Raw genomic sequence first — 144,179 nt, forward strand, 5'->3', positions numbered from 1 at the left:
TGTGTATAGTCAAGGGTATGATTTTTCCAGTTGCAATGTATGGATATGAAAGTTGGACCATAAGAAAAGTTACATGCCAAAGAATTGAGGCCTTTGAACTATGGTGTTGGAGAAGACTCCTGCAAGTCCCTTGAACTAGCGACAAACCGGTCAGTCGTAGAGGAGATCAACCTTGACTGCTCTTTAGAAGGCCAGATCCTGAAGATACTTTGGCCACCTAATGAGAAGGGAGAACTCACTGGAGAAGAACCTAATGCTGGGAAAGACTGAGGGCAAAAGAAGAAGGGAACAACAGAGAATTAGGTGACTGGATGAGTCACTAAAGCAGTAGGCGTGAGCTTAAATGGACTCCAGAGGATGATAGAGGATAGGTTAGCCTGGAGAAATGTCCATGCAGTTGCGATGGGTTGGACACAACTTCGCAACTAATAACAACAATTGTTTCAGGGAAACCATAGGTCTTAACAGTACAGGAACCTTTTCACATTGTACAGTACATTTATTAGTTCCAGGTTCAGTAAATCAACAACAGCATTCAGATTCAACTAAACTATTAATGAACTATTTTCAGATACAGTAAGTTTCAATTTTTGTCCAATTATTTAGTGCTAATAAATAATATTCATTTCCATGGAATTAAAAATTACAACTTAATGATCATAACCATAGTTAACAAAAACTGACTATAATGCAACTTTATTTTATCAGCAATTCATGATGCTTGCCTCATATATTGTCACATTTTTCAGGGAAATATTATAATTCAAAATATTTTAAAACATGTCATCTTAAATTCTAGTCAGATTTAAATTAATCAAAGTTAAATCTAAGTTATACCTGATTGTAGTTGAAGGCTCAAATAATTGAAGGTAGCCAAAAATGCTCATTACACAGATAACAAGCACACTAGGTCATTACTATTTTTCTATGAAGAAAAGAAGTATCCACACCTTCAGTCATGGTGATTCCCAGTTGCAATATGAAAAGCTGCAACCCAGAGACATTCCATAATATGTACCAGTTGGCATTATGGAATACTAATAAGGGGAGTTGCTTTGGGCAAATAATCTTTGTAAAAAGTCAGCACTAGCTTGTATTAATATTTTTAGCCAAGTGAAAGAATATTATTTAAATAGGCAACAGATTTTTGTGTCGTGCTTATGGTGGCAGCTAAACTAACAACTTGGGAAAACAGATAGGTATGATCCTGAAACAGATAAGCAATAATAGCATGCAAGAATGGACCTGTGTTGTTTCTTGGGCTGACCATGTAGAATGATTGATTTGATGCTTTAAAGTCAGGTAATGAGGAGGAAGAATGTTCCAGGACATTGGATAGCTCCCAGCATGCAAAAGCTTCTCAACCTTGGCAACTTAAAGATATGTGAACCTGAACTCCTAGAATTCCCCAGACAGCATAATCAAATCTAAAATTTTAAAAACATTTATTACATATATTGATATAAAACATTGAGTTTCAGAAAAAACATTAAATTAAAGGCACACAGAGAACTGTCCAATTGAAGAAAGGAACTGGTTTACCATGGTTTATGGTTTATGTATCTGCAAATAACTGGAAAAATAAAAAGCAATCTTAAAAAATAAGGAGAGGTGTTGTGGCCCAGCAGGAGCCATTGGAGCTGCCACCAGACTCCGACAGCGAGGGGCCCTATGAGCTGGCTCTGGAGGATGTAGAGGACCCTGGACAGGGTTCCAACTCCGAGCAGGGCGCAGAGAGGCTGGTTGGCCACCAGGAGGCATCTGAGCCTTGGACCAGTGGGGAGGAGACAAGGGAGTGTGATCCGGAAGTCATGCATTGGAGCAGTGGAGGAGCCAAGGGAGTTGTTCCTGGATGCCCGGCAATGCAGAGCTAATAGGCGTAAGGAACAGTTACGCAGTTACAGGAGATAATTGCACTCAGTTGGTGGTAATTAGGCTCTTCTCAAGACTATAAAAGGAATGATTGTGCACACACTCCTTTGCAGGAGTCAACATATTCATTAAAGTTGGAGAAATCTCATGGCTAGCTTGGCAGTCTGGATTGCTGCCAAGGTTAGTCTGTGCTGGCTTGCTGCCAAGGCCTGGTCTGTGCTGGCTTGCTGCCAAGGTCCTGTCTCTGTGTTAATAAATCTGTCGGCTGTGACCAGGGGGACCTTTGCCCAGGTTCGCCTGGTGCACCAATTGCGACCCTACCTGGATCGAGAGGCCCTTCAGACAGTCACTCACGCCCTTGTGACCTCAACACTGGATCATTGTAATGCGCTCTACATGGGGCTGCCCTTTAAGAGTGTTTGAAGACTCCAATTAGTCCAGAATGCAGCCGTGCGAGCGATTGTGGGTGCACCAAGGTACACCCACGTTACACCTATCCTCCGCGAGCTGCACTGGCTACCTATCAGTCTCCGAATCCGCTTCAAGGTACTGGTCGCTACCTATAAAGCCCTACATGGCATCGGACCTGGGTACCTTCTCTGTTGCAGCTACGGCCCTCTGGAACGAGCTCCCTGTTGAGATCCAGATCCTTACTACCCTCCCGGCCTTCTGCAAAGCCACCAAGTCCTGGCTGTTCCAGCAGGCTGGGGGGAGCTGAGAAGCATCTACCTCCACAGAAATTGTGAATGTTGGTTTTGTTTTTAATATGTTGTCTTTGTCTCGTTCCCCCCTTTCCCTTGTCTTTTGTGAGCCGCCCGGAGTCCTCCGGGAGTGGGCGGCATACAAGACAAATAAATAAATAAATAAATAAATAAATAAATAAATAAATAAATAAATAAATAAATAAATCCTTGAAGTATCTTTCTCTCGGCATGCTTTGATGTAGGATGAGGGGGGTCAGAACAGAGAGGCTTTGAGAAAGATAACAGAATTTGAAACACTTGCACCAGTGATATCTAACCTTTTTGTCGTTGCATGCTGAAAGCATGCGTGCATGCGTGCCCACATACATAATGCAATATGTGTACGACAACCCCTGTGCGCCCCTCCCCCTGCACACGTGCATGTGACACCCCCGTGCCCTGTTTTGGGCCTAGTAGGCCTCCCTGCAACCTCCTGGGACCAAAAAATGGCCTGCGGGGTGCTGCATCCCTCCTGCTCTGCCTGCTCATGCACACACATCTCCCACATGAACTCTGCCCCTCGCATGCGCAGCAGAGACGTGAAAATCAGCTGGAAGATGGGAGGCATATGCGCATGCATAGTAGAGCTGAGTTAGCGTGATGGCTTGCGTGCCCACAGAGAGGAATCAGCTTATTAGCATGCCTTTACAAACTGTAGTGGAAATTACAACTGGGTTGCCGAACCATTAGGGACAGCAGGCTCGCTACACCCCCAAACTAGTTCTCTGGTAACCCATGCCTTTGCAGGCAGGTTTTTAAATCATTTTATAATGTTCTGTGCATGCACAGAACAATTTATAGGTAACAGCACATGCGCAAGCAATGTGCGGCACGCACACAAGCGAACCACAGTAACGCCAGCAGCAACCCACCCCTGCTTCATAGCTATATAATGAGTACCAATTTCTGGTGTATTTCTTGATTACTTCTTTTGCTATTGATAGTTAATTGTAAGAGGCAAACATCTATATTTTCAATTGTCACTTTTTCTATCAATTCTAGGACTGGTTGTTATACATTGTCATTAGTTTGGTCTTCGTTATGTATAATCTTAGTCCCATTTTTCACCATGCTCCTTGACTTTCATTACTAGAGCTTGCATTTTCTGACAGCCCTAAAAGCCTACACCAGTGTAACAGGATAAATAGTTCCACTTACGTTTGTTTCTCATTTATCAAAGTAGAAGCAATAGACATTTGATCTTCAGTGCACAACAACAAAATGAAACCACTTGAATATAGTAGGGAACAAAATAGTGGATTTATTTAGCAAATTGATTGAATTGTCAATTTGAATTTTATAAAATGCTTTCTTTCATGGGCAGCTTTGCAGGTATTTGCATATAGAAGTCATACTAAATAAAATATGCCAAATCGTATCAGAAGCTGGCTCCCAACACATTGAACAAATAACAAATATATATTTGCCTGCAGTCCCCAGTGTTTTGAAAAGCTTACTATTTTAAAGCCAAGATAAATGATGTTCAAATGTACTGTTTCATCAAAGGTTGGGATAACATCACAAATGGATTTGCGTTACAGTATGTCTTCTCAGATCTTATATCATCCAGATAGTTAGAACTTAATTAAAGCAATTAATTAAAACTTCCAGAAGTGAAAAACACGTTTTCGTTTTTAGGCTTTTAAGGAAATGTAGTCCCAATGCATCTGGAAAGCACTTGGTTTGGAAGACTGAGATAAGAGATTAACTTTCTAAGTACCCTCTAAATAACCATTAAGTTTTAGGGAAATGATTCTCAGTCTCAGTGGAAACTCACCCAAGATGGCATGCTGAACAGCTGGCAACTCCTTTTCTCCTGCTGATGAACAGCTGATTTTTCTGCCAAGATTGGTTATATGGAAGTTCTGCTTCCTGCTTTTTCAGTATCAAATGTCAGCAATATGATTTAACAAAATAAATATGTTGGGGAACTACTAAAGCAAAATATTACAGAATAACCCCAGAGTTTTATTGAACATTGACTCTTCTTGTGAAAAGAGGAAGGAAAGAAGAAACATAAAAAAGCACTAAATATAGTTCTGGCTTTTATGTTTAAGCCAAATGAAGAAGAACATTTATCAGTATCTGCTGTGATCTGCCAATCACATATGAAAGTAAACTGAATGGTCCACATTCGCGTTATATACTGTAGACCAGGGTCCCCAACCTCAGTTTGTGAACCAACACTGGTCCATAGTGTTCCAGCAACTGGGCCATAGAAACAAGTGAAGCCCATCCACGGGATGCAAGCAGCACAAAAAACCACACCCCTTCGAGTCCACAGAAATTTTTTTCTCTACAAACCAGTCCCTGGTGCCCAAAAGGTCGGGGGCCACTACTCTAGACGTTTGGTCTACTGGTTAAAACGCCAGCCTAGAAAGTTGGAGATTTTGAGTTCTAGTCCTTCCTTAGCCATGGGTCACCTTTAGCCAGTCACGCTGTCTCAATCTAACTGACCTCACAGGGTTGTTATTGTGAAGAAAGGAGGAGGAGGAAGGCATGGTGCAATTGTTCACCGCCTTGAGTTATTTGTAAAAATACTAAAGGGGGGTATAAATAAATACTAATGCACTACCTTTACATTACTCAGATGGAAGGTCTTGGCATTGTAAAAAGACGATTAGGGAACTTGAGACTAAAACATAGGAAGAACGGTTGCAGGAACTGGGTATGTCCAGTTTGATGAAAAGAAAGACTAGCCGTGACATAATAGCAGTGTTCCAATATCTCAGGAGCCGCCACAAAGAAGAGGGAGTCAAGCTATTCTCCAATCCTCTGAGGGTAAAACAAGAAATAATTGGTGGAAACTAATCAAGGAGAGAAGCAACCTAGAACTAAGGAGAAATTTCTTGACAGTCAGAACAATTAATCAGTGGAACAACTTGCTTCCAAGACCTCCAAGGTCCCTTCCAACTCTGCTATTCTATTCTAAAGCCAGTACAGCCTCTTTCCTCTAGTTCTGTAATGAGAATTGGGAAACCTAGGACAACAAAATGAAGTATTGCCCAGCCCAACCACCAAAGCTGATCCAGAAGGATATTATGATTTATAGCATCAAATGCCACTAAAGGGTCAGGAAGGGCAATGATGAATATGCCGCCCCCTCCCATTCGCACCAGAAATCATCCAAGAGTTAGATGAGTATCATCTCAGTCCCATACTGTGGCCTGAATCATGAACCTGTCTTGCTCTCCTGGATATAAATTGGCTTTGAAAAGTCTGAGCCACCATGTTAACATTAGGTAATTTGTGCTGATCAGACTGGGACATTTGATGGAGCATTACTTTTCTACAAACCCTGTACTTCTGTGGGGAAAAATCTGAAACTGCTAAGATAACTAATTTGTTAGTAACCATTCACCAGCAGAAGCCATACTGATCAATCAGGGGATGTGCCTTCATTTGCTCATTGAAAGCCATATTAAAATTAGGAAGCAGGTAAGATCTACCTTTGGCAGGCAAACAGTTAATCCAAGCAAAAGGTTAAATGAATTCATCTGCACAACTCCATCTAAGCAATCAAGATAGATACAAGACTGGAATACAATGGAGCTCATTTAGGGTAATACAGTTTGTTGAATCTACAGCTGATTGCTCACTCCATTTTGGTCTCCAGATTAACAGGTGAAGGAAAAACATCTATTTTGGAGGGAACAACATGCTTTCTTTTTCTAAATGTGACAATATGAAAAAGGGAGCAGAGGCTGCAATTGTCTTTGTTCCCTCTCTTCCACCTGCAAAATCACTCTGCATAGGCAAGTGGTAACTAGAAAAAAGTGAATTCTTGCATACCTTATTTAGATGGTTTCAAAGCTTTATAATAATCTTTATCCTCTTCCTGAAAGAGTTCAAAGCAATAGTGCTGTGCAGTGTATTTCAGAAATGGTCTTGAGAACTAACATTTTACATAATGTCATAGTACAACTTTCTGTAAAAAAAATTGATTAGTGTTGGAGTGTGTGCTAGCTTGTGTTTTTAAGAATACCAGATCTTAGTGATGTGTAATTGTCAAGGTATTGGAGATAGAAATATTGAATCCACAGGATTCATTTCTATAGTCTTTGTTTATGAATTCTTACATTTGCCCATGATGAATGTTTGCATTAAGGATATTGGTCACATCATATTCTTCCTGGCCAATCAGCAGTGAAGGTGAATGGTTGGATATCATGTGAAAAGGTGGGAAGGGAGACAGGCTATCTAAAGAGAATGCATGCATAGCTGAGAGATGCAGATTGAATTTGAGAAAGTTGATTTTTACCTCAATTTTTGATATCTTGGATGAATAATGGTACCCCCCCCCCAATAGAGAGTCAAACATCATTTATCTTCATTGAACAGGCACTATCTTGATCTACATTTATGCTTGCCTTGAGTAAGTTAGATAAATGTGATACATGAGGAATATGAATCTGAAAACTAAAGACACAGAAATTTGTGTTCTAAATCTATTTAATTATTGCAAATTATACATAAGTGGCAAAAATCCCCACTGAATCCTAGAACAAATAAGATAAATTTAAGAACTTTTAAAAATATGGAAGTGTTAGTAGAAATATAGTGGACAGTATGTGGCTTTCTCAAGGAATGAATGTTTAGCTGGGTAGAAGAGCATGATTCTACCCACTTTGAGAAATATCAGAAGAGTATATCAGGAGAGGCATAAAAATACAGGTAGTCCTAGACTTACAACAGTTCATAGTGACCTTTCAGAGATACAACAGCACTGAAAAAAATGACTTATGACCATTGTTCACACTTATGACTATTGCAGCATCCCCATGGTCATGGTGATCAAAATTCAGATGCTTGGCAACTGACTCAGACTTATGATGCTTGCAGTGTCCTGGGGTCATGTGATCACCTTTTGCAAATTTCTGACAAGCAAAATGATTGGGAAAGCCAGATTCACTTAACAACCATGCTACTAACTTAACAACTGCAGTGATTCACTTAACAATTGTGGGAAGAAAAGTCGTAAAATGAGGCAAAACTCACTTAGCAAATGTTTCATTTAGCAACAGAAATTTTGGGGTCATAAGTTGAGGATTACCTGCAGTGCTTAATGCAGTGAGAATGAGGTACAGTATGTCTCCCAAAACAAGAAGCAGAGACAAGATGAGTGAATGTAGTCTAAATACATAAGTGAGTGGTTGATATGAAAAATATATATGTTGAAGTGGTTGGGTCGTACGCTAAATATAAATGAGATCAAACCCCAAAATATAAAGTAAGAGTGAATGGGTAATTATTTGTAATCAAAGTTGGTTTTTTCTATTGAGTATTTAATGCCTCTTTCAGAGAAAACTATTGTGCTATGTGTGTCACCTGGTCTTCATGTGTGCAGGAGTGCTGAAAACTGGAAGGGCAGATCCCCAGTGCATGTGCGTGCCAGGAAGCTGAGCTTGCAGTTTCCGGCATGTGCATGGACGTGCGAAGACCAACTGGCTGGTGCGCATGTGCGCCAAAAACTGCAAGCTCACCTTCCTGGCATGCACATGCACACTGGGGAATTGCTCTTCTGGTTTTTGGCATTCCCATACATGTGCACTGGGAGCTGCTCTTCTGGTTTCTGGTGCTTCCCTGCGCATGCGCGCACGCTCATTTTTCGGCACTCTGTGCTGAAAAGGTTTGCCAACACTGGCCTAGATTAGATCTGCAGTTTTCTTGGCAATATTTCAGAAATGACTTGCTATTGCTGCTTTCCTAGGGCTGAAAAAAAGTGACTAGCTCAGAGTCACCCATGTGACTTTGGCCTTGAACTCATGGTCATTTGTTTTCTAGACTGGTGCCTTAATTGCTTTCTATGATAATAGATATCTTTTATTATGGGTAGTGGTTGGTGATCCACCACAAAGGCAGAAGTAATCAAATCAGTTGTAGAAAAGATATGTTTCTTACTTCCTACCCTATGTTCATAAAAATGGGTCTTGTTCAAGACAATGGACATGCATAACAATCCAATGAGAACTTCAGGGTAAAAATTTACTAAGTTGAAAAGACTTGTAAGCTTGTAATAGAAATAGCACTTAGATTTATATACCATTCATTGTGCTTTTCAGTGCTCTCTGAGTGGTCAGGATTGAACCTGTAGGGAGAGTTAGCCTGCAATACTGCATACTAACCACTGCGTCACCACAGGCCATGTAAGGTTGCAGTTGGATAGCTGCAGGGTAGAGTTAGAAGAAATATGGCAGCTGTAATGGTATGATCAAAGCTCTACCTGTTTTTATTTGACAATGGGCAGAACCTTGAATATTGTGGTATCTGTATTGACCATATCCTGCAGACAACCTGGTTGTAATCCTATACATATTTACCCAAGTCTTACTTCTTAATACATGTCTCAATATTCTAAGTTGATTACACAGGGAATCATTATAGTAAAGCTAATTATATTTACTCAAATTATTTTTTTTATTAAGTAAAGTTTAGGTTTCCTTGCGCCCCCATTCACTAATTGGAGTGTTGTCTCTGAAATACCAATCAAAGACCTTCAGTCCTCATATAATTTCTTTGGTTGAATTGGACCTCTATCATTTGATAACCCCAAAAGAAATACTATTATAGAGGCATTTTAACAATAGTTTTGTATGATGGATTAAAAACGTTGAGATACCCTGAAGTCCTTTGATATTTCAAAGAGGTGGTTCTGATTGTAGCCCAACTGTTACCTAGCATTCATTCCACCAAACATCTCATGGAAACAACAATCTTACATTGCTATCTCTAGGATCTGCAATATATATAGTTAATTTATATCCCTATCCAGAGATGCAGGTATTCTGGCATTTTAAAATCACCTCTCCAATAACTCATGCATATTGATACCATACATTTCAATTAAATTCCAATCATTTAACGTTTTTCTTCATGCAAGTACCCTGTAGCGTATCACATTGTTCACTTTCTTTTGAAGATGAAAGGAAATTGAATTTACAGTCAATTTGTCCACCTGTCTTTTTCAATTATTTTCTGTATCAAAACCAAAGATTCATATTAGGCAAGCACATTGATTGCTAGTAGTGCTGCATGAGAAGGAATGTGATATTTTGGTTTTCATTTTGATGTGCCTCTGTATATTGAAAGGCTGTGCTAATCACTTACTGTTTAGATACAGATGGATTCAGTAAAGCTACCTTTTTTTAACAAAGACTTTTGATATTTGGTTCATTTTTGTACAGATTACATTGTTTGATTTGGGTTGATGTGTTTCATTTATAGCTATTGTTTGATGTATTCATTGCAATGATATCATTTCTATTATTCACAATCTCCCAAAGAAGAGAGTTTTCCTTGAAATATGCCAGGAGTGAGTCTTTGGAGCACATTATTATATTAAAGCTAGTGGGACAGACACATACACTCCTAAAGAGTGAAGACTGTCTCTCTCTGATGTAGACTGTCCTTACCAAATGAGGGAGTATCTCTCTTACATCTCTTTACTGTAACTTAAATAGAGAATAGGATACTCCCTCAAGAGAAATCATAAGGTTCATTGCTACTAAGCAAGAACTGCTAGTCAACCATTTTCAATAGCCAGAACCCAAGTAGCACTTATCAAGGTTCTTCTTCCTATAGGGATAGCCTCCTGTAATTTATTAATCCCACATACTGCAATATTCTTTTGTATATACTGTATTTATGCAGATAAGAAGGTAAATACATCATCAAAGTGGGAATAACATGGATACTTGTATCTTTTGTACCTTAGCAGCAGTACAGAAGTAGTTTGACATCACTTCCTGGGGCATTTTTTGACATCTCAGTCTAGTCCAGTGTTTCTCAACTTGGGCACTTTTCAAACATGTGGACTTCAACCCCGTCCCCTTGCCAGAATTCTCCAGCCAATCAAAAGTGTGGCCTATAACGTGGTACCCAAATACTAACTAGAGCTTGAGGGACCAAAAATATTAACCATATGTATTTTGGTTTAATTATTAGACTTTTCTTTATCAACCAGTATTTACCAACTATATTTAAATATATAGCTCTAGTCAGTCAGACAGAGTTCTGGTCTATCTACCTCATCATTACCTGCCTATCCTGGTTAATAGTAGATTTCCATAATTTTAGGTAAAATGTTCCTTCACTCTTTACAGATGTCAGGAAAACAATCCCAGACCTTTATTTACAAAGCAGGATAACCTGTGAAACTACAAAACCAGAGCCTAAAACATTCAAATCTTCAAACTAATGTTTTCCGGCTGAATTACTTTGTTTGCCAAAGTAAACAAACAGATCTGTTTGTTTTAACATATCTGTTATTTTAATTACCTTTTCTGATATATGATTGTGTTTCAGAGAGCAAGGTGGATAGTGAACTGATCTGATCAGAAAAACTGAGGCAAATCATTTTCACATTTACAGTATAAATTATATTATTACAGTGTTCTCTCAGCAGCATGAAAAAGACTATTTTTTAAAAAGAAATAATACATTACTACATTAATGACAAAATCACTACATTATTGCAAAAATATTTTTTGTATCAATATGTAACTTTTTAATGCTATTTTTTATAATTTTTAAGCATTCTTTTATTTGTTCACTAACAAAGTTAATATTTGTTACGAAATTTTTTTTGGGGGTTATATTTATGTATTTACAATTACTGTAAACAGTCAAAGCGGCTCTTAAGGTCAATCTAGAGAAAATTGGAAAAATAAAGCTTTTCAGTAGATTCTGAATGAAAAATTCATGAGCTAAATGATATGTGGGGAAAGAATCTTATCAGGATTCTTTGCCAAAACCAACATATCCCTAGGAAATATTAAACCTTTAGAGGTTGCTGTATCTGTTATGCATGATTTCTCAGTTTTTTTAAAATTCAGTTTTGCACTACCCAAAAATTGTTTGCAATTTCCTAATCCATTTATCGCTCTATTGTTACATAATACTAAAATAAGATAAAAAGTAGGCATCATGACAAAGAGATTAATACTTGGCCTTTCTCTCCAAGGGAGCAGCAAAAAGACTTTTGAAAAAACTTTTTCCTCTCATCTAATGGTAGTTGAGATATTTGCAGCCCAGATTATAGGTGTACACTAAATAATAAATGGTCATGACTCTTTCCACAGATAGGTCCTTTCTACTAGAAAGAGAGAACAGCTTCTGGGGCTGCTTCTCTTGCAAAAGACAATCTCTTTTTTAGTCCACCAACAGATCAATTGGTGTCAATGGACCAACAAGCAATGCAACACCAGTAGACCAATCACTTCCCTCCTAATTGGTTTATCAGAACCTGCTGAGAAATGCTGTACAGTATTGCAATGTTCTTTAAGCCCATAAACACTTTTAGTAGATAGGAGAGCACAATGGCTCCTTTGTTATACAGCCACCAATGCTTTTCTTTTTATTACCATTTCTTAGTACAGACAACCCAGTGCTCTTAATGAGATCTAAAAAGGCTGCAAAACTGCTTGCTTCCTATTTGTTATGTGCCATTGCAACACAACCAGTCAGCTTAAGAGAACTTCATATAATTGGGAAAAAAACTCTGTTCAATGCACAAGAGTATTTAGCACCCATTATATGGGAGGCTTCATTTTAGGCAGCTGGAATACTGCCTAAAATGGTGTAGGCATATTTTCCTTCCTGTCTAGGAATCAAATGGGTTAACTTAAACCCACAAGAGAATAGTAATTCTTCTGACATCTTGCAGAATTAAAAGAAACCAGAGAAGCATAGCAGCTTTGCTGAGATATCTCTTGCTGTGGCTTCAATGACATGTGGCAGCAGAATTTCCATCAAATTATCTAGGCTGGGTTTGATCATATTTTGTGAAGACATCTTGCTTTCTTTTCCTCTCCCAAACCATTTCCATGAATGCATCTCTTAAACTGTGAACCGCAAGACACATGCAATAATTAGAGGAAAATATCTAGTAAAACTTATAGCAAACAAAATCACATTCCTTTACATTAGGATGCTATGTGTTAATATATACTTTTTTTTCCAATGTTTAACATAGATGCTATATATTTTGGCTTGATAATAAATATTCCCATCATAAGTTCATATTCATATTAAAATAGGAAGGATGAGTATATTAGGTGCAAACTAAACTGGAAAATTTCCAACACTTGGGACCACAGTCTAAAGCAGGGGTGTCAAACTGGTGGCCCGCAGGCTGCATGTGTCTTGGGAAGGTCTAGCTCTGCAAAGGGAAAAAATATCACGAAACATCATGCAGAGGCAATGTGACACTACGAGTTTGACACCCATGGTCTAAAGGAAATTAACACTGAATAACAAGGTGCTTTTATATACTACTATAAAATCCATCAGAGTGTAACTGAATTTCAATTTTGTTTTAGATAATTTAAAGGAACTTAAATGTAAAAAGACTTTCCTAATTTAATTGGGGATATAATCTTACTTTTGGTGTCTTTAAAAGAGATATATTTTTAAAAATTCACTCATCATGGAAGTGAATACAATTGAGTGTACAATTTTTGCATGCAACTGAACACTGACATTATCGTGGACTGAGGTCTTGGGCAGTTTGTGATGGCAAATCTTTTTCGCCTTGGGTGCCAAAAGCACGAGTGTCCATGCTATCGCTTGGACTCGCATGCCCACCCCATAACCCCCTGTGCCATGCCCCCTGTGCATGCATTCATGAAACCCCCCCAGTCCCCTGCACATGAGAGCATGGCTTTCTTGGAGCCTGGGAAGGGCAAAAATGGCTTCTCCTGCACCCCTAGAGACCCTCCGGAGGCCGGAAATGGCCCATTTTCCGAGTTCTGGTTTGCGTGTTCAGCTGTTTTTCGCCCTCTGGAGGCTTCAGGGAAGCCTCCAGAGGGCAAAAAGCAGCTGAAAATGAAGGCCAAAATCAGGTGGTCAGCCTGCGCACTAGAGCTGACAGGGCAATATCTCGCATGCCCTACGAAATGGCTCAGTGTACCACCTGTGGCATGCATACCATAGGTTCACCATCACGGGGGTAGGGTACACTGTGCTGCTGAGAGATATGAAGACTTTTTAAATTAAAACATAATAAGACAATATTGTGAAGCTGTGGTAATGTGCTGTGAGTAAAACTCTCCATGGCTGAATACTCTTCTTTCCCATGAGGGGTAAAAGTTAAGGCTGATGCTACAGGTACGGTGAGAATTAATTGAGTGCAATTAATTTTGATCCTTAGAATCCTATGCAGTTTGAAACTCAGACTGTTCCAGAACTTCTTCAACTATTTTTTGATTTGCTTGATGTATATGTCCTGGGAGAAAAATGGATGGAGGCTATACTTCTACGTCTGCTACCTGTGGAAGCAGAATATCCTTCTCTCATAGGTTTGATCAATTCCCATTTATTTGTTTTTCAGAAACTGATGAAATTGACTTATTTTGAAGAACCTATGAATTTTGAGGTATTATCTTCAGTTTATCCCTTAGTTCATTATTTTAATTTGTTATGGCTGTTTTAATGAATGCTATTATACTCTTTATTTTTGAAGTATTATATCATGGATATTTCAAAGTATTTGATAAATTACAGAAAGTCTTGTTGGATCAAGTAAAAATCCAGTGAAGGAATAAAGGAATAAAATATGTATGTTTCCCAGAAAATGGTCACTTGTGTTTATTTTTGTAGAAAGACTAAAACACATTAGTTTACAACATGTGTTAATGTTCTTTTATTATGTATACCTCTTATAGCTTTCTCTATAATTAGAAATGAAATGAAATTATTTTTCAACATTCTGCATTGAAATAATCTTGGTTCGATACTCACATGTGACCTGCAAACAATGTTTTGCCATGTTAAATTATATCTTTAAAGCATTCAGTAAATTCTAGTTTCATTTAAGTTGAATGTCCTTGGCATCTGTACCATTCAGATTATTATAATAATATTGGCTTGAATATATACAGCATTTGGCTTGTTCTTCTCTTTTTGCAATTAATATGAATTATGACCCAAACATAGACAGGTGAAACAGTAAAACAACTCTTTTTTGATAGTCAGAAACTCTTGACTGTCACGAGTTTGAAACTCTTAAAGTTTAGAGATTCAGTATAAACACACATAAATATAAAATCTGGCATATATTATATTTTTTTATCTTAATGCTTTTAAACTGACAGATCCTAGCACTATCACTAGGCTTTGAACGGATGTTCTGCTCTGTTTTGCCCTTAATGCATACTTTTGTGGGTGAGGAAAGAAAGTGGAAGAAGTACAAAAAATTAAATACAGGGAGAACAAAAATTCGACAATATTATACATGGGAATGCTAGCTAGATCTTTTGAAAATGAGTAGGAAAAAAGATTGACTTAATTGCCCTAATTTTATCAGTAAGGGGGCTGCTTTGCACTAAATGACTACCCCATAAAGCATAGAAGTTTGACTTTCTTCCCAAACTGAGAAGCATTTTTACCTCACCCATGTCTCTTCATCTTTACAACCCTCAGTGGTTCCCCTGAGTCAGTCACCATTCCCTTCACCTGACTACAGGGATATCACAATCTTGGGAATAAGTTGCATACAAATTTGAGTAACCAGACAGTGTTCATCCTTAACACTGTTTCACTATATTTGTTTCCTACTGAAAACAAACAAACAAACGACCAGCTGTTCAACTTACAAGCATGGTGAAACAATGGTTAGATGAGTTGGTTGAATAAGTTCAGCAGAATGGGGAAGAATCAAAGTATCAAACAGCTCTTCTTTATTCCAAGGATCAGATTTTAACATCAGATTTGTACTATGTTGCATGGTAGATGTGAAGAAATAAAATAGTCTTTCCCTCTTCCCCCTTAGTCCTCCCTGCCATAATCTGAGACATGACAAACAATAAAATGTTGGTAGGCTCTCCAACCAGTGCTCTCCTAGGGTATAAGAAGCACTTAGTATTGCAGGCCCTATTTGACAGAGATAAAATTAGGGCTATGAGGATTTTCCAGATCAGATTATACTATACGTTTGCCTTTTTTCTTTCACAGGATTCCATATAGGAGATCTGCCACCTTCACCTTCACCTTCTGAATATACCCTCTCTAAAGGAGAAAAAGACTGAAAAAGGCTGAATGGTTTTCAATTTGCTAGGAACAATAATTGCTGAGGTATTCCTGGCATATACCCTTTCTTAAGATGACAGAGAAATAAAAGGTCTTTTGGAATAATAAAGAGCCGTGGTGGCACAGTGGTTAGAGTGCAGTACTGCAGGCTACTTCTGCTGATTACCAACTGCCAGCAGTTTGGCAGAGCAAATCTCACCAGGTTCAAGGTTGACTCATCCTTCCATCCTTCCGAGGTAGGTAAAATGAGAACCCAGACTGCTGGGGACAATATGCTGACTCTGTAAACCGCTTAGAGAGGGCTGTACAGCACTATGAAGCGGTATATAAGTCTAAGCACTGGTGCTAGTGCTAATATTGCTATTTTTTAATTTGAGAAATATGGATTTCAAATAGCAAAAGCTGAGAAGACAACGAACTCCCTTGCTGCCGTATATAACACTTTATCTCAATTGAGCAATGGAAAGCACAGAAGCACATTTGCCCTTTAAATATTCAGATCAATGCTGTCTTATTCGATGACTTCTTTTTCAAAATGGTCTTTCTCAGAGCCCAGCCCAGAAGCATGCCTTGGTTAAGCAAGAAAGTGTAAGGTTTAATATGTTCTGAAAGACACAGGGTACTAAGGAAAAATGCTATATTCTTGTCAGCAAAATTTTTCCCTTGAAGTCTGTGAAGAACAGAGATCATGTGAAGCAAATATGTTTCCTAGCAACTGGACTGAACAGCCCTGTTTAGAAAAATGAAGATTGGCAAAAGAAACATTAAGCTTCTTGGAGCCAAAATTTCTTGATGCTGTTTTCATCTGTCAGAGAAAGATGTCCTAATTTAAAAAAAATAAAACAAAGCTGTTTGCCAAACAACATATATCCTAAAGCATTCAATGATGTCATTATTTAGTGAGTTCAAAATGTATTTCTTCCTTCTGAACCATAAATATGAAACTACCTATTAAATCCTTGTAGAATTCAAGATATTAAGACTTGTTCACAAAAAGCACTGCTCTAAACAATTAAAAATGTTGGATAACTGGATGGTGTATTCCTTGACAGCACACACAAAAATGTGCAAGATAACTTTGCAAATTTGTATACACTTAAAAGTATTTTATTTCTGTATTTAATTTATATAGCTGCCCATCTCATAGATGTGTCTCTTGGGGCTCACAGCAGTTTAAAAACATGGCCTTGCAGAAGGGTATAGATTAAGGATGTTCCCTTTATCTTTTTAACTCTGACTTTTTAACTTTCTTTTGAATGGATTTTATAGTTTTTTATCTGCAAACTTCAGTAGTCTGATAACTAAGAAAAAGTTAATTAAGTAATAGCAATAGCACTTAGGCTTATATAGCACTTTACACTGCTTTAAAGCTAAGCGGTTTACAAAGTCAGCATATTGCCCCCAACAATTTTGGTCCTCATTTTACCCACCTCAGAAGGATGGAAGGCTGAGTCAACCTTGAGGCTGGTGAGATTTGAACTGCCAAATTGCAGTCAGCCGACAGTCAGCAGAAGTAGCCTGCAATATTGCACTCTAACTACTGCACCACTGCAGGTCATAAAACCATATTTAAAATCAAGTTCAAAACCATTAAACTATCAGTGACAAAGTTACAGTCTATTCAGACAGAAAAGAAGCTCTTCCTGGACTTCATAAAATGATACTCCTTAATAGAGCAGACTTGTAACATGTCTCTGCCAGACCTGATGGGACAGGTAGATGTAGCAGGATAGAGGCAATCCCACAAATAATCTGGTCCCATGCCATAAAAGATTGATATGTCATTACCATTGCTTGAACTGAAACTAGAAGCATATTAGCAACCAATACAGTTGCTGAGCATATCTATATGGATTGGAACTGAATCTGAAACAAGGAGAAAAACCAGCATAATTCATTGTCACACACACACCCCCAACCTCCAGCAGCTGTTCCAGAAAGACCCAATGGTAGGTAGCATCACTGAGAGATCAAGAAGAACAAGGAAGGATGCACTAGCCCCATCCTGCTCACCCCAGAGGTTATCCAAAAATATGATTAGTGCTGCTTGAGTCCCATATCCAGGGTCTGAAACCTTACTGAAAAGAATCCAGTATACTATTATCTGAGGCATACTGGTTAAAAGTTGTGATTCCACATTCAATTTGCCTGATCATTGGTTCCAACCGGGTCTTGCCATTTTGACTGCAATCCTTGGAGGTCACCTTTTATAGAAATGTTTCCAAGTCGTTTATGTTGGGTAATCCAGAACAAATTCTTGCTTTGAGGATCCTCTGGATGACTTGACACCTTTATGTAACCAAAGTAGTTACATAAATAAATTTTTGTGTTGTTCCTTTTCTCTTTTTTCTGTACAAAATGTGCTTTATATATTTTGCCTGTTGATTGAGGGAAAATTTGGGGTTGGTGTCATTGCGTGCAAGTCTTTGTTCTTGCTGCTCTCTCTAATATGATAAGCTCCCTGTATTTGCCAGAGGACTTGTATATGGAAGCCAGCCAGAATAGCTGTCTGTAATGCTAAACCAAAATCTATGTTGTCTGTTGAAATATACCAAGTGTATTTTACTTTAATCTCTGAGCAGTCAGTTCTGACTAATCCAGTACGTTTGCACATCTATGCCTCATTCACTGTGTTTTTAGCAGAAATGGAGCATGTATGCTGATATCTATTTGATTGTTCTTTTCTTTATGCTTTGCTTTATTTGTCTACCCTACAACCTCTTCATAGAACATAGAATCATAGGCTGGAAGGGACTTGGACATCTTATAGTCCAATCTCCTGGTCGAGCAAGAGACCTTATACCATCCTGGTCAAATGGGTGTCCAGTCAATATTTGAAAACTTCCAGTGATGGAGCACTCACAACTCCAGGTAGTGGTGGTGGTGTGTCAAGCTATACCATTGATTAATTGTTCTCATTGTCAGAAAATTTGTCCTAGGCTGGATCTCTCTTTAACAAGATTCCATCCACTACTTCTTGTCCTGGCCTCTGATACCCTAGTGAATAAGTCAATCCCCTCTTCTCTGTGACACCCCATCAAGCATTGGAAGACAATGGTTATGTTCTCCCCCACTCCCAATCCTTCTCCTACGGTGCTGAGTGTTCACTGTTGCTAAATGGATTGTTTTTGTAGCATTCAAAGTGGAATAGTTAAAAAAAAACCTCAAGTTTTTCCTCAGCACTTGCTCCCAGACAAGCCCTGTGACACATGAGTAAATTCAGAGCATTTTCTTACCCGAAATTTGCTTCTTCAAAAATAATTGCTGAAAGACATAAGGATGCAGCAAGGTCAACAATAAATAAGAATATTGGTAGAGTATAGTTTGCAACAAAGAGCAAAGGAATTGGCTATAAATGATCAGGATTTATTTTTATGTTAGTGAGCATTTTTCATCAATTTTCAAATTCCAAAACTGTGTGATATCAGTAATAGGCTAGATGAAGGAAAACTAATGGATTGTTAATCAAAACAAGGGGTGCTCTGGTTAGTTAAAAGGCAGATGATGGGACAGGAACTTTATCTGTATTCATAGATAGGAATTTAACTTGTTTTTGACCTTTGTCCATGTAGAGATAGTTCTTGTTATGTAGAGCTTTCTCAAGGATAGGACTATATTTATCTAGGTACATCTATCCAGATTGTTCAGTCACCAAATAGGTACTCCTGTATTTTTATTGCACCTGTTCCTAAACATACAGTATATGATCAAGCAATGAGGATATCTATATATCTTCTTCATACCTAGAGGACATCCTGTTTGGTTCATTATCGATTGAGTAAAAAAGTTTTTGATTCTATCTTATTTTTTCTTACTGTTCTAATCAAAAGCAGCAAATGATAAGTAATGTATACACAAATGAGAGAACAAAAAAAAAGACTAAAATTTACATGAAGTTTTATGTCTTTGTCAAAGCATTCAGTTTAAATTTGGCATTTGCCTGTAGTTTTACTTCCTGCTTGCTTGGCAAGAAATATCCACTAGCTTACTTAACCATAGTTTTCTCAAATTTCTGATTACATAATACACCTTAAATGCATAGAATTGGTGTATGCAGTGCAGTTATGGTAAGACTGATCAACTGGTGGTTCAGTGTGTCATTTAATACAATCCTTAGGCTGGAGTAGAGGATTCCTTTTGCCTTAGGATTATATGACTCAGATACAAATCCTGCAGGCCCATCAAAAGTTGCTATAAAAAGTGTATTTCTAATATAAGGAGGAAAGCTTTAAACATATTACTAAGTCCTCGACTTGCAACTGGTCCTAAGTCCTCGACTTACGACTGACCACAAGTCCTTGACTTATGATTGACAGCTGGCAACAGCTCAGCTGTGCCTGATTGGCTAAGGCGCGGCTGGCTAAGTGCGGGCTGTCTATCGCGTTCCTATTGGTCGCCCTGCTTGACAGCTCCAGTATAAATAGCTGTCAAACAGGGTGAGGTGCTGAATCTGTTAATGGTTGTTGTTGAGTTGTTCTGTGTTAATAAAAGCTGTTTAACTTACCTCAGCCAGTCTCACGTCTTCTCAATCAGTCCAGAATCTAATACATATAAAGTATGTCGCATTCGGAATGCATTTACAAATTTAGTTTTTGGTATGGAAATCTACTTATTATTTTCTCTAAGTCTACCCTCTTGTTGTAATTTGACTCCCAGCATGGTACCCCAAAACTAACTGTGATTGTTGGGTATGGGGAAAACGGTTATGCTTCTCTAGGTTATGGCTAAGCCGCAAAGGTTAAATGGAGCCGGCTGGTTTAGAAAAATTGGCCAGAGCAAATGGAGGAACTAATTTCTGGACAAGAAGAACATGGTGTTCCAACATCTTTGAAAAATCAGCCTCCCTCTATGGAGCTACTAAACTAATGCTTGACATTTGAACAAATAGAAATGACAGCTGCTGATCTGATTGGGGAGTTCAGCCAGCTTTGAAAGACTTTGATGACATTAGTATGATTAGCTTGCAAATGGCAGACTACGGAGGAGAGGAAAATATGGCCAAAGATTTTGAACAGTTAGCCTTTTTTTCTTTTTGCACAAAAGTCAGTGGAGTCCTGTTGAAAGCTATTGTGTGACAAAACAGTTTCCATTTAGAATTTCTGACCTGTAAAACCTAATTTTGACATTTCCCCCCAGGTTTTGACTACTTATAATAACCGAGAACTGCTGTGAAAAATAACGGTGATTATTCTGTAACCACTCTCAAGATTTCATTTGAAAGGAGGTTTAAGCATTTTAAAGCCACTCAATAAATGTAATTGCTTTGAAGCTGAAAATGCACTTGGCTGAAGTTTTATCTATGCTATATTTAAAGAAAAAGGAGAGCAAAATGTGTGTGCCACACCAGTCTTTTGCCTTGGCAACAAAATGGAAGCATTGAAGTAGCAGAAGGCCAGACCTCCTGCTGGTTTCTATGGAGACAGCTGGGCACTGCTGGACACTCGACAGTTCCACTGATTTGTATTGCAAGCCAGAGAACTCAGGACAAAGATGGGCAGCAGTTAAACTCCTGTGTTCTTCTGCGGAGGGAACGAAGAGCACGGAGGGAACGAAAAGGCCCAGGTGACTTTTTAGCAGGCTCAAAAAGAAATGTTTGCAACGTTGGGCCATCCGCAATGTTGCACTATAACTTGATATAACCAGGTAGGTTGGTCAATAAGGAGGTAAACCTACATTGAAATTCACATCTTTGATGAGCCGTTGTGATCTTCCACTCTGTTGCAATTCAGAGTATAAATGAATTATTTGAGTCACAGAGTTGTATGTGATTCAAAGATTAGCTGTACATGATACTACGTAGTTATATAAAAATATAATTTGGATGGTTAGGAGCATTGTGGGAATTTTTAATTTATGTCAGATCATTTACTGAAGTTCAATATAGTTCTGCATATTTCACAATATTTGCTGCAGTTATCAAGGCATTTTGCACCCATGGGCATACATTTTTAAATCCACCTCCATGAGAGTGTTACAGAAATGACACCAGACCAGCTCTTTGTCGAAGGGAAAGGTTCAGCAGCAATAGCTCAAGCAGAATCTGAACCCCGAAGGGCAGTTTGTTACAGGTTTTTATACTTTATCAGGCAGGATATTGATCATTCTCCTAAATACACATTCCTCCTGTGTCAAGTATGCCTTGTACACATTAACCCTAGTGACAGGATATCTTGATTGCCTGATGAGGATAGAATCTTACCAATTTCCTGCCTAGTCCTAGTCAGGTAGATAAGATATTCAATCCCCTGTGGAATGGATAAGGTTCGGGGCATTCTTGTCCAGCTTAACTTTACATTTTATGTTAACCCTTTACTTTAAGAGATTTATGGATAACATGAAAGTGTTTCAGTTTGGCTAATATATAAACCAAAATTGGTTTTAAATTGCAACATTCATCTGAATAGAAGAGTAGTTAGGATGGAAAGGAGTGTAGAGTTAAAGAATATTTAAATACAGACATTTGGTCAGAGCTGTATTTATTGGAAGAAAATGTAGTTGCTCAGAAGCCCAGCATTTGAACTAAAACCCACTAATGATGGTATTGAAAAGAAATATTTTAATACTTCTTTATCCTTTTGTAAATTTATGAGGGAATAAACAGTCAATATAGTCACTGCAGGTGTTGCTACCACACTACAAGTTCCTACACTTGCTGTCTGTAATATGGAATGTATTTGCCTGAAAATCCTATTTGCTTGCTGAGAGGGAATGCAAGAAATTCACTTAGGGAACAATAACATACGTGACAATTAATTATGAGCTTTTCTTGAAAAACCTAGTTAGCCAACCTAATCTCAACATAAAGCAGATAAAGTTTATATGTCACTGTGAAACGAATGATAAAAATGTTATTTTATTTGTAGACTAAGAGTCCACAGTTCTAATTCTGAGAAAGGTAAGTTTTTGAGACCCCGATCAGAGGTGGGTTGCCAATTTCTTTACTACTGAATCAGGTGCATTCCTGCACTTGCACATACATGCAACACTTCTGCACATGTACAGAAGCATCCGGGTGGGTGGGTGGAGCCTCTCGCCGCTGCTATTACTGGTTCGGCTGATCCGGACCAAACTGGCAGCAACCCCCTCTGGTCCAGATGTCTATGTTGAGCACACATGGAGTGGGCTGACTGTGATGAGGACCTGAAAAGGTATCTACATTTTCAAATAAAGTGTGAAAATGACACAAATATTTAAGAATAGTAAATAAAAAACAAGTAGAAGGGAGAATAAGAGAAGGAGAGGAGGGCGGAAGGGAGAAAAAAGAGAAGGAGGGAGAGTAGGAGGGGGGAGAGAGAGGGTAAGAGTAGGAGAGAGGTAAGGGAAGAAAGAAGGGGAAGGAGAGGAGGTAGGAAGGAAGTAGAGAAGGAAGGGAAAGAGAAAAGAAAAGAAAAAGAGAATAAGGTGGTGTCATAACAGATGCTTGGGATGGTAAACAATACAATCCAAACTGTACTCTATAATCTCTTAAATGGAATAACAATAGTATAAGATTGGCAAAGAAAAAGAATAACCATGTGAATGTTTACCTGGAAGTGTATGTATATATAGCACATTAGAGATAAACAATATTTGGTTATAAATAGCTAACTATAGAAAGGGAAAACACTAACTGCAAAGAAACCGATATGGAACTGCTGTATGATATATGATGGAACTTTTGGTTCCTATGTTGTCTTAAATAATGGTTTAGTGATTTAGTGGTTTATTCGACTTGTATGCCGCCCTATTCCCAAGGGACTCAGGGCGGCTGACAAACCAGGAGGTAAGGGGAACAAATACAAAGAGTAAAACAGAAACAAAACAACAATACAAAACAATTTAAAAGTCACAACAAGCACAACCAATTTGAGTAGGGGTGGAACTCAACAGCCCCAGGCCTGCTGGAACAGCCAGATCTTAACAGCTTTACGGAAAGCCTGAAGGGTGGTGAGGGTCCAAATCTCCACGGGGAGATCATTCCAGAGGGCTGGAGCAGCCACAGAGAAGGCCCTCCTCCAGGTGGTCGACAGCCGGCATTGGCAGGCAGATGGAATTTGGAGAAGGCCTAATGAGTTTGTTGTTGATGTGTTTATGTGTGTAAAATAAAAACTTTAAAAAAAGTAAATAAAAAACATAGCTGTTGGTGAGAGATTTCATACAGATCTCTAGCGGAGGATAACTATGCTACAGATTGAGAGAAAAGGTCTAGATACCTCAGTTTTCCAACAGGCTGCCAATGAACTTGAAAGCTTCATTAAAATGTATGAGGGGAAAAAGGCTCAACTTAAAATTTGTGTGTGTCTGGAGGCATTGTATAAGGCTGTAAGCTATGTCTGTCTCCATTCAGAATTCTATAACTAATTCAGCTGATATTATCTCAAAGACACTAGCTAAACAATTCATGTAGAGGGAATTTCTATTGTTTTGCAGGTTTCCTACCAAGGCCATCATTGATTCCTGAATATCTTTTAAATCTGTTTTCTCTTTCCCTATATTTTAACTTTTTATTTTTACTCTTGTACTTGTAAGCCGCCCGGAGTCCTACGGGATTGGGTGGCATATAAATTTATTAAATTACAATTACAATCTTTTGCCTGCCTGTTTTACATAAAGTTAAGCTATTTGGTCACAATAGCTTCAATTGGTAAATCAACTTTTACCTATAAATGTCATACTTATTTCTTCATGGACATATAGCTTTCTGGTGTTGTACCCTTTGATTCACAAACAACACGTCTCCATGAACCACAACTTTTTCAACTACATTGATAATGGCTGTGTTTACTCCATTCAAAATGGGATGCAGGGTCAAATTGTTAGTGTAACAGTCAGGGCTATTGGCATTCAGGCTTCTCAAAATCTAAAAACTCTTGATTGTAGACTAGATGGATGTGTTGTGTATTCCTTTTCATACTTATTATTTGCAAAACAATTATCCATGGTCAAATATATACATATGTACATCTTCAATCTCTGTAACCCTATTTAAGGAGTTAATTGACCAGTGCTTGACACTTTTCACTCTTAATACCAGGACAAAAGGGATACAATGTAAGTTGCTAACTTTACTTAAACAGCAGTTGGATCATCTCAAACTGTTGGTGTGTTCCTGAGTTTTGTCTCCACACTTCCTTTCTTTTTTATAGGCTGCTTCTCATCTCTATACGTTTCTCATCTCAATATTTTGAATGATGTTTTTGTTATATCTGTTTTCTTTGAGAGCTCAAAGCAGCATATGCAGTAGTTTCCTGTCTTTATAGTTTTACAAAAAAACTATATAGGTAGATTCAAGAAGAGTAATTGACTAATTCCACCTAATTGCATTGCCAAGCAGGACAAAAGCCAAGTCTCTTTGGTCTCTGTGTACAACTGTAACCATTTGCAAGCCCAACTAGACTAAGAAACCAAAACTATTTAGGACAGGACTATTTTTATTATAACAGCTACAATAATACAATCTTACAATTCTCCCTCCTCCTTTACTTTTGGCTCCCTCCTCCTTTACTTTATCTTCATGTGAACTAGGGTGTGACCCGTCAAAAGCGCGAACGTCATAAGTGCGCCGACAACACCGCGGCGCTAAAACCGCGCCGACAGAAGCGCAATTTCATTTAAGGTAAGATTTACAGTTAGGGTTAGGTTTAGGGTTAGGTTTAGGGTTAGGTTTAGGGTTAGGTTTAGGTTTAGGGTTAGGTTTAGGGTTAGGTTTAGGGTTAGGTTTAGGGTTAGGTTTAGGGTTAGGTTTAGGGTTAGGTTTAGGGTTAGGTTTAGGGTTAGGTTTAGGGTTAGGTTGTGGGTTACATTACAGCGCGCTTCTGTCGCCGTGCTTTTGTCGCCGCGCTTTAGGGCTAATTAGTCGCTCATTCGTCGCACGGTTTTGTCACCGCGCTTTAGACACCGCGGTTTAGTCAGGCACGCTTTTGTTGTGCATGCATTTGTGGTGGAACCGAACTAGGGAGGGTCTGGTTGAGAGGTTTTCTCATGTTGTTTCCTTTGCCTGAACTCAAGCCTCTTTTAACTGACCATTTCCTTGCCTTGTAACTCTTTCTCTTGTCCTTCAAGGGCATTCCTTATTCCTTCTACCATTTTAAAAATTAAAATAAAGCATGGATATTTTTTGTTAAAAGGACTTTAGAGATTTATTGTAGAACTATGATTTAGTAGATCTGCCTGATGGGACCTGATACAGTAGGAGAAGAGAGATTTTTCATTTCATATATGCCCACTGCAAAGGAAATGTGAGGCATGCTCTCTGCTTTTGAAAGCAAACAGCCCTTGAATGGAAATGGCTCATTTTCACTACTTTTATTTCATCTTGTGGATTCATGCTGTTCTAACATTCTGTGCTAAGGATGCCTTGGGAGCTTTTCCACTAACACTGACTATGCGTTAGGCTGTAAAGCACCCACTCTCCCAGAACACAATTTTTGGTGTTTTGTTTTTCAAAATGCAGCTGGTGCCGGAGCTCTCAAATTTGTTCCAGCTGCAGTGCTCATGTGACATGGCTATTAGCTTGATTGGTAGGCTAAGCAAGATGTTTTAAGGACAGTTTAATGCGATAAATTATTGTGTTGCAGGCTGGGTTTAAAAATACTTCTAAGTGAAACAACTGCTTATGGAGTTCTAGAAAGAGTCCACTGTGTTAAATCACCTGATTTTCAGGCTTTGTTCAAGAAGGTATTTTTTGACTTCTGTTACTTTTGATTTGCCTCCTCTCAAAAATATTTCTATCATAATGTTTCATGGACAGATTATAATAGAATCTATCACATAGATTCTGTATACACAAAGGGATTAGTGAACTTTCAAGTATTATTATGTAGATGAGAAGAAAAAGAAACTGGATGTTTTGGAGCATCTGCAGGCTCTAAAATTTGGGAAAGGGGGCATTGAAGGTATAATCAAAGGCTTTTAACAGAGAAAGAGAGAGAGAGAGAGAGAGAGAGAGAGAGAGAGAGAGAGAGAGAAATAGAGAGAGGGGGAGGGAGGGAGAGAGGGGGGAGGGATGTAGGGAGAGAGAGATAGAGAGACAGACAGAGACAGACAGAGACAGAGGCTGAATATAAGCAGATTACAAAAAGGAAAATCAGTGCCTTGTGTACAAAGAAAACAGAATTCAAAATTCAATGGTCCTTGGAGAGATGGAGGATGCTAATGCCTTTACTGCTCAGAAAAATGGCAGAATGACCCTAAAAGAAATATATTTTTCTTTATAAGTTCACTGTGGCCTATATACATACATACATACATACATACATACATACATACATACATACATACATACATACATATATATATATATATATATATATATATATATATATATGAACAAGCAACTCTATTGAGTCTTGTATAAAAGTATTACAAACAGATGTGAAAAGAATCCAGGGGAAAGAAAAAGAATGATCTGAAGACTTAACCTGCTTTCAACTAAGTAGTAGTTGGAGAAATCAGAATGTCAGCATCAGTGATGAGGATAAGGAAGATGAAAACTGGCAGTAGTGCTGGGATGAATGTTATCTGCCTGAAATTTTGTGAATTATAGACAGCCAACATTCTTCAGCTGTCAGCCCATTGTTCATCTGGGGGACACATTAGAAGGAAGCAGTCAAGAAAAGACTATGACAGACAATATTGGCATAAATCATACCTGATCACTATATGGCTTTGGGCTATATTTGTCCTCAGAGACTCTTTAGCTCACCACTCTGTAAGTATCTAGTCCTCTTCACTCTCACTTGTCTTCTCCATCCTGATTTACCAATGAATTTTACAACACATGTTTACTTGAAGATCACTGCAGATGGGGTCTGCAGCCAACAAATTAAAAGACGTGTGCTCATGGGGAGGAAAGCTATGGCAAATCTAGACAGCATACTAAAAGGCAGAGAAATCACCCTGCATATAGTTAAGTCTAATAGTCTTGACTGCATATAGTCAGGTGCGTATAGTCAAGGCTATGGTTTTTCCAGTTGCAATGTATGGCTGTGAAAGTTGGACCATAAGAAAGGCTGAGCGTCAAAGAATTGAGGCCTTTGAACTATGGTTCTGGAGAGGACTCCTGCGAGTCCCTTGGACTGCAAGGTGATCAAACTGGTCAGTCCTAGAGGAGATTAACCCTGACTGCCCTTTAGAAGGCCAGATCCTGAAGATGAAACTTAAATACTTTGGCCACCTAATGAGAAAGAAGGAGTCACTGGAGAAGAGCCTAATGCTGGGAAGAAGAAGGGGAGGGCAGAGAATGAGGTGCCTGAATGAAGTCACCGAAGCAGTAGGCATGAGCTTAAATGGACTCGAGAGGATGAAAGAGGACAGGAAGGCCTGGAGGAATATTGTCCATGGGGTCATGATGGGTCGGACATGACTTTGCAACTAACAACAATAACAGCATACCAGAATACATAGATTGCATGAAAGTAACAATCACTCTTGGTCTAGGTCAAATTTCTAAATATTCCAATTCCTTACAACTCCTACGAACCCACATTCCCCCTGCAATATTCCTGCTATTCTTGGAATAAATCATCTCATTCATTCCTCAAAGAATGCTGGGGGCTTTGGGGGAGCCATTAAACTTGGCGATTAGAAAGTCTGAAGTGTACACATAATCCAGGAGATGTAACTAGGTTTAAAACCACCATGTTGGAAATAAAACATGTTCATTTTCTGAGTAAGAGCATGATGCACTTGGATCAGGAGATAATTAACAATGCTTCATTACATAACTTGACCCTTCCTCATTGACAGACAGCAAGAGGAATGATTTGGCTTCTGCAGTCAAAATTTGGAAGATGTATTCTTTGCTGCCAAAGCCCTCTAATAGGTGGACCTTCTTTTTAAGAAACTCTATCTCCCTTTATTTAGCTTATGTAATAAGCTAAATGAAGCAATCGACGGAAGTTTTGGTGTTACCACAATACAGTTGACTGGTGAAATTAATTAAAATTTATGTAAAATTGGATTTGTTTCGAGGAAAGTTCTATGACTACCAGATTTCATGGAAAGACAGTCCATTCATTAAATCCTATAGCATCATTTCTAAATCAGGAGGAACTAGGTAAGTGGTTAAGATGCTGGCTTAGAAACCAGAAGATAGTGAATTCTAGTCCTTGCTTTAGACGTTACAAGTCAGCTGGGCAATTCTCTCTCAGCCCAAATCATCTCACAGTATTGTTAGTTTGAGAGAAATAGGAGGGAGGTGTATTATGTAGTCTCACTGTCTAGAATTACTTGTAATAAAGGTGGAATTAAAAATATTAAAAAAAGAAAATAAATGTGAACAAGTATCACTTTCTCTGTACATCAAGGAAATATAACTACAGGGAGAAAATATGCATGTGCATAGATCTATCCACATGTTTATATAAGCATGGGTGGTTTCTACTGCATCATCAAACATTGTCTTCAACCTTAGGGGCTGAATTGCTTGTCCATCCATGGATCACAGGAACATGAGCCTTGACAAAGTATAATGACATAGTATAATATAGCTTCTTATACATCTATGATTTGTTCTGAGATCAGCCAATAGTTGATAAACGGGTCTGTTTCAGATTCAGAACATTTCTCAAATTATCCAAACAGGTTTTTTTCCAGAAAGGTTGCAACAACTGCTTTGAACTCTGAGGAGACCAGTTTAGATCTGAAATGTTTTACACCCTACTAGTTAGCACTAGTTAGAACTCTGAAGAGACCAGTTCAGATCTGAAATGTTTTACACCCTACTAGTTAGCAGTACACAATCTAGCAGCAAAGGAGAAAAGTGAGGAGAAAAACAATATCATCGATATCATTATGCTTAGCATTGAATGGGGTTAATTTTTTTATCCATATTCCAGTGGATATTTTAAAAAAAGACTTATTCAGTTCTGCTTTTATAGACAAGCATGTAATGTTTAAGCTATTAGTGAGTTAAAAGAAGTTTCCATTATCCAGTATACTTCTAAATAAATACTTTTTAAAAATTAAAACTTGAGTCAAATTTACTACAACATGTGACATGTAATTGTTGTTAATCCTTTTTTAACCTAGATTTTCTTAGGTCAACCAATCACAATATTAGTATAGTATTGGTAAATGGTTTGATTTAATGCCCATTTAGGATTTAATCCTAAATTCCATCATCCATGTTATTTCAATTATATTTTCTTTCAAGTTATTGAATAGAACAATGGCTGTACAATTAGGGAAATCAAACTTAAGTTATTACATCATATTCATAAAAATGATACTATAGGCTGCCTGTTCTTACTATCATTTTACACACACAGGGTTCCAAACAAAATAGTAGTAAATTTCTGAACTCAGGGAACAATATTCCTAAATCCTAAAACAATATATATATGTTAAAAACTAGAAGAAAGGATAAATATTTTCAACATTTGCCTGTCCAAAATCCAAGTTTTATTTGAATCTTGAAAATCTTTTGATGTGGCAGGTATTAGAATTATTGTGAACACTTTTATCTCTGATTTTTCTTAATGCTAAAAATTATGCAGGAATTGCTTTTGGAAAGCACCAATTCTTACTTTCCTAAGTAAGTAGAGTTATTTAGTAGAAGTAAGGAGAGTTTTTTTGTGAATCACATACAGATTATTTATTTGGTCAATTATCAAAAAAATAGGAGTTGTGCAGCAAAATTTCATTATAGTCATATAGCATAATAAAAACTGATTTAAATCATATGTAAAATTCTAACTACATCACATGTAACATAACTTTCACTGAGCAATTTTGTGCTTATTTCTTAGTCATTTTATTGTCAGAAAATATTCTGAGCAGTTTCCTGAAATGGTTGTTTGCAATAAATGGCAAATTAAGTCAAACATGAAAGCAAATGCACAACTGAAAAATTAAATCATTAATAGAGCATTCACTGCTCTATTAATGATTTATATAAATCAGTGCTCAGAAAAAATAGGTACTTTGATTTTCTGTCTTATGTTTAAAAATTCTTTTACCTCACAAAACTTACCAAAGGATTTTGAAAAATCAGAGGTATAATTGTACACCTAACATACATGTGATTAATTTTTCTAATGGCTTTATAAATCTATTGTTATTTGACCATTTGTTTCTGTTGTTTGTTTCTGTTTCTGCATAATGGAATAATCAGATTTTGAAAGTGTCCCCCTTATGCACATTGTGGCTGTTCTAATCAATCCAGTACAGTTGGAATGATATTGTATTTTTTAATCTGAAAAAATCAATACAGTAGTTTAACTTTCTTTTTCTAGTGCTTTATTACATGGTACGTGCGCTTTAACAATGTATGTTGGCTGTTGCTATTTTTATGGAATGAACTTCCATTTTTATACATGTTGTCTTTTGATGTTGTAAAGCTATAATTTAGCATAATATAGAAGTGATAATTCATTTGAAAGACAAGTCCATTTAGTTTTCTTGGAAAAAGATATTATTGGCCATTGTTTTCTAGGATTTTTTTTCACTTAACTTTGTAGCCTAGTCTAGCAATTGGCAATGTCTTGGAAGTCTACCAAAATATTAACCAGGTCTGACTCAATTTATCTTTCTGAGTTTAGTCACTCTCATTTTGGTGCTGCAACTTGCTGAAGCAATACAGAAACCATAAATAAGACTAGTAACGCACGGCAAAAGACAATCTGACGGGAAAAGGTTTTACTGTAATATTGAGACAAATTCATGAATGAGTTGAGTTTGTCTATAGAAAGAATTCCACAAAATAGAGGCTACCATGACCATTAAAACATTCAATATTTCTGAAGGACTGCAGACATAACAGTTACTTTGGAATTATATAGGAAATTATAACAGGTTGCTAATGGGTATTTCATTAATGGGTGAGTGGAATAATGAAGTCAGAGAAAGAGGAAACTAAAACATAATTCAAGTAATAAAGTTATGCAGAGAGAATTATTTGGTTTTTTTGCCTCAAGCAGTATAAATGCACATGCTATATTCATAGGCACTTGATTGACTTCCTTGAAATCAAAAGTTTTATAACTTTTGATTTCAAGGAAGTCAATCAAGTGCCTATGAATCAAGTCAATCAAGTGTCTATGAACAGAAGGAGGAGGAGAAGGGCACATCAATAATCTGGGAAATTTCCAATGCATCCAATAGAATAGATCACAAATTGTAAGCATCAAATATGAATTAAATGTAAAAAAAAATGAAGAAGAGAACTGTGGTGGCCTAATAGGACCTGAGGAACGTACAACCAGAATACAAGATCAATTTAAGGAACAGAATTTAGAATGCTTAACTTATGCTAAACTAATAAGCTATGCAAACAGATCTCTTGAAAACTGAAACAGGGAATAAAAACATCAATGGTTCAAAGATATATATGGCTTTCAGAACAAGCCATCCTTGTTCTGAAGCAAAGAAAAGATAGAGAATAAAAGTCTTGGACAGAAAAAAGGTCAAGAAAGGATATAGGGGTATCTGCAAGGCATGGTTTAAAAAAAGGCAGGACGGTGGCTGTGATGATGTAATTGAAACGCCATCTATTTTTTAATGTGCATTTTATGTAGGCTATCTCAGTCAAGAATATCAATAAAAAAGGAATATAACAAGAAAAGAAAATTGAGATTAAAAAAACAAATCACAAATGTATAGCTAGATAGAACTAATTTGAAGTTAACATGGAAGAGATTAAATTAAGGCACATGTGATTAAAGGGACTATATTTATACCATTTAGAAATGTGATTATATAATAGCAAAAATATTTGCAGAGAGAGAAAGAGAATATCCAAGGACTAACTCCACAAGGAAGTGAAATATGCCTGGCAGGCTATCAGCTGTCAGAGAAGTATTGAGTACAGATGAAGTGTTCACTGAATTGTTTAAAGTTGCAGAAGTTAAAGTGCAGTAGTGGTTTGATATCATTAGATATGGGACAAGATTGCTGGCCAGCAATTGGAAATATCGGTTTATGTACTGTATTTAGAGAGCTCATGCAAATTGGATAACAAAGAACCCACACAGATACCAGAGTTTTCCTTTGGTTTATTGACTGTGCAATTCATGCTAGAATGTTTAGGTTTAGGTTTAGGTTTTATTAGGATTTGTATGCCACCCACTCCCTAGAGACTCTGGGCGGCTTACAGATAAAAACGGGGGGGGGGGGGACATATAAAAATTAAAAAGAAAAAGAACAAACATTAAAATTGCACAACATACATACAGCTTAGAGTGGGGCTGGATAAAATCAACAGCCCTAGGCCTGCTGGAACAGCCAGGTCTTAATCACTTTGTGGAAGGCCGGAAGAGTAGTAAGGGTCCGGATCTCTATGGGAGGATCGTTCCATAGGGCTGGAGCAGCTACAGAGAAGGCCCTCCTCGGGGAGTCGCCAGCCAACATTGACCGGCAGATGGAATCCGGAGGAGGCCTAATCTGTGTGATCTTATTGGTCTCTGGGAGGTAAATGGCAGGAGATGGTCTCTCAGGTAGCCAGGTCCTAAACCATGTAGGGCTTTAAAAGTAACGACTAGCACCTTTAAGCATGTCCTGAGACCAATGGGGAGCCAGTGCAGCTCGCAGAGGATAGGTGTAACGTGGGTGTACCTAGGCACCCCCACTATCACTCGCACGGCTGCATTCTGGACCAACTGCAGTCTTCGAACACTCTTCAAGGGCAACCCCATGTAGAACGCGTTACAGTAATCCAGTCATGTGAATACTATTAAGGCTAATGGGTTTGTTGACCATCTGATTATTCTTCTGAGGAATCTTTTTAGTAAACAAGCCACTATAAGAACCAGATTTAGAAAGATCTAGTTTCACTGTAGGAAAGGTGCTGAGACAAGGATGCATATTGTCTGTTTCTTGCTGGTTGCACTACAGCACCCTGTCCCTCAATTTGTGCATAGTGTGCAACAGGGGTGTTAAACTCAAGGCCCAAGGGCCAGATCCAGCCAGTGAGATGCTTAGATCTAGCCCACTGAAGCCACCCTGGAAACAGTGAAGGACTGCCCTGTGGTGCCTCTGCCAGCAAAAACAGAATTCTGGCCATGCCACCTGCCCTTCCAAGGTCAAACACGACACTTATGAGGCCCTCAATGCAATCAAGTTTGACACCCCTGGCTAACAGCCTTCCAGGGTGTCCCCCACCTGCTTGAGGTACCCATGCTCCTTACCTGGGACTCTCACTGCTTCCTAGTCAACCACATACATGTCTTGGGTTACATCAAGTGATATAGTTATGTGATGTCCTGCTTTACAACCACATCACTCAGTGACAGGAATCCTGGTCCAAATTGGGCTAGAGTTAGTCCAACTCTAACTTGTGGACTAAATGCAATTCAAATGGGAGATGACCAAAGCATGAGTGACAGAGTAAGGTTCCCCAGCCCAGGAATGGCACATGAGATGAATTATTGATTTACAGAAAGTATAAAATAGTGAATTTATTTTATTTATATTTCATGTTTCTAGACTGTCCATCTCCCTCAGAACTCTAGGTAGTTCAGACAGGTTCTGGGCTTGAATTATGGAGTATTTTCAACAAATGCATTGTTGCTGAATAGATAAAAGCAGTGTAGAATAAAAACAACACATGTAAGAAAATAAACAAAATTCTTAGTGAATGGTTCAACACTGAAAAAAGAGTAAGACAAGAATATATGATATGAATGTGAATATATTACTTTGTATATAAGATGTTCGTTGAAACAAATTATTTACTGTGAATGTGTGGTAGATTGTATAATGCAAAGAGGAGTATGGATATCTGAAAAATAATATATCAAAATCCATGGGATGATTAGGAAGTATGTGTGGTAATGTAAGTATAGACAGAGTAAGGAATGAATGGGTGATGGCTGAATATGGATTTGAGCTTTTAATTTGTTATAAGAAATAATTTTTTAAGTGATATCTCAAAATGTAATTTAGCCTAAAAAGAAATAGCATCATGAATTGTGTGTGTGTGTGTGTGTGTGTGAGAGAGAGAGAGAGAGAGAGAGAGAGAGAGAGAGAGAGAGAGAGAGAGAGAGAGACAGAGAGACAGAGAGACAGAGAGAGAGAGAAACAGAGAGAGAGACAGACAAAGACAGAGATGGAGACTACCAACCAGTGAAGCACATGATCACTGAACTGGTTTTTAAACCGGTAGGATCCCACCACTGGCTATTTTGCTATCAAAATGGAGCTATATTTTCTCAAAGAAGGCAGAGCCATTAGGGAACTAGGATGAAGGGGGAAACTAGACTGTAGTTCCATCAAATGATATGTGCATGCAGCTGTCAGACTAAATAAGCATCATCCTGACTTTGACATTTTCAACACTGTCTTTTCACTGGCAAATAAGGAAGATACAAGTTTGACAAATTAAGGACAATATCTACTTTTTCTTCCAATAATGTCAGGATTTTCACCCAAATAAAATCTTGTGCTCCAGAAATTTATACTCAATAAAAACATGAAATGGATTTCAATCAGATGGGAATTCTAACAAGATTTCTGTGAAATTCTCACTCCTAGGGAAACATTTTTAGGTTGTAATCTTAGAGCTCTTCTATTAGCATCCTAAGCTGCTAAATGTCTCTGAAGATTCTCAGTCATCCAAGTCACAGTTGTCCCAAAGGTGCTTTTTCAAGATGCATCTGGACTTGCTTGTTTTTCTTTAAAGACATTTTGCTTCTCATCCAAGAAACTTCTTCAGCTGTGATTGGATGGTGGGGCACGGAAGGATTTATACTTCCAAGAAAACAATAAACAAAGCAACATTGTCATTCCGCACAGTGCAGGAATATCGGAAAAGGTCAGGAGGATCTTTAGCTGACACAACTTATGTGCACACTTTAAATCCAAGAATACATTAAGGCAGAAACTTGTCCACCCCAATGATAAAATTCCCAAACACAAACTGAGCAATGTGGTATATATATGCAGTATAATGCAGATCTGAGAAAAACAAAGCAACTTCCTAAATGCATGGCACAACATAGGAGAACAACCCTATCAGGACAGGATTCAGTGGTCCCTCTGCATTTAAAAGACAAAGGACACTTTTTTGAAGACATCAAAGTCCACATTTTGGACAAAGAGGACCGCTGGTTTGAAAGAAGAGTCAAAGAGGCCATATATGTCAAAATCGAGCAGCTGTCTCTTAACAGAGTCAGAGGGATATGACCCTGATCACACAGATAAATCTCCAGGCAACTTCAACAATTAACTAAAAGAATGCAAATGACCAGCTGCTTATTTCTTCTTCTCCTTGTGCCATATCGTCATCGGATGTTGCCAATCATGTTGGCAATCCTATTTTTGTCAATAGCCACATGAAAAAGTGCTGCTGAGTTTTGTCCAAACCAGTCCCTTAGGTTTTGAAGCCATAATTTTCTTCTTCTGCCTGGACCTCATTTACCTTCAATCTTTCCCTGGAGGATTAAGTGAAGGATGCCATTTTTTTCTAGGTGTTGAATCACATGTCCAAAATATTCTAACTTTTACTTTTTTATGACTTTGATGATTTCCCTTTGCTTTCCCAGGTGGCTTATCACCTCCTCATTTCTGATTTTGCAACCCAACTTATACATAACAGCTGTCTGTAAATCCACATTTCAAATGTTTCTAGTTTCTTCAAGTGGTTTTCAGCTGCCTACAAGGAGTATAAATCCTTCCATTGTCCACCATCCAATCACAGCTGAAGAAGCTTCTTGGATAAGAAGTTAAATGTCTTCAAAGAGAAACAAGCAATTCCAGTTGCTTCTTGAAAAAAAACCTTTGGGACCTTAAGCTATTAGTTTTCATTGCTGAGATGAAGGTTTAGAAACTTTCTTCCCAGAAAAACAGAAAACACCACAATTTTTATTCCTGATCTACAAGCAGAAACTGTCAGAAATGTTGTCTATTTGATATGATACAAAAGAGGCCTCCTTTCCACCCACTCACAGAAACAAGCAAAACCTGGGCAAATGCATACAACCTTCTGGTGGACCAATGAAATATTTTGTTTTGCTATAAAATCTGTTCTCCTGCAAGAGAATGAGTGGTTATGTAAAAGTTCAGATGTAACTTTTTATATGCTAAAGTGAAACAGGCAATTTTCCCAATAAAGTCTGAATTACTGTATGTTGCAGCTTGAGACAAGCTAAAGATAATGATACATCAAAGAATTTTGTAAGGCCATTTGAAAATAGAAAGGATTAAAGAAAGGTTATGTATGGTTAGAAGGCAAATAATGCTCAGAGAAAAGGACACCATAGCTCAGTGGCTGAGACATTTAACTTGTCGATCAGAAAGCTTGGCAGTTTGGCAGTTCAAATCCCTAGCACCACATATTGGAGTGAGCTCCCATTACTTGTCCCAGCTTCTGCCAACCTAGCAGTTCGAGAAAGCATATAAAATGCTAGAAAAATAGGAACTTCCGTGCGCCTTCAGCATTTAATCATGCCGGCCACATGACCACAGAGAATGTCTTCGGGCAATGCTGGCTCTTCGGCTTTGAAACAGAGATGAGCATTGCCCCCTAGAGTTGGGAACAAATAGCACATATGTGAGAGGGGAACCTTTAGCTTTAAATCTCATTTGCATTTAGTTTTGCTGTTTTATTTTTGGTGGATTTTTTTGTGTTTCAAGTACTTTATCATAAGTTATTAATTTGACCTTTAGTATCATTCAGAAAGAAGGGAAACAGATGTTCTGAAGTGAATAGAAAGTTGTCTCCATATTGATCCTATGAATAGACATCAGGCTCTAGGGTGAATATCCTTTATGGAACCAATTTCAGTGTGACTTGAAAGTATATGTAAGCTTTTAAATAAAACCACCCCTCTCCCCATTGGATTAGGAAATCAATCAAGCAATACTGTAATTATAGTCAAGATCAAGGTTGCATACTTATGCAAGTAATTTAAAGAGATTTGCATAGTTGTTGGCTAACTGCATTTTTCTGTATTTACTCTCTTTGCAAGATACACATATATCCTTTCCGATTTTAAAAATCCACAAGGCTTCTAAGTCTACAGTATTAATTTTTCACACACAAAGCAGAAATCAAGACTTACGTGAGCAAAAGTTTTCCAAGTTCAGAGATATAGTTTTCCAAACTTTAAATGTATTCTATGTTGTCTTCATGAGTTTCTTTTAATTGTTACATTTCTGCATATTTTGTTAGAACATTTATATCTTTTGCAGATTGTTTACATTATGCTAATTTTTCATTTTAGTTAAATTTTTTTAAAGGGAATAATTTCTCCAGCAAAGTGCTCATGTATGTCAAGAAAATAGGCAGTCAAGAATATTTACAACTTATTATTTATTGAATGTTCTCTATTAATTTGAATCTGAAGAACTCAATATAAAATATATGGATCCCTAGGGCAGTGTCCACATCTAGGTAAAAAGAATTCTTAAAGAAATCCTAACAGGTCTTTTGTGATACTGAGAGGATCATTTCAAAATTCAACTAGTATATTCTTAATTTGATTAAATTCTGGTTTGAGAAAAATGTAAAGGCACTTGAATGTGGATGTTGTGTAGAAATAGATCTGGTTGACTAAAAGACACCCCTAAATTAAACCTGCCTCTATATTCCAAAAGGATTCCCTCAGTTTATACTATCTTGATGTAAGGTGTAAAGTTTACATATTTCTCTGGTACTTTTGCTGCAGCAGCATAAGATTTTTGTGAGCAGATGAAGCAATTATTTCAGGAAATACCAGCAATAATTCTACATAAAAAATAACAAATTGAAACTGCTTATTGATATTGGCCAGATGATTTTGGTGAAAAATTTATACATTTTAGGTGTCAAAAGACACAGTTTAATAAACTAAAATATTCATATGGGACATACTGATCCATTGGATGTCTTTGGATATAGAACATCAGTTCCCAAAATAATGTCGATTCTAGGGATATACTTTCGCTCTCCTGAGTGGTAGAAGTGAAATTCAGATGGAATTTTAAAAAAATCAACCAAAAGGTTAATAACAAGATATTTCACTAGGCAAGAAATAAAAGAACAATGTTGACATGAACTGGTTAAAAAAAGATGAAACAGAGAGAATAGATGATTTTTATGCTTGAAAAATAAACATAAATTCTGCCAAAGATTTGAAGCAGAACTGGACCGTCAGTTGGAACTGACATGGAGATCAGAATGAGATGAGAAAAGAAGGGCCAAATTATTAGTGAGTTAAAATATTCCCCAATAAGAAAAGTTTACAGTACTGAGGTCTTTTGGACATGATAGAAATATATAAAACCATTTTCTATGATATATGGAAAATATGGGCAGACAGAAGCTGTTCTTTCTCTCCCAGAGTATCAGGTTATCCATTCAACTTAGAACGTATAGCATTCATTACCTCAAATGTTTGATTAACTTGGACTTGAAGAGGTCTGCAGAAACTTATCACTGGTTTTCAATCTTGATGACTGCCTCCTCCTGAATCAGCAGAATGATGGTTTAATTGCCAGCTGGTAAATGAAAGAAGACTATTGCTAACAGTCAAGGCTTATCAGTTTCCTGTCAGAGAAGCTGTACTAGATGGATCTTTGATTATACAGTATTCCATAGGTTCTTTCAATTCTTAGGTTGCTACTGATTTTAACTGGTAAATCATAACAGATTGTATGAAAGATTATTATAAGTTACATTTGGAATACTACTATTCTGTTTTAGATGTAGGATTTTAGTTTTTTTTAAAAAATAATTATTTGGGTTTTCATTTGAAGATACACACTAGTGTGCAATGAATAGTAATAGCTCAGAAAAAAAATCTGAAACAGAATCTAATATTTCTGCTTTACTTCAGATACATATTTATTACTTTGCTCTTGAAAGAAAAACTGAATCATGATTAAGTACCACTGTAAGTGGTACTTAGGATGATTAAGTAGCACTGTAGGTAGATGTAACTACATTTAATCACCTTCTCCACAAAATGAACTGAAATAGGGTCCCAGAATCCTGCTTTTAAGATCAATAGTCCTATGTTGCCTAGCAACAGAAATTGGCACAAGCAGTTGTTGTAGGTAACAAATATTCACTTGGCCAAACAAAACAATTCTAGTGTATGCTTTTCTGATGAAAAAAGCAGTGGGTTTATATTTTTGTTTTCTGAAAGTGAGATAAAGCTAGAATTTCTCCAATTTCATGACATTGAAACATCTTAAAATGATAAATGAATTAAATTACTTTATATAATTTAAAACCAACAATGCCATTGAAGTTGTGGCCTGAGTAATAAACTAACTGCCTGCTTTTAATAATAATTAAATGTTATTCTAAATGTAAAAAGGATGGCCTTGAGGAAGAAAGGGATTTAGGAAGAGAAGATCAGCCAGAGCCCAAAGGTGGGGTCATACATGTCATAAGTTTGGAATCCTTATTCCAAGAGACTAGTCCAGCCCCTCATGAATTCCGTTGACTTTTATCTAGTGCCAATTTGCTTTGACCATTGGTAGATCAGAGTCTTGTGTATAGGTAGCAGTGGTGGGATACGACCAATACACCCCCATCTGGGTGTACTGGTGCCTGCTGGGAGCACCAGCTACCGTTCCGGTATGGTGCTCCAGAGGGCCCACCCGCCCACCCACCCTCCTTACCTGTATTTGAGCTAATCGGGGCTTTCATGCAGGGAGCATAAGCTGCCTGCATGACACTCCACCGAGCAACTGGAGTGTCATGGCAGTAAGTATGCATGTGTTCGCTGCGCGCGTGCTGCATGCATACACGTGATGGATGCCCGGTTCCGTTACAGCGTACCGGTTGCAATGGGATCTGGAGCCCACCACTGATATGTAATAAACTTCTAGTGATTTGAATCAACTCCTGTTCCTGGTTACTTTTGCCTGACAGAACACAGATTAAGTTCAATATAATGTGTGCACAAATATTTCAGACCACGTCCCAATTCATGTAGTTAAAAAAGAGAGAGGAGTATAAGATGCACAATCAGCCTTGCAAGATCTTTATCTTCCATAGGGTTCATTTCTGGTCTGCCTGGCACTAAACAAACAACTCTCTGATCGTACAGGACCAATGTGAAGACCAATGGGAGAAAAACAGTTCCTCAGATTAATACTGCTTTGGGAAAATATTATTTTAAAAGATGTTATTCGTCTATGTCTTTCATAAATAGATGCTAAAGGTAATCAAAAAGAGTGAATGGACTTATATACAATATAGAATGACAGAATTGGAAGGGACCTTGGAGGTCTTCTAGTCCAACTGCCTACTCAGGCAGGAAGCCCTACCATATCAGATAAATGGTTGTCCAATCTCTTCTTTAAAACTTCCAGTGTTGGAGCATTTATAACTTCTGTAAGCAAGTAGTTCCACTGATTAATTGTTCTGTCAGGAAATTTCTTGATATATATATTGATGATGGGAATCTATTTTAGATAAATATACTAGATGACATATTATTAGAGCAATGCCTTAATTATTTGAGGTGAAGTTGCTGGTTCAACTATTATGCAGTGTTCTCTTAGGATCATATCCCAATTAGATGCCTCCAAAATAGTGAGATCTAAACATTTCTGAGCTTAATGCTTCAAATCCCCTCAGATGTCTAGAGACTTGTATGATGAACGGTCATCTCTGGTAGAGATCCCAAAGGGTCTAATAGTTCCTGGGAAATTAAATTGGCCTTGAATAGAACTTCTTTTGCTCCCTCCACTTCCTCCTCTTTTCTTCCCCTGAACATTGTTGACTATTAATGCTAGTCATTATTTTTTTATCTTTGTTTTTCAATCACCTATGATTCTCCTGGGAAACTATAGCACTATGTTTTTTCAAATTGCTGTTAGGTTCTGTGTGAATGTCTGAACATCACCACTGTATACGCCACTACATTTTTCCAGATACAAACTTCCATTTGTAGTTTTCAAATGAAATAGCTTCTCCTCTTCCAGGATTTAATGCTGGCATTATTGTCCAGATCACAGCATTTCCCAGGACAGAAAGAAAGAGAAATTTTGTCAACATGAACACCATATTTTAAATTACTGGATAATGCTTCTTTTGTTGTTCATAGTCCATGGCTGCTTATAACCAGCTATATCATAGTGTAGCCAATCATATATCCAACGGGCAGTCTTTGCATACAACTCCATGGCCATGCCTGTTGAATAAATTTGGTCTCATGAGATTACTGCAATAAAAAATGTAGTGATATGTAAAAGATGGGACAAATAATAAAGTTAATTTTGCTGCCTCTCCATACTTTCCTTTGTTTTACTGTTTTATCATGCATTGTACTGGTAACTATGAACTGCTGTTTTGTCTTATTGTTCTCATTTTTTAAGTTTTGGTAGGGTATTTTAAATGGTTGATTACTGACTATGAATAAAGAATTGATTCATTCGTGCATTGAATAGAAGGGAATAGAACAGAACAGAATAGAATAACAGAGTTGGAGGTCTTCTAGTCCAACCCCCTGCCTAGGCAGGAAACCCTATACCATTTCATATAAATGGTTATGCAATATCTTCTTAAAAACTTCCAGTGTTGGAGCATTCATAACTTCTGGAGGCAAGTTGTTCCACTGAGTAATTGTTCTAACTGTCAGGAAATTTCTTCTCAGTTCTAAGTTGCTTCTCTCCTTGATTAGTTTCCACACATTGCTTCTTGTCCTACCCTTAGGTGTTTTGGAGAATAGTTTGACTCCCTCTTCTTTGTGGCAGCCCCTGAGATATTGGAACACTGCTATCAGTGTTCCAATGTCTACCTAGTCTTTCTTTTCATAAGACTAGACATATCCAGTTCCTGCAACTGTTCTTCATATGTTTTAGCCTCCAATCCCCTAATCATCTTTGTTGCTCTTCTCTGCACTCTTTCTAGAGTCTCCACATCTTTTTTACATCGTGGCTACCAAAACTGAATGTAGTATTCCAAGTGTGGCCTTACCAAGGCACTATAAAGTGGTATTAACACTTCATGTGATTGCAATTGGCTGAAATTACATGAGGAAAACAGTGAAAGAAAAGCAGTTAAAGTGAAATGATTCAACTGATTAATGGAAATGCTTATAAAACATAGATTCATAAGGTTGGACAGGACCTCAGAGATCTTCATTGGCAGCCTGAATGTAAGTTAATGGAAAAGTTGTTAAAATCTTCTCCTTCAGCCATCCCAGCTCTGAGGCAAAGGGGGAAGAAAGAAAGAAAAAATCCACTCATAATGAGTTACATCTTTGTCTGTGTGAAATCTAAAATGGTAATATTATGCAAAAGAACTGACAATATTGGCTAATTAAAAATGTAGCATAATCAGAGAAAGTTAAAAGCATTCAGAATATTTAGTCTTAAATAGTATTGGGAAGCAATTATTTGTTTATATGTTTTATATTATAGCTTCTATGGTAGAAGATTGAAAGTCTGTGTACAATGCAGAAGAATTTTCCCTTTATATCAGAAAAATGAGTCTATGATAGCAATGCATCTTCAGAAAGGTTTATCTTGATAAACTTACCAATCGGACAGACTCATAAAGGGAAAATCTACTTAGGACTTTTTGAAGGGTTTTCAACATAGAGCAGCATCTATTTCCTCCTTGAGGTTTGGTAATGTGGCAATATAGATTGATCAGGTTGTAACTTATATTATTCAGTACCTGGTTAGGGGAGCCCCTTCTACTAGAAAAGCAATGGAATGTAAATCTCAGTTAGCTTGAGAGCACCTTGACTCTGAAAGGTTTTCATGTTATTTTCAGGGCTTGTGAAACCACATGGAGTCCCAGCATTTTGCTAAATTTGTAGAAGATATCATTAACATTTGGCGGAGAACAGCTATCAAATCCAGGGCTACCTTATAGATCATCTGACTACTCAGATAAGTTGCAAGAGGTAAAACAGGTAATGGAGACTTCAGCATGCTAGAGACAACTTATTCCTCTAGTAATCATCATAAAGGTAAAGGTTCCCCTTGCACATATGTGCTAGTCACTCCCAACTCTAGGGGGCGGTGCTCATCTTTGTTTCAAAGCTGAAGAGACAGCACTGTCCGATGACGTCTCCGTGGTCATGTGGCCGGCATGACTAACCACCGAAGGTGCATGGAATACTGTTACCTTCCCACCAAAATTTCCTATTTTTCTACTTGCATTTTTATATGCTTTCAAACTACTAGGGTGGCAAAAGATGGGACAAGTAACAAGAGTTCACTCCTTTATGCGGCACTAGGGATTTGAACCGCCAGACTGATGACCTTTTTGATTGACAAGCTCAGCATCTTAGCCACTAAGCCACCGTCCCTAGTGATCATCATAGATTTTACAATATTTTGCTTGGAATATTGAAGGGCTATCATAGAACAAATAACATTCTCTTCACATATGGAGCAACAACCATCCAGTGGACCTCCATAGTTTTATAAATCTAGATTCATATCCAAGCAGATATATCCATTCTTCTCTATGAAGAATTATCACTTTTTTGCTGCTATGTTCAGTCAGATTTGACACAGTTTTTCTCCACTTTGATTACAGATTCTATAAAGTCATTCATGGAAAACTGAAACAGGATATTCTCTGGAGTGTTTCCGCCAATTCTCATTGGGAGAACTGGCAGTAGTTTGAACATCTTGTAGGTTAGAGTCTTGTCCACCTTGCCTATTTCAACTGGCATCTCCACTCTTGAAGACAGTTGGTAAACATCCTCAATGAGATTTGAATATTTTTAATAAGTGGTCCCTGATCAAGAAATAGGGTCTCTTTAGTCTACTATTCCTTGAATTAGTAGCCAGTCTCTACTGTTTTAATTTTAAAGAAGTTAGCTGACAAGGTATTTGGACAGTTTTAGAATAATGTTTCTAATTCATTTTGTTTTTGTTTTTAAATCTAAAGCAATATGGCTTAGATTTTGTGGTGTCTCACATCTGTTTGTGTTGAATTTCTGTTGGTGATGGACAAAGACCAGTTGGTTATCCTGCTGTTGTCAGATCCATTAAGATGATGTTTTATATTCTTGACCCCTAAGTTGCGGGTGAAGAGAATAACTGGTTTTGCTTGGTGTCAGTCCAAGCAGATACTTGATTGAATCATGTAAGCTACAGTGTCACATGTATGATGATGATAGACAATTCTGTATTTCAGAGATTCAAAACTGTATGGGGAATATATTTATGTAGTCTTACTTCTTCCTGATATGTGCACATGATATAAGCAGAGAGAGGTATAAGGACGATATTGATGTATCATTTTTAGGAACTCAGTATACAATTGGCTGCATATAAACCAAATTATGGTAATTAGAGTGGAATTTGACAAAGGTATTGAAAACCATCACCAGGTCCAATCTCAGTGGTGCACTGGGTATAATTGTGCAGACACCTTCCTTGCTACCTTTGGGTAAAATAATAGCTGGGAAATCAAAGAATATTACTAGGTCAAAATCTGCTTACTCAGGAAAAGCATAACTCTATCCAAAACATTCAGTCCCCAAGTCTACATTGCTACACAGCAACTTTGTCTTATTTGGATTACATTTCTGCTTTTTCTTTCTTATTCCCCTAGATGATACTATGCAAATTTTTCTTGCTCTATATAGAATACTTAAAACTGTAATAGATTTTCAAATATAAAGTATATTGATCTGGAATAAACCAGTCAGATAGTGGTGGGTTGCTACCGGTTCGTACTGCTTCAGCCGAACCAGTAGTGGTTTGGAGGCCTGGATCACTGGAACTGGCAGTGACTGAGGCCTGCCATGTCCCCAAACTGATTCTTCTGGTGGCACCATAGGCGGTGCCATCTTGTTTTTGGCTGCTGCGCATGTGCAGAACAATTTTTATTGTATTGCGCATGCGTGCACTGTGGGCCCATGAGTGAACCAGCAGTAGGGGCTGCCAGAACCCACCCATGCAGTCAGAGCATATTCCTCCAAGATTTTCTTTCTAAGAGATGTGGGAAATAAACAAACAAAAAACAAACAAACGAACAATACGGCATCACTTTGAAGCTTTAGTATCCTTTAAATTACGATATCATACCTAATATTCACATAACTGGAGTTTTCAACTTACAAGAGACAATATCAGCAGAAATGGATACTATTATTGTAAATTTTATTATTTTCTCTCATATTTTGGCTGAAAGGACTAACATAATGATGTTTGTGTATATTAAAGAGGTTGTGAGATGACAAACACATCAAAGGAGATGAGAAACACATTTGGATATTCCTTCATTATTTAAAGTTAGATCATGTAGATCACGTTCACATAAGACTTTCTTTTTGGAACCAAATTTGATAGAAATCAACCTTATTTTAAGATTAAAGCACAATATTGAATTAATGTTCCATGTAATTGAGAACATGAATTCCTTCGGGGAGATCAAGTCAGTCCAGAGGAAATAAATGACCTTCTCTGCATTTTATTATTCATTTGCTTTTAGGATGTCTTCTGGATGGAGTCAGATCCTTTTGATTAGTATAGAAATATCACAATGTAAATTAAATCTTATTCATCTAGTTTTTCTTTTCTTAATTGTTATATCTGAAGTAAAAGGTCTTTCTGATATTGAAATTTGTTTCACACTACTATAAATAAGCATATACCTGCCTAATTAAAAAAAAGAAAATTACAGCCATATCATAGAATGTATAATATAATCTTTATTTTTTTCTCTAGCTTTTGGAAAGTTACATAACAACCGTGCTTTAATTAAGACACTATTTGTAGACATTTAAAATGCATTTTAATTTATAAATATTGTACATTTGGTCCATAGAACATTGCCATTTTTTTAAATTATACTGTACTCTATCTCTTTTAAAACAGGTTCTATATATATTTTAGAATGTGTATATATTACATATATTTTTATATAGAGATAAATTTGCTTGATGTTTAGAGAATAATTTATTATTGCAAAACCATATATGATCATATATTCTTTCTTTTTAAAAGGGTAAATACTACAAAAAGTTACAGCTATTCACAGTTTACGCACAGTAGTTCTACCACACTATTTTTGTGCTATATATGATACGTTTGTGCAGAAGTTTGCTGGAGCAAATCTGTCAAACATCTGTTATAAGTGTTATACAATCAAACATTGAATACTTCATTTGTCTTGGAACAACATGGGACCTGATTACATAAACAATAAAGAGAAAGTTTGAATTTGTAATGTATGTGAAACATGTAAAATATGACATTTTATTTTTCTTCTAAACCCTGAAAATCTACAATATTTGGATCTGAGACTTCACTTATAGACATTTAGTTTCTTATAGATTTCTTGATAATTTACATTTGATCTACTGTATGAAACAATTTAGAACCTACTAAACAATACTTTTTATAAGCTTTTATTATTAGATTGAAATGTGTGTGCATGTATATATATATTTATATATATTTATATATGTATGTATATTTGCTACAATAATGTGCTTGACATTCTGAGAATAATACCTTATTGCAAGAACATATGTTTGTCACCTTCAGACAAAAAAACAACAAAAAACCAACATTCACAGTTAACATGTGGTTCACACAGTAGGTCTACATAAAATGTATGCTATCTAACACTGTATGTTGCACAAGATTTTGCTGAAAAGTATGTTTCATTGCACAATTCTATCTGTCATTTAAAACCATTTTCCTATGATTCCCACTGTCTATTCCATAGCTGCCAAACAAGGATTGCTATTGAGGTCTCTCAGAACTTTGCAGTTTTCTACGCTGGAAGAAATATTTTAAACTCCTGTGGAAAATGCATGCTATAGCCCATCATTTTTTTTTCATTGCTTCCATCCTTACCATGAAAAATACATACATAAAATATATTTTTTAAAAAAACTAAAATTCTTTTTTCAGAGTGCTTTACAATTTCCTTCCCAGCAAAAACTTCATTATTGATACATCTCAAACAAACCAACGAAAGAAGGACTAAGTTTAAAGCCCTAAATTGCATTCTATGGGAAGTGTTTTGACATATAAGTTATTGGTTTGGTTCTTTTCAGTATATATGTTGCATTTATCAGTTGTATAACTATATAACATAAAATGAAGAAAAACCTGGCTTAAATGATAGATAATGTATGCAGTTTATATAGGACCAACCTTTGAGAGGGACTCATCACAGTTTGAAATAGGTAGTCATATTGCCACTTTTTTGTTTTATTAAAAAAATCCAGTACTTTGAAAGATGCTTATACTGAAAATATTCTGATAGTTATATTACTACAAAATAATGTAATATATTAAATGCCAGAGGCCCAAAAGATATTACTAGATAGTGGAAGTATTGCCTGTGGCAGTTGTATAAGAATGATTAATACATAGCTCCATGAAGGAGAAAATTATAAAAACCAACCCAACAATCAAGTTGGTTAATACTTCTAGGGCAGTATTTTCACTGGAAATTTCTTTAATAAAAACACTTTGCTGGTGAATATAAAACAGCTTTCCAATTTAACTGTTCTCAGAAATAACAGCTTGGGAATCAAATAGTAAGAAATTTATTAATAAAAACTAGCACAAAAGTTCAAATTGTTGCACTAAAATGTAAAGATTAAAAATGGTCTACCTGTGTGTGCTTTTAATAAATCCCAGATACTCCACACTTACTGAGAGAGAATAAAAATGTTACTCCACACTTACTGAGAGAGAATAAAAATGTTAACAGTCTATGGATTGCCAGAAACACAAAACATTGTTAACAACTAAGCCCACAAAATGGTTTGATCATACCACATTGCTTCCTATATAGTGGTGATGGTCTTTTGTGCCACTAGAGGTAGGTTATTTTATTCTCAGACATAAATTTGTGGTAATATTCAACCATGGTTTTTTTTTGTGTGTTTGTGTATGTGTGTGCTTATGTATTTGCCCCCAGAGGAAGTTTTGAATCATTTCAAAGACTGATTTTATATATATGCTTCTTTGTTTGCAGAATTACTCTGTTGGGCTTGTTCTGGTCCGTTCTCAGGATGGGTAATATCTTCACTTGGTTGAATCATTACTTGGATACGCTAACATAGACAGGGAAAGAGAAATTACAATAACATCATTACTTATTATTTGAATTTAAATTTCATTTATACAATTTTGCTTCCTTCCTCAGGCAGATGGATAAAGCAAGGAAATACTTTACAGCAATTTGTTGGAGTTTCTTTGAGAGAGGGAGCCATAAAGCAGCAACTGTTCCAAGACCAGGAACTGATCAATTGCTTAAGTCTTTACAAAATTATATGTGATCAGAATAATTGTTGCACTCATGTGCTAACATTTAGATGGATATTTAAATGTGAATTTTGGTTATGCCTATTTATTTTCATTTTCACATAAATGTGACTATATAGCAATTTGCAAAAACAAAAACCTCACAAAATTTGAACAAATGGTTCCAGATGTTGCAAGTCTATTGCTAACTGTTAAAAACAGCATGATGGGGAATGATCAGTGTCTCTTTACACTGAAGGTGATGGTAATGTGATTTTTCTTCAGGAAGTGCAACCTGGTCTCTATATTTTTGGATAACAAAATTTTCCAAAATTTTGGAAACATGGTTTTCCAAAATATGTAAATATAGTTTTCTTGGACAAGGATTTTCTTAGACAAAACATTTCAAGAATGCTTGTAAGGCAACTTTCCATATCTATTTCCATTGGACTCCACATTTATATGCAGCATGGAAACAGCCTTGATTAAACTACTTGATGATGTTCATATGAGAGAAATGCCAAGTGCTATAATGTTGATTCTTCTGGACTTCTTAGAATCTTGGACATCTCATCATTTTCTGGAGTAGTTCAATGAGATGGAAATTTGAGGAATTGAATTACGGTGACTATCCTATATAAAGCATGACCATCAGATAACATCAGGCCGGCAGTAAGAAAGTTCTTAAAGTGGCACATTTTTTCCCTTGCTTATAAACATCACGGGCGATGATCATCTAGAGATCTGAAACAATCAATTTGCAGAGAATATTCAAATCTACCTTTCCTATCTATCAGAACTAGGAAAGGCTGTATAAATGTTTGCTGGAAGGTATCCCAACAAATGAAGAAGGAAATGAGCAAGACTAAGTTAAATGAGCATTCAACTGCAGTCTATTTATGTGGATAAAATGGGAATACAGTTTTATTTTAACATATTGAAAAGTAACTTCTAAATCAATATCAGCATGATCATATTCAGAAGTTGATTATTAAAGAAAGGAACTGGATGAACATCTATAGTCATTCTATGTTGTGACATACTTTGAGCCCAGTTATGACTTTTTTCTGTTTATAGAGAATATATGAATATAATTTTATACAAAATATGTATTTAACTGTCATAGAAAACATATTTATCACTACTTTTATTTTTTTGGTCAAGAAGATTAGCTTAAGAGAAAAAGCTAACCAGAATACATTGTCAGAGGTAGACTATACTTTCATATTATTCAAAAGATAATAGAAGTTGGTGGCTGCTAAATCTAGAATCTTGAGGTATTGTGTGAAAGACAGCTTACCTGTTTTAAGGAACCTTTCAAAGTAAGGAACATGTATGCCATGTAGCCTGGAATCAGCACCATAGAAGAGAGAGCCATAAACCAGCCAACGCCTTGGCCCCATTTGGGGAAAACATAATTCCCCAAAGTGAGAGGAGTCATTTGCACAGCACTGAAGATAAACACACCCTGCAAAATGTTTCAAAATATTAATTAGAATGCAAACTGTATTTACACTGGTTCATATAATATTGTGTTTTGTTTGAAAGAGTTGAATAGTGAGAATTGGACATATTCGCAACAATTATTCCCATTATTCTAAACACCCAATCAATTGATGGAATCAAGGGAAAGGAAAAAAGAAAGAAAAAAGGAAGAATTTCATAGCAGAAAAAAACAGGAAGAGAGAATTAGATTTGCAGACCCTAAATTCCTTGCTTCTAATAGTTCTGTTAAACATAGCAATGAACTATTCACATTATTCATCATACACCATGGAATTTCAGATTTTTTGGGGACCAAACCTCTGCAGTGCAGAATCAACACACTATAACTGTAAAATGGGAGCAGGAAGCCAGAGCATAGCATCACAGAGAACTCTGTTCAATTTTCCATCTTCATCTTTTAACATCTGTTCACAAAATGAAGAATATGAAGATACCTTCTTTCTATCTATTTTTGGTTCCTTTAACAAATTTACCAATGTTTCTAGTAATTTCTAGTAAATTAAGTAATATGTTATTATCTAAGCCACAGGTGCCAAACTCAATTGTGTCACGTGATGTCACACATTTTGTCTTTGAGGAGCCGGGGTGGTGTGGCCTGTATGTGATGCTTCTGGCCTGTGGATGCCAGTTTAAAAAAGAAGCTTTTTTTTTTTTTACTCTAGTGAAGTTCCAAAGATTTTAGGAGGATGGGCTAATTTGAATTCAATTAGATTTGAAATCTTAATTCAGTTAAAATCCTGCTATGGTGTTGAATATTGGAGTCTATGAGAAGAAACAATGGTCACAAATAACTTTCCCCTCTTGGCATAATTATAAGTATAATCTTTATTGTCATTGTACTTAAATTCAATGAAATGGGTTTTAACCTCACTGTTGCAAAATTATAACAGAAACAAAAAAAGAAAGAAAAAGAAAGAAAAAGAAAAAAAGGGGGGGGAAAAGGGGGAAAAAAGAAAAAAGATGAGATGAGATGAACTCTTCCTCTACATTTATGGTACATATCTAAAGGATGAATGAATGTATCCTCATCCGTTTAAGGGGAGAATATCCAGGTGTCATCTTTTTTTCTGTTGAATGCAAAATTACTTCCCAAGAGCTGTAAACATTAATCATTCAATCATGGAGTATGATGTATTGTTTTAGAAAGGATATTCTCTTAAATCCTCCTTCAGTTAATTTATTTTGAACATGAACGTTCTGTAAATTGCAGTTTAAAAAATTACAGAAGGAGGTTTATTTAAAACTATACCATTTTGCATAATGGTAAAGTAAATTATTAGCTTTCGTATGATAAAACAATAGTTTTATTTCTTACTGCCACAATGATTGGAGTAAAGAAAGACCAACAAAGCTTCCACCAGATGCAGGGCTTGTATCCAACCATCTCTTGGATATTGTCATAAAAGCGGTTTACACCTAAATAAACAAAATAAATAAATATTAGTTGTCTTCAATAATGAATGTATTTGATAAGAGGGGTGTGTATCTGCTTGATTCAATACATTATGGAATCTTTATAGCAACTCTGATAATAGTGGTTGCCAGATAATCCATACAGTAAGCTGAATGTTTACCCAGGAGATATCTGTGCACCTTTCAACAAGATCTTGCTGAAAAGAACATGATTGAAGGGAGGATTGATTTTTAACACTGGTGGAATGGAAGATGTGTGCCTTGTAAAAAGGCACAAAGTAAAGAGTAGCAGTCCAAATAACATCTAATATATAGCTAATTTTTCTTACAGCAGATAGTAGTATGAGCAGCAATTTGTGTCTAGCATTCTAGAAACAGTAGCATTAGGAACTGTTATTTAGGTTAAAGTCTTTCTGTAAATACTATGGTGCTGTGGTGTTGAATATTGGAGTCTATGAGAAGACTGTTTGGAGAGAATATAAACAAGATCAAAGGCATCTTTTTCTTCTCTAAGATACATTTATATTACAAAAACAGAAAAATAAACAAATGCAACGGTAAAATGTATGAAATTTGGTTAATAGGTCCTTATGGAAGTGCCCTGAAAATAGTGTTTGGGAGAAGAAGAAAAAAGAACTGCACTTTGTGAATTTTCGGCCTCTGATAAGACCATAAAAATATCTGGCTTTTGGATTAGAACCCTTTGACAGAATTAAACTGCAGCAATTGGATGTGAATGATTGAAATGGTGTCCTCCTAACCATCTGCAGGAATTGGGGATTTAGCACAATTTGTTTCAATGGTTCCATTCCTTCCTCAGTAGGTTATAGTTGGGAAAAAGAGATCATCCAATATTTACTCCTTTGCAGGGTGCTGTGCGGTTTGTTTTCTCTCCTCTCCTATTTACATAAAATTACTGGGAGACGTCCTCTGGCAACTTGGAATTCAGTATTATAGGTATCAATTTGCTGATGGTACCCAGCTTTCACGTCATTACCTCAGGCCAGTCTTTCCTAGCATCTGCAGGTTGTGAAAGTCTGAATGGAGTGGGAAAGAGCAGGCTTAAATGGAACCCTAGTAAGATGGGATTGCTGCTTGTCCATCAGAATAGTAGTGTCACATACATCTCATGAGGTATTATCCTGAGGGATGCAATACACATATTTTCATGTATTGGGCAAAGAATATCAATGTGTTTGAAGATGAACAGAATTAAAATTAACAATTGTAATAGACCATAATTGAACTGACATAAGGGCAGACATTTCTCTCGCTCAAAATTTAGACTGGTTTATAGGATTGTTTGAGGAATAAAATGACTGGAAAAGCTCTCATGAACTGCCTTGAACTCTCATCAAATGAAACACCAAACATGACATACCGTAACACCAGGATATGGATATACACTCAAAGAACACAAGAAATAAAAGACTCATTCCACTTGCTGAGTAATAGTCAAAAAGTTTGAACACGTAGAGCCCACCCTGCAATGGGAAAGAGATAATCAGGTTATAAATTCTTTTCTAATATGTCTACTTCTGTTTATGCTTATTTTTCACTGATGTTCTGTTCATATTATTTTTGTAATACAGCTATAATTCATTTATTATTCATAGAAAGCTCTTACATGTACACCTATTTGTTCGATTCACCAACTATATGAGCCAAGGTTGCACAATGGTTAGAGTGCAGTATTGCAGACTACTTCAGCTGACTGCTAGCTATAGTTGGCAGTTCAAATCTCACTGGCTCAAGGTTGACTCAGTCTTCCATCCTTCCAAGGTGGGTAAAATGAGGACCCAGATTGTTGGGGGCAATAGCAATAGCAGTAATAGCAGTAGACTTATATACCGCTTCATAGGCCTTTCAGGCCTCTCTAAGCGGTTTACAGAGAGTCAGCATATTGCCCCCAACAATCTGGGTCCTCATTTTACCCACCTCGGAAGGATGGAAGGCTGAGTCAACCCTGAGCCGGTGAGATTTGAACCGCTGACCTGCTGATCTAGCAGTAGCCTGCAGTGCTGCATTTAACCACTGTGCCACCTTGGCTCTTATAATAGGCTGACTCTGTAAAACCGCTTAGGGCTGTAAAAGCACTATGAAGCAGTACATAAGTCTCAGTGCTATTGCTACATAACTATTATATGATGCTTAATGTTCTATAAGCATATTCTCCTCCACACACAATTCTTGATTCTGGCTTTTAATATAAGCAAATAGACAGGACAGGTCTATGAAAATAAGGTAAATTTACTTGTGCATTCCATATTTTATAAGCAGTATTTACTTTGTATTATGTAACATAAAGGAAATTGATATTTATGCTATTCTCAATTTACATTATTCACAACAACAAAGTCTTTATGTGATTCTTCTAGCTGAGATTATTGGCTAATAATGGAATGATTATATTTGTTGCTGCAGTCCTGTTCCTGGGAATAAGTCCTACTGTGATTAATAGGATTTCCTTTGAGAAACATGTATAGTTTGAATAAAACATTTTTCAATGTACTGTAACCAGCCACACTGTGTTAATCTCAAATTCTTTAGATAATATTAAAAGCTAAATCTCTCCTATTAGCAAACTCTGGGCTAGCCAAATATCCATATTGCCAGAGGATCTCTGTATTGTGAGGAAACAGCTTTGCAAATGTTGCAGACTTTTCTACAAGATATCCCTGAGTTGCTAGAATTCAAAAGTCTTGCTGATTTCATCCATTTCTTAACTATTCTTCTGTTTGGTCCTGATTTCTGTTGTAAGAATTGCATCTAAAAAGCATAGATAAAACTCTTAACTCTTCACTCAAAGGAAAAAATGCAAGTATATCAAATTTGCGACAGATAACTCCCAAAATATGACTTGCCTGAGTAATATTAGACAGTCCTATTAGGTATGACACAACGCACACAAGAGCAATGAAAATTTCTCTTCGATTGCGTAACAGTTTTGGAAATTCATCCACTAGTGCTGTTATGAATCCTTCAACAGTACAGAACTAAAATGGAAGTAGAAGTTACACACAAATCAAACAAAAAATTAGATTTAGGTATACCAACATTCATCTTATTTTTTTCCCCATTTGGGATGACATTAGGAAAGCTTTTCAGCAGTATAGACTGTTAGATTTTGTAGTGCTGCAGCTGATCAATTAACCTGTTTCTCCCAAAATGAATGTTTGCCTATTTCATAATTAGTGTAAGAATGTTTTCATACCACTTAGAAGCTTATTATGGGATACCTTTTATACATACTTTAACATGTAACTGGAAAAAAATAAGGATATAATTCTAATCTGGGATATGAGACATACTTTATTTCTATTGGAAATGTCTCTTGGCAGTGTAGTCATTTCTATTCTTCTTAGTTTTTATTGATTTTTAATAAAAGTTTTATTTTAATATTGATAAAAGAGGATCTCTATGGACAATTCTGGTTATCAAGAAGTGAAATTTCTAGATGTGGGAACAGATAACAATATGTACTTTCATCTATTTAAACTTTGATTAATCCCCCATGGTACTTCTCAACCAGGTGCTACTGTGCTTGGAAGTTTTTCTATTTACTGGATATTCACATGGACAATCCTGCTTTGTAGTTTTTCAGTGTTTTGGACAATTTCTAATCTTTTGTAGTGGCGCAATTGAATTTAGAGCATTCAGAAGAGAAAGCCCAATTACTGCCTTAGGGAAAAATAGCTGAAAATTATAAATACTTGGGAGAAGGTGTTGAGAAGGTGGGTTAACAGATAATCAATATTGTTGGTGAATACAATTTTAATAATTTTAAACTGTCATACTTAATTTTGTGCTTATATAAGCAGTTTATATGAGACAACCTAATTTGAATACTTCCTGGCAGTTTAACAATTGTATGGGTACACAAGCAGTATACAGTATCAGAGAAGGACAAGCAAACATGGCCACCTACAATGGAATTTCTCCTTTTCTAGCTGAACATACTTTTCATTTGTATTTTCACTGACTTTCAAGAAAGCCAATAGCTGAACCACTATCATTACTGAGACCTTAAAGACACTATTTATTTATTAAAAGCATTTAACTCAACCAACTATTCTATTATTCAACAATTCTACCATTCATGAAATATCAGCAAGAAAATGCTCAGATGCTATGGAAGAAGTGATTATGGAGAGAAGATGGGCTGGCTTAGGTTGTAGTGGGAGCGATTGTTTACAATCCTGTGTGCTTTGTAAATAGACATTAGAAGTTTTGCATCTATTGAACTTTTTAGAGGTGGGTTCCTACCAATTCGCACCTATTCGGTAGAACCGGTTCGTCAAATCTACCAAACCGGTTAGAAGAGGTTCCACCAGTGGACCCGGAAAGCAGGCCACACCTACAGAAGAGGTTCCAAAAAATTTTGAAACCCACCACTGGTCCTTGGATATGATTATTCTACACTATCATGCTCATATTTATAAAACTCAGTGCCTCTGTGAAAGGTAAGGATGATTACTGCATTTGTGGTACAATCAGAACATTGCGTGTGTTGAAGTTGTTTTAATGCAAACCAAAGATGCCTTTTAAAAAACAAGTTTACATCATATTCTTATGCATGCCAGTGCTGTGTGTGAGGTAATTTAAGGTGGTTCTGACAAGTGTTGTCGGCATCTTCATATCCAGTCACATGGGTGGCAAGCCACTCCCATCGGTCACATGGGTGGCAAGCCACTCCCACAAAGGAGGCCACACCCACAGAGTAGGTTCAAACAATTTTTGAAACCCACGACTGGAACTTTTGCTTGTAAAAATTGTATAGTGAGAAAAGCTATTTAGAAAAATGACAATTCTGTCAATAAAACTGTAACTTTTAAATCCATAGTAGCATATGAGACTCAGAAGTTTTAACAGATTATAATGCCTAGGATATTAACTACTTAATTTCCAAAGTGCTGAGTTAGTGAAGCTGACATATTTTAGAACATATGTCATCACTGGAACATAAAAGGGTGGTGGTTGGTTTTATCTAGCCATGCATAAGCTTTAATTGTAGCCTTTCTTTCATGTGGAAATAATATAATCCTTTTTTTAAAAAAAATAGGGGATTCAATATATTTAGGTATTCACATCATCTTTACCTATGTATTTGCTTTCTGTTCTGTTCACTTCATACAAGACAAAAATGATGATTTATAAGTCATCGATATTTGTTGCATCTTCAGTTTACCACCACAGTGACTTTTTATACAAGCTATTTCTATATATATTGTGTTAGGAGTTTAGCTACATGAATTTCTTATATGTATATTTTATATATTTATGAACCGTCTATAACTATACCATCTCATGGTAAAAGCATAAATTCCATAGAGAAACAATTATAGTCAATAGTTTTTTTGGGGTGATGTAACAAGAATACTTTTAAACAAATGAAGCCATTTATTAGCCAGATTTTTTTTCACATCTGCATTCCCATAAGAAAGTATTTGGATCAAATTTTATTTATTATGTCTGTGTATGTTTTGAATTTGCTATTTTAAACCAGAGGTAGATAAGATTTTTATAGTGGGAACTTTTTTTTTTCATAATGGTTTTTAGCACAGGGGTTCCCAACTCCCAGGCCATGGAGCCACTTGTACAAATGGAGCTGCGTGTGCAAATGTGTGAAGTTGCCGCTCACATGGAAACATTCACTCTCTTCTCCCCCCCCCTTCTGCTGGTACACTAAACTGGAAATGTTGGAGACTCCTAGTTTAGCAAATGAAAACTGCTAGGTATGGAGCCATGACATAGTAACATTCCCACAAGAGTTTCTACAGTTCACCCCTTTTTGTAATTTTTTGAGAAAGGTTCTATATCAGCCTGTCTTGCAGGAATATAGACAGAAAGAGTTAATTTTTCTGTAATTAATTCTCTGGGCAAATCACTTCAATTAAAGATACAAGAAAATTCTCTGAAGGTTTTCTCTTTTTTCAGAATTTTCTAATAAAGAGGCAGAAGCTGTTCTTTTGTGATGGTAGGTCAGACTGTATGTGTGGATTATTCTGGAAATGGCCTCTTAAACTTCTCATCAGTGTGAACACCTGCACTCATTCTCAGCCCGTAGCCTCTGTGGCAAAGGTTGTCCTACTTGAAATGTCATATAAATTGCCCAGAAATAATTAACTGAGATGGAGTATATACAATGGGCCCATGAATAATAATATAAGGAAGAAGAAAAATGCTACATCTGTATTACCTGACTGTCAATTCCAAGCATAAGCAACATAGAAAAGAACAGTATTGCCCACAATGGAGAGATGGGAAGTTGTGTTACTGCTTCTGGATAAGCTAAAAATGCAAGTCCTGGACCTAGTAATGGAAGAGAAAATACATTGTCTCTGAAGTTTTCTTTTGCAATACAAACTTATTGACCTTATTATTCTTTTTAGTGTATTTCAAAATATAATGATAACTTTACTGATAAAAATTGAAATAAGAGACATATGACATGCAAATGAAAATGTAAACAAAAGCAGAACACGCTTAATGTTACAGAGCTCAATTTTTAAAGTTTCAAAAGTTCAATCTATTTTAGTACTGTCTAATTTGAAGAGCAGCCATTCCTCAAGGAATCTATCAATTATCAATTATCTATTACTAGAATTGCCAAGCCATAAAGTTATTGTTTTTGCTAAGATTGATGCATCCTCATTCATTATCATCAGAGTTGCTTTGGTTAGTGAGATGGCCAGCATATAAATTTAATAAGAAAAATATATAATTTAGCATTATGTGTCCCAAATCATTGGTTTTATAATCAGTGTTAGTTTCAGGTTATCCAAAACAATTATTAATTAAAATATTCCGCAGTTTAATCTTTTGCATTTATTCCATCCATTTCTAAACTTTTGTTTGACTACATTAATCCATGTTCCATCCAGGATTTAACTGTATATCAAACAGAAAACTTGATATACAGTTAAATCCTGGCAATCAGAGATAGATAACAGATGAGAGATCCCACTATCACATTATGTTTGTCTTGTGCCATTTCATCCCTGACTGAATTTATGTAAAATGTTCATTTTATGAGCTTTTGCAAACATAAATTAAATATATATATATCAGCGAGTAATTAACACTTTTGTCACTTAAATATGCATTTAATTCAGGATTCAGTTGGCAATATGCCACCTAATGCTGTATTTTCATTACATAATATTTATGAGTATTACAGTAGCTAAAATATCATAATTTGCACCCAGAACTGTAACTAGTATAATTTCCAAGAGTAACTGTGCTATTTGGTGCATGACTTTGTATCACTTATTAATTTGATATATTTTAGTTTTATCTCTCCCAATAATTTGGCAAAAAGATGCGCCATATTTTTTTAACGAAAAGTTAATAGGGTATATTAAAAAAAAAAGAAATGAGTTGTGAGGGAAGTCAAGGTAGGAGACCACTAGTTTAAGCCAACTGGTAAGTCATTATGTAACTTTATAGTTTATGATAAATAACTGATCCTCTTTTCCACATATTGCTGTCCAATAAGAGTGGACACCAGGCTAATAGACGGAGTTAGAGCTGGAGCACGTTGTATGGAGAATTATTGGAATTGAAGTTCTTATATCTCCGAGTTGCCAATGTTGAGAAACACTGGATTAGTGTATGCTGTTTTAGAGCTGTCAAGTCCTAGGTTGGTAAAAGCTGTCTGCTTTGTCCAGTGGAAGCAGTCAAGTTCCTTCTAGCTCCTTTACTTGTGGTCCATATAAGGGGCAATATTATATCCACCATCGTATTTTCTTTTTGTATTAGGTTTGTATGCGGTCCAAATCTCAACACTATCCTTCCTGAGATGTTTCATTATTTCCCAGTTGATCCTTGAATCCCTACTGAATAATTGATTGGCATTTTGCTTTCAGGCCTCTGAGGTTTGATAGATAGAGTGCCACATGTCAGTATGAAGTGTGTATTTTGCTAAACATGCAATGTTTCACTTATGTAGATAAAAGTGGTGCTAGTTGACAATAAAAAATAAACACATGAAGTTGCTCATAGTCTGAGTCTTCATTCTTATAACTCCATTCAACTATCAGTACAGTACAGAATAGCAAAACAGTTCCTATATAAGGAAGTATTCAAAGAAACGATTCTGATCTAAGGGATATTTTGAAGTAAATTTGGGGTGCTCTACTATCCAATCTAGTAGGTTCCTGCCTGTCCATTTTGTTGTTTCTACAGTTAAACAGTCAGTCAGTTTAATGTTACCTGGTTAGACACATGCTGAACAGTAGACCCTTGGGAGAACTTAGCAAACTTTAGAAATCTTCAGTTGTCCTTTTTTTTAAATCACTAAAACAATAACACAGAGTAGGGAATAACATACCTGATTTTGCAACCTCTTCAATAGGCCGTTTGGTTACATAAGACATAAATCCAACAATGGAGAAAATAACAAAACCGGCGAACATGCTTGTGCAAGAGTTTATGCAGCATACTATGATGGAATCCCTGGGAGAAAAGAGAGAGAGAGAGAGATGGAGGGAGTGTATTACTTCAACAACCAGATATTTTATTCACATTCCTTCTGGCAGGGAAGATTATCTGCAATGTATGACACTGGATGATTTTTCTAATAGGAATGTGCAAGTTGCAGGGACCTTGCACTGATGAAGTGTTTGCCAAGTGAAGATGTATCACAATGATTTGATGTGATAAAGGGCTTCACTGACTTGAATTAATCTAACTTGTTGAAGAACTGGAGGGGTGAATCTCCCTCAATTTCCTTTAGAAATATGCATAACCCTACAATGTACGCCTGTTTAAACTACACTAAAGTTTTTTCCACTGAAAAAACTCTATGAATTGGATCAATTTCCTATAACTTTAATGTCTAGGATATCAGGCTAGTACAGAATGGTAACTGTTTTACCTGTAAATATTGTTGTTGAATGTGTTGTAACTTCCAAGGGCAATCAGTGAGCCAAGACCCAAACCATAGGAAAAAAAGATTTGTGTGGCAGCATCCAGCCAGACCTAATGAAGAATTATAAAGCCATTCCAATAAGATTAGGGTAGGCAGTTTATATTGTAATTCGAAATTAGAAAGAATGTCGATAATGAATACAGTGGGAAAAATAACCATGGGGTTGCCAGTAATAACAATTACAACAGAATTATTTGTGACACCACTTACCTCAGAGTTTGAAAGTTTCTCAAACTTAGGAGTTACATAAAATAAAATGCCATCTTTTGCTCCAGGTAATGTTACTCCACGGAAGAACAAGATAAGTAACATGATATATGGATATGTGGCAGAGAAATATACCACCTAATGTAAAGAATAAGAGGATAACTTGAAAGCAATTGTTATGCTAAGCTCTCTCTCTCAATTAATTTAAAATTGGATTTTAGAAATGCAATATATAATGTTCCTAGTTTGCCGACTTGAAATATGTGAAAGATACAATACTATTTTAAGTATCTACAATAATATTAATAGTATCCCCTTGCACAATGCAATGTATATAGTGATAAACCCAACCTATATGTAATAGTTATGTTTATAGGTGAAAAATAAATATAAAAAAATATTATAGTGTTTAAAATACAATGGAAATCTCTTGAAGGGATATCTCTTCAAGAGAAGCCGTATCTCTATTTTTCACAATCCTTTGCTGATTCAGTCTGCAATGCATTGATTTATATTCTCTTACCTTTCCAGTCCAGCCTACTCCTTTCCAGATACAGAAATATACTAAAACCCAGGCAATTGCCAGAGTAATTGCTAATGGCCATCGAATCTGGCCTGGTTTTTCCAGTCCATCTGTCATTTGATGCATATTCCGCCTAAAAAGAGAAAACAAATATAGAAAAAATTAAATTCTATTTGGTTTTGAGAAAGTGACAATGGACATTCATAGAAAGTAAAAAGGTGTAGACTTCTTGACTTACTCCCAAAATTCCACAACAGCACTTGTCAAGTTGGTGTTATTTACTATGCTGTAGTTGGAGAAACACTGGTTTGTGTTCCAGGGATTATCACAGTGACTCCATGGAAGAGTCTGATTTAAAAAACAGAGAGAATTGGAACAGAAGAATAAAAACAGTGTTTGATAGAGCAATATAACTTAGATTTATCTGCTTTTCTATAATAGTGACCAAGATGAAATGATGAATTACTACAATAATACATTCTGCATTTATGTCACCAGTGTTATGTCAAGCCAGAGATGAGACAGCAGGATCCAGTCAAGTTAAAACCTTTATTTGCTTACATCTATTGGACAAAAATCTTGCCAAATTAAAGTTACAAATTTCTAAGCCACTAGATATATCTGCTGCAAATGCACTTTCCATCACATTTGCTATGAACTAGACCGTTTTCTTTCCAAAACTCAAATTTTTCTTCTACATTTTGTTAAATTCTAATTAGACATGCACCTTTCTGAACATATACAAATAGTGAGTAATAAACAATATGAACAATGCATGCAATTTGGAGATTTGTTTATAATAATCTAATTTACAATATATAATTATGCTGTCTCCCTGTTTCCTATTGCATTTCACATAATGTAATCTGAAAAATTGGGGCTACTGAAGAGCATCCATCCATCCTTCATTCATCGCCAAACAGAGTACATTGCCTCTTGCAATATTTCATCATTTAAAGGCATTCCTTTACTTGGAACATTAATCCCTCCATTACTTTAAAACATAATAATTTATGGGCATGTGCCAAAATGAAAGTTTGGTGTTTTTATGTGTGTTGGGTATAACTATAGACTGATTATGTAGATATCGAATAGATTTTATTTTATTCCTTATTCTGTGTTTTGTGGACCCTCAATTAGGTAGAATTTTCAACAGTCAACAAATATTTATAATTATAAACATCTATAATTTTGTGGGGTCCTTGGTGCTCTTTGAGGTCTCTTGCAGATAATTCATAACCAAAATAAGTAACATCATCAGTGCTAGAAGGGAGTGGATTTGTTTTTATTCTTATATATTAACTGCTTGTCCTGTCACTGTTGTTGGAAATGTTCTTAGAATCTAAATGGTTCCTTGATTCAGGTATTGTTTACTTCTTGATTGTTGGTCTAGTGCTAATCTTGGTGTTAATCTCTGCTTGCATGGGTGTTGATGTGTGATGATGAGGTGCTTTGGTCTTTTTATTCTTTTTGATTGTTTTGAATGATATGTATGCAAGAAAGCCATCAAGCTCAAAGAGCACCAAGGACCCCACAGTTCAACTCTGAGCTAGAAATATTCTATCAGTATTGATATTTTTTATAATTTATTTTGGGTTTTTATATTGCTTTTAAATATTGTTACGCACCTAGATATGGATGGTCATACAAATTGAATGAATGGATAATTAAGTAGAGTATATCCTATTTATCCTAAGTGTTTGGTACATCCTATTTTTTGTGTGCACAAATACAGTTTTGCAATAAACTCACTGAAGAGAGAATGTGGAAAAGTTCTACTATTCTAATCATTTCTAAAACATATATATTTCAAACTATTTTGTTACAACTTAGCTATGATTATGCCATCAAAATATATTTAACTTGAATTTACTCTTCTTTGTAAAGGGGAAATTATCTTTCAGTTTTGTATGAGCCCAAAATTGATGGATTAATCAAATTTCAGCTCAGAAAATGACTCACTAGGTGTCATTAGGCAATGAATTACCCCTCACTTTTCCAACAGGGAAAATTAGCATGAGCAAAAGGGTAAATGTTGGATGCCAGTTTATATTTGGTTGCTCATAAGAACTTTCTCAGGAAGCAGCCGAAAGCAAATTTCAGTGTCACTGGGACACTACATAAATGAATGAAGAAATACAATAGCATGACTTTCAGACTAAGAGCAGATGAAAATGTAGTAATACATTGCACAAAAGTCTCTGTGTGTGTACGTGCTTGCGTGCGCACTCATGCATGCATGTGACTCTCTCTGTGTTAGAAATATAAACTGGTATCCTGCGTGTATACCATAGATAGTTGATAGACTAAGAAGTTTATTTTCCACTTAGCCATCCCATCTTAAATGCTGTCCTGATATTTGCTAGCCCTGTGAGCATTTTAATAGAGTAATACTATTTGATTAGCTGGACTCATTCATGGCAATTAACAATATTTGATTAAATCTAGCCTAAAGCAATGAAATAGACAGGTTTAAAATGGATAGAAATATAATTCTTGGATCTAAGTCTATAATTTAACATACCTCAAGGCAGTATGAATCAAACCAAGCTGTTTTTAAAGAGCTATTTTTAAAATAAAAGAAGGGTCACTTACTGTAGTAAAAGAGTTATATAAGTAATATATGGCCCAGGAAATAATCACAATGTAGTAAATGTTAAGCCAGAAGGACAGAACAGCAGCAGCTAATCCCACACCTATAGGAGAAATTGGCACATCACTGCTTTGTTTATTTATTTATTCATTCATTATTAACAGTGGAGCATATGTCTATTAAAAAACCTTTATAAGACTCTGCTTTAAATAAGATAAAATACTTTCTTCTTCGACATTTATATTTAAATCAAGATTGAATATTATAGCCACTCTTAACACAGGAAGATCTAGATTATCGTTCCAAACCATTTTAATATTAAACTCCACCTTCTGTTTGTGTTCAAAGAGTCAAAAATAGCTGGATAAATTAACTGAGAGTATATTATATGTACTGAAGAGAATAAGAGGGAATGAATATTTATTAAATGGCATTCAATAATTGCATGAAAGTGGACAGAAGTCTGTCTGGAGGTTTTTTTTAAAAAAGCAGACAGAATATTATGAACTACCAGAAATGAAAGGGAATAATTTGCTGTTTTGAAAGAATGATTAGAGATTCTTGGGCAGAGACTACATTGAAGTCCTCTTTGTTCTGATTGATTAGGTGCCATCAAATTGATTTTATCTGGAAGTTATGTGCCCAGCATAATACTTTGAGTCCTATAATGGTTTACCCATCACTGCTGCAACTGAGTCCATCCATATTATTTTTCATTGTCTTCTTCTCTTTCCTCCCATCTTCCCCAGAATTAAAGTAATCTCCAGAGAGCAAAGTCTTTTCATAATGAAGTGGTTATCAACCTGTGGTCTGTGGACAATGTAATCACAGAGGATCCACAAAGGCTCAATGCAGTCTAGTGCCTTAAATCTTGTGTAAGTCTTGGTGGTCCATGGCTATGGTCCATGGCCTCAAAAGATATTGAAAGGGGGCCTGCGGTGAAGAAAAGGCTGAGAACCACTGTCATAATTCATCTGAAATATGATAATTTCAGCTTTCTCCTTTGTGCTTCAAGTAAGAACTCTTGACCTCACTTGTTTTCTGGGCTATCCATGGTATACACAGGTTTCTTCTCCAACATAAAGGTTCAAAAGCATCAATGCTCTTTCTGTCTTGCTTCTTCAAGTTCAATTTTCACTTCTATATAGTGTCAAGGGAAAATTAATGCCTGCATAATATTAGATGTAGATATAGATACATCCCAACAGCTGAATATATTTTTTTACCAAGGCTTCCATGGTTACTCAAACAAGTGCCAATTTCTGCTGGTTCTTTTTCTGTTGATAGTCAATCCTAAAATGCAGACATTATCCACCACTTCACTAACTTTTGTGCTGTAAGTCGCCCAGAGTTGTTGGATATAATGGGGGTGAAAATGCATTTAATAAACAAACAAACAAACAAACTTCATTGTTAATTCTAAGGCTGGCTATTGTATCGGTTGTCATTAGTTCTTGTTCATGTTTAATCTTAGTCTGACTTTGTTCACAATGACACTTCCATGAACAAGCCAAATAACATGTAACAGGTTAAAAAAAAAACCTCTAATATAGATAGCTAGTCTAGATCAGGGGTGTCAAACTCATGTCATCATGCCGGCATCACATGATGTATCAGGACTTTTTTCCCCTTCACTAAACTGGGCATGGACATGGGCAGCCTGTGACACATCCAGCCAATGGGCTGCGAGTTTGACAGACCTGACCTAGATAGTCCTCAACTATTAACTCAGTCATTCAGTGAAATAGTCATTAAGTAAGATGTCCAAGGCATTACTTTGCTTAATTACCATAATTCCCACACTTCTTGTTGCAGTCATTAGTCAATCTCTTGGGTTATTAAGCAGATTGAAAGAGCTGCCTTCCAGGAGCTGAAATTCACATGGAGCTGAAATCTTCCTGGTAGCCAGCCATTTCCTCTCAAATGTGATGAAGGGGAAATCCTTAGCCTGCAGCAATGGAGCTGAAAACTTGTAACACTTCTTTGAAATCTTGAAATACCAAAATACTTCCCCTTCTGAAGGGAAGAAAGAATTCAGCTCCATTCCTGCCGCTGGGTTAAAGGGTTTCAGAATATATGTTTTTTCCTTCCAGTGACAGCTGGTATTCCCTACATTGGCAAGACCATTTCAGGATTAATAGTAATGCATATAATACAAAATTATACCTTTGAACATTGGTGCAAGTTTCCAGACTCCAAGACCTCCAATGGATGTGAATTGGCCAAGTGAGCATTCCAAAAGAAACAGGGGAACTCCCGCAAAAATTAAAGTAAGGAAATAAGGAATCAGGAATGCCCCTGAAATGATACAAAAATGGTTCTTAAGAATAAAAATTACTAGGCAGAAAAATTAGGAAAAGAACATTAACATTAAATGTAGATAAAAACATTGTTTATACAATTTGGATTGCTCCCCTTTCCCATTTACTTATGGAATGTGAGAACGCATTCCTTTTATTTTTATTTTGTGCACCTTGCAACCAAAATAAGCCTTTTCTAGATCCATTGAGTTTTTGTCTGTGAGAGGCATTGCTTAGAAGTATATACTTTAGCTTTAGAAATAATAACATGATTGTGGTACACTTTCACCCCTACATAAAAAACACTTCCCCCTACACATAGAATATATGTATCTGAACCTTGTATCTGAATTCCCTTCCAGTTTTTATTCAATACAGACTAGTGGAGCAAAGTTTAAAACAGGAGTAGTTAGCAGTCACAAGGACACTGCTTTTCTCATATTGAGAATGAGCTTTGAGCAACCACCCAATTTAATCCTGGAACTTCAAGCCACACAATTTCTAATTTTCAGAAATCTGTTCTGCCAGGCTAGTTTTGCTTTCTGGTAAAAGACTATAGCAGATGCTTCCAGAATAAACAAGACACAAATTAGCTGCTGTTCATGATAATTATATATCATTATATGAAACAAACACGGTAGTCCTCATGATATGGGAGACAAAGAGTTAAAAAAAAGCCACTATTATACAGCTACTGTAATTTTGATTACTGGTGGTATTCTTTCTATTCCTCTCCAAAAGATGTAAACATAGATAATAATTCAAATACATTGTTGTTTGTAATGGAAATTTGTTCCATTGTGTATCCAAGGTGCAGTGTTGCTGATTGGTTTATTACATTTTTTCACTACTACGCTCACTTAGGATTCATAAATATTTACAGGATAAAAACCTAATATAACAAACTAATAAAGGCAATATATCATTACATGCATTACTATGTTAGAGACATCCTCAACTATTAAAAGCTCCTTTAGACAGAACTGTTTTCAAGGCTGTTCTAAACATCATGAGAGAAGGGTATGCCATGAAATTAAGGCTACTACTGAAATGCCCTGGTTTCTACCCTTCCAAGTCTTCTCAATGCAGGTACTCTTTCAACATCACTATGCAAGAGTTGGAACCAGACAGCTGATGCAGTACCTGACTGTCATGTCATCTGGCCTATCCATCTCTGAATGGTACCTGGAAGTCAACTGGTAACCATTCCAAAGGTCACAATACTAGTGTTATATGCCTGTATTAGCGCTGCCCCGCCAGTATTTTATGTCAACTGTAGCCCCAAGAGAATACACTGCAATAATTGATGAAAGAGGTGACAAAGATATAAGTTTTCAAAAGGCTTGTTCTCCAGGAAGGGCCACAAGTTCTGCACAAGCCAATCTTACTAAATACTTTTGCAAATAGGAAAAATGAAATGATCACCTGTTAGGAACAAGATAACAAGAGGTGGAACAACTGCAGTAGCATTTCAAGTGTAAAATTTATTTGGGCAATTTTGCTAAAAATCCTGTCATACATTTTGATACTTATGTTAAGATACACTATATTAATCATGTGTCTCTTGTATCATCATGTGACCCTATATTCATCAAAGAAGGCTTTGAATTCTAATCAAATATAATCAGCACAAATAAGTTAAATATGTACCTCCTCCATTTTTCCCACACAGGTATGGGAACCGCCACACATTCCCCAAACCAATTGCATAGCCAACACAAGACATAAGAAAATCAAATTTCCCCTTCCAGACATCTCTGGCTGGAAGTTCTCCTTTTTTCTTCTGCACCTTCACTACTAGAGTCTTAGGCTTATCATTAGTAATTGAGGCATCACTGAGTTCTGTGGAGATTTGCCCATCAGCTACTTTTGTTCCATTTGTGGCCATGTCTCTAGGTTTAGACGGAGAGGCCCTTGCAGATGGACGAGAAGCGTCAGCACCAGTCCACGTGGACAGCAGTTTTGCGGTTCTTGGTGACCAAACTAAGGATTGATGGAGTTGTTAAACTACCAATACAAGTGATCCTTGGTTGAGTTGAAATCAGAACAGATGTCCAGTCATACGTGTCTGCATTAATCTGTAAAACAAATTATAATATATATTTTACTTGCACTTCTGTAGAAATTACTAAGAAGTTGTAGAACAATATAGCAGTCCCCTTGAAGAAAATATGCTGTGACTGTTACTAAAATATAATCCCAGGAATTATTTCCTTATCCCAGGAAAATGTGAGAAACTCAGGAACACCATGCCTTAACTCTCTTTGGTATAAGAAGGAAGAAGGAACAATGTTGGCAGGTTTTCAAATTTTTGTTTTCATAGACTATATCAATAGCGTTCCGATATTTTTTGAAGTATCCATTTTTTGATGTAGCCTACTTCAAAGGGCTGACCGAAGTAACTAAATTCAAGTAATTGTGCCTTTATTCAGAAAAGGCATGCAATTGTGTTTCGTCTGAAAGGTATTTTTTTATGACTGAAGAATTTACCTATTAAATTTCATGAATGTAAATAATTGTTCTTGCAGAAGTTACTTCAAATTTACTGGATAAAGTAAAAGGGTGCAAAAACAATTTAGCATGCATGCTTTTTGTCCACAGCTATATTCAGCTACTGGCATCCAGTCTTTTTATTAAGATTATATTGTATAATAAAAACAATTTTATATGCAGAAATCTCGTGGATTAAGATTTGTAAAGGCAAGCCTTCCATTGCCTTCCATTATTGTAAAGGTAAAGGCTTCCCCTTTCAGTCATGGCCGACTCTAAGAGGTAGTGCTCATCTCCATTTCTTAGCCGAGGGAACCAGCACTGTCCATGACTATATGCTGAGACTCATGGAACGCTGCAACTTTCCTACCGAAGTAGTACCTATTTATCTATTCACATTTGCATGTTTTCAAATTGCTAAGTGGGCAAGAGCTGAGGCAAGGATCGGAGCTCACCCAGTCATGTGGTGCTTGGATCTCAAACTCAGTTTTCCAGTTGATCTCAGCCTCTTTAACTGCTGAGCCATTGTGCCCCCTTTGTTATTTCATAACTTAGTTATCTTATTGTCAATAGCTCAGATCCTTATTTGATTTGCAAAAGTTCTCTGTTCTCTTCAATATTTTACGGATTTTTGAAATCCATTATAATCACTTCATAAAGAACTAATTTTACTATAATCTCCCATTTTATTTTCCTGTGTAACTTCTGTGGTAATTTTAGCCTACTCAATATTTATCAGATCAATTCCATATTATTTTTATTACATCAAAAAGTAAATGAAAATACAACTGATTTAAGTTAAATTGATGAACTACCAGTATTTCATTTTTAATTCCACTCAACTTTTGAAAAATTTTGGTCCACTAATCTGAATAAATTATTCTGGAATTTGTGAGTACTGCTAAAGTTAGAACATGAGAAGATTATACAGTATTTCTTTCTGAAAAGCCAATTACCCTTTGAAATGAACACATTATTTCTCTCGGTAAATGTACAGATGTGATTTCCCCCCTGCCTTATCAAATTCAACAAAAAACAAATAAAAATAATTTAAATTGAAAAGTCAATTTCTTATTCACTGGAAATGGTCAAAAACCTATCTTACTTACATATAACATACTATAAGCAAGAATAAAGCCTGCAGATATAGTAAATTAGAATAGATCAGAATGAATGCATTTATATGAATTGTATGGTCTCTATAAATGTACTGTTTTCCCAAATTCATATTTGTAAAAAAATCTTTTTCCATCTTAAAATTTGAAATATGTCTTAGGAAATCTCCCTTTTCCCAGATATGCAATATAGTACTCTTGAAAAATGTGAGTTTTCTTTCTAGGCCAAGGGAGTGGGGGGGGGAGGGGGGATTAGATCACTGAAAAACATCAGAAACATGCCAGAAATAGGAAATGAGCAATTTTCTAGCGCCATCTATTGAGGAAAATAATAACTTCATATGTGGTATTGCTATTTTATATCAATATATTGCTATAACCAGAAAATTTTATATATGTATATATATACCTTTCTCCCTGGCTTAGCTGATAACGGATCAGAGCCTGTGGCTTAGTGGTTAAAACATCTGCCTAATATGCAATACAGCCCAGGTTCGAATCCCAGTAAGGATATGGCTAGCTGATGGGAGCTAAATAGCTTGAAATAGATCTATACTAGTCTCCCTTTATTTATTTATCAGCACAAATACTACACAAATGTAACAAAGGCAACAGTAAAATATTGGGCTTTCTGTCTGGATGGTCTCTTGTGACGAACTGATGGACAGAGAATGGAAGCAGTTAGCTTCCTCCCATAATTGGGGCATACCAGGGGTTGTGACTTTAAATATATATATATATATATACATACATACATACATACATACATACATACATACATACATACATACATACTAGTCTCCCTTTATTTATTTATCAGCACAAATACAACAAAATGTAACAAAAAGGCAATAGTAAAAATATTGGGTTTCTGCCTGGATGGTCTCTTGTGACGAGCTGAAGGACAGAGAATGGAAGTAGTGATCTTCCTCCCATATTTGGGCATACCAGGGGTTGTAAAAACCTAATAGATACCTTTCACCCTGGCTTGGCTGATAACGGATAAGAGCCTGTGGCCTAATGGCTAAGATGTCTGCCTAGTATGTAATATAGCCCAGGTTCAAATCCCAGTAAGGGTATGGCTAGCTGATGAGAGCTAAATAGCTTGAAATAGATCTATACTAGTCTCCCTTTATTTATTTATCAACACAAATACAACAAAATGTAACAAAAAGGCAACAGTAAAAATATTGGTTTGGATGGTCTCTTGTGACGAGCCGAAGGACAGAGAATGGAAGTAGTGATATATATGCGCAAAATGACATTTTTTAGCAACTAGGATTTGCCATGGTACCTATCATGTAGCTAGATTAGACCATTCAATAATTACTAAGTAGGCCACTAAAAACCACAAAAAACTACAGAAAAGGCTCTTAGGTATCACAAATTTAAGAAATGAAGCTGGCAAGACAGGAAACTATCAGGATACTATCTAGGCCAATGCTGGCAAACTCCCAGCCCACGGGCTGGATGTGTCACACGTTGGTCATGCCAATGTCCATGCCTGGTATAGCGAAGAGGGAAAAAGTCCCAATATGTTACGTGACGCTGCCGTGATGACGTGAGTTTGACATCCCTGATCTAGGCAATCAAAGCTTTGAATTCATGTGGGAGGGAAGAAAAAAAAATATAAAAAATAAAGCTAGAGCAAAAATCTAGACAAACAGTCTGGATACAACTTCATTAACTGGTTCATGGCATCCAGGTAGAGTTACATCTGAGAATTTTCTATCAAACTTGCCAATTTCTGAGTAAGAGGGTTAACAATTTTGACAGTTGATTGTAATTAAGCCTGGTAGGAAGCCAGAGATAAATATAGCTTTATTTTCTGTCTTATTTTGCAACCGTATCTACTAACCACTACTCTTAGTTAATTGCTATGTCTACTTGAGAAAGCTAAAAGAAGGAAAATAGAAATATGCAGTGAATTGTTAGACATGATTTGAAGTCAAGTGCTTGAGCAATCCGTGAAGATGGAAAAGCTACATAACTGAGCAGTCTATTAATTTAAAAACATTACATAATTTTGGAAAATTGTCATAAAAATAGGAAATAACCATAGAATGGTTAATTCATAAAGAACACCACTGAACCTTCACCCACCAAGGTTTTTGGAGAACCAAGTGCAACATCTTGTAAATATCCAAAGCCCACAGTCCAATTGTCATGATAGAAATGCAGAATCTTCTTTGAATTCATGCCAGGTCCGGTAAGAAGAAGTGCAACATTGTTATGTAACATTTCCAATGTCCATGGCAAGAATCCATTGGGGAAAGTAGAATAATTTGACTGAACACAGCACTTATTTTTGCATATTTTGAGAGCCACCAAAAGGTCTTTATTGCCTAAGCAATACAAAATTTATTTGTTTATATTTTAGATTTCAAAACATTTCAAATACTTTGTGTCCTAAACTTCAAATATTTTTCTCTGACTTCTAGTAGAAATTAATCTGGGCTCTATCATCATATCTCTTCAACAACTTTGTTACTCAGACTGCTTCCAGTCCATCGATTAAGATTATGAGATCCTGACAGACATTCAATGGACAGCAAAGAATTAGAGAATACGATTTTTATGTTATTTATTGAACAAATTTATATGCATCCCATCTCACTCTGAAAGGTGACTCTTTTTATATAATTCTTTGGTATCTAGTGTTTATTTTGACTTTTGTAGTCCAGATTTCTCAATCTTTCTGTTGTATGATTATGATTGTGTGAGTGTGTCTTTGCATCTGGGCCAGTAGCACCTACAGAGACAAATACACAAAATTTGCAGAAAGATTGAGAATCAAGTGTCAATGTTTTGTTCATGTTAAGGAAGTATTTGTTCTCGCAGAGGAATATTGTACTAATATTTGATAAATAATAATATTATTATTCCTCCAAATGAATAGAAAATATTTGATTTGATGAAAGTAAAATATTCAAATGCAATGGCTTGAAAATTGTACCTTTACAGACAGTCTTCAAAATTACATTCAACCTAAAAAAGGAAACTTATGAGCCGGATTCAAAGTTTTGATAGTTGGGTTCCCTTCAAGATCATGTGACCGAACTTCAGGTGCTCAGCATCATGGCTGCATTTATAGCCATTTTTAGCATTCTACAGTCATGTGACCGTATTTTACAAGAACCAGTTTTCTGAGCTCATTTAGAACTGAACATATGTAACTCTTTCGGTTTGTGAACTTCATTTGTTGTTTTATTTATTTTTTGCCTTTATTATTTTTATAAATAACTCAAGGCAGAAAACATGCATGTATATTCCTTCCTCCTATTTTGCCCACAACAACTCATTGAGGTGAGGTGAGTTGGGACAGATGAATTGGGCTGAAAGAAAGTGTGACCCGCCCAAAGTTATCCAGCTGGTTTTGATGCCTAAAACAAGACAAAAAATCACAGCTTTCTGCTTGGTGTCTTAACAACCAGACCAAAGTGGCTCTCAATAAAAACTGGCATTTGGAGTTTACTTGACAATGTTGTTGGAATCACAGAGTTGCAGGCGATCATAGAAATAATCTAATCCATTCTTTCTTTGAGCAGGATGCAAATAATTATCCAATCCTTTCTTTGAAGACCTCTAGAGAGGAAGAGTAGCTATTGCTTTTGCTGGCTGAGACCTCATATAATCAGATAGTTACTTTTGAAGTTTAACAGAAATCTTCTTTCTGTAGTTTTCACACCCTGGCTCTGCTTCTGCTGTCAGGGGGAATGAAGAATAAGTCCCCTTCGTCTTCTGTGTGACATATTTGAAGGCTGTTATCTTCCGTATCCCTTTAATTGGTTTTTCTGTTGGCTAAGCATGCATAAGATTATTCACAGTTACTCTGCCTAGCTTTGTTTTAAGAATTTATCTGTGGCACTGAAGCATTTTTCTGCATAATAAGGAATGGGACCACTTCACAAACTGGGATCTCAAGAGAAAGAAGAGCTAAAGTATCAAGTCTTCCGCCCAGCTCAGTATAGGGCTAGTAGCAACAATTCACATACTCTTTCATTCACGAAGTACATATACGTACGAGTTTAAGAGACTGCTTATAGGTTGCTTTAGATATCTGCTTCTTTATGTTTAATGTTCTATTTGCTTTTTCCTATTTCCTATTTAAGCAAAATGACTGAGATGAAAGCCAATATATTGCAAAATATATCAATATATGTAAATCAAATTGTGATTCATTGATGTTTCTGTAAATTTTTCCTTTATTTTCTTTAGAGTTAGTTAGAGTTAGAATTAATTATTGGCCAAGTGTGATTGTCTTTGGTGCATATGTGTACTTTGGTGCATATGTTTACTCTCAGTGTACTTAAAAAGAAAAAAAAATGCATTCATCAAGAATCATAAGATACAACACATTAGCTGAAGACCTGGTTCTGCCAGCGGTCCTGGGGAACCCAGAGCGGGATGGAGCCCATTAAATGGCTCAGGTGATCTGCTGTCGCCGGGGCAGGGGATGGGGAAGACTTTACTATTATTCATAATACCAGGAATGGTATAATAAAAAGTGAATAGGAGCCAAGATCCATTTATACCTTAGGAGGTACTAGAAAATCAAGACATTTTTCTTACAGAGAATAACATTTGTTCCAATATGAGAATTTATCTAATAGCTGATGCTCGAACCCATGGCTCTCCAAACTTGGCATCTTGTGGATTTCAACTCCAAGAATTCCCCAGCCACCATGGCTGACTGGGAAGTTCTGGAAGTTGAAGTCCACAAGTCTTAAAGTTGCCAAGTTTGGAGACCCCCTGCTCTAATGGGAACAGACTGGCAGGGCAGAAGTTAGGATGGCTAGTTGGAGATGATTTCATCAATTTGAGGACAGAATTGCATTTATTAGGTCTTGTAGCCAATTGGCATGACTTTGGTAAAATTGTTTGATAAAATTATGGTCCTCTTTCCCAGGTCCATATTAGCCAGGGGGTAGACAAAAGGTGAATCTACATTATGGGCTGGGCTGCTCATTACATGTGATTTAATCTGTTCTTCTGTGATAGGGCAATCTATTGGTTGTAATAGAGTGGTGTTGTGGCCTAATAGTGAAGATGCTTGCCTCCCACTTGTAAGTAGAGTGTTCACTCCTAGGGTAGCAGCCGATGTTTTCCTCTTAGGGTACAAAGGAAAAAAAAAACATTTCCTGTGAACTCAGCATAGGCATCAGGAAGGGCATCCAGCTAGTGAACATTCAGCTTCATCCAGTCACCTCAACTCTACCCCGAATAGGCTTGTAAAAAGGAAGGGTTTATTTTTATTTTTTTTTGGTTGTAATAGTTACATGTTTGCTGCCAAAGAAAATGCAGCTATGTCACATGTGATATTCCAGCCCAAATTTTAAAAGTAACAACAATGCATTTATTATTTGAAATAATAGACCATTACTATACTACCTGCCTAAAGAATGGGGTGGATAATTATTGAAAGATTTTTTTTTGAACAATCATGACTGAAGAGATTACCTAGCTGGGTTATGAAACATCTGAAGGGAGTGAGCAAGTTCAGAGAACCCAAGGATTCATCCCAGAGCTACAGATACTCCCTTCTTTTGGATCATGACCGTGATGATAGAGTGAAACATACAAAGTCTTATTATGAACACAGAAGAAGACAGATAATCCCACTTGGTCTGAGTACAAGGGAAGGAAAAAGCAATTAAATGTAACTGTTATTTATAGCTACCAATTCAAGTTAAATCTAACATTCTTTTCCTTCTTTCCTTTTGATCCTCAGGCTTCAATCAAAACCTTTAAGTTTAAATGGGATTGCATTTGGAAATGAAAGCAGTTTAAATGGAAATAACAAATCTCCACCTCCTGTCAAATCAGGAATTTAATAGTTTGTGCTGCTGAAGTGTCTAGCAATCTTTTCAAGTTTCTGGCTTGAAGTGATAAGAGTAAACAATCAGTAAGCTTGCTCTGAAGGTAAGAGATAAACTAAAGCATTGCCTTTCATGTCACTTCAAAAACGAAGAGCTTAAGATAAGTTTTTATTTTTTGCAAAAAGTCACTAGGTGAAAATGGTCTGCGTTTTGCTTTGCATGCTGATTGCATTTCATTAATGTACTGAGAAAGCTACATACATTTTTTCTCAGTAGCTGTCATAGTTTCAGCATTGCAATTTGTTTGAGCTGTTGTAATTTTTCCTTAAAACGCTCTTCACTTCATTGCTAAAAATAGAAGTTCTGAAGCCCCCAATAGACTTATCAAATAAATACAGTTATACTGTTATATTGGAAATAAATATGTCCTGTCCTAAATGTGTGCTACTACACCAAATGTACATCCTTACTGATGGTGTCAGGACAACAATAATCTTAAGAAAACCAACAAATGGAAGGGGCTCCAAATGATGGTTTTATTAGTCCAAAGTTAGCAGATTACTGTGACTCACTTTTGTTGCATTCCAACAAAAAAGAAGAGCCACAGATGATACAGATGCTATGTAAACGTTGATCAAGGACAGTTTTCAGCATGTATATACACTACAAAAAGACCTCAAATACATTGATAGCTTTGCAGCTGGTTAAGGAAACAAGATAACTACAAAAGGAAACATGAACATCCCTGATGTGAACACAATCCTAGAAAGTACCAAAAGCAGCTTTGATACAACACTTATTCTAAGAAGCAGGAAAAGGTAAGGATTTATGTGGTATGTACCTTGGAACTGACTTGCTTTCAAGGCATGAATTATGTAACCAATTAATCACTACCAGGTATGCATTGGCACACTAATAATAAAGTCATTCTTAAGGCTATATTACATGAGAGATACAGCAAAGAACATAATACTCCATTCATGTAAATAAGCACAAGCATGATTATTCAGTTGATTCAACCTGAAATCTTATCTCAACTCAATGCAGTAAGAAGTGGGCAACATGTTGAATGGCAAAGCAATCTCTAGATTAGACAGCCTTCTTTGCCTAGAAGAGCCTACAGCTTGAGAAAATTGAGCCTAGGCTGCATTAGTTGCAGAGACATAATGTGCCAAAACTGTTACGTTATTATGATTATATATTCAACTAAGGCTGGTAATCTGGTAAACAGTAGGCATGATATTTTCTCTGTATTAATAAAAATGTTTATTTCAGATTCAATTGACTGGAACCATGAGAGGTATCAGGGATCTAGACCAGGTAGTGATGGAATAGGGCGTTGGTACTTACCTGATACGCCTATTCTCATAGTGGGGGAGGAGTATCCAGGATGGGTTGACCTTGTCCTCTCTTGATTGGACTGAGTCAGATAAGCTCTTTGGGCCACACCCTGGTCACCAGGGACCACCCAGTTATCAGCAAAGAACTCGATGTGCCATCCACTCCAGACCTTGTTGTAGGTTTAAAGTTCTTTATTTATTTCTTCAACATAACAGTGCAACAACCAAAACATAATGATTTCTCTACAAAGTCATCTCAGAGAGGGGCTGGATACCATAGTGAGGGGAGGAGTATCCAGGATGGGATGTACCAAAGCTACACATCCCTAGGGGAGGTTACACATGCTGAGTATATGCACAACCTATGCCTGGCGAGACATTACTCCTGCCCTGTGAACTGCCTGTAATACCCTATGCCTGAAAGAGGCTTCTGCAGACACAAAGGAGTCCAACTTGTAATTCCTCATGAATGGTGAGGGGGAAGACCACGTGGCTGCCCTACAGATCTCAGTCAATGAGACCTGTGTGGCCCAGGCTGTCAATGTGGCTGCGCTTCATGTGGAATGTGCTGTGATAGACTCCGGTGTTTGCAGACACTGTGCTTGGTAGGTGGTAGCAATACAGGTTTGTAACCATCTGCCTATGGTGGTGGCTGTCACCTTGTTCCCCAGAGTCCCTGGCTGGAAAGAGACAAACAGGGCTTCCGATTTCCTGCTCGGCCGGGTTCTTCTGAGGTAGATCCTCAGAGCCCTTCTCATGTCCAAGGTGTGCCACTTTCTCTATAATGGGTGAGATGGTTCTGGGCAGAAATTAGGCAATATCAGCTCCTGCGAGCGATGGAAGCAAGAGCACACTTTGGGTATGAAGGAAGGGTCCAACCATAGCACCACCCTGTCCTGGTGGAACACACAGAGATCTTCCCTGGTGGACAGCACCCGTGATCCCTCAGGACTGACATAGTAATGTTTAGGTCCCATAGGGCACCCTTAAAGGAGGATGACTCCTTTAAAAGCAGGTCATCTAATTACCATTGAATTCGGACAGGTACCTGCCTCAGGGGCGCTGCCAATGCAGCCATAAGCTTAGTGAAAACTTGAGGGGCAGAAGACAACCTGAAAGGTAAGGCCCTATACTGGAAATGGTGCCCTAGGTAGCAGAACCTGAGATATTGATGGTGTTCCGGGACTATAGGCATATGAAGGTAGGCCTCCGTGAGGTCTATGGAGGTGAGGAAATCACCCTGCCTGACGCCCTCCAGGATGAAATGCAGTGAATGCATCTTAAACCTCCAATAATGTATGAATCGGTTCAGGCATTTCAAATCAAGAATCGCTCTCCAGCCGCCCGAGACCTTATGGATCACAAAAAGAATGGAGTAATACCCCCTGATCTTGCTGTTCTAAGGGCACTGGTTGGATAGCCCTGATGTCTAAAAGGTGTTGGAGGGCCTCCTGCATCAGCAACCTCTTGGTCGGGTTGTTTGAGACAGGGCAGACCTGGAAGGAGCTTGGGGGGGGGGGGGGCTGGAGAGGAAGTTGAGTGAGAGGCCATACCGAATGGTGTTTTGGATCCACTTATCAGAGAAGGATAAGTCTCAGCAGTCAGCGAAGTACGCCAAGCAGCCTCCAATGGAGGGCGAGCTAGGTCTAGATCTAGTTTTTGTGGAAGGAGCACCCACCTCCTCTTCCTCCGCTCCCTTGAAAGGGTTGCTTCTGCTGCCTGCCCCTCTGCTGCCTGTCTGGGTATCTCTTCCTGGAAGAGAAGCCTTCCTGGTACTGCTTGGAACCTGGGTACCCATAATCTGACCCCCGGAAGGAATCCTGACCCCAGAAGGTGGACCCGAAGTCTTGTCCCCGAGGGTATGAATGTCTGGGATATGGAGCCTCCCTGAAGCTGGCCTTCCTCAGGGCAGTGGGAAGCACTTTTCACTTGTCCTTGTTCTCTACCAGGAAGGGATCAAGAGCTGCTCCAAAGAGGGAGTCCACCGTGAAGGGAGCCAGTGCCATTTGTGGCATATGTCCGCCTGCCACTGTCGCAGCCAAAGCAGCCTGCAAGAAGCTACAGAGGAAACAATTGCCCTGGAGGCAAACCTGGCTGCCGCTAAGGTGGCATCTGAGGAAAATTGGGTGGCAGCCACCAGCTTGTTGATGTCTTGGTGTGACCTGACATCCGAAATGGGGATTTGCTGCTGGAGATCCTGTAGCCACAGAAGAGAAGAACAGTTGAAGAAGTAGGTGGTGGTAGCTGCTTTCACTGCCCAGGCTGCTGCTCCTTTGCAAGGTGATATCCACCTTCTTGTCTTCTGGTTCCAGGGTGTCCTCTGGTTCCCCTGGCATGCTGGTAGGCGTGTTCAGGGCCATAAGAGGTGCATCGATGGCACCTGGGCCATGTCCTTGTCCACATTGAAGAATGCCTTATCCGTGGAGGTGGGCATGGGACCTCCCACTGTTGCTTGAACAGGTCCAGAAAGGACTTGGATGTGGGCAGTGTCGGTCTCGACGGCCTGCTCTTCAAAGATGTTTTCTGCTGAGAAGCCCTGGTGATAAACCGGTGTCTCTGCTGGTTTGTTGCCCAGCTTGGCGGCTGTCTTGGCCTTGAACAGCAGGGATTTATACAGAGATGGTTGGAACAGCCTGGAAAAGGTCAGCTTGGGAGGAGACATGCCTTCGTCCTCAGAGAGTCTATCATCTCTGATTTCGCCTTCTTCCAATTCCGAATCACTGTCCTCCTGGGAAGATGCCAGAGAGCTTGATGGATCTTGCCCTTGGACCTCCAGCCCCTCAGGGACCACAGGCAAGGGTGCCACCTGAGACTGCATTTGGGGCTGTTGAAATGCTGCTGCCATACATTGCTGGAAAGCCCGCTGGAAGTTGGGCATTCCTGAGGTTGGCATCTGGCTAGCACTCACTCCTGACCATCCAGATGTGCAGGCTTGGGGAGAAGGCACCGAGGAGGGAGACAATCCAGATGGCATCATGTGAGGGGGTGCTTACCAACCCTAGGCAGAGCCCCAGAGACCCAAGGTGTCAATGGGAATCCTCCCTTGCAGCAAGGGTTCTTCCTCTATAGCCTTGCTGGGTGATGAGATCCCTGGGATTATATTCTCCTCATGCCCTGGGGGCCTCCCCCTCACTGTTCGCTTTTTCACATATGTGTTCTAATGCCCCGCGCCTCTGCTTTTCGTATTTAGAATTAGGCTTTGGGGGTTTGGAGCCCCCTCTTTTCTCCTTATGCCGTGAGGGAAAGGTGCTGGGCTTTGCTTTTAGCCTTGCCGCCCCAACCCGAGGAAGAGGCTTCCAGAGGGGAGTCAAACCTGTTTGTAGGTTCCTCTGTGCCTCTGGCAGGACTGCTGGCTGAGGGGACTGGATCCTGGCTTATGTCCTCGGAGGAGCAGGGGGCTGCCATCTTGGATCATGTGGTCCACTGGTATTCAAAATGGCGATTCGCACCAAAATTCAAAGGTGCTTTGCTAAGAGACTTGTAAAGTGGCCTGTGCTGCTAGGAGCTGCTGCATGCCCTTGCTGTCTGTGGATTCAGCCCTTTAGGAAGCAGCAGCTCGTAAGTGATCTCTTCTGGCCACTTGCTTCAGATCTGCGATGCTGGGGGGGGGCATGGGCGCTCTGCAGCATTTAAAGGCACCACAGTCGTCACTCAACCCTTAAGGGGAGCGGTGGAGCGCTCATGGGTGGCTGTGGCTGTCCCTGGCTCCCGTTGCGATCTGGTGGGGCTTGCAGAGACTCGGCTTTGTGGAGCGGCTGGAGGTCCTTGCTGAGTGACCTAAGTCACGCCTTAGTGACCTAGGCAGTGTGCCACCTCTGAGGGCTAATGGCGACCGCCCTCGCCCACCAGGCTCTCTGTGAGATTTCAGGTACTCATTCAGGACTGTAGGCTTGAAATTTTTTAAGGTCTCTTAAGGATTTTGCGATTTTTTTAAAGTCTCTTGAGGATTTTCAGGAGTTCCAGGATGGCGCAACTGTCCAGTTGAGGACTGAGTCGATAACTGGGTGGTCCCTGGTGACCAGGGCGTGACCCAAAAAGCTTATCTGACTCAGTCCAATCAAGAGAGGACAAGGTCAACCCATCCTGAATACTCCTCCTCTCACTATGGAGAAATCATGACATACATTATGAAAGGAGCAAACAATTTAAAAAATGGGAAGGCAATAAAATTAGAGATGGAGAAAAAGTGAGAAGGACATTAAGAGATCCAACAATGATTAAGTTTCCACCTGGAAAAAGATCTGCTTGTTTCAAATATGTGATTTAAAGATCAGATTATCCATGGCAAAGAAATTAATATAATTCTGTTTTATTATCAGCGAAGGAATGGCTGATTTAATCAATAAAAGACTGAGAAATTTAGTGAATGATATAAAGATGATTTTTTATTGTCTTAAGAATAGTAGTTACTAAAAAGAGTCATAGAAGGAAAGAGGTGACATAGAAGTTGCACTAATGGGAAGTATGAAAAGGGATGTTTATATCATATATATGATATAAACATCTATGTATGTATGTATGTATGTATGTATGTATGTATGTATGTATGCATGTATGCATGTATGCATGTATGCATGTATGCATGTATGCATGTATGCATGTATGCATGTATGCATGTATGCATGTATATATGTATATATGTATATATGTATATATGTATATATGTATATATGTATATATGTATATATGTATATATGTATATATGTATATATGTATATATGTATATATGTATATATGTATATATGTATATATGTATATATGTATATATGTATATATGTATATATGTATATATGTATATATGTATGTGGCTTAGTGGTTAACACATCTGCCTAATATGTAATACAGCCCAGGTTTGAATCCCAGTAAGGGTATGGCTAGCTGATGGGAGCTAAATAGCTTGAAATAGATCTATACTAGTCTCCCTTTATTTATTTATCAGCACAAATACAACACAAATGTAATAAAGGCAACAGTAAAAATATTGGTTTTTTGTCGTGATGGTCTCTTGTGACGAGCCGATAGACAGAGAATGGAAGCAGTTAGCTCCCTCCCATATTTGGGCATACCAAGGGTTGTGACACTAAAAATACACACACACACACACACACACACAATATCATCAAACATTAACATCTGCCTATCCCAGAACTTGCAAGAATTTGATAGGTGGATAAAAATGCCAAATCCAGTTTTGAACATTTGGCTAACTCTGGGACCAGCCATAATATTAACAGTGTTAGTAATCATTTAACTAATTTTATGCTGCTTAAATCTGAGTGATTCTGGGCAGTTGTATATATTGCAATCCCACTGTTTTTCTTAAACTCAACTGAGTTATTATAAGTGAATTCACCAATAAGTAAATAATCAGTCCAATTGCCTTGCTGCTAATTTATATAAAATATATTATTCAACAATATCACTTTTCTCTCCATTCCTCCATTTGACTGTACTTGATATGCAAATTATAGGTGAACCATCATCCAATGAAATGCTTGAGCAAGACATGAAAAACTTGAGATGAGCTTTATATGGAAAAAGACTACTCTGATTCAGGTTGCAAACACACAGAGAGAGATACAGTTGCTAAAGAATAGAGTTATTTACTACAGCCAGGCAGATAACAATAGGTATGATCATAATTTGAGGTCTTTGCATAGAGTGCTTGCCTGAATAATTTTATTTGAAGTTCAAGCAGCAAAAGAATGATCCAGATTTATTCCAGAAGTCAAAGAGCTGAGTCTGTAGTAAGCCAGTTGCCTAATCCAGTTGTCTAGTCTTGGGTCTTTTGCATAAAAAATGGAGTTCCCATTATTAAATTACCCTTGTCATTAAGCCAATTATAAATCATATATGAGATAGGTCTATTGGAATTTTGCTGTTGTTCCACTGGAAAGTTAGCATATTTGTCAGCATTCCTGTCATATTTCACTTTAATAGTGAGATAGGTGGCACATATATTAAATAATAAATATTTGGCAGACAGAAAATCAAAATTTAATCTGTGCATAATGATCAAGGAATGCTGTTATTGCAAAACTAAGGAGATAAGTAAGTAATTTACCCAAGAAAAGAAATGATCTATAGTATAAATATTGTTTCTACATATTTTACAATATTGTAGAAATATTGTAAACTATTGTTAACACTCTTTTTATCTTTTTCTTTTTATTGTTGTCTAGACCAGGAGTGTCAAACTCGATTTCATTGAGGGCTGCATTAGGGTTGTGTTTGACCTCAGGGGGGCGGGATGGGCATTAACCGGGATGGGTGTGGCCAGTATGTCACTTGTGTTGGAGGGGGAGTATCTGTGGTTGCAAAAATGGTCTCCCGAGCCCCATTTTCAGCTGTTCCGGCTTCTTGCAACCCTCTGCCAATGAAAATGGAGCTCAGGGAGGGTCACATGTGGCCCTCACAAGCTCTGTTTTTGGCTGGGGTGGCCTCATGCAACCCTCTGCCAGAGAAAACTGAGCTCAAGAGGGATGACATGGCCCTCATGAGCTTCATTTTTGCTGGCAGGGGCACCACAGGCCCGTCATTTGCTGTTTCCCAGGTGGCCCCATGGACCAAATCTAAGTACCCCACAGGCCATATCTGGCCCCTGGCCCTTGAGGTTGATACCCCTGGCCTAAACCAGCCTCACGGTGAGATAGGTAGCAAAGAAATTTAACAAATAAATAAATAACAAGCCATATGTTAACAATATTATGCTTTCTTATAGGAAAATCCAGAAAACAACATAATTCAAATACTGAGAGTGAAAATTTGGAAACAGTCCTAACTTCATTCAATATATGCATGAATAATGTGTGCCCATATCTAAGTAGCATGTCTAAAACTTTCTTCAAGAATTGAACTTCATTAGAGGACTGATATTTTTACAATTTGGTAACTTGTAAAAATACCTCCCCTTGTTGAACATAGTTATTCCAGTGGCAAACATAAGGGAACTGCTAAATTTATTTTTAGATTTCTTAGCTATTAGGATATAAGTGTTCTTTTGAGATACTTCCTTAAGAGAATTTTAGAGGAGAATTTAGGTTGCTGCATCAAGGATTCAACCTGCATCTTGTTTCAGACTTTTTTGAAGCCTGAAAAAAATATCAGACCAGATAAATTTCAGAGAAATACTGACCTAATGTAGAAGGTGCAATGCTCTTCTCTTGAATGACTTTCAACATGTATTCAGTCCTAATGTCTACTCTTATATTTTTATCTGTATACTAAGCTTTCTTTTTCTTCCTTGACATCCATTCTTATTTGGAAAATATTATGGAAACAGCTTTACATTTTTGTTTTTAATATTATGACTTACATTAAAATAAAACATGAATTTAAAAATAAGATGCAAGAATGTTAAATGCTGTGACAGTTTATTAAATCTGGTGAAATAATGCATTGCATTGCAGATGATTTATCTGGCACCAATTATTGTTGCAAGATGAATATTATAAAATACACCATATTCAATATGTGCTACTTTTGTTAGAAGGAAAATGGAAACTATTCTAATCTCTTTTACTCTATGCTTTTTTCCTTCATTTTAGAAATGCAGGCACCATGTTATTGTATTTTACAAAAAGGGATTATACTGGAGAAGAATAGATACCTTTGGTTGGTATGATGCAGTAATTATGAATAACAAATTAACATAATATATTAGGCTAAAAAATACATTTATTTTATTGCTGCTTGAAATTCAGAGCCACAACGAAACAGCTATGAATTCTTAAGGATTTGAATCACCATGAATTCAATGTGGCTGAGTCCTAGCAGACCCTGCGCTGTTAGTTATCAGACTATTTCTCTATTGTCATCGACATGCAAATATAGAATTGATTTATATGGAACTAAGTTAGGAAGCAGTTTGTTCCTGTTTCTTTAACTTACTATAAAGCTTTAAAATATATCTTCTGTCCAACAGAGATCCAGGAGAACAATCAAGGTAGAGAGGACACACTACGAAGATCAAAAGCAATGCATCAGTCCCTCAGAGAAGGCATAGCAAACTTGGTTCATTGTTTTAAGTACAGGGATATAAAAGTGGTCAAAAGTGGTGATGTGATTCGGACAAAGTCATCATACCCAAGAAATGGCTTCCAATGACAGATTCAGCACTTGTGGGATCAAGAAGGTGGCCTGAAATCAACATTATCTCAGTTTGATGCTGCTTTGCAACAGACAGGTCCTCCCAGGCTCAGCTGGCTGGGTTTTGACTGCCAAAGAGAATATTTGTTTTATGAAATTTGGTGCTTCTCTACCATACACCCCTGTTTTTCATTTAATAGGAGCAATGCTGCTTAGGGTTTAGAGGCTGTATAACCAAGGCTGAAGATGATGTACAGACTAGTTCTGCTTTCATTTCCATTCAGGAAATCCAGTCTGCTGTTGCTGCCCCAACTAATATTTTTAAGATCACTTCTCTCCTAAAGAGGAACACACTCTGGATTTATCTCTGAAATGTTTCCCTGCATTTTCTTCTTTTGTCTATTCTATCCATACCTGATTGTTCTTCACTCATGTTACAATATAATTTGATATAGAGGAATAATCTGTTACTAACTTGATGAGAAAAAATATCAGTTCAGGATTACAGAATATATTTAATATTTAATTTAATTTAATTTATTGAACTTCTACCTGACTCCCAATGACTCAATTCTAAATGTTGACCAATTATCACTACGTAAGAACATAATGCCATATAATATTTCTGCAGCATGAGACAAATCTCATGACTTATGTATCAGCGATGAGATGCAAGTATGAAAATGTGTTTATACTTGATATCATGACATGCCATTTTTGTCATCAAAGGAAGCTGCAGATGTCCATTTTGTTCCCATGGTGAGTGTTCACATTTATACGTACTAGAAATTCATCCTCCTGGGTGGAAGAATAGAGCAACCTCTACAGTACCTTCCATTAGCACAAAGGAAAGGAGCAATTTATTTCTGTCTCATTTGGCATGAGGGTAAAAAAAGATTTCAGGTTCAGGATATCCAGAGAAAGTATGGGGTCTTGTTAAGTCAAACCAAAAAGCTTTGCAAATAACACTTGGTCTTTGGGCTTGAAGATTGCTTCTTGAGGTGTAGTCGAATGACCTCTGGGGATTTCCCAAGATTTTCTCAGGGGTTTACAAAAATCATTCATATATATCCTTTTTGAAAATATATCTTTGTTTTAAATAAAAGGACTACAATAAGACAAAGAGTAATAAAACAAGCAGAGTATTATTGATGTACCTTTTAATATGTATATCCTGTGCTATTGTTAAATAAAACTTCAACTGTTAAAAATTACATAGTTTCCAATTTTTTTAAAAAAATGTCCCTTTTAGATAGAGCTAGTCCAGGACTTACAACCATTTGTTCAATGACCATCTGAAGTGACAACAGCCCTGAAAAAGTTATTTATGACTGGTCCTCATGCTTACCACCACTGCTACATCCCAGGGTCATGTAATCCCATTTGTGACCTTCCCAGGAGACTTCCAATAGGCAAAGTCAATGGGGAAAATCAGACTCATTTAACTAATGTGACAAAAGGGTTGTAAAATTCACCACTCACTTAATGACCACATTGCTTAGCTATGCAGGGTCCATTCTCAATTGTTATCAAAATTTGAGGACTGCTGTATAATTGCCATTAGTCCCATATTCTGCCCATTTAGCTTCAATAGAAGACCGAATAGACATGTCTAGAATTGCACAGTAAATCTGTTAATTAATTGGCTAGTTCACTGAGTGGCAGAAAAGTATCTCACACATTGACCATGACTTGATATTTATATTCAGTTCAGAGAAGATATTTTTGAACTTTTAAAAATAGTTTAATGGAATAAGAAAGACTACTGAAATAAAAATTAATATAAACTATAAGTTTAGTCTTCTCCAAGACACAGTGGTGAGCAAGTTTATTTAATCTACTTCAGAGATGAGTTGCTCCCGATTCATCCCAGTTCAGTCGAACCGGCAGTGGTGGTGGTGGTGGGAGGCTCCGCCCATACGTTTCTGTGCATACAGAAGTAGTAAACCGGTTAGCAAACCACCACTGACCTAATTGAACATTTATAAATACTTTCAAGAGGACTTACAGTGTAGAACTGCAATGAAGAGTCCATTGATTTAAATTAGACTCAATTATTAAGTTATCAATGCTTCCAACTCTAATTAATAGACAATTCACAAGGTTATCTATCCTCATGAGACTTAAGCAACTTCAATGAAGGCATCAGTGGTGGAGACTTCAATGTTTTCTCAAGCTTTCTTTTAAACATTGTAAAATTATAGCTGTTTACCAAAGAAGCTTTTTATTAGTACATCTCTAGATAGATTAGCTAAAGTTAATGTTTGTTTGAGATAGAAACATTCACAAACCTTGACATAGCAAAAACAGTGTGTGATCCAAAAGGAAAGGATATATGTAAAAGACTCATATAGACATATTACATCGGGAGGAGGAGCCAACTTTGCGACAATATGGACGTGCAGTCTCAATGGTCTGAGACTACAGCCAATACTTTTGCCACTGAGTGTTCCAATCGGACCTAATCGTCCCGAAGAGATGGTGAACAGGAATAATACTTCTTGCTGACCTCAGGGATATCGCAAAATCCCTGAAAGAAGCAAGAGAAGTTCTTCAACCCAGTGACAAAAAATCCAGCTAAGACTGATGAAGTCGGGACGGCTCCAAAATGGAAGGATACGGAAAGAGAAAGTGTTTACAGCTGGTGAGGAACTTTTATTCTTTTAAAAAGAGACTGCCTATAAAAACTTAAAATTAATCTAAATTGGAGAATAGAAGAATCAAGCGGCGGGATTAAATTTGGAATGGTTTTGGACTGTGGTTATCTTACTTTTTAAATGCTATTTTCATGGATGGAATTTATGCAAGCCTTTTGAAATGGATGGATTAAGTTTTCTTCTTCTATTTTTTCCTTATATTGTTCTCTGTAACCTATGGACTAAAGTTTTCCTCTTTCATTGCTGTGGGTATTTTTCTAATTCATTTAAAGATTGGACTCTTTTTTCTAACTTGAAATACAAAAAAGATACAAAAGGAAATTAGATTTTCAACAGTATTACCACTGCTCTGAGGCTGGGAGGATTTGTTGATTGGAGTTTGTATATTAAAAATGGAACACTTTTTTTTCTCCACTGATTGTTTTGACTTGGCAATGCAAGGTTTCATTGCTTGGCTACAGAGAGTGATAAGAAGGGAAGCATACAGATGTCCCTTTGAAGTATATTTCTAATCAGAGAAAAGTGAAAACAACGTTCTTTGTGAATTATTCACAATATTATATTAACCTTTCAAGATAGAGCAGCTGTGTTTGTTAGAATGGCACAATTTCAAAAGAAAATAGGTCTCAAGTTTGAAAAAGATACTTTCAGAAATACAGAAATTATCAAATACATATGAAAGAATAGAGAAAAAACTGGAATATTTGTAGCATATAACAATAAAATATGATGAAGAAATTGAAGATGTCTATCAAATGCAAAACAGGGTGGTTGAAACTCAAAAAAATTGAAGTGGAAAATGAATATAAAGAGATTAAACCTGCTGATATTTATGGTGATTGGTTTGTCTCTGAAAATGGAAAGAATGGAATATTGAAAGAGGAATTAAATGGAGAGGAAATCTATTCCACAGGGCAAGATACAGAAGAAGAAAAAACTAAAGAATCTATGGATTTAAAGAGAAAAATTCTATTAGCAAAAGCATTGATAACACTGCTCACAATCAAAGATAAGCTGAATAAGGAAACAGAAAGAGGGCATCAAGATTATATGAGAGATCTTATAAGCAAGGAGTTGCTAAGAGAAGCCTATACAAAGCTGACCAAGAAGATGACTAGAAGACTGGAAGCACAAATGGAAGAAGATATGAGACTGTTTTGCTATTGGAAAGATACAGGTTGATATATGGAAGTATATAATTTAAAACTAGTTAAACTTAGTGAAATTTATTGACAATAGATATATCTTAAATAAATAACTGATAATGTTATTAATGTATACAATGTATAGTGTTATGATGAGTATAGTTGGATATGAATATTGAATGGCACCCATGTAAGAAAGATTAGCAATCTGTTTGGATTATTATTATTATTATTATTATTATTATTATTATTATTAATAATAATAATAATCCCCTCCGAAGAGCTTTACCTTGTCATGGTGGACGGACTTGCATGCCCTAATGATCCTAAAGGCTATGCTGAACAGGTGCAACCATATCAGACAGGTCTCAGGTGAAGGGCCAGACAAAATTTGCTCCATAACCCATTCAAATATGGTGAATACAAAAAAAATGAAATTTATGCCAGCTGAACCATCGCCCAGATTAACAAGGGTTCTGTTGGATGCTATGGCTCCTGCGCAAAATGAGCTACAGGACTCAGATCTCTCTGCTAGGCAACCAGGGCATGGAGCTGACAAGCTACTGGAAAAAAAAGTGAAAAAGCGAAAAATCTGGACTAGGGAAGAAAACATCTCTATTATCCAAGTTTACTATCAGTCTGAGCCAGCAAAATATGGATTTCAAAAATGAATGTATCATATTTGGAAGGTGAACCACACAGATTGTGATATCAGTGAACAAAGGCTAATGAACCAACGATGTGTAATTTTAAGCCACAAATTTTTCACTACAGCAGAATTAATAGGAATCGAAGAGAAAGCAATTAATGGTCTGAGTATACCAACAAAGAAGAGTAACATCAAGAATGATCTGCCAACTCAAAAGCAAACTGAGGAAGAAAGGGAGGAAGAGGATGTTGAAATGGATGAAGATAAAGAACAAGGAAACACTAAAGAACAAACACCAACAGATATTGCTCAATTAGCTGAGAAAATAAAGCATCAAATGAAGGATGCTGAAAGGTTGCCAAAGCTGAACCAAGTGAACTGGAAAGAATTGAGAAAGGTACTAAAAAAGGTCAATGAGGCTGTGCAAACCATTCAAACCACTACATTAGCTGAAACAAACCAGCTGATGTACGCAGCAGCCTTCATAACCACCAAAGAATTGGGTTTGAAAATACAAAACCAAAGAGGCAAGAAGAGGAAGCCTAAATGGAAAATTTGGTTGAAATTGAAGATCAAAAAATTTCATGGAGATTTGAGCAACTTGAAGAACTTAAGGCAAGGTCGGGTAAAGAACAAGCAGGTCAAAAGAAGCCTGGAAGTAAGATACTATTTGGAGAATAAGAAGATTGTGGTAGTAATTGAAGAGCTGAAGCAGAGGGTTGTTACCGTTGCTGAAAAGATTAAAAGGTATGAAAACTGAGTAACTCAGTTCAAGAATAACTCACAGTTCAGAGCAAATCAGCACAAGTTTTATAAAAGCTTAGAAAGTGGAGATGGACTAAGAACAAATGAAAAGCCTGATAAAGAGAAAGCTATGAAATTCTGGAAGAATTTGTGGGAAAACAACAAGAAGCACAACAGAAAGGCAAAATGGATCAAACAGAGTGAGGATTCTATTAAAGTGCATAAAATGGAAGATATGAAAATAACAAAAGAAATGGTGCAAAGACAGTCAAGAAAAGTGAAGAACTGGAGTGCACCTGGACCAGATGAGTTACATGGCTTCTGGTTAAAGGCACTTACAAGTGTGCACAGAAGATTGGCAACCCAAATGAACCAAATCTTAAAAACACCTGAAAATGATGAACAGATGACAACTGGAAGAACATTTTTGATCCAAAAAGATAAAGAAAAAGGAAAGGACCCTGGAAAATATAGGCCAATCACCTGTTTGCCAAAAACATACAAGCTCCTTACGGGTATCATTGCAAACCAAAATTTATGGATACTTGGAAAGAAATAACTTGCTTCCTGTAGAACAGAAAGGATGCTGCAAAAATTCAAGAGGAACAAAGGACCAACTGCTGATTGACAAACTAATCCTAAAGAATTCAAAGAAAAGACGAATTCAGTTCCCCACAGCTGGATCAAGAAATGCCTGAAAATCTTTGGCATCAGCAGCAACATACAAAAATTCACAGAAACTTCAATGAACCTCTGGAAAATGAAGCTTATGGCTAATGGAGAAGAACTGGGTGAAGTTGAAATTAAACGAGGCATTTTTCAGGTGATTCCCTTTCAACCCTACTTTTTATACTCTCAATGCTACCACTAACAACCATTTTGAAGAAGGTGAACTGTGGATACAAACTTGCAAAGAAAGGATTAAAAATTTCACTCTTGGTGTACATGGATGATTTGAAGTTGTTTGGTAAAACAAAAGCTGAACTGAATTTATTAATTGAAAGCACAAAAGAATTTAGCCAAGACATTGGTATGCAGTTTGGAATTGACAAATGTGCAATAATGGCAACTAAAGCAGGCAAGGTCATAAAAGATGATGGAATAGAACTTGAGAATGAAGAAATGATAAAGGCAGTAAAACCAGAAGGCTACAAGTACTTGGGGATTTTAGAGGCCTCTGACTTAATGCATAATAAAGTCAAGGAATTAACTTCACCCAAGTACATTTGACAAATTCGCAAGATATTAAAGTCCAAATTGAATGAAATTTTATGAAACATCATAAAAGCCATAAATACATGGGGTATATCTGTGATTTGATACTCTGCAGGAATAATTGTCTGGACTCAGATGGAGTTGGACAATTTGGACAGAAAAACAAGGAAGCTTATGACAATGAATCATGCTTTGCACCCTAAAAGTGATGTTGACCGATTAGATCTACCAAGAGCAGAGGGTGGTCGAGGACTCCTACAAGTAAAACAGACTGTGGAAGAAGAAAAACACAACTTGAATGATTACATCCAGAAAAGTGAAGAACCAATGATTAAGGAAGTAAATAAAGGAGGCCTTTTAAAGACACCTAAGTCAAAAGTTGAATATAAGAAAGAAGTAATTGAGAAGCGAGCTGAAAATTGGAAAAACAAAGCTATGCATAGCCAATACTTGAAAAGTATTGAAGGCAAAGCTGACCAAAAGCTAACTTGGAACTGGTTAAGATCAGGAGCACTGAAAAAAGAAACAGAAGGCTTTATTTTGGCAGCTCAAGAACAAGCCTTAGCCACAAAATACATGAAGGAAAAAATTCAACATGTTACCACCAACAGTAAATGTCACCTCTGTAATGAGAAAGATGAGACAGTCGACCACTTGATCAGTGGGTGCAGCAAAATTTCACAAACTGACTACCTACAATGCCATGACTGCATTGCTAAGATCATTCACTGGAAATTGTGCCAAAAGTTTGGATTTGAGTACAGCAAAAACCACTGGGACCATCAGGTTGAGAAGTTTTAGAGAATGAGAAAGGCAAGATCTTCTGGGACTTCAGAATCCAGACTGACAGGCACTTGGCCCACAATACACCTGACATAACAGTAGTTGAAAAGAAAAAAGTATGGTTCATTGACTTTGCAATACCTGGAGATGCACAAATTGAAGATAAACAGCAAGAAAAAAATCACAAAGTACAGGAACTTGCAAATTGAAGTTGAGCGACTGTGGAAAAAGTAATCATGTGTTGTCCCGATTGTAATTGGAGCCCTTGGAGCAACACCTAAAGGGCTACCTCGCTATTTGGAAATTTTAAATTTAAAAATCAGACTTGAACATTCTGATTCTACAAAAAACCACCCTACTTGGAACAGCTTATATCCTCCGACGTTACCTTAAGAGTTCCAAGTCCTTGGTTAGGACTCAAGCTGTTGTGCTGCCAACCAGTCCCAAAGACTGTGAATCTCACCAAAGATTAACCACGCAATAATATTAATAAAAGAACTAAGATACAATTAAAGTTTTGATTATTAAGGGGGAAATGTTATGATATAGGATATAGTCAAATAAAGGAGGGATAAGAATAACAATGTTTATATAGATATGGATATAACATAAGGAAACTGGATGTACACTTTAAACAGTGATTTGGAAAGGAGGATTAGAAAACTTTGTTATTAAATATTATGGATGTTTAGCTAGAATAGGACATAAGGATTTAGTGTTAGTGGAGGATTTTAGAAATAGTAATTGAAAGGCCAGTATGTGGTTATGTATTAAATTTTGGTATATTTTATGATGAAGGATGCTTAAACAATTATAGTCAAATGAAAATGGAGATATGATGATGGTAACATGTATAAATATTTGAGTTAAAATACTTAAGTTAATTATATTTGTTGACTGTGGAAGAGATACACAAAAGTCTTTTTGTAATCAACTGATACACTTTCTATAGCATGTAAAGAAGGATGTATTTATTTTAAATTAATTTTTTTAAAAAAATATTAAAAAATACATATTACACCAAAGATACTTAATGGAATGAAAACCCTTTTATATTTTGTCTTAGTACTTTAGCAGCAGACAGATCACTGAAGAAATACAGAACATTTCAGAGTAGTTAACTGATAAATCATGGGGATTGAAGGTTACAATTAGCTGCTTTTCCCCCCCTCTTTCCTAAATCTTCCACCCAAGTTTCATTACATTATCCCAGGTTCTTGTATTGTAAGGAATCAAATACTATCTGTTTTCTTTGTATGATGTGTAAGTTTATACAATTCTATCATATTCTCTTTCATGTTTTTCCCAAACTATGAAGCTCCATTGCAATTTTCTTGTAGAAGAGTCACTTTCAGTTTGGCTGCCTTCAGTCATCTTTCCCTCTTAGTTGTTTATAGATTGTTCTGTAGGATTATACCATATTAGCCCCCTTTTTAAATAACAGCTGTTTAGTACTTCTTAGAATCAGACACCTACTGTTTTAATGTGCATTGTCTGTGATCTCATCAAGTATCTCCGAATCCCATCCGCCAGTCAATGTCGACTGGCGACTACACGGAGGAGAGCCTTTTCTGTTGCAGCTCCGACCCTGTGGAACGATCTCCCTGTCGAGATACGCACCCTCACCACCGTCCAGGCCTTCCGCGCAGCCCTCAAGACCTGGCTCTCCCAACAGGCCTGGGGATAAGTCTCTAATTTGCCCCACCCGAGTGTTGAATGTTGAATGCAAGTTGTGTTTTTATTACTTTATTTGTTTGTATATTGTTTATTTTTATTTGCACCCCCTCCCTGGTGATTGTAAGCCGCCCTGAGTCCCCTCAGGGAAAAGGGCGGCCTATAAACCCTAATAAAATGGGAAAAAAAATGAAATGAAATGAAAGTATCTGAACATTTTTTCAAATAATAAACAAAACAAAACAAAACAAAGGCTAGCTAACTTAGTCCCCAAAGAGAACACTTACTCTGACAAGGATAAGAAATAAAAAAGTTGATTTTTATTTACCAAATTCTAGGTTTGATTTGTCCCCCAAAAATTCTTCACATGTAATCCATTCAAACACAATTTGGTAAATTCACTGAAAGGAGAATATGCTTTGTTCTCTCCATCAATAGCCCTGAATATAATTGTGAACCTATCCAAGTCATTGGCAGTGTACAAATTGAATAAATAAAAATAATAAACATATATATATATATATATATATATATATATATATATATATATATATATATATATATATATATATATATATATATATATATATATATATATATATATATATATATATATATATATATATATATATATATATATATATATATATATTTAAAGTCACAACCCCTGGTATGCCCAAATATGGGAGGAAGGTCACACTTCCACTCTCTGTCTTCGGCTCGTCACAAGAGACCATCCAGACAGAAACCCAATATTTTTTACTGTTGCCTTTTTGTTATATTTGTTATATTTATGCTGATAAATAAATAAAGGGAGACTAGTATAGATCTATTTCAAGCTATTTAGCTCTCATCAGCTAGCCACACCCTTACTGGGAATCGAACCTGTGCTCTATTGCCTCTGAGGCAGATGTGTTAACCATTGAGCTACAGGGCTCGACTCCTTATCAGCGAGGCCAGGGTGAAAGGTATATATTTAAAGTCAAGTTATATATAAAGTTATATTTATTTATCAGCATAAATATAACAAATGTAACAAAAAAAGGCAACAGTAAAAAATATTGGGTTTCTGTCTGGATGGTCTCTTGTGACGAGCCGAAGACAGAGAGTGGAAGTGTGACCTTCCTCCCATATTTGGGCATACCAGGGGTTGTGACTTTAAATATATACCTTTCACCCTGGCCTCGCTGATAAGGAGTCGAGCCCTGTAGCTCAGAACATTCTCTAATATCTTAATTTTAGCAAGTACATCTAATTGGTTAATGCATTTATATTTCATGCCTCATTGAAAACCATGCTTTGTAATTTGATTTTTCAGAAGCTATATATTTTAAAGTACTGTATTTTTTTTAAAAAAATATGATGCCCAGTCCCAGGTTTCTGAACCTTATGCAAAGTTTATTGGTCTGCAATAGTAAACCGATAAAAAGACAGTCCAATTGCCTCATTTAGCACCATTGAAATTCAGTTTACTGCAAAAGAACACAATAGGTTCCACATCTGGGGCACTAAAAGTGTATTTAAAAAGGGAAGACCTTCTCTATTTTCTTCAGTGTTAGATGGAAGGTTGGCAGGATGTTTAATGCTGCCAAGAAGTCATAACAAGACTAGAAGGAATACCCCCATAAAGAATATGTGGGGGATAGGGTAGAAGTTATGCAGTACAGGTAAATATTCAAAAGAATCTAATACTGCTTCTTTCAAACCGTGAAAGAGCTATGGTGGCACAGTGCTGACTGGTAGCAGTTTGACTGGATCAAGATTGACTCAGTCTTCCATCCATGTGAGGTCAGTAAAATGAGAACCCAGATTGTTGGGGTAATATGCTGACTTTGTAAATAGCTTACAGAAGGCTGTATACCAGTGGCGGGTTCCAGATCCCGTTCCAACCAGTACGGTTGGATCGGGTCTGGCGTTGCTCACATAGACACGTGCAGTGCGCGCATGTGTTGTAGCTGCAAACGATGCTTCTGCAAGCCTCCGCAATGCTCCAACTGCTCGGTGGAGTGTCGCGCAGGCGCCATATGCGTGTGTGTAGAAGCACAAAATAGCTCCGGGCAGGCTCAGGTATGCCCGTACCAGGGCGTACTGCCTGCAACCCACCACTGTTGTACATCATTGTGAAGTGGTATACAAGTCTAAGTGCTATTGCTAAATGCTAAACCTCCTTCCTCCAGAGAGGCATTCACTGAATCCAACCATTCCACACACACCCTTCCACCTAAAAGACTCTGGTGAGATATAGATCTAATATATCCCTGGATATTCATCACTGTATAAACATGAACCTGGGTATGTCCCAGTTCCATTCATGTGGTCATATGCTATCAGTGCTCTAGATACATTTTCATCTGTTTCATTTCCCAAACCTAAAGAATAAACCAAGGAATCTTTGCAGTTGGAAAACATTTTTGGAGGAGCAACCTGGTTGAAAGATCTCTTCATCTCCTTATGCCGGAGACCATCTAGCAACATGCATGATCATCAGGGAAATTCCCCAAATGTATCCAATTAATCTGTCAGATATCTAATTAAACACTCTAGAAATAACTAGTGAATGAATAAATCATGTTGCAGCCTCTGTCCTTAGAAAGAATAGATGCCTCTAGGGTTACCTAGTGTTAGTTCAAATCTTAAATAAAAACATATTCAAACTCTGTATCTTAGTTTTCTAAGATGGTATATATTCTGATTTCAATAAATGCAACATTGGCTGAATTTGGTGACCATTGATTAAATGCTACAGTACTCTTGATAAGCTTTTATTTTTCATTCAAATACTATAAAATACAAGTCCCAATGCCAGTGAAGAAGTTGTGAAATCTAAATAGCAGTAAAAATAAACTTCTATCTATCAAGTAAGAGCCAGTTAGGCGTAATAGTTAAGGCAAAAGACTACAAACTGGGAGACCATGAGTTCTAACCCCACTTTAGGCACAAGGTCACCTGGGCCATTTTGGATTAATCACTTATCCTCAGCCTTCAGGTTTGCAATGGCAAATCATTTTTGAAAAACTTGCCAAGAAAACTGAAGTATCAAACAAAATTGACAAAATTGAAAGTCAATATTTCCTAATTTGGTTCTTACACCATTAACAAACTGAAAAGAAGAATACAGTCCTATTTTCAAGAACACCTGGATATTTATCAGCAGGCCTCTGGTATAAAACTATATGAAATAAGAGTAGAATACAAATATCAAAATAATCAACTGCCATTCTAGATAAAATAAATTGACATTGATCAAGTGAGGCACAATAGTCCATAAAAACTGTAATTTATTTCCATTTCCATAGATTTATATCTCTACATGCGTTGTGTGTGCCATTTGTCACCTAAAAGAATCAATACATGGGGAATAATTTTTTCAGTGCTAGATACTTGCCCCATTCTCTTCTAGCTTGTAATTCTCTTTAGATTTCACATCAAATATAAAATGTTTTTCTTATCTTGAGAGACACCTTTATTTCTCGAGTTTCTAGTTAAAACAGGAGAAATAAAAAGTTTTAAAGCTCCATGGAGGTTCAAGCCCAGTAACAGGAGTCAGCATTGCGGGTCAGCCATCAAGATTCCCAGCATCCCAGAAGGGCCATGACAATCTCACTCACTGCTGGTGACATAGTTTACTCTATTACCAGTCCACCCACTGATTGGCAAGCAGCAGAATTAGCTGCTGCAGCTCCTGCTGCTTCCTCAGCATCTTCTTCTTTGGGATGGCATTGTGAAAATTAGATTTGCAATTACCCATAAAGAAAAGGTTGTTCACCTCCATTGCTTGCCAGTGTTTTCATCCGTCCGCTCTATGAATGAAATCTTGAAGAGCAGTAATAATGATAACAGATGTGAGCAGGAGCTGCTGAAAGGTTGTGCTTGTTTTGTTTTTACACTGTCTGAGCATGTGTGAATGGACAGTGATTCATACCTCTCTTCAGTTATGGTGGGCAATCTGAGGGTGCCTCTTTTTTATACCCTCCAGAACTATATTACACTTATGCCAATCGTTGTAGATTCCTTGGAAGCGATCCCCAAACATCTGGAGCATCACTTGAATACCATTGGCTTTGACAAAAATCACGATCAGTCACTTGCAAAATGCAGTTTTTCTTGGAATAGATTATATACTGCAACAATACCTATAATGCCAGCAAATAAGAGGGTCATGGCCCCATTAGAGTCCAGTTTGGAGGAAGAGGAATTGGAACTGGGATTGTCCAAAAGGGAAGGCATGCTAGAGGCTGAGGATGATGCTGCCATTGGGGGAGGTGGCTGACCTGACGGAGAGCTGCCTACGACTTGTGCTTGTTGCTGTTTACCTTGCCTCACTTGGAAGACTGCTCTTCGCCTTTTGTTTGGACCTAGCCTTGCTCTTGTGGACTACAGTGAACAGTTTCTTCACTGTGCCTTTGGAACTGCTTCTTGCTTGGGACCTGTTTCTTGTCCTGAGGACTGTCCCTGCCTTGTGGATTGGACTTGTAGGCCCTGCCTTGTGGATTGGACTTGTAGGCCCTGCCTTGTGGATTGGACTTGTAGGCCCTGGACCTTGTCCTGTGTGTTCCTACTTTGTGGGATTTTTTTGTGTTACTGGGCTGTATTTGGGAGACTATGCTGATACAATAAGACACCCTAGGTTCTTTGGAAGAATTCAATGCATAAGAAGTAAAAGTTAAAGGCAGGTGTGACTTCCCATTGTTGTGAACAGATAATAATATAAGCCTTGCAATTCTGCAGAAAAGCAGAGAGTCTTCAGAAAACCAGGAGCACCAGCTATTTTTACTTCCTTTCCTTTAAAAACTCAGAGTGCAGAGAAGGGAAGGGAGGCAATGCAATGGGTGACTGAAGGATCAATCATCTAATCACTGTTCAATTACAATTACAGTGCAATTTAGTGAAAGGATAAGTCACTAGAAAAGAATGCTAATTTCTTTTTTTTCTTCCCCAGCTTCCCTTGTGTTCTACCAAAATAAGATAACTTAAGAGCTTAGCAATTTCAATTGAGCAGATTGGAGGGGGAGGTGCTTCCGTAATACCTGAATTTTTCATAAACAGGGATGATAAACAATGCTTTGCATACCAGCATCTCTGCATATCAGACAAATTCGCGCTGCAGCAATCACATTTCCTTGATTGATTCCAGCTTTTGGTTAGAATGGAATGACTTTCCTTTGCTCATCCTCTATAGATCCATTTATTGGAAGGAAACTTCTATGCATAAAACATATAATCAGCTTTCAAAATGCTATTCTCCATTCTGAATGTGAATTGTATTCTTCTGGCTTTCAAACCCGTGATTACCCTAGTGTTACAGTTTCCTTTTTTAGACAAATTGTTATTGGTTTGCATTGAAACTAAATTTTAAAAGCTTCATTGTAATTTAAAGACAGCTTTTCCTTGGCTAATAAGTGGTTATTTTTGTTACATTTCTTGGCCTTAGTACATATCACTTAGAATAAGCAGATAAAGCTTTCTTTAGCAGTAGATACAACGCTAAGTAGTCAATTTTACTTTCACTTAGAAAGTAAAGAACCAATATTCAGAAGCTTGTTGTACTTGTATATATTGACACCTTAGCTCAAAACAATTTTACAGTAACATTAATGGGTACTTATTTATTTTGGAGTGTAGATGATCTTTTAGCAAATTTAAATGATAATGTTTTATTTTGTTCTGCTAATCCATATATCTACCCTCTGATTAGTAGGATTAAAATCCAGTCATTGCTCCACTGCCCACTAGTGGTCAATACAATTTCAAGAGAGCATTGATGATTCAAACTTATTGGCAGATCTTAAACAATTCTGCTGGTATTTAATAACTCCTGCAGCATTTTGGTTGATAATTAATAGGTTAGGCCCAAGAAATCAGTAACATATGTTAAGAAGGCTAAGATTCAAGATCATGGTACAACATAGCTACAAGGAACCAGAAAGAATTATCCAATATAAACTCAAGAGCATTCAAACATTTCTAAAGGAAGATGTAATGCTTTTTCTGCCTGATCATTCTCTAGCAAAATGCAATACTTAAAAATCTGTGTATAAAAACCTAAACTCAAACTAAACTACACATTTCCAAGTGTAATAATTTCTGATGTAGATTTGGAAACCATGTAATGGGTTATTCTGAAAGCTTCAAGCATTCATTAAAAGAGCTATTGCCAAAGGGAAAATTATGTACCAAACCACAGTTTCAAAAATATTTAAAAACACTTTTAGATTATTGCCCAAATTATGGAAAACCCTGCACATCTCTTGAAAGCTTTTCCTCGGCCCTATTGTTTAATGATGCAGGTCTTTCAAAAACCTTCTTCCAAAGGTTTGCAAGGCTATGCAATTCACTTCAAATATAATAATTTTATCATGTGATTTTAACTGTGAATGTTGACACCTCAGAAAAAACAGAGGTAGTTTTGGTCATTTAATAAGCTGTCCCAAGATTGGGTTACCTGTTTGAAATGAATATGCTAGCAGTCTTCCATCCTTTACCAGGAGAAGGCTAGTGGAGAAGTGAGGAGAGCAGCAGAGGGAGGAGGTATCCCGCCCGGGTGCTCTGATGGTGTAGAAACATGTGTTGTGTGATCGATATCCTCAATTTCATCATGATAACCAACAATATTATCAGCAGCAAGTAGCAAAGGACACCACTTGTCTGCCAGAATGATAACCATGGCTGCAGTAAACATCCTGAAAAAAAAATCAGGCGTGTGTCTTATAATACTCTTGGATATAGCTGATTTCTAACCTGCTAGGATTGCTATTGTGATTATAGCAGCCTTGGCACAATTGTATCTTCCTCTTGAGAAAGGAAACATTATATGCATTTTCATAAACCTGTTCAGAACCTGCAAGAAATTGGGATATTGTGACCTTGAGAGCTAACCTACTGCTGAATATGCTTTCAGCTTCCCTATGACCCTTAAATAAAAGATATAGGTATAAGTAGAAATATGAGAAAGGATGTTTCCTTGAAGCTCCCACTTGACCTTTCCCCCCGCCCACTGAACTTTTTTCCCCTGGAAAAAAACATTCTTCTCATAATTTGCTGAACATAGTTTGTATCATTTTCAGATAGAAAGAAACGTACAGTGCTATATAGACTCTAAAATTATAAACTACTCTGAATATTATGGTATGCTGTCCCACTTTTGGTGAGATAGATGGCTATATAAATTGGATTAGTAAACAAATAAAATAAAATATAGGCACAATTGATTAAAACAAAAAGAAATATAGGCCTAATTGCATGTATGAGACTATTCTCTATTATGTACCCTTACTACTAATTGGAGAGGTCAGTTCTAAACTATGACATGTTTGTATAATAGCATAGGTGTGAATATAACATTTACTCTTATAGACACACAGACACATGTACATGTGTATGTGTGTGTTTATGCATACACATGTGTGTATATGTGTATGTGTGTGTACATACATGTACATACACATACTATTAGTAGTAGTTTACTTCTATTAATTAAAAAACATAATAATGTGAAATTATATACTTTTGGTGTCTTTTCTGTATTTTTTTTTAAAATATCCCATTCCAATAAAAAAGGATTCTGAGCAACATACCAAAGTTTAATAACATTATTCATAGGAAAACATTTGCATTAATTTCAACTTGCAGCTGGTGCCTTAAATAACTGTTGGAGGAAAAATAGTAATACCAGTTCCCTGAGAAAGCTAGTGGTTTTATATATCATTATGTAATAGCTGTCACCTTAGTAATAAGAATTTCTAGTTCAATGTCTTGGTTTGATAATTTTCTCTTGTAAAATAGTAAAAAGACCATCAACTTACAGAAATTGAAATCCAATACATCCATGATGTTTTGGGCTGGCAGGACTCCAAATATTTGTTTTATCAGAAGAAAAGTGAATTTATTTTAAGTCAAAAGTTTGGCAGAGTTAGGGAAATACTTGCAATAGTGAGAAAAAGACTAATGTAAAAATGCTGCCTGGTAGCTAGTCAGCACTACAAAATTCAGCTGGCTGCAAAAAAAAACGCAAGTTAAAATGTAAACTAGTTGTATTAGCTGTTAAATTAACTAGATCCTTTCCAAACAGCTTCAAGAAAATTTAAGTATGAGATAAAAAGGTTAAGGTAGGGAAGAGTATAGGTAGTCCTTGACTCACCACCACAATTAAGCCCAAAATTTATGTTGCTAAGTGAGAAATTTGTTAAGTGAGTTTTGCCCAATTTTACGATTTGTTTAGCCACAGTTGTTAAGTGAATCATTGCACTTGTTAAGTTAGCACACAGTTGTTAAGTGAATCTGGCTTCCCCATTGACTTTACTTGTCAGAAGGTTGCAAAAGGAGATCACATGACCAGAAGACACTGCATCCATCATAAATGTGAGTCAGTTGTCAAGCATCCAAAGTAAATTACATGACCGTGGGGATGCTGCAACAGCCATAAGTGTGAAAAATGGCCTAAGCCACCTTTTCCAGTGCTGTTGTAACTTCAAACCATCACTAAATGAACTGTTTTAAATCTAGGACTACCTGTATATGAAACCTGTATTCTTATGACAAGAAATTAATAACTGAAGTAAAATAGCTGTGCAAGAGATAATGGCAGAAACTTATTTATCATTTTCTATAGTAAAGGAACTCATTTTCTCAAAGAAAATCTCCTAAATGCAATGCAATACAAAACAGTATTATAGCTGGTACTTCTGGATGTAATGGAAATAACTTTCTTGATTTTTTTTATAATTAAAAGCACAGATTCCAATATATGAGAGCTATCTACATTGTAAGCTGTTTCCTTCTCTTAAGAACTAACACTGGCAAGTAATTCTTTTATCACCCACATTTTGGTTTGCAATGCCTCAGATAGCATGCTGTGAGTTACACAGGGGCCTGTTTCCTACTTCCTACTTACCCAGCAGCTGCCTGGGAAACCATAGACCTCAGGACAGAATGGGGATAAACAGGTGCATTGTAAGAGTGTAACACTTCCTCTGTGAAGTTTTATTCCCATCTTACTCTTTCCAACTCTTGTCCTTTATTTATGGATCAAAAAGTGGACGTACATGGAAATTGAACTGAAAAGCATGCAAGGTAAGTTGGTTTTTGGGAACATTCAGAGCAGATGAACATGAACCTAAGGCTGGAAAAAAAACAGAACTCAGAATTCACAGTGCAAGCGCATGATGCACCAATCTATGGAGAACTCCCTTGGCATCCGTGAAGCATTCTGGCCCATCTCACTGAACTTTTTTTTACCCTTTTATTCATTTTTTTTCTTTTAAAGAACACTGCCAAATTGCAAAACAGATGCTAGTCCTTACAATTACCTTTATTTCCAAGAATATTTCTAGGTTGAAAATAAAAAAAAGCAGCTGGCTGTGTTCCAGGACTTTACCTGGATGTGTTCCATTGGCCTAGAACTTGGGCAAAGATAAGTTGGTGTGATCAAGACTATTCTGAGGCAGAAGAATGAAGTAAGCGGCAGGCAAGCTTTCTTTCTTTCTTTATATTATAAAGCTCACCTGAATGCAATGACACACACACACACACACACACACACACACACACACAGACATATTATGTTAAATAAGTCAGTTGTCCTTGGAATCAAAGTTAATCATGCTTTTGCCATGGCTAGCCACAATGATGCAAAAATAAAGCTTGCATTCTAACATAATGCAAGGTCTTCCCTTTTGTATTTACATCACTCTTCCACATATAACTTTATATGGGGAAATGTGATATCACACTGTACAATTGGTCTCTACCCTCCTATGTATGATAGCTTTAAGTTCAACTTAAATTTCAATGGGAGTGACATTTAACTAATTTAGCATAAATCCTTTGCTCCAACTAACCTTTATTTTTCACCTGGTGAAGACATAATCTAAATTACTGGTCCCAGATCTCCTTCTGAATTATGAAAAATATTATTTGCACCTAAGAATCATGAACCAAGGGCTATAAATTAAACCCATGAAAAGATTTATTGGAAAGTGAATTGCTTTACTATTCAGTTTGCAGCTTGTTCCCTTTGCTTGGCCATTTGGGCACCAAAATAGTAATGGGAAAAAAACCTGGTTGGACCAGGTTTAATAAATATTATGAAACCTATAAGTACAAAATTGGATAAGGGAAAACTAGCACTTAATTTCTCAGATTAATCATAAAAACTTTGGAAGAATCATATTAGTTATTCGTAAATGAATCACATTTAAATTGTTGATATACAAACTTCTTTGTATTCAAGTGAGACTTTGTTTGTTAATAGTCTAATTTTATTCTGAATTTTAATTTCTTGTACTTCAAATAGCGGCTTTAATACCTGGCTTCTTTGATTGCAGAAATAAAAAAAAAACAGGTTCTGCTTCTGCTTTGTTTTAAGCCTATGGTGAATGGTTAGATAAAACATGCATTCTACTACAGAAAAGTTGTTGGGTCACTCCTAAATCCAGAACTTTAATATTGTTATTAATAGTCATAAGTAAACTTGTAAGTTTCATTATCATTTAATTCGTTCTACAGCCCAAATGCCCTATTGGCATAAAGGCTATGAAGAACTGGTTTGTTAAAAATGAATATTTATGATTTTTTTATACTGTATATATAAATGCAAAATATTTACATTATAAAGTGGCTGACAGAAGAATCTATGAAATGTCCTAGCTGAAACAAATAAAAAAAGAACTCAAAGCCTGATGCTTTAATTTTTTTAAAAAAATTAGTTACTAATTCAGAGTGAGATCATATCCTTAGTTAAGTCTCTGGTAGTATTTGACTAAAAATGCATATATAAATTGGATTCACGTAGACCATCATGATCTTTTTTACAGGAATCAGGGAGCTGCAATTCAGGAAATCTATTACCACATATAGGGTGATTGTACATGCACACTTAACATTTTATCTATTTTGGCAAAAGGCCTTCTTTCTTTTTTTTAACACAATTCTAATACTGGGGGTATATTAAAAGCATATTTTGCCATACTGAACTGCTGGTGCTCCGGTGAAAAGGAAAGAACTATTCAGAACCCATAAGTGGATGGCGATTCAAGTGTATGAATTACGCCTTGATTTTCAAATATACAAACATATAATCGTTATACCTTGTATCTTGTTTTTATCAAAGGAATCCATTTGTTTAGCTATCTACATAATTTGCCTTTTCAGAATTCTAGGCTGGAGGATAAAATGCAAAATGGCAGAAAACTCTGAAATCGCAATGCAGTGCGGATGTCTGCACAAGAGCAGTTACATTATCTTGTGTAGCACGTGCATCGTTGCCAAGGCAACCAGTATCCTTTACCCAGCTCTATTATTATGGCTATTAGAAGCTTTAAGGCTTTCGGTGTCCACACCATCACTCTGAGCTGGTTTTTGCTAATAGCCCTTAAGTTCAGATGACAGGAACGTTCTAAAAATGTTGGTGAGAAATCTTATTTTTGAAATATTTTACAGAAATAAAGGGAATCTTTTATGTCAATGGCAGTCTTGTAAACTAACATCAGCTAGAAATAAGCAATTTATGTAACCATTAATCCAAATAAATGTAATGATGATTTACCAAAGATTTTCAGGTTTCTGCAAAGGATAAGCATGCAAATAGGACTATTGAACAGGGCAGCCATATTTGCGTCATAATTATCTTAAGGGCAAAATCTCATTGCGTATCTATTGCAGTGAAAAATTAATTAGCCACCAGTCTAGTCATCAAATGATAAATGTATTTATAAAATTATAGGTTTTAAATGACAGTTCCTATCTTGTAATGCTTTCTCTGAAATTTTGAAAGTTCATGCTGCTATTATGAAAATGGAAATCATTACAATTCTCTCTGAGTATGCCTTACATAATGGCATAAAACTTTTGATATTTGTGGGAAACATTATTGACTAATAAGTGCCCATTTCCTTCTGATACGTCTAAGCATTTGTATATGGCAGCACTGTAAGAGTGTCATTTTTAAGTTTTTAGAATAGAGAGTTCCTTTTAATTACCAGCCAGTTGGTTTTTAGCCAAAACAAGAAGTTCAATTTGTTATTTCCTGTTTTACAAGCACTCATGATAAATTATCTATTTATTTCTGAGCTACATCTATCCTAACATTTGAAGGATATTCAGTGTTAAGGCAGACCAAAATAATGGATGTTTTTGTTCTAAATGTATTAGCTTAGGATTCCATACGTAACAGCTGCTGTCATGTGGAAGAACGTGGACTTGTGACTTGTGGAAGAATGCATAACAGAGTTGGACCTCTCTACCAAACTTACTTTTCAAAGAAAAAAAAATATCTTAGTCAATTGTAGAAGTTTTAAACACAGAGTGACCTAGGGCATACTACATTTAATCTAATCTTGTTCTGTGCCTAGGTCAATTTAATTCTAAATGAATTTTAAGGATCTCTCCAAGACTGAGTCATTGTTAGAAATGATCATGCATAATAAACATTGGCTGAGTTGAGTGATGGTCTTTTGCAAAGGAGTGAACCAACTGCTGAGGTTAGTCTTCAACAAGTTGAAGAGTTTCCACCCAAATAGTCAGAAGCACTTCCAGGGATATATTTCACAAATGGTGCATTCCTAAAGCTTAGGAATGAGTTTAAAAAATGAGTGGAGCTTTAATAAGTGCCAATTGCTTTATCCTCCTAAAACATTTGCCTGACCATTCTGTAAATCCTTAGGAAAGCAATTAGGAAGTAATATTGCCTCTAATTAACTCTTCAAATTTTACTATAAGAAAAACTTCAGTAACTATGTAGCATTCTAATCTTACGTGAGAATTTGATAAAGCCTGATAATAAGACAGGAAACAATATAGTTTTAAGATATTGAACTATGACTTAGATCACCCAAATTCAAGTCAACCCATACCTACTGAAAGGGACAATCATTGTCTATCAGCCCAACTTAACCTATACTGTTGTAGCAGTATAAGATAGCAGGAGGAAGTGTTATATACACTACCTTCACTTCAGGGAGAAAAGACAGGATACAAACCTAACAATAAGTAAGAGTTGTAGGTCTTCAGCTTCCAGATGGATTTTATCTAAAATATAGCCTTTCTTCTCTCAACTTTACAACCAGTGTTGTAAGCAAGAAATTAAACAAAATACCTAGTTACCAAGTTTACTAAAATAATTTAGTATAAAATAAATATAATGCAAAGGATGTGACAAAAATCCCTTAGTAGAGTGTAAACTATAAACTATACCAGTTTTCATATTTTAACTAAAAATGTGAAGTGTGTCATGTATTTGACTATGAGAATGGCCCAAGAAATGTTGGTCAAATAATCATGATCCATTATATGTAAAGCTATCCAGATTACATTGGTTTATAAAACAAAACCTGCAAAAGACCTTTTCCTATGACTAGAATCAAAAACATAATAAAATAATCCAACCATTAGTTGCCTTACTATGATATCCAATTTTGCTGCCTGAAAAATCCACCTATCTAATGAATGGCATTGTAGAAGCTTCCATATTAATGGAACAATTCCACCCTCCCTCCCTCCACCCTCCCTCTCCACATGATAATGAGGTTGAGTTTGATTCTTTGAAAATATGACTTCTACTTCATTTTTCACTTTATAGCTTCACCATAATTTTTTATTATTATTGTCACTTAGGTGTATTTTTTCTGGGCTTCAATCAACATTAAGAATGGGGTTCATGAATGTCTCAATTTTTTTTGAAAGCTTTAATATGAAAAATGTAGTTATGTAAACATGTACCTCTTCTTCATCTACCCTTCTGATTTTGTCACAGATCACTGCTGAATGTGGATCTGATTAAGACTCATGAAGAAACTGGAAACATCTCCATTTCTTTATCTTAACTATTTAGTTAACCAGACTAAATGGACAGTTATACAAAAAGGAGCCACTGTTAATTACAAAACACCAATTCATCTGGCTGAACAAAATACTGAGACCTTACCATTTTCTGTTTTTTTTGGGGGGGGAGATTAAGAAGAAGAAAAAATATTTATTTATTTATTTATTTATTAGACTTATATACCCCTTCATAGGGTTTTCAGCCCTCTCTAAGCGGTTTACAGATTTTTTAGCAAATTGAGTCAGTAACTTGCCCCCACAGTCTGGGTCCTCATTTCACCCACCTCAGAAGGATGGAAGGCTGAGTCGACCTTGAGCCGGTGAGATTTGAACTGCTGAACTGCAGATCACAGTCAGCTGAAGTGGCCTGCAGTATTGTACCCTAACCACTGTGCCACCTCGGCTCATAAAAATGAGTGAAGTTTTGATCTTCCATTCTTGGAACTATAAATTCCAACATTATATTTATCCTTTTTGACATATGGAAAAGAGATAATTTCAGCAGTATAGCCAAATTAGGCAAGGTTGCCCAGTGAAGGAGGGGACACATCTCCCACGAAGCTTTTATAAAATCCTCTTTAACACACCATTGAACATTTTGTATGGAACAAAGGAACACAGATAAACAACAGGAATGCAACAATTAATTTGTGATTAATCTGGAGAGAAAAGTCTCTGACTTATGAAAATATACAGTATATGAATTCTGTGATCTTCTGGTATTTCAAATACCTTAAACTTTATTAGCTGTAAGGTTAAACATATTTATAAATATTTCACCTGATAGCAGAGTCTTTTAAAGAAATCCCAGGATCATTGAACATTACTGATATCATAATTTATCATTGGTTATTAAATATTATGCTTGAAAAGTTGTTCCATTCATCTGCAATATTCACATGGAGTGCTTTAACAATAATTTAACTTAATAGTTTCCAAAACAATCAAGAGACTCAGGGGAAGGAAACATTAAGGAATATCCCATTGGTCATTATAAATGTATTATTGCTGAGTAACCAATATTTTATTTTCCACATCAGATGATACTTAATGAAACAAGATACAGACACTAGTAATAACATAGTATTAAATTATACTGGCCAGTAAAGTTTTACTTTTGAAAAACACTAGAAGCTTGTTTGTAAAATAATAATAAAAGTAATTACAATTAAATGCAATGGACTGACGAAGTGAAATCACTGCCTGCTTCTTGTATCCTAATCTATTTTTTTTAATTAGTCATTATTCTTAGTAGGGATATTATAGTTAACTTGGTTTCACAAATTAGCAATACTATGTTTGTGTGTGTGTTTTTTAACATAACATAGACGTAAATAAATGTGTACGTTTAGGGCCACAGGGCTATGATCATGAATCACCAGGAACTATGATTGATTTGCAAGAGATTTTACTTTGTATATTTGAAGGCAATGTTATTGAATGAGATATAAATCCCTGCCACATAATTTTGCACTTTAAAACATACTTAGTACATGTAAAATACATAGTATGTAGAGTACTTTTCATTCAACTTTTTTTTCCTAGAAAAGATTATTTCTTGAGAAAAGGAATTTTAAATACCATATTTCATTTATTACTGAATAACCTTTTGGCTCACTTCAAATTTTATTATGTTTAGCTACATCTTGGGCAAAGGAATGCATCTCTTTTAACAGTCCTTCAACAAAATGTATTTTGAATGAACTAAGTGAACTGAATGAACCAGCTCAAAAATCTACTGTACTTTCTTTGAATAGCATTGAAAACATAATGGAAGAGAGCTTGTAGATTGAATTTTTAAAATCATCTTATATTTTTAGCAGCAATCAAAGCATTCATTTTTATAAAAGTATAAATCTGAAAAATAATTAGAAAGTAACATTGATCTACAGCTTTTTAAATTTGAATTAGGGCATTCAAATGTGATTAATGACAGTGATCTGAAGAGTCCAAGAATAACAACATTGTACTATTGTATCATCATCTTAAATTGTTATGGAGAAAAAAAAATCTACAATTAGAATTGTTTTAGAGAAGAATAAACAATTATTTCTATTCAGTGCCATGAAAGTAGGCTTCTTGTTGTGCAACTGGTATTCCACTTCCTTTCTTCCTTACTACATCTCACCAAATAATTCCAGCTCTGCTCCAGAGATTGCTTAAATCTCCCAGAACTGATTTTGGCAAAAGCAGGGGATACAAAGGTTAAAAGGAATATATTCTACAGCTAAATGTCCTTAGGTCTGCAATTGATATAATTAGATAAAAGCTAATTTGCTTTCATAGCCAAAGCTAACCCTAACCCTAACTATTTTATCTTTATAATAGGTGGTCTTCTTAATAATGAAATTTGTATAACACATAATTAACTATATGGGATGTACAAGGAGTATTGTAGATATTTGCATATTCCCCGCTGCCTCATGAGATTTATAATACAAATAAACACAACAATCAAATCAACATAAAGATGTTTATTCCATTTTAAACTCCACAGGAGCATATTTGTTTTTTTTAAAAAATCTCCTTTTCTGAGATTGTCTCATATTAGCCTATAGAATACAAATAAGAATGTTTTTTATGGGTCCAATGATAAGATTGGTTGTAACAATTAACAACAAAATATAAACAATACACGTGTTAAGCAGAATAGGAAGCAAACTTTGAAATATTTTAATTGGAGAAAATTAATTAAATTACATTGGGACCATCAGTCATTGGGAAATTAATTCAGTTACCACACCAAGTCACACTGATTATGAATCCCCTCCCCTCCTATGTAAGAGGTTTTTTAAAACGTAAGGAGGTGGGGATGAAGAGGAGGGGGAAGAGAAGACCACAATCTTCTCATTTCTTCTAATGGATGCTCTTGGTAAATGTCAGAGGGGTCACAACTGAAAAATCTGGGGAGATCTTAAATTGTCTCAAATCTAAATAGAACAGTGGTTCTCAACCTGTAGGTCGGGACCCCTTTGGGGGTCGAACGACCCTTTTACAGGGGTCACCTAAGACCATCGGAAAGCACATATTTTCGATGGTTTTTGGAACCAAGACACCAATTTTATGGTGGGGGGGGTCACCACAACATGAGGAACTGTATTAAAGTGTCATGGCATTAGGAAGGTTGAGAACCACTAAAATAGAGCATCCTGCACATTTCCCCTAGATAAAATAAAAACAGAGAGGTCAGCTGCATTCTATGTGATAAGATGTGCATATTGATAAATTTTAGAAATTCATAACAAACATGAATTTTAAGTTCATGGGTTTAGTATTTTTAACTCCATCAAAATGATGCTATTGACAGCACTTGATCTTTCTAATGCATAATTTATGCTATAAATTATATAACAATGTTATGGATGAACCTGTCAAATTGAGCATTACAACACCACTTATTAATAGTGGTAATTTAATTCCTTATCCAAAACAATGGACCATTTAAATCCTTATCTTAAATATAAACGCTTGAGTTAGGAAAATAGAACTGAATTTATCACATTCTTGTAAGCAAGGCAATTCTAAGTCTCATTGTGATTTTACTTATGTAGCAGTTAATTATTTTAAAATATGAATATTTTATTTGTAAGGATGTTTCAAAAACACTTTAAAATTCTAATTTGTACTTGATTTTGTTCAACAGAAAAACAATATCTCAAAATGAAAAAATACTATTTGGTTTAATAAATTCTGACATAAAAAGCATGAATCCAAAATTTAGCTGATCTATTAATTTTATTTTGTAATGTTATTTTGACATTAAGCCTTCAAAACTAACATAAAATCAGATACAATTTCCTTGCCTTTATAACACTATGTAAGAGCTTAAGTATTTTTTTTTAAAGAAATTAAGGAAGTCTGAAAATTTTCCTTTTAGATTTCAATACCATTGTGTTGGCTAAAAATATTCTTGTAAATATAAAAGAAAATGCACGTCCTTAGAGTATTTGTAAAGGTGCCCTTTACAATTAACTTTGGCTGCTATCTACAGAATATCATATTGGCACAAAACATCGTTATTTCATTGTTTGTCTTTAGCAATGACCTTTACTTTTGAATGCTGCCCCAATTACATCTTTCATTATCATTCGCCAAGCAAAAATCTCCTGTTCAGATGGATGAATTAACCATCATTCTAATGTTCAGAATTATTCTTCTCCTACTAAAAGCTATGGCAATTTCTTTAACAAAAATACTATGTCAATGAAATATGGTGACATCATGGTATTTTCCTGAAAAGCATGAATTTACCCCACAATTAAAATCCAGATTTCCATCTTGCATTTTCATAATATGCAGACAGTAATAAAATGACACTACTGATAGAATTTTGTAACTGAGTTAGCCCAGAAAATTGTGAAATAAGTTTCTAATTACATGTTAGTTTGGTCTTAAATAATTATGCTTTATACCATGTTATTTGATCTATATACTTGCTTTAGGATTTTTTTGTATATATGAGCTTAATACATGCAATCTGACAGAGTTTACATTTACTGTCAGGTGTGAAATCATGTATGGGTTAAAGCTAGTCAGTATTTTTCTTCTTAGATAATAATAGCAAATTACAATTTGAGCAGTTTTCTAAATGCTTTATTCTGTTTTATGTTTACATCAAGGAAGAATATGTTAATATTGATTTCAATAACTTCATTCAAGATGAGATTCTTCAAATTGGTGAAATTTGTTTAAAGTAAAAGGATGAATTGATAAACAATGTTATTTAAAGAACAATATATTATTTGAATTATTTACCTACGTTAATTGGGAAATCCACTCTTTTTATCCTATAGACCATAAACAATAGCTGTACCAAATCTACGTAACTGTAAGTTTATAAATGTTTATTCAAAAGTAAGCTCTTTCGGTTCCATTTAAGACATTATCAATTGCAAGCATGTGCAGAATTTCAGATTTAAATTTCAATAATCAAAGTCTTACCACTGTATTTAAGTCAAAAAATCATAAATTGTCATCTCACATATTCTGTGTTTTGAAAATGTGTAGATCAAATGCAACTATTTTAAAACATGACATACAAACTAAATTATTGTACCATTGTGCAAAATACTTTGCTGTAAAATTATTATTTTTCAGTCTGTTCTGACATGCAGAACTGTTTTGTCATATAGTTTCTTTGAACTGCTGCCATCCTGCTTCTATATAAAAACCTTACTCCAACCATGGTCCAGATAAATTGGGTGAACTCAGGTAAATTGGAAGTAACATGCTGAAGAAGATGTTTATGATCTTCATGTTATGTCATTTCTTTAGTACAGAGACATCCTATTTGTTGCTGTTGCTTGTGGGAGGAGCCCTGTAGCTCTATCCTCTCATATACTCCATTTTCCATCCCCACTGAAAAAGTGGCGTTTATAAACATGTTTAATTGCACTTGTATTGTTGCACTTTTCTTGATCATTTTTATGGAGTTCAAGAGCAAACTGCTGTGAAATATGCAAAATTAAAATTAAAAATAATGGGCCGAAGCAAACTGGAGAAACATTTCCAATAAATAACAAACTTTCTAATATAGCTTCATCTCTCTAAACAGATCAAAGGAAGCAATACAAATGTATTTGTCATGAGTTAGTCATCTCCCCTTTTCTGCTCCAGAACAGAATGCAAGAATGCATGTTTAAGTAACCTGATATTTCACACTATACTACTATACTACTGTTATCTCAATATGACAATGTATGTAAACATTACATCATAGATAATTGACAATTTAAATGAAACCACAGTCATAATTAGAGGTTAATTTGGTTATTTGATATTTAAGGGTTATTTCATATACTTTTCTCAAATAACTTATCAGGAAAACAATAAATAATTTCTTCCTGTATGTTTACTTTTTCAGTGATTTCTCAGAATTTTAATCCTATACACCAGGCATTCCTTCCAAGCAAAAACAATTTTATAGTAATAGGGGCATGTACCTCAGAACGTTTGATAAATTAAATGGAGAAATAGTGTAAGTTCATCTTCAAAATTAGTAATTCGCTAGGACATGCAGTAGGAAGAAAACAGTAGGAAAAGGTTGTGTTCTGAATAAATTTATTATTAAGATGTACTTCATTCTTTCTTTCTGAATTTAGAAAGATGCATGGTCCATCTCCAATTCTAGTAGATACCTTATGAAAGCTTGTTATAACATTGCAAATATTTGTTTGCATTGTACATTTAAGTTAAAACACAAATTGGTTAACAGTTTGAAACAAAAATAGTTCAGCAAATCCTTTTGCCTATAATGAAATCCACCAAAGTAAAAGGAAACAAAAGAATTACTCACAAAATGTCTATATGATTATACATTCATTTACATATGAACAATGTTCCGGAAAGAAATCTAATAAAGAGCTATTGATGTGATCCATTTAGAGATAAATACGTTGATATCCTGTAAATTTAATGGGGAAAACGTATGCATTCTTACATCATAACTACTGGCATCAGCGGATTTTAAAAATATTTTTTAAAAAAATCTGGGTTAATTCTTGTCTTGATCATTTTATAACATCCTATAAAATAAGCCTCAACTATATTTCACTTGACTCTTGAAACAGTAATTCTAGGATATATTTGCCCTAAAGTGATTGATTTGCACAGGGAAAAACAACTGTCATTCTTTATCTGGATATAAATTGCATAGATTATATGCCCGCAATCTATTCCTGTCCTAATTTTCTTTAAAGTTCACTCATTTCTGTTCTTGATATTTAAATATATTCCAATGCAGCACAAGACAGTAAATGAGCAGACATTATGGCTCTGAAATACATCATGAGCTAGTTATAAATGCATTATCAAGGTCCCCCCCCCCAATTCAAAATAGACATGGATTTGAAATATCCTCATTTTTTGCAGGTGTAAATTTTAAGGTGTTTAATAAGATTTATATACTCTTATGTTAATCACCATGGATAAGAGATGGTAATGTGCTAAAATGCCACAAATAAAAGTCTACATGTCCCATTTATACTAATTCATTTGTAGGTATTGTATTGCTTCACCCACTGAGAGCACACTTTTAGTTTAATGTACAAGTACTTGACACTTATTCTTATTCTTGGGGAAGATTCAGAGCACACTTTTTGCTATAGAAATGAGAATATGTGTATTAATTTTAATAATATATTAGACTTTATCAAACATTGTTAAGAGGGAAGGCATGTTCAGTATATAATATCACGTTTAAGGAATCAAAGTATTTGAAATTCTTATGTATGTACATTCTCTATTATTATAATTTCAGAATTACCATGTTAAATATTAAAATTCCTGATATCCCATTTAAGAGAAAATGTTTAAAATCACCTCATGGATCCTTTCATTTTCACTGACTTCTTCATCCCAATATATATATATATATATATATATATATATATATATATATATATGTATGTATGTATGTATGTATGTATGTATGTATGTATGTATGTATGTATGTATGTATGTATGTAAGTAAGTAAGTAAGTAAAATATATATATTTTAATGGAATGGAAAGCCGTCTAATTATCAGACAGTTTTATGATGATTAATTAGGTCATTAAATTATCTTTAACATATCATTTCACATAAATGTAATGTATATGTTAACATTATATTAATGCTTCTTTATCTGATGAGAATACTTGCGTTCAGAAAATGGAATAATTAGAACCTAAGTAGAATCTTTTAAAACAGGCGTTAGTATATTAATTTTGCTGGCAAAAGGCATCATGTGTATTTGGTTAAATATTATTTCTGCAACTCACTGATCCACAGAAAAATTAAGGTTAGGTTACATGGTGGAAGTTCATGGATAGAATTCTACCTTTAAATGAAGTTGGGAGAATGAATCTGCTGGTTTGGGGTCAAAAGCTTGTTCAATAACTTTCATTAGCAAAGCAATTTCCAAGCATTATGTCATTGTTGATACCACTGTGTGGAAGGCAACATGACAGAGTGTAAATGGGAAGGAAATAGAAGCAGGCAGCAATCAACATAAAGAAAAGGCAAATCTTTGTGTACAACAGGGTTTTCTCTCAATAATGCCTTCAGTTTCCCTATGGCAAACAATCCTTCTAATGCAACAACAGCAGCCAAAGCAGTATCACAGTCCAAAATATTAGCTTCTATGAACTAAAGAAGTGTCACCAGAAATAGTATTTGAAAAAAGAAGAAGTCTCCGCTATTTTTCAAATCACTTTTTTCCCATTTTGTTTACAAAAATCTTATATGCATCAATGCCATTTCTCCTAGGCGTAATTAAATAGCCTCCTAGTAGTTAAATAACCTTCATGCAAACCAATGGCTAGCTTATTTGCAGAAACCCTAGCCGAAATGTGTTATATTCTAACAAATTCAAGGAAAATCTGTGCTGGACAGCAAGTAACATGAAATCCTAATTTTCAGGATTTAATGTCAGATATTATTGTTGGCATAACCTTTGCACATCAAATCAGGGTACTTAATGCCTTGCAGAACAGGTAGATTCCACAGGTAGAAATTACTGCGACATAGATTAATGGGATCCCTGCGTGATAGCCCGACACTTGTTTCTTTTTTGGCAACAGTGTTGTTAACAGCAGCATCTCTGCCTTTTTTTTTTAACCTGTCCATCTTTCCAAGGTTCGAGATGCCCCGGGGATGTGAATACACAACCCTCAACCAATGGTTGTTTTCCTCTCCCAAAACCATGCCTCTTTCCTTTCCCTTCCCGCGCGCACACTCACTCACAGACACACAAGCACGCACACACAGAGAACACGCGTGCGCGTTCACACACACACACACACACACACGCAGACAGCACGCTGAAAAACTGGCAAGCACAGCAATTGTATGTATGGTTTAAAAAAAACCAAAGCACAAAAAAAAAAAAAAAAGCAAGGGGCTTGGTGTGCAAGTCTCATGCAAAGAGAAGAAAGGGGCAATTGTGAAGAAGCGGGCTAGGACAGAAGGGCTCTTCCTGCAATCGAAAGAATGAAATAAGGAATATCAACACCACAAAAGCATCGGATGATGGGTTCCAGATTCGGCTCTTGAGAAATTGCCTTTCCGTTCCCCTGAGATCCTACATGGGTCAACTTTCAATGCCTCGGCGACTCTTTTGGCGTCCTGCCCTCTCCCCTTTCCCCTTCTGTCTTCCCACCACCACAAAGCCTGGGGGATGCTCCCGGGGATGCTCAGCGCTCCCTGTCCCGTCTCCAGCTCTCCTCCGCCTCGTTCCCTGCAAAAAACGCGCCCCCGGCTCCTCCGAACCACTTTCCTAGCGCACCTTCCTCTTTTCCCCCGCTCTCTCGTCTCACCCTTTGGGCTCCAGCGCCCGACCTACCTGCCGGAGTCGAGAGGACGCGCTCGCTGCCTCCAAACGCGCTTGGTCCCGGCCAGCCCGCGCCGCCGTTCCCCGCGCGCGTTATGAATGTTCATTTAAAGCTCGGCGCCCGCTGCTCAGTGGCTGCTCTGCTGTTAGCCTCCCGGCTCCGCTACCTTCTCCCTCAGCCTCGACACAAAGGCGCTCGGGAGCCCGCGTGGAGAAGCCCAGCGCTGCAGCCCCGCCCCCCGCCGGCTGAGACCCACACCTGCCCGGTGGCTCCGCGCCCCACTCCGCCTCTTCTGAAGCAGCCAATGTCCTCCCACAGCCAGGGACTGGACCGCGCGTGACGTTCAACACCTAGTGGGGAATAAAAGGGGGGAGTCAACACCACCACTCTTATTTTAGAAGGGAAGCAGAAGAGGTGAGGAGAAGGACCCAAACCTTCAACCGCTCTCCCTTTCCCTTCCTATGCAAGGGGGGGGACCACAACGGGGAGGAGGTATTCCCCAGGCAAAAAGCTTCCAGATGTTTCCCACCTACTCCCCAGAGCATCTCCTCGTCTGAGCTTTGCCACTTCAGCCGAAAGGCAGGAGAACCCAACCCCCTGGGCAGAAGAGGGGCTGGCCATGACCTAACCAGAAGGCTGGTTACGGGATATGGTGTTCCTTCAGATGAGCGTAGATGACAGAACAGTTTGGGCTCTGTCCTGCCCTTCTCTTGGCAACTCTGCCCCTTTTCTTGTGGCCCATCCAAGACCAAGCTCTTTCCACTCTGATACAGAGAAAGGATGCAAAAGTTGGGAGACTAGGAGGGGCAGTTTTCAATTACTCAGACTTGGAGGCCACGAGACAGCCCCTTTGTGGAGATGTGGTGGACCAACCCTTTTGACCACTTGCTGGCTGATATGCCACCCTGTCTAGAGGCAGAGGGTGAGTGAGGCACAGAAGCAGCTGCCAAGGATCCAACCTTGTTCCCAAAACAGGGAATAATAGAGAAGAGTTGAATAATAGAAAATAACCACTGATATGTTTTATTTAAAGTCTAACCAATTTGGGGGCAGAAGTCAGGAAAAGCCATGGGTGGGGAAAATGTAGCTGTCCCCAAATTGATTTGTTCCCCATTTCTTTTCTATCCATTGCTGCAAGACAGGAGGAAGGAGAAAATAATCCTACTGTGTTGAATTGATCTTTTGCTTTTGCTTAAAAAGTAAAATGGCACCATCAAGTACCAATGTAAGTAACAGCCTGCAGGCTCAAGGCCATAGAAACACCCTGAAGACCAGATGTGCTAGTAGAGTTCTTCTGTGCAACTTATTGATCCAAAGGGCTATAGGAATTTGGTGACACATGGACACATTTCACTCAAGAAGCAATTGCAACGTTATTAGCTTAATAAGGACTGGAGAAGAACTAGCAGCTGTGTCTTCTTCACCTTCTCCTTCCAATGCATACTTTGACTATCTGTCCTTAGGACAGCTATGGTTACTAACAATCTTTTTTTTTTTAAAAAAAGATACAATACTGTATCCTAAAGAAAATGAAATCACTGTATGCCAAGTCAGTTTGAAGAAGTCAGGCTTAGAGATAACTTTTTCCAGAACAGTGGAAAGTATAAGAGCTTAGCACTATTTATGAGCATTCAGATCAACATAGACAAGGGTCTTGAAAATGTGGACGTCTGTGGGGAATAGAGTCTGTACTGCAACATCATGATACATATTTGATCATGATGACAAAACTTCTGGATTCAGCAGATGTATGGAAAATAAAATGACTATAACAGTCAGATATCACCTCGCAGACTGGTTGAAATAGGTACACATTTTCTCATTTAATCCAGAAATAGTACATTTTTAACTGATAATTTACATTTTTCTAAGCTGTATTTTGAGAAAACCATGTGTAGAACAGCACAGATATCAAAAAAATCATAGATAGGAAGGAGCAGAGTCCACAATAAATACAAAGTTGAAGCCATTGGTTAAAAAGTGCTCTGCTTTAGTGACAGACACGCAGGAAGATGCTCCCAGGAGAAATTAGAATTATGAGTGTTTTCAAATATCTAGTTTCTATGATGTTCATAGTCTGCAAGTGGTCAAAACCAGTATTTCAAATCTTATCAATAGATTCTGCCTGAATAGATGCAGAGAGGTTGGTCCTCGACAAATCTGTCATAATGAGAAATAGCAGAATACACAGAATGTAAAATTTACAATCTGTATATTTCAACACAGCCTACCAACATTTCACCAACAGCTGCATCTTGCTGATAATATGAATATAGAAGCTGCTATGTCATAAACACAGAATTTATTGCTTGTACTTTCCCGCTTGTATTGAAATATTGGCAGAAAATAATCCTGAAGCTGGAATATCTCCCGAACTATGAACCCTGATGGTTGATGGTAAAGTAGCATCTGGGTTGGAAACGATGAGTGTGTACTGCCGAATCTCATTTCAACTTTTTACTATTAACATACCAAAAAAAGAACTGTGTTAGCGAGATTCTGTTTTGACTAACACTTTTCTTACCCTCAAGGAAAGTGATATTTGAATGAGCAGTCTAAAAATGGACTGTTATTTGGATGCCTGAAGGAGGAAAAAAATAGTAGCATTGAATAAAAAAGAAATGTTCATATTGTTCTAATAGTTGCTGGCACAATTGATGTCACTATATTCACAACACTTTTTTTAAATTGCATTCAGTGCTGTTGGCTGAAAAATAACATGTGTATCATGGTTCTCAAAAGCACGCATGTAGCTGATGCTTTAAGCCATTCACACAATTTCTTAAGACTTTTTATCCAAAGCTTGCATATGTCCATATTGCAGCTTTTTAAAATCAACATACGGTGATAAAGAACTAATTTAATAGAAATCACATTACTTCTGTCAAAACCAAATGGTATTTAAAAAGATGCTCATTTATACTGGTCCTCATCACAGATTTCAGATAATTATATTCTGTTGCACAACTGAAATCATACCCTGAATTACAAGCATATATTCAATTCTGATCTTACAAGACTTAAAAGATAATCTGTACTATATTAAGTCTGTCTCTGACAAGTACAAAATATGATAATTAAACTCTGTACTCCTACTCATCAAAGAATATGGATTCAATTGATAATGCTCTCACCTGGGAAAAGAAGAATGCTCATTTTCACCTAGCCTACTATTGCAATATCCAAGGGTCATCTTTCAGTTTCATTGGCTGCTCCAGCTCAACATAAGAGATTTTCAGGCAATGGAGAGGACTATTAAGAAACCTTAAGGAAGGATAGCCTCCTCCTCAGTTCATACAGTTCATACAAGTCAGGAACAAGGCACTATACTGATATAAGACATAAGAACAAAATTTTGAAATCCTGACAGAGTTTTGTTCTTCTTCCTTCTTATACCAAAAAGATTCAAAGCAGGAAAATCTTGAGTTCCTTCAGTTCCTTTCTCAAGGAGTTTTCATATGTTTCAGAACTAAACTGATGTTTTTCTCACAGTTGCTGCATATTCCTTCTATATTCCTTTTCAGATTAATCACATCATTTTGCTTGGAGTATATGCTAGAACTATCAAAGGAGAGAGTTCAGGCATTTAAGCCTGTCAATTCTATCACCTTCTTAATACAGGAATCCAAATAAAAATATCTCTGACCAATGGTTGCCAGTTTCTGTTTGACATACAATTACAGTATATGTTTTCTGAGAAGTTTTAGTTTTATAACACAGCATAGTGCTTTTCTTTGAGAAGAACTTTTTTATATTAATATTTATGCTCTTGTTTCTGAGGTCTAACACAAAAGTGACACTATAGTTTGCCAAAGAAGAGAAAATGAATTATTTTTGATCCTTCACAGTCTTTCACAACCTACACATTTTGAAGATCTCAGGCTGATCTGAATGATAGCATTTTATTCTGTGTAAAGAAATCTGTGTGGATTTGTTTAATTCAGAAGGTTAATATGTCAGTAGGAACAGCCAGTCAAATAGTTAAGGAAAGAATCAATGTTAAAATACTTTATACAAAAATTATGCCTTGCACCCTGGTTGGGTCGCAAGTTTTCTGTTAGCAGTTATCCAGCTAAGTTTCAGGGAAAAGTTTGAAGGATTAGGAACCACTAAAGAGTCTATGGTCCCGTGACCCGTCAAAAGGGCGAAAGACAAAACCGCGCCCGACTAAACCGCGTCGCTGACGTCATCAACGTGGCGACAACAGCCAGCGCGGAGAAAGAAGGGCGCTTTAAATAGCGCGTTGAAAGAAAGCCGATTTAACTTAAGGTAAGGGTTAGGTTAAGGGTTAGCTTTAGGGTTAGGTTAAGGGTTAGGTTAAGGGTTAGGGTTAGGTTTAGGGTTAGATTAAGGGTTAGGGTTAGGGTTAGGGTTAGGGTTAGGGTTAGGGTTAGGGTTAGGGTTAGGGTTAGGGTTAGGGTTAGGGTTAGGGTTAGGGTTAGGTTAAGGTTAAGGTTAAGGTTAAGGTTAAGGTTTAGGGTTAGGTTTAGGGTTAGGTTAAGGGTTAGGTTTAGGGTTAGGTTTAGGATTAGGTTTAGGGGGGTTAGGTTTAGGGGTTAAGTTTAGGTTTAGGGTTTACAGCGTGCTTCTGTCTCCGCGCTGTTGTCACCCTGTTGATAACGTCAGCGAGGCGGTTTAGTCGGGCGCGGTTTTGTCGTTCGCCCTTTTGTTGGTGAACCTATGGTCCTTAATCAATATAATAATGAATCAAATCAATAGGTAAACAGTACATAGAAGGAACAATCTAATTCAGGGTATCAAACTCATAGCCCATGGGCTGGATGCGTCATGCACTGGCCACGAAGTCTGGATTTATCTTGTGACAACGCAAGTTTAACACCCCTGTAAAATGAATTTTCTAATTCATTGTACCTCAACCTTAGCAACTTTAAGATGTGTGGGCTTCAACTCCCAGAATTGGCTGTCTGAGGAATTCTGGGAATAGAAGTCTACACATCTCAAGTTGCTAAGGTTGAGAAACACAACTTTAAATCTAAGTCAAAAGTTAGTTCTATAACTACCCAGGGATCAAAATGGCTAGTCTAATGAAAGATGCGGAATTCAAAGTAGGATCTGAAAACAATAATATTTAATTCAGTCCTAAGCATCACAATTTCAAAACTTTTCATTTTGTCAGTAGAATTCGAATTTCTGTAAGTTGAGTTGTTCAGTTTCTGAGGACAAATCCTTTAGGATGCCTTATCTATTTTGAACTTATTGAAATGATTCTTGTAGTAAATAAAACTTGTTTATATCAAAGGTACACAACCTTCAACTAGAACTCATAATCTCCAGTTTTCTAACCTAGTACCTTAATCGCTATATTGAACTCTTTTGAACCACAAATAAAATTAATTGATACCAAACTGGCTCTTATAAATAGTATGTATCAAACAAAGTAGTTTTTTGTTATGTAAAAACATATCATAGCAACAAGTTTCAGAAGGCCTCTGGAGGTTATTTTAAAAGATTTAGGACAGGGATGTCAAACTCAGTTCCATTCAGGGCCGCATCAGGACCATGGTTGATCTGAGGGGGCCAACCAGGTGGCCGACTGGGTGGTTAGGGCCGACTGGGTGGGTATGGACAGCTTGAAGCCACTGTCCAAATTATTGGTATGTTTCCTCTTCACACTTGGTAGATGGGGCCAAAGCCATGCTGGGCCGATATTTCCTCTTCATACTTGGTAGATGGGGCCAAAGCCACGCTGGGCCGATGTTTCCTCTTCGCACTGGGTAGACTGGGCCAAAGTAGTCCCTTACATTTCCCAGGATGGCTCAGCAGGCTGGATCCAATCACATCCGGCCTTGTGTTTGACACCCCTGATTTGGGATATTGTAGTGATCCACAACCCTCAACATTCATTGCTGGATTTCATGTATAAAATGAATGATATAAGACTGCCTGGAAACCTTATGCATGCCATGACAAGAGCATATTAGAAAAAAAACATTACATGAACATATGAAATAAAATATTTAAGATTATATTTCTTGGTAACTTCAAGATCTATAGAAAATTTGTCAGGCATGAATCCATTTCTTATTTTTATTTATTCTAAAATCAGCTTCTTGCCTTCTGGCCATGAACCCAGGCCTCATGGCAGCCACCAACAATTAACAATATCAATATATAATTTAAAGTTATGCAAATCCTTTGAAATCCTCTTTTTGAATTGTTAAAACACCTTTGTCTTTTCCCAGCCTCAGACCAGCTGCTTCAGAACCTGCTGCTCAGCTGCCTCTGGCTAGGTTGCCAGAAATAATGTGGTTGTATAGCTACCACACAATTTAAAAACCTTTAAATATCAGTTAGCAAATAATTAGCAGGAGACCTGCAAAGCACCTCTTTTCAAACAGTTAAAGCAGCTGTAACTTTTTGTATTCCTGTTGTTGCTTCAGAAATCTGGAGATGATGAGGCTCAGTGAAGCAACCACTCAGGTCTAGAAGATAAAGCTGCTTTCACTATTTTTTTTAAAAAAAGTGATTTTTGTATGCTGCCACATGCTCTGAAACATACAGTGAAGGATTTTCAGGGCCCTTGCAAAGAATAAAGTGAAAATAACATAATCGACAATAGTTGAACTGATATTTGCATCCTCTTTTTAGAAGGATATTTTCAGGTGGAAAAAGTTATACCCATTTTCTTAGAAGTGTCAAGTGAATTGACCCCCCCGCCCCCATGGCACCATAAAATTCAGCAATGAGGGTATCACTACCAAAACATTCCTTTCTCACATTTGACAGCAGTGATACCAACAGTAGTTTTCATAAAAAAAATAATACTAATCTCAAATCATAGGAATAAGTCCTACAAGAACACAGGCACATCCTGAAGTATTGATAGAGTTATTAAGTTTAAACATCAAGATATCAAACCAACATTTTTACTTGAGGGCAAAAAAAAAAAAAATCCAGCAAGATTCTGTACACTTTATGTGTTCCGTAGGTAAAATTTAATCAATAGTCACTCTGCTGCATTCTGGAGCAGTTGGAGTTCCAAAGGCAGCTCTGTATAGAGTAATTTAATGTCAAGGTCACCAAGTCACCTATCACAATATTTGCATCTCAGCCACCCAGAAATTACCAATTGCATATTGAAAATAGTTTATTTTAATCTAGAATAAAGGATTCAATATCATTTTTGGAAAGTCTGTTAGAGAAAAAAAAATCAAAACCTATCAAGTGACAATTGCATTATGATAATATATATATAATCATTTGCTAAGCTATGTCTATATTACTGATGTTTGTTGTACAGGAATGCACGGAATTCCATATACCACTTTCTAAACAGTTGCATTGTGGCAACATGAAGCAAAAAACCAATTCTGTGATCTTAGTTTGGTAATAATGAAACACAAGCTTGGCCTGAATTTAAAAAAGGGGGGATTTAGGATCCCTAGAGATAAGATGCTATTTAATTTTTTTAACTAATTTGCTGAAGATGAATATAGGTCACATTAAAATTTGTCTTGCTGTTTCAGAAGTTATGATGTACATGAGTTATACTGCACTAAATAAACTTTCATAGCAAGTCCATTTCATTTTAAAATTGGAAATATGGAGATTATTAATAATGTCAGAAGCATATTATTTTTTATGCAAGCATGGGATTAACTTTATGTAATGCCTGAACCATTTTACCCTGATTTTCAGCCAAAACAACCTTGCAAAGAGACTTCCAGAAAACAAAGCAGGCCCTTCAGCTATAAAATATCGAAGGTGTGAAACAGAGGAACAACAATTTTGAAAGAGGAAGAAAAAGAAAGCAAATACTCAGGACCAGCACTGGCATAGGGTGTCAAAACTTAAGGGGTATCACTGCTGCCCTCTTTTCAAATAATTCTACAAGTGCAAGTCTTCATATTAGGAAAAGTGGTTCCATCTGTCAACCTGTCCTAGAGACTATCTAGTCCACAGGTGTCAAAGTCGATTGTATCACATGATGTATCATGATGTATTTTTTTGCCTTTGCGGAGCTGGGGTAGGTGTGGTTTGCACTTGACACATCCGGCCCATGAACTGCCAATTTGATAGGCCTCATCTAGACCCTTGAGCTGGCCCTGCCCATATGCATTGGTAAAGCATAGTTACTAATATCTGTCCTCTACATTGCCTGTATACGAAGGACTCCATTTGTGACACATTAAAAAAAACCTGACTGTTACATGATTTGGTGTTTTATTTTCTCCTCAGTGAAAGGTGGACAGTAGAAATGAGGGTGGTTTCCAGATTGTCCTTTCTAAAAAAAAGCAAGGAAAAACAGATCTTTTTCAGTTAACTTTTTATTCCATCTAGATTTTAACCGTAGGATTCTTGTTTTTCTTCCAAATTTATAATAGAAACCTTTCCAAGATATTTTTTTTGTATTATAAGCCACCTAGAGTTGATCTGGAGTCAGATACCTCTGAAATCAAATCAAATCAAATCAATAAATAATAAATAAATAAAATACAATCATATTATAATTATCAAAGATGTCAAGGGAAGTAAAATGTGGTTTGTAAAAACTTTTCTAGAATAATATTTAGTTTTAATAGAATGAAAATAATTTTAATTTTAAAAAGAAGATTCATTAAGCATTTAAATAAATGCACCTAAATAAATCTTGAAAAGGACAGTAGCTATAATAGCCATAGCTTTTATTTTGGGCTGAGGCAAATAATCCAATGCAATAATTACTGTAATTGCTACAGCATAAATTATACCCATAGTTTTCTAACATATTTTTATATTTCAAAATTGTTTGATTAATTAATATTGGCTTGAAACACAGTTTAATTAAAAGAAAATTTTGGGCAGCCTTGGCTTTCTGTGCAGAGCATTTAAACTCCAAATAATACTACTTAATTTGACTCACATCTGGAAAGGAAGAATTGAATTTCTATAGATGCAAAGTGCAATTATTGGAATGCAACCAATGATAGAATGCCTTTTATAATTCCATAGAAAAACAAGCCATTATGATTCTTAGAAGCTAAGTTACAAATTTAGGAGCCAACCAGTTTTTTAACTTGCTGAGAGCGGAAGAAATGGAGATCTGAATATATAAATAAAGGAAATGACTTTTGTTTCTATGGCCTGATCCTGGCAGTACATGATTTCGAAATGACAAAATATAAAATAAATATTTAACTGGAGAATTTTTCTATTGGTGGTTGACTGAAGACTGTGATGACTCTAGCAATGACCCTTAATGTCAGATCTAGAAGATCTGGAAGCCATCTTTTACATTGGGCCTTCAGACCTGTCACATTTTCTACTGTGGGAAAATGGGAGGGCGGATTATATGGAGTATGGGTGATATATAGTCAAAATAACATTCTTTTCTCAGAGAGTCAAGGGCGCCTTGCCCTGCAGCTGCGATGATGTGACTGGGAAGCATCTCCTGTTTTGGATGGTGCCTGATTGGAACATGTGATGGACCTGTAAGTGCTGGGCAGGGACTTGAACTTTCATTGGGGTGGGGTGGGGGAACCTGGAAGCTTTCAGATTCAGGTTTTCACAGATGTGCCAATATGACATCTCTAATAAAATGGAACTTTGAGGAAACTCAAGTCTCGGAATCTTCTTTCGTTGGGGGTGTTACTTGAAACCCTGACACTTAGTATCACTTCAGAGTTAAGTTGTGCTTCCATAGAGGGAAGAAGAATGGGCTAGGAGAGATATGTAAAAAGGAGGGAGAGAGCAGAAAAATAGCAGCAATAGCAGTAATAGCAGTAGACTTATATACCGCTTCATAGGGCTTTCAGCCCTCTCTAAGCGGTTTACAGAGAGTCAGCATATTGCCCCCAACAATCTGGGTCCTCATTTTACCCACCTCGGAAGGATGGAAGGCTGAGTCAACCCTGAGCCGGTGGGATTTGAACCGCTGAACTGCTGATCTAGCAGTAGCTTGCAGTGCTGCATTTAACCACTGCACCACCTGAAAATGACTGAAAATGGACTACAAATTAATAGGTAGACAATGAATATCAGATATATGGCTGCCCAAACGTAGGCCAAAAAGCATTATGATGTCATTCTTAAAGTCATTTTGACAAGAAAGCAGGGAAGTATGACTGCCATTACTTTGTAGGTAGGCAAATCTCTTCTCAAATAGTGTTCTATGAATTATTCATTGTTCTAATCATGAATATACCTACTAGATTGGTTACAAGACTTTTGTTTAAAATATATATCCAAAAAAGAGAGAAAACTCTTATTTACAGACATGTCTGATAAAAATGTTTAAAATTTACCCATTCTGAAAATCAGTCCAGAAATGTTTTCTACGCCTTCTTTTTAAAGAACCATGTGAGTACCTTCATCACAGGTATCAGTTTGGACAATGATTGTCATGTTCTAATATCTTACAACTGTATTTCTCAAACTTGCCAACTCCAGAATTCTGGCAACTGAGGTATACACATCTGGAAAGGTGTAATATAGTTTGTAAAAAGGCCATACTTTAAGAAGGAAAAAATGAAGTTCTAAGGGTAGAATGATACCAGGAACAAATACACACATACATTCATTAATACTGCTTTTTCTTTGAACATTTTGGTGGAATTGATTAAATCTGGAAAATCATACATATAATAATTTCATGATTGTTTATATGCCATCATTTTTTCTTTTGATTCCTGGTAATCAGATGGATAGATTTTTCTCAATGATGATCTATACCTAAACTGTTCTTTCAGATATCCCAAGGGTGCATTCATTGCCACTGCAACTGAGTCCATCCATTTCTTCTCTTTTCTTACACCTTTTCCTGTATTAAAATCTTTTCCAAGATTCTAGGTTTGGGCCTGGTCCAGAGGTGGGTTGCTCCTGGTTTGGCCCGTATCAGGTAGTATCAGTGGCGGAAGGTTCTGCCCAGTAGCATTGCGCATGCACATGCACAGGAGCACACAAAACCGAGCAAGCAAACCAGTAGTAAAAAATTTGGAAACCCACCACTGGCCTGGTCATCTTTGATGTAAGAGAATTTTGGGTTGATTTGTTTAATGATCCATCAGATTGTTTTCTTAGATCTCTGTGGGATTCCCAGTAATTGTCTCCAATATCAAAGTTCAAAGGTGTCAGCATTTTTCCTAACCTCCTTCTTCCTCCTCCTCTTTAGAGTTCAAATAATTTCATGAAGTTATCAGTAATTTGTTATTAGCAGGATTAAATCCTCCTAACAAATTTTGAATAAACTCACATGTCTAGCAGGCTTTATTGGATTAATTGTTCTGGGAAGGAAGCTGGACAAGGTCAGTTGTCCAGAATTCTTCTAAATTCAGAATTGCTGAGAGTCAGGCAACATATACATTTAGTAAATTATTGTCTATTGCATATCCAGCCACATGTTTAGACTGAATTTGGATTTTTTGTCCATCAACTCCCTCCCAAATATCTGAGATAGGCAGATGTTGTATAATAATATTAAAGGTATCGTCACAGGATATAAGTTGTTCAAAATAAAGCTGCTTTTTGTACTTGGCTGATGGTGATTTTTCCCCCCCAATGTTGATGATGTTCAAGTGGTGCCCCAAATATTTTTGGAATTACACTCAAGATGTTTATTACTATTAGTAGTATCCTTGCTTTCTGTTGTCAAAATCATTCTATTTCTATTTGCATTGTTTTTTTATGATTTTTTTCCAATTGTTTCTGTTTTATTCTGCTGTTTCTAGGTATTGCAATGTCCACTATCCAGATTGTTTTGTCTTTATTATCAATAATTGTAAAGCTTTGGATTTTGTATGGCAAGTGCTTCTCTGTTTGAACTTCAAAGTTCCAGGGGTGTTTGGCTTCTTTATTTTCTATTAATTTGACAACTTTGGGATCTCACCAGTTTTTGCTTGCAGCAAGTGGTATTTCTTGCAGATATTCTAATGCACCATTATTAGTACTCTGTCATTGCTGAACATTGGAGAAGAATCCTAAGAATACTCTTGGCAGCCTACAAAACAAACAAATGGATCATGGAACAAAACAAACAAGAGTTGTCATATGAGGCCCAAATGATATGCCTCAAATTACCCTACTTTAGACCCATAATATGAAGACCTAGCTGTCTGAAGAAGGCTCGAATGCTGAGAGCATTAGAAAGAAACAAGAGAAGAGGATAACCAGTACCAAGGTAGATGGACACCGAATGGTAAGGAGTGCAACTTTGGAAGACCTGAAAAGCATGCTAGTCACTAGGAATTGACTATGACTTGATAGTTCACAACCAAGAGTATTTTAGTATTTTACACATTTATGCTCCTTATAACTTCCTTTTCCATATCCGCATATTTCCATGGTCTTTCTAGCCTAACTACTGGGATTTGACAGAATAAAACTGTGATTAAGATGTGGAGCATGATGTGCATATCAGAATGAAATATAAACACGTTTTTAATTGCCAATGTTATTTTTTCTTTGAAAACACTTGAAGTTATAATAAAAAGCAACACACCATTTTCCAATTATCTGTGGGGGCCTGATTCAAAAAGATAAAATTTATTTGGGAAAAGCTTTTGATTGGAGAAATACAGAGGAAATGAGTAAACAGCTGAGTTCTCATTGATTAGGAAGAGATATTCTTTTGTACTTGGCTGATTTTTTTTTAAGTCAGACCTAATATCACATCATATCTGTATTCAGAGGGAGCTATAATAACTGTTTTATGGAATCTTAGGCAAGATAAAGATGAAGGTTCCCCTCACACATATGTGCTAGTCGTTCCCAACTCTTGTGGGTGGTGCTCATCTCCATTTCAAAGTCAAAGAGCCAGCGCTGTCCGAAAACATCTCCATGGTCATGTGGCCGACATGACTAAATGCCAAAGGCTCAAGAAGGCTGTTACCTTCCCACCAAAGGTGGTCCCTATATTTTTACTTTCATTTTTACATGATTTCAAACTGTTAGGTTGGCAGAAGCTGTGACAAGTAAAGGGAGCTGACTCCATTACGTGGCACTAGGGATTCAAACCACCGAATTGCCAACCTTTCCCGATCAACAAGCTCAGCATCTTAGCCACAGAGCCACCATGTCCCTATAAGGAATCTTAGGCTTTCACAAAATATACACTCCTTTGTATGTTTACTACTCTACAATACTTAATTTAGAATGAAACCAGTAACAACTAGAAATGATATAAAAACATTAACACTTTTGTACCTCAGTCTGCAAGGGTGACCACACCACTGTCATCCTATCAATCCTCAAAAAAATCTCTAAGCAGGTTATTTCTATTTGTCGGTTAGGAGTGAAGATGGAGATATGTTGTTATTACTGAATCCTTAGAAGTAAGCTCTGCAGAACACCAAAGAAATAAATAAGGAGGCTGAGTAATGCAGGGATGTGCTTCAAAAGAAATGAGGGTTTCAAAGGAATAAGGGTTTCCAAGAGGATAGGAAATAGATTGCAAATAGGTTATCTTCCAAGGAGTCATACGTAGAGGAATTTTTTTTATCAGTATTATCTTTAATTGTATTTTTTTAAAAAAATGATTGCAAAGGTGTGATGTCTTGTCAAGTAAAAGTTACTTTATACTTTAGTTCTCATTGACCTCACTTGTGTCACTCCTGAGATAACTGGCAAAAAATATCCAAAAAATTAAGCTGCAACTTCGTACCTTATAATTTTCTTTAGATTATATCTTGCAGTCCTTTGGAAAAGACAGATACCCAACTGTGTTATCTTAATTCAGCTTGGCTGCTGCAGAGGAAACAGAGAGAAAAGAAATTGAAGTGCTCAAAGTTTTTACATAATATATTTTGAATGGGGAGAACAGCCTGCATCAACTGATTAAAGCCTTCTATAGAATTATATTAATATTTACTTGAATAACATAATAGCTTAATACCAAAAATCTAAATAATGTTAGATTTTTACTTTTTATGTAACATGGAACCCAGATACCAATTCTAAGCATCCACAGGTATAAAGAAGAAATAATGCTGTGTTGTTTATGTTTTGATGAGAACTCAACAAACTTCATTGAATGAGTTTTATGCAGTTTTATATAGATGTCAAGAAGCATGGGAGATAAAGAAAACCAGGGTGAATTCCATGACAAAACTACCACATCATATACCAAAACTATAATATCTTAGCAGCACCTTTTGCAAAGCTGATGAGAACTCCAAAAGAAACAATCTGTCCCTCATTTTATCCCAGATTTTATCCCATAGAACAAATACAAACACTTCTATCTAAACTAAGACTTGAAGTTGGATTGAAATGGATGTAAAAAATCAACTTCAGTAAAAAAAAAAAGCTGGATCTGATCAATAGTCATGTTCTTGAATACCTTACCCAACTGACCAATAGTTTCCGTATTTACTGCTTCTTAGCACAAATGTTGAGTTTCCCCAAGAACTGGATGGCCACCACTCTGTTCTTGTTTAAAAGAGCTGTTAAGATTCTGACCTTTTACCAGATTTTTGGCAAAGAAAAGTGAGACCCATCATTCACCATACTTTCCCTGTTGTATCTTTATATTTCATGTTTTATTGATCTGATTGTAATTTCTTTGATTGTTGCAAGCTGCTCAGAGTCACTGAGAGCCAGATGCAACATATAAATTTAATATAACATTATTAGTATTACTGTGTTTCCCCAAAAGTAAGACCGGGTCAGCTGAACCACAGGTCACAGTTAAGGGACTGAGCAGCCATGAGGTGATGGGGGAGGGAAGGGCTGCATCCTGTGCTGTCCATGTCCATCCCCTTCCCTATGGCTTATTTTTGGAGTAGGCTTATATTAGGCTTACCTCCCTCCCTTACTTTTTGAATAGGGTTTTTTTTTCCAGGAAAACATGGTATTATTATTATTATTATTATTATTATTATTATTATTATTATTATTATTATACAATTGTAACACAGCGGCCAGTTGTTTCGCCGGATTTGGCATTGGTTACTAGTCGGGCCCCACCCAGGGGCCTAGGACGTCATAACGTATTTTCGTAATATGCGTGCAGATCCAAGCAGTGCGGCTTTTTGCATTTGACTGATGGTGATTTTGTCAATTTTTAACTGTTTTAAATGTAATTCCAGTGCTTTTGGAATAGCACCCAGTGTGCCAATTACCACTGGAATTATCACTGCTGGTTTGTGCCATAGTCGTTGAATTTCGATTTTTAAGTCCTGGTATCTTGCGATTTTTTCAAGTTCCTTCTCGGCGACCCTGCTATAACCTGGTATTGCGATGTCTATGATTGTGACCTTATTTTTCTCAACCAGTGTGATGTCTGGTGTATTATGCGCCAGTATTTTGTCGGTTTGTATACGGAAATCCCACAAGATCTTGACCATCTGATTTTCGGTGACTTTTTCAGGCTGATGTTCCCACCAGTTTGTTGCTGTTTTAATATTATAATTTTTGCACAAATTCCAATGGATCATTTGTGCTACTGAATTGTGCCGCAATTTATAATCAGTCTGCGCGATTTTTTTACAGCAGCTGAGTATGTGATCAACAGTTTCATCAACTTCTTTGCAAAGTCTGCATTTGGCATCATCAGAGGATTTTTCGATTTTGGCCTTAATGGCATTTGTGCGGATAGCTTGTTCTTGCGCAGCCAGGATTAGTGACTCTGTTTCTTTCTTTAATGTACCTGTTGTTAACCATAACCAAGTTTGTTCACTGTCCACTTTATCTTTTATTTTTTCCAGAAATTGGCCATGCAGTGCTTTGTTCTGCCAACTCTCCATTCTTGATTTTATCACGTTTTCTGTATTCTTGTTTCGTCTGTTGGGCCTTCAGTAGATTTTTGTTCTTTACTTCGATTAATAGATGTTCTTGACTTTCTTTTAAATAATCAGCCAGTGCATGTTTTTCTTCTTCAACTGTTTGCTTCACTTGTAATAATCCTCTGCCATCTGATTTTCGGGGCAGATATAGTCTATCAGTATCACCACGTGGATGTAAACTGTAGTGCATTGTCATTAGTTTCCTGGTTTTTCGGTCCAAAAGGTCCAAATCAGCTTGTGTCCAGTTAACTATACCAGCTGTGTATCTTATAACTGGTATTGCCCAGGTATTTATGGCCTTGATTGTATTTCCACCATTCAATTTAGATTTCAGAATTTTCCTAACTCTGTTGGTGTACTCTCGCCTGACAATAGTTTTTACTTCTCCATGCTCGATGTTATCCAACTGCAGAATGCCTAAGTATTTGTAGGCTTCATTTTCTTTGCATTTAATTAATTGGCCATTGGGCATTTCAATTCCCTCACATGCAGTGATTTTGCCCCTTTTTATGGATACAGTGGCGCATTTTGCCATGCCAAACTGCATTGAAATATCGCTGCTGAATACTCGGACTGTGTTTGTCAATGATTGGATTTCTATTTCTGACTTTCCATAGAGTTTCAAATCATCCATATATAGTAAATGCGAATTTTTTTCAGCTTCTTTGGCTGGTTGGTAACCTAATTTCATTTTTTTTAAGATTACTGATAGTGGGATCATTGCGATGATGAAGAGAAGAGGTGAAAGTGAATCACCCTGGAAAATTCCTCGCTTGATATTAACCATTCCGTAGATCTCATTCCCTACCGCCAACTCAGTTCTCCATTGTTTCATCGCCTTTTCAGTAAAGGATGTAATATTTTTGCTAATGCCAGTTGTTTCTAAGCATTTTATGATCCAACTATGTGGCAGTGAGTCAAATGCCTTTTTGTAATCAATCCAGACCATATTCAAGTTCGTTTTTCTGTTCTTACAATTTTCTAATATCATTTTATCAATTAGAAGCTGATCTTTTGTGCCCCTGCTCCTTCTTTTGTTGCCTTTTTGCTCTACTGGCAAGATGTTGTTTGTTTCCAAATAATCCATCATGTTATCTGCAATAATGCCTGTGAGTAATTTGAAGGTTGTTGGCAAGCATGTTATTGGTCTGTAGTTTTCAGGTGTTGTTCCTTTAGTTGCATCTTTCTGAATCAAGTATGTTTTTCCAGTTGTCAACCATTCATCAATTTGGCCCTTTTGTAAAATTTCATTCAGTTGCCTGGCCAATATTGCATGTAAACTGGTCAGATATTTGAGCCAGAAACCATGTAATTGGTCCTTTCCAGGTGATGTCCAATTCTTTACCTTTTTAACTTGATTTTTGACCATCTCAGTTGTTATTTCTAATACTTGCATTTGTTTGTTGCCAATGCTTTTTTCAAAGTCATGTATCCACTTTGCTTCCTTGTTGTAGTCCTTTGCATTTTCCCACAATTCTTTCCAGAATTCAACTGTGGCCTGTTTTTCTGGTTTTTCACTTTTGGTGTCACCATTCACATTAAGACTTTGATAAAAACGCCGTTGGTCTGATCGAAATTGCTGATTTTGTTTATATTGGATGATTCGTGCCTCATATCTTTCAATTTTTCTAGCTGTTGCTGTTATCTGCTGTTTTACAATCTCTACAGCTTCATTGATGTTTCTTGTATCCAATCTATATCTTCTGATTAGCCGATCTATGATTTTGTTGTTTTTAAGCCGTTGCTCATGCATGTTCTTTAAGTTACTAGCATCTGCTCTTAATTTTTTGATTTTTTGTTCTAAACGGATTTTCCACTTTGGCTTTGATGCTTTTTCTGTTGTGTGACTAGGTACTTTAATTTTAATGCCTAGTTCATTAGTGACTATTACAGCTGCGCTGTACATTAACTGGTTCGTTTCCAAGATGGATTCCGGTTCAATTGTTGAAAACACTGCATTAACCATTTTCATGATAGGGGCCAAAATTTTATTCGGCACAGTTTTTAGTGATGGTAAACGTTGCCTTTCCTCATTAAGCAGAAAATGCTCCATGATCTTATCCTTCAATTCTTTTTGTTTTTGAGTTAGTTCATCAGTTGGTTCAGTGATAACTGGTTCTAGTGGTGGTGATGTTATTTCCTCCCCGAGAGCTTCTTCTGGGAGTTCTACTATAATGTCTTTAGTTGTGTCTTGAATATCAGTTATTTCCGCTTGTGATATTGTTTTTTGGGTTTTGCAATTTGCCTGAATTTCCTCATGTTCAACTTCACTAAACACTTTATTCCGTATAATAAATCGCCTTTGATCTGCTAGTCGTTGTTCACTAACATTTGAATCTGGATATTGTTGTTTCCATAATTCATACATTCGCTTTAAATAGCCTCTTTTTTCTGGCTCTGAGTTGTAGTAACAGGCCATTATGGCACGGTTTTCATCTGCACTATATTTTTGTCGTTTTGTTGGCTGGTCCACTTGTAGCCCACTTGTCGACGGATGTCCAGGGACCCCAACATCCGCCGCGGCCCTTGTTAACCCGCGCGACGACCGATGCGGTATGGAATTCTTATTTGTTTTTTTCACCATATTGTATGGGTTGGCGGGTTTTTTTTACGGGACCAGATGCCAACCTGACCCCAACCTTCCTCCTTTCTCATCCGGGCTTGGGACTGGCAATGGCCGAGTTGTTGTTGTTGTTGTTGTTGTTGTTGTTGTTGTTGTTGTTATTATTATTATTATTCCTCCTAGCTTTGTCAAATAGATAAATTTGCATCAAAGGAGGATGAAGAGGAGAATAGAATTAGCAGAACCTTATTCTTCCAAGCTGTTTTTTTTTTCTGGGCCACAAAAGTCAGGATGACAAATATTTGAACTTGCTATGTAAGAAAGTATGGAGACTTTTGTAACAAAAGCCTGCTTGTTGATTTCTACAGAGACACTTTGAAACAGAGGGGTGCTGTGTTTGAACTAAGCAGGAAAGTAATGAAAGAATGTTTATATAGTCATCCCAAACCACTGTCTTTAGTGAATGTTGAATTAGTTCCTGGAGGACAGATGATTGGGATATTGTTGTGTTTACTGGTAGGATGCTGTTTCTCTAGTGTTGTTGGAGCTCTTCTAGCAAATGGGAGGTTGCTGAGAATTGGCAGTTCTTGAAAAACTCCAGCTGCCTAATGGCCTCATAGGAGCTTAACGTTCTTTGATGTTTAGCAAGGATAGTGGGAGGTAAGAGGCGTAACCTTTTGTTCTGGTTACATTGCTCCTATATGATGTAGTTCTGTTCACATTACAAATCTGGTCCTACAATCCTTCAGTTCTGAGCTTTCTGAATCGTATGTTACCTTAATATGTTTCATCAAATGAACATTCCAAATCCATGTTCCTAAATATTGATGCTGTACACTTCCTTAGTTTACTTCATGTTTGTTTTTTTATCTAGGTCAAACTTTTGGGAAAGAAGGGTAATATTACCAAACTGCACTGTTCATGGACAGTCAAGGAATAATATTTATGAAGTATAGACAGGGGTGGGTTCCTGCCAGTTCTAACCTCTTCTATAGAAGAGGTTCCACAAATCTACAGTGCCATTTAGAACCGGTTACAGCTCCTTCCCTCTGCTCATTCGCACATCATCAAGATGAAGAGCAAGAGGAGGAATTCTGGGAGTTGAAGTCCACAAATATTAAAGCTGTCAAGTTTGAACACCCCTGGGGTTTTTTTCTAAAGGGTTGGGTTGCAAGTGTCTTGTAACTTGACAGCTTTAAGACTTGCGTGCTTCAAATACCAGAGTTTCTGAGCCAACATTTTGGTTGCTAAGTAAGAGCATTGTTAAGTAAGTTTCACCACATTTTAGAAGTTGGCCACGCCCACCCAGTCACATGGCTGGCAATCTACTCCCACCCAGTCACATGGCCAGCAAGCTACTCCCAAAAAGCAGGCCACACCTACAGAAGAGGTTATAAAAATTTTGAAACCCACCACTGAGTATAGATAAATCTTTACCACAAACTAAAGAAAAACAAGTAAATCCACCAAGCTGGGTTGTAACCATAAGTTGTCCTGGTCTAACTTATGCACTAGATAGAAGTTAAGGTGAGAATCAGATGAACAAATATATCTCCAATTTTCTATAAGTTGTAGAGTCATGTGATATAGAATCAGTGCAGTGACGTGCGCTGAGGTTTATGGCTGGTGAGGCACTGACACAGTGGTGTATTTCAAATTTTTTTTAGACTTGTGGACCTCAACTCCCAGAATTCCACAGCCAGGCATGCTCAGTTCTGATTTAAAGCGACAGCATTTGTTTTTATCCTTTGCGAAATAAGTTTCCTTCTTTCTTTTTCTTTTTCTTCTCCCTTCCCCTCCTTCCTCCCTCTCTCCCTCCCTCCCCTTTCTCTCAAACACACACAAATACACAGAGAAGTTGGATTGGACTATCTCTCCTATCCCCTTCCCTCTCTCACTCACTCTCTCTCTCTCTCTCAAACACACACACACACACACACACACAAAGTTGGATTGGAGGGAGAGCACCAGTGTGGAGACCACAGGAGGAGGCAGGAAGCCAGTCAAAGAGCCATACTGGAGCACACACACTTTCCCTCAACCCTGGAAGGATCCAGCCCAGCTTCACTGATTATAGGTTTGAAAAAGCAACATGGCTCTGCCTACAATCAAACTACACTTGGGGAGGGAGAGCACAAGCGAGCCACGGTCTTTCCCTCCAGCCTTTGCCCAAAGCCCTGCACCAGGAGGATGAAGTTTGAATTCCTCCCCCTCCCTCCGACCCACACGTACCTTTTCCAGCTGCTTCAAAAAGGACTTAAACTGCTCTGCTCTTGCCTCGGGTCCTCTGAAGAATCCCTGCCCAAACCAGCGCCCTCTACTATGAGGCAGGAAAACTGCATGCCTCACATATGTCAGGAATTTTTAGGCTTTTAACCCTTGCTTAACTCTGCTTGAGTGATCATAAAAGACTAGATGAGGCATACACTTCTCCTGCCTCATAGTAGAGGGCACTTTTTAAGAGGATTTTTTTAAACAGTAAAACGGAGACATCCACGGTGAGGCAGCAACTAGCTCGGCCTGACCTCAGCTCTCGCCTTTTTCCTTTTACATTTTTTTTCTTTTCATGATGACAGGGGTGAGGCTAGACAAATATGCTACAGGAACAATAAATCGGGGTTGAATCACAAACAGTAATAGAATTAAAATGCTGAAAGATCAAACTATCAGGAGCCAATAGAAAGAAGCCAACAATTATCTGGGTGTTTTATGGTTATATAATATCAAAATTAAAACTACATCTAAAGAGTGATAAAATTGCTAAAAACAAAATTGAATAGTGAAAACACCATCAAAGCCATTAATATTTGGGCTATACCTATGATATGATACACTAAAGAAATTATTAAGCAGGCACAAACTGAATTGGACAATTTTGACCAAAAAACAAGGAAATGGATGACGAATCACTATATCCCCATAGGGCAGAGGTGGGTTCCTACTGGTTTGAGCAGGTTCACCATGCCCCCAAACTGGTTCTCTTGGCGGTGCCATAGGCGCCACCGTCTTGTTTTTGCTTTCTGCGCATGCCTGCCCCAAAGAAATGAAAGCAGAGATTTACATCAAGTCAAACAGACTATTGAAGAAGAAAGATGTTCATTGGCTGATTATGTAAAAGATAGCCAAGAACAAGTATTGATGGAAATTTAAAACTGGAATATGAATGTGCAGGAAACAAAGCATGAATATTGAAATCATGTAATAAAATCAAGAACAGAATGATGGTAAGGAAAAAAATCACATGGCCAATGTCTACAAAACCAGCAAATGTATGTTGTGGTTGATAAATACCACAAAGACAATGGAAACTGAGAAAGAAATAACAAAACATGGTCTATTGACCATGCTGGTCTCTTAGGAAATTATATGAATGGATGTCTAACCTATTTGAAGGGCATTAGACTGGCTACCACAGATCTAACATCTTCCAACACAGCCACCCTTTTCTTACCAGTAAGTTCTTTGTACTGTCAAATTATTGGCAAATAATTTGAAGATAAAACTAAAGATAGTATGAACTAGTCAAAACTGTGAAACTGTTTAATCCATATTATAACTATTATAAAACTGTGAAATATGTTCAATTTCTTTTTACAGGAGAGGTATTTTAAATTTAAAATTAGGGCTTTGGTGTAATTTCTGAGCATGTGCAGTAAAAACAAACAAACAATTGTATCATTATTATTAAGAAATAATTATTATTAAGAAGCAAACTATAAAATTGTTAATATTCACATTAGTAAAATGTTCATTAGCACATTGGCTATGACCTTTGATTTTTTTTTATACAGTACTGGAAAACATATGAACAAATATTATAATATTTTTTCCCTAGTATTAAGAAAAACCAATCAATGATTATATGTTTAATAGGCATCTGGTAGAAGCCACACTGATATCACATTACATATTAATTAGATAAAATTGTGTCAGTCACATCACGAAATGAATGATGTATTGTACATAATTTGTGACAAGGGCAACATTGCATCATTATGTCATTATTATCTCATGAGTGATTATGCAGTAAATAATTTCAAAGTTTATTATAAAACAGGTTAAGCCTTTTTCTGAAGTTCTTTCACTGGGGTTTTTGTTGGTTTTGTTTTTGCTTTCAAAAGCAAGCACATAACCTAGGTTATCTTGCCGAGAAACTGAAATTATGACAGATGGCAGGTAAATGAAGTATAAAAAAATAACCTGTTAAATAATATGATGTGAAATTTACCATTTAAATTTCCATCTGGAACGCATCTTTACACTTAACTGACTTCAGTGAGAATTTACCCAACATGCAGTAAATGTCTGGGCTTGAAATGCCATTAAAGGCCTCACAAATGGACTGCAGCAACACACACAACTGTTCTGCCAAAAACAGGGCCTCGGGGATCACATAAGGCAGCAATTAGATATCCACACAGGGTGCTCATTTCTTTTGGATTTTAGCAGTAAAGCTCCAGATATCAATAACACTCAACGGCTCTGAATACTAATTCCAAAAAGTAAAAGTTTAACTTAGGTTCTCTTCCAGTGCTGACACATAAGCTTTTTGCTCATGTCTCAGGGTTGGAAGGGAAGCTAAGTTAAATTACCCAGACATTCCAATGTCTTATTTGATTGGTTATTTTCTCAATCTGAATTCTGTGTCGTACTGCCTACTGAGGATGCATATGGTTAATGACAGAAAACAGATCTGAAAGATGAAATGAATCACTGAGAAAGAGTCATAAAAGAATCCCTGACTTTCACCTTCCTACCTCAGTGTTCACTTTATTTTTTCTTTCATTCATTTATTGATTTTATTGTCATTGTACATCATGTATACAATGAAATTGGTTTAGCCTCTACTGGTGCAGTCCATACAAGAATACAAGACAACATGAATAATAGAAAGAATAATCCTTACACAAGTAGTTAGGGGGAAAAACTAGTAATACGTTTCCATATGTATATCGTATTCTGTGGAACATGTATATTACTCTGGTGTATGATCTTATATCATGGTATATACATATTACGCTCTATACTGGCACCAGTGAAATTCATCATATTAATCTGTTTGTGGTGCTATATTGTGACAGTCCATGGGTAAAAGCTGTTTTTAAACCCGTTTGACTGGCTGGCTATATTTCTGTGTCTTCTGCCCGATGGTATCTTTCTTACTCTGCTGAAACAGTGAGACCTGGCGATGTCATCCAGTAGTGTTAGGGAGCAACCAATGGCTTCTTGTGCCGAATTAATCACTCTCTGTAGTGCCTTCCTGTCCGCGACTGTTAAACCAGTGTACCATACTGTTATGTGGTATGTGAGGACACTTTCTATCATGGACCAATTGAGGGATGAAACTTATCAATCCTGACAAAGTGCTTAGTATATTGGTTGAAACCCAATGTATTAACTGAGACTATATATCAAGGTCACTTTCAGCCAAAAATAACATTCAGTCTTCACTTTTTCACTCAATTCTACTCACCTGATGTTGTTTATCTGAGGATAAAATTGGAGATGGGACTACAGTGTACATCTGGAGATCCGGGGGGCGGGGGAGACAAGCTGTAAAGCCAACCAATAAATACCACACAGTTACCTATACAAATTCAAGAACCAATTTAACAGGATTGGAAGGATTGTTTTCACTGTTGTTATAACTTATTTTGTAGACAGAGAGCAAGCCTCTGGTTAATATCTCCTGGGAAATGTTAAAAATGTAGAGTGAATTGCACACTACAAATAGCTGTCACATTTTAATACCAATCAAAATATTGACTTCTCTGTTTCACAGTGTTATGAGAATTATAATATGGCTTAAACAAGAAGCTTCAAACTTTCTACTTTTCACAGTTTTGACCAATTCATACTACTATTAGTTCCATCTTTAAACATAAAGCCTTCAGCAATACATTGTGTGATGCTATTTTCATTCAGAATGTTTTGTTATTTCTTTCTCAGTTTTCATTGTCTTTGCAGTATTTATACATTAAAATCACTGCATACATTTTCTAGTTATAGAAAATGTCTTAATCCTGAAAAATATTTTCTAAGTCTAGTTTAATGAAAAGAAGGACTAGGGGAGACATGATAACAGTGTTCTGATATCTCAGGGGCTTCCACAAAGAAGGAGTCAAGCTATTCTCCAAAGCACCTGAAGGCAGGACAAGAAGCAATGGGTGGAAACTAAATAAAGAAAGAAGCAACCTAGAACTGAAGAGAAATTTTCTGACAGTTATAGCAATTAATTAGTGGAGCAACTTGAGTCCAGAAGTTGTGAATGTTCCAACACTGGACGTTTTTAAGAAGATGTTGGGTAACCATTTGCCTGAAATTGTATATGGTTTACTGCCTAAGCAGGGGGTTGGACTAGAAGACCTCCAAGGTCCCTTCCAATTCTGTTATTCTATTCTAAGTTTCAATAAAGGATGATTTATTTCTCCACTCCAAATTTATCATTTTCACTTGGATTAGTAGAAAGTATGGTTTCATTCTTTCAACACGGCCAGTCACATGGAAGGAAAGTGGCCCTCAGCGCCATTAACTCAGCTCCAACTTGCCCACCAATCCTCAACCTGTGGCTTGGTTTTCCTTGGGGAAAAGAGATGGTTTTAGCTGCTATCACTGCTCTATCTTGTTTTTCCCTTCTGTGCTGAGATTACCCATAGGACTGCTTTATTGTTCTACCTTATTATGGTTTTTATGAAGTTGTTATAATTTATGTTGAATTGATATTCATAGTACTTATTACAATAATATATTTTATAATGTTGGCTTTAAAAATATAATTTAATGTTACATACTATTTGTTTTTCAGTCAATTGTTTAGATTTGGATGATTGAGATAGCACAAAAAAATTTGTCATCATTGTCGTCATCATCATCATCATCATCATCATCATCATCATCATCATCCACAATATTTTTGCTTGGATTGAAAAGGTGGGAAAGTTTCAGAAGATTTTTAAAAGCAGCAGGTTATAATAGTGATGGCTTGGTTTATTATATATTCTGTATTTTGATTTATATTTCACATTGTTTTGAATAGATCATTGCTTTGCTTTTCTAAATACAGATAAACAAAGAAGTTGCAAATTACAATAGTAAAACACATACCCCTTCTATATTTGTTTTAATAATTAGACAAGTTCTTATTTTCAAAGTTTTATTTGCAGCCTTTTATAAAATATTTCTCTATTAATCTCAAGTACAACTAGAGATACATGAACAGTCTTCCTCACTACTATTTCTTGTACATGTCCAGAACATCAGGTTCCGTTTTCAAAATATTAAATCTATAAATGGAGATACCTTGATTGAATGGAAAAACAAGAACTCTTACTGTTTTGACAGGAGAGATGAATTGAAAATCAGCAGTCATCTGCAAGTAAAAGATCTTCAGTCAATCTCAGGTCATCTGGGGAAGTTGTGTTCTGATGAAGACATGTCTCCCTTAGAACCAAGAAAACTAAGACTGAATATATGATCTTCTCTGGAATTGATTTATTTATTTCCCACCTTTATTATTTTTAAAAATAACTTATGGTGGTAAACATATCCAACAATCTTTCTCCCCCTATTGTCCCCACAACAACAACCATGTCAGGTGAGTTGGGCTGAGAGAGAACAACTGGTCCAAGGCCATGGCCGAGATGGGATTAGAACTCATAGTTTCCCGGTTTCTATCCTGGTGCCTTAACCATCAGGCCAAACTGACTCTATAGAATAGAGGTACAGAATGGAGTAAGGCATTAACCACCTTCTGTCTTCGTACAAATTGAGTTTAACACTAAAGTCTTGACTTGGACTGCAGATTTCCATCTTGATTTTGCTTTTAGATATTGCTTCTAGATAACCCTTGTATCTAAAAAGCTCTGATTCTCCCTTTGTCCTGAAAAAACAGTTGGCAAAGATTAGTTTGTGCATTTGTATTTCAACTTATGGTCCTTTCAAAACTTGGAAAGGACTTAAAATAATTGTGTTTGTTATTGGTAACAATGTGGATAAGCCTTCCAACTCTTTAGTGTTTTTTTATTATTATTTTATTTTGTTTGCCAGAAGTAAGAAATCAGCAATCATAAATATAGTCATAAAAAAAAAAGCTAGTATGTAGCTTTTATCAATAGAACCCCTCTTCCCGGGATGAACACTATAAAATACTAGGTAAAAATACTATATATCTAAATCCATTTTATTTCCTAAAATCTCAAAAGATGAAGCTCCGAGTTTCCAAGTGTGTCCTATCTTAAGTAGCTGGCAATGGGATTTATTTATTTATTTGTTTGTTTGTTTGTTTATTGCCAATCTCTGCCTTGCTCTCATTCTGTGGTTTTTTTAAAAAAAAAGTATTTGATACTGATTGATAGCATTTTTACATCTGGCATAGGGTGAAGCAATATAATGTAGTATTCCAAGTGGAAAAAGACAAAATTAGTGGATCAAATTAATCTAATAATTATTATTAATGACAAAATAGTGGACCAGAGGAATGTTGTGGGTATAATTTACTTGGACTTCAGTAAGGCATGTGATAAAGTAGACCATAATCTACTACTTGAAAAGATAGAAAAATGTATGTTAGACAGCATTACCACCAGATGGATTCGTAACTGGATAACCAACCACACTCAGCATGTAGTCCTCAATGGAACTCCATCTACAGTTTAATTGAGGACTACATTTAAGACTGCATCTACCCCAAGGCTCTGTTTTAGGCCCAGGATTCTGGACTCTTCAACATCTTCATCAATAATTTGGAGAAGGGGATAGATGGGGAATTTATCAAATTTTCAGATGACACCAAGCTAGCAGGAATAGCCAACACTCCAGAAGATAGGCTTAAGATGCAGAAGGAT

General features: G+C 36.6%; 1 protein-coding gene across 1 annotated transcript; it reads right to left on the reverse strand.

Annotated features, from left to right (window-relative positions):
- Positions 1-46,157: 46,157 nt before the first annotated feature.
- Positions 46,158-117,250, reverse strand: SLC6A1 (solute carrier family 6 member 1). Its single transcript, XM_087709118.1, has 15 exons — positions 117,066-117,250; positions 67,859-68,286; positions 66,075-66,206; positions 63,911-64,011; positions 61,554-61,663; positions 61,316-61,448; positions 60,796-60,930; positions 60,532-60,635; positions 59,986-60,110; positions 57,853-57,965; positions 54,518-54,649; positions 53,035-53,137; positions 51,556-51,656; positions 50,035-50,202; positions 46,158-48,544 (listed from the first exon to the last, which is right to left on the reverse strand). The coding sequence occupies exons 2-15, from the start codon at positions 68,094-68,096 to the stop codon at positions 48,440-48,442; spliced, it is 1,800 nt and encodes a 599-aa protein (XP_087565244.1). The 5' UTR covers positions 68,097-68,286; positions 117,066-117,250; the 3' UTR covers positions 46,158-48,439.
- Between the last annotated feature and the right edge of the window lie 26,929 nt (positions 117,251-144,179).

The sequence above is a fragment of the Thamnophis sirtalis genome, unplaced genomic scaffold, assembly GCF_051295495.1.
Source record: "Thamnophis sirtalis isolate CommonGarterSnake01/CBP01778 unplaced genomic scaffold, rThaSir2_p1.2 scaffold_3, whole genome shotgun sequence".
NCBI lineage: Eukaryota > Metazoa > Chordata > Lepidosauria > Squamata > Natricidae > Thamnophis > Thamnophis sirtalis.

Coding starts and splice junctions, on each gene's coding strand:
- SLC6A1 (XM_087709118.1), bottom strand. CDS start 68,096: ATGGCCACAAATGGAACAAAAGTAGCTGATGGGCAAATCTCCACAGAA. Junction 60,111..60,531: donor TTCAACAACAATATTTACAG/GTAAAACAGTTA, acceptor CTTTTCTCCCAG/GGATTCCATCATAGTATGCT. Junction 54,650..57,852: donor TGCTTGGAATTGACAGTCAG/GTAATACAGATG, acceptor CTTCCATTTTAG/TTCTGTACTGTTGAAGGATT.